Genomic DNA, 118,565 nt, shown 5'->3' with positions numbered 1-118,565 from the left:
CCATTGAGACGGAGATGAGACGCACAATATGGCTGTTGACAATATGGGGATGTTGATTCTAACGCGCCTGTACCCATTTGAGTAGCGCCAAGCGTTATGGCGAGCGTGTGTGGGTGAGTGGTTGCTGATGCTGTTGCTGCGTCAAGTGAGTCTGACGACTTTGGGTGCTGCAGCCTTTTTGTGTTTTTGCGTCAAGTGAGTGTGGTGACTTTGTTTTGCTGCGTGAAGTGAGTGTGGTGACTTTGTTTTGCTGCGTGAAGTGAGTGTGGTGACTTTGTTTTGCTGCGTCAAGTGAATCTGACGACTTCGGTTGCGGGTAGATGGCGCCACAACAGCTGTGCGAAGGTTGAAGGTTCATCGTCCGAGTTCACCAATCTGGCAGTTTGTGATGAGCGAGCATTGAACCTATGACCTTGTGGTTCGCAGACCAGTAACATAACCAATATGCAGAAGCAATTGCTCGGGTAGCGTAACTGTTAACTGGATACCACATTCTATATAGCAGTTCTATTCTTTTCTTTCGTCTCTAAAATGCTCACTGGATTCCAAATTAAAATCAAATAGAGCAGTTGAAATATATTACTTGAGCATCTATTATTTCAATAGGAGACCATGATCAAAGTGAAAGGATGGCGCAAGTGCAGAGGCGGCGGCAGAGATTTGGCGACGGGGAGACAAGACAAATCCGACAGGGGGCAAGCACAATATCTCTAATTTAGCTTCAAAACCACTCATAACAATTAATTTTACATTTTATTAAAGAAACTCAACTATTGTTTAGTTTCTTTTTTATTCAAATGCTGATCCTTTCTTTCATTATTAAAACTTTACAAAGGTTTTTGTAAAAAAATGTTCTTAGTTTCTCTTACTGGCCATCAAAAAATTGTCAATATTTGAATTTATTATTTTATGAAACTCTATTGGACTGCGGTAGACTGGTGATAAGGTCTCGGCTTCGGAACCAGAGGTCCTCAGGTTAGAGACTCGCTTCCACCGAAGAATAGTCGTGCAAGCGGGCCTGGTGCACGCTAAATCCATAGGAGCCAAACGTGGTGTGATATGAAAGCTTAGAGAGGTGGTGCCAGCTTAGGTATCGTCCTCGTTATCTGACCGCGGCTCAAAATTACGAGGTCCATTCCAAATTAGCACTAGTGTTACCTTAAAACGGGACAATATAACTAAACTAAATAAAACTATGAGACTCTTGAGATTTAATTTTAGGAAAGATGTGGTTATATTGCATCCTAAATTGTAGCATATAGATAGAAACACAGATTGCGCCATGCGTTTCATACTAAATGAAAAAATGCATGCTCTAATTATTTTATATCAGAAGCTACATAAAATCAATGTCGAAAAAAAAAGTTTTTATAAAGGAAACTTTTTTAAAAATGAATAATAAATAAAAAAAATATTCTATGTTTTAACCAAATATCGATATTTCAGCATAATAAGGATTTTTTAATAAGGATTGCAACAACGAGCAGGAATTCAGAGGTGTTTCGAATCCGAGGAGAATAAGTGCGCGTACTCAACAAAAATTTACTATAGTTCGGACACGAACAATATAGAATGTGGAAAAGATACAATGATGTTTCTTAAGAAGGCTGGAGAAAATATTTTGTAAATATATGTACTATTTCATGTAAGATATGAAAAATGGACTGCTTAAACATTAAATCCCCCATGTATTTATTTTTCAATATACATTCAGGCTTAAAAAAAACAATTTATTTATTAAGGAACAATTAGATCTTGAATATGAATTCCCCTATCTTCATTTTTAGGCACGCGTTCTTATGATTAAGCATTTTTTTAATTCGAAATTATTGCAAGCTAATATTACTCCCAAAAAAATGAGTTTTATCCCCTCAGTTGCATGCATTAGTTTTTCTTAACCTCTTCGAGTCTGACTCGCGAATGGAATTAATAAATTCTTCGACACTCACCGCATTGAGCTCATAGTCATTACCAGCAAAATGAGCTTATCACCTTATCGATATCTTATTCACTTGTTACCTTATCGGTTATATTGACGAAAGTAATATAAATTATAAGCTGAATGAACGACATATGAATCAGATGTCTGAAAATTTGCGAACTTAACGTCTTCAACATCCATTGCATTCAGTTCTTAGCCGGTCTATCGAAAATTGTCCGCATATTATTGACCTAAGCCAATATTATTGAAATACGGCATATTATTGACCTACCACTATATCGATTATTTTACCAAATATAATCAAAATACTTAAACCGTTACTTGGACAGTTCCGCCTATTTACAATATATTAATTTTGAGGTATTTTTTAAATAAAAATATTCGATAATGCGCAGCTCTCTACAACCGTCCTGAAGTGATGAAGACTTTTGCCGACGAAAATCCTTCGCCGACAGGGGGGGGGGCAATTGCCCCCATGCTACCGCCGCCTCTGTGCAAGGGGTATTCCGTTCTTCATATTTCTATGCTGCCCTATCTAAAGATATTTGAAACAGCTCTTCATATAATGTATATGAAGGCATGATTTAGTCTTGTTTTTGGACAGTTTAACTAAGCTTAATCAATCAACTCATTCGCAACGTAATAAAACATACATCAGGCGTATGCATACGATAAACTTTCGGAATAATTAAGACAAACTGATAGGAGCTTTGTGGGCTAAACCATTGAATTATTAAAACTTTTAACCTAATACTTTTCCAAAAAATTTATTAAAAATGAGTCATTTTGTGAACTATTGTTTATATTTTTTATTGTAATTATTTTAAATTTCTGAAATTCCATACATTAACACTAAAAGATAAAGAAACAAAATATAAACTTTTTTTTAGCATTTCTGCTAGAAATTTAGAGCAGACAAAAGTTCAGAAAAAGAACATGTGAATTATTTACTTTCAAAGGAAACAATGAATTTTTTCTTTGTGGTTTATTTACTTTAAATTTTCCATTTGATAGAGAAGAAAATTGAAAACTAAAAAATTTTGGAACATTTATCTTATATTGGAATCCTGAAGGGGAAAAAACACACTGATTTCTATTATTCCTTTGAGAATTAGAAATATTTGAATAATAACAAAATAATTGGAGTTAGAAAAAGAAGTCAAAAAATATTTCTTTGCTTTTCTACATGTATTCTTTATTCCTCAAATCATTTAAAAATAAAACAAATTTCCACAGATTATCTGCATCTTCCACAGTACAAAATATCATCCAAAATAACTTAACTAATATTAAGTGATGATACCTCAAATGAGTTGCTGATTTAGAATTTGTTAATTCAAACTTTAGTCATCAGTTACCACAATAGTATATCATTTTACACACATACATTCAATTATCTTAAAATTCAGAATATGCTTTCAAATTTAAGCTATGCATTTAGTTAGGTCCTTGAATGTTATACTCCAAACATGCCTTTGTTCAGGCCAGATAGTTTTTGCTTTTAAGAAAAATAAAGCTTGTAATCTAATTTAAAATTGATATTCTATATAAAAATATTGACCATTTATGTCTAAGTTTTGAGCACCATTAAAATATATTTTAGAGTTATCATTTACATTTATATGCATTTAATTCACAGCCTAAAGAATTCACTGCAAATTTTGGAATTAATATTATAATGTAAACCACTGTTAGAAACTCCTTCTAAAATACTTTAACACGATAGTATTTTAATATTACAGAAATGTACTGTTCTGCAGCATTTGATAATTTCTAAAAATGAAAATTGCTGGTAATAGAATAAGTGTTTTAAAATACATTACAAATGAGCTCTTCACATTAGAAAGTCAAAAGAATAGTCATCAAACAATAAATAATGAAGCAAGAAAAATATCACAGTATATTTAATAAAAACATGAACAATTACAACAGAGATATATCTCTTCAGGTCTGAATTTAAATATACAAAATTTAAAATTTGAACCGGTTTAAATTGTGCACAAAACAATTATTGCTTTTCTTTAGGAACACATGAATTCCCATTCATAGTACTTTTTTTGAGTCTTTTATTTTTCCATAAATAGTAGTATTCAATGATATCTTCTGCACTCTTGCTACGGATCATTTTCTGAATTGAGGTGAAATTTTTCCCATAAATTCTATAACCTCGCTCGAAACAGTTGCGCTCACAATCAGACCATGAACTATTGCTACGGGATACAGGAGGCATAAAGTTATGCCTTCTAACAGCTTCATCTACATTGTATTCGCATTGATGAAGCAACCATAGCGCTTTTTCTTCATCAACAGCATTGCGATAACCAACAGTTCTTAAATAATAGTCAACAACATTTTCAGGAAGTGCTTTTGGATTCCAAAGAAGAGTATCAGGAGATGAAGAACGTTTTGGAACGTCACTTTCAATGAAATCTGGAACTTGACACTGGTATTCATTTCCAACTCTTATTTCAGATCCTTTTTTTCTGCTGCTACCAGCATCTTCTTCATCACTATTAAGCAGAAATAATATACATATCATAAATGTAATATAATAATGTAGATATCTTTCAAAAAAAGTTTCTTTTTCAATCTTTTGAAAAACATAAAGCTTCTTATTTCTGTCTCTTAAAAAATGATGAGATAAACAATTGATTGAATAATACCTTTAAAGATATTTGACAAATGGCCGTTTTGAGAATATTTCAAGTGAAAAAGTGTCAAACACAGCAAAAGTTTTTTGAATTAGTTGTTGGGGTTTAAAAAATTATAATAGAGAATTGTTTTTTTTATAAGAAATTGTTCACTATAATTTTTCATGAAGTCTTATGATAATTTTTTATAAGATCATGAAGCCATGACAAAGAGACAAAATTTTACTTTAAAGCACAGATTAAAAAAAAAAAAAAGATACTTACATATATATTTATAAGGAACAGTATTCAAACAATTTTAACAATAGGTTTGAAGAGTTTTTCTCTATTATTCGTATTAAATTTGAACAAAATGTAAGATTTTCAATTAAATAACATACTTTATAATTGAGTATGAAATAAAAATAATTAAAAAAGTAATTGTTAAAAGCTTAAGACAGTGTCTGACTATTCATGTAATATTTTTTTTGATATTTATTAAAATATATATAAACCAAATTAATTTTTTTAAAAAAAAATCAAAAAATATAAAACAAAGTGACAGAACAAGAATGCTAATTACCTGGAAATATAAGTATTTTAAAATACATACATATTTTTAGGAGCTGAAATGCTTTCAAATATTAAATTTATTGCAAAGTTGAGCAACTTTTGACTTAAAAAATAAAAATGATTTATATATTCTATATATGATTAAAAATATCAGCTTCAGTATCAAAGCATTTTGTTCATAACTCAACTCAAGGAAAAGTTATAGAAATATCATTTCTAATCATTTATTTCAAATAACTATGATAAGCTCTATTAAATTTTCTGTATACCAAAGGATAGTTCCTAAAATAATATAGTTTACAAAATTTCATAATTCACTAATAAATTTATGTTATCCACATTCTTAAAATCAATTATTTCTATCTATTTAAATTCAAACTTCATTTTTAATATTTGAATTGCTTGAGATTCTGACTTCCTTGTGTGTTTTAGAGTGTAACTGTTCAATAAGAGACTGTAACATTAAGTGAATAATTTGCAGATAAAATAAATGCTCACTAAATCAAACTTCAGCAAATTTCTTTATTGAATATTTGAATACTTTCTTGTGGTCTTTTTCCTACTTATTCTATAGTGAGTAAATCAGTTAAATTACAAACTCTAATTTCAGAAAAAAAAAATTTTTAAAGTGGCTAAAAATCTAACTTTTTCTTAATCATGAAAGAGATGAATAAAGATATGATTTAAAAAGAGTGTCTCTCCCACTCATTTACCAAGAAACTTGTCATATTCATTACATAACATATAATTTATGTGAATACTTTCTATAGATTATATTATTTCTTTGACTACAGATATTGATCAAACTTTACAAGAAAAAGAACAGGTTCTTTTCATGTGTGTATCATCAGCTAATCTTCTTCTTCATAAGTCTTTTAGTAAATTATTGAAAAAAAGTGATGAGTATAAAAATGTAAAACTTTTTTTCCATGCATATATTTATTATTATTATTGAAATTCATACAATTATCCTTTTATAAACAGAGAGAGGTGCTGAAATGAAAGTACAACCAGAGGGGAACTATATTTGGTAATTATGATTTCACATCTCAATAGCAGATAAAAAAAAATACTGCTTGAAATTTTTACATTATATTTTTAAATCTTCTCCTTTTCCAATTCCACAATAAATTTAGTTTTCTATTGTGTACCTGAAATTTAACTATGTTCCATCTCAGTTAGTTTAAATTGGTGGCAGTGAAATAAGCTAAATGATTTACATAAGTTAACCTTGTAATACAGAAAAAAAAAAGAAAAAAGATACAAGAAAACTGACCATCCACAATGAAATAATGAATGTGCACTTTTCATTTAAGTTAAATCTTAAAAAGAAAAATTTCTTTTTCTTTTAAATGCAATTTGAGTATAATTTATAAAGTGATAAAAAATTCTATCCTCTGATACTTTATACATTGATGTAGATTTTATTGGAAACATTTATATTTACATATATGCATAATAACAAAACTCATATACTATATATCTACATAAAAACAAAACTCATATACTATATATATACATAATAACAAAACTCAACAAACTTGTCTCATACATATTTTTCAAAATAAGTTAAAAAGAAAAGGAAATTAAATATTTTAACAAAATATAAGCGTTAAACTAAACAATTAAGCCCTTGATCTTTCTAACAAATCAATGCAACTAAATTAAATTTTATAAAAAAATTGTAACATTACATAGCTAAAAGAAATCCTGAAAATAGAATTTAATGATTTTTTAAATTCTTCAAATATCATTTTCCTTGCATTCTCTTTCATCTACTTTTAAAGGATAAAAAAAATCGCAATTTATTTTAAAAAAATTAAAAGTTGTATCAGCTTTTAAATACAGGAAATGGGCCTATACAAATTAGAGTTAATTAAAGAAGAATCACCTGAATTTTGCTATTAAAAAAATTCCTTAATTTGTTGTTGGAAAACTCAATTCCTTGTTAACTTTTGTAGTCCTCGGATTGTTAAATTTGTAAACTAAAACTCATTCACTACTTTTATATTTAACGAAATGTAAGCTTAATCATGTCCTACAGACCTATAGATATATTAAAGCACCACATTAGTAGAATAGACTACATCATTGGCAATTCAGAAAATCTGGATGTTAAAAGACTAACTGATTGCTGATATAATCGTCAAAATAATTACAAGAAAAACTTTCAAAAAGATTAAGTATATTTATAAAACGAATGTTTTCGTTTCAACATTACCTTTTAATCATCGTCTTTTTCTTTAGTCACAAACCGGAAACATCTCTATTTTTATCGCGGTATTAAATATAACACAATAAGTGAGTATGTAATATTGTGAAAATTAAGTCAGAAATAAAGCAAATGATTGATTTATAATATCCTATTAAAATTAATTCTGAAAAAAAAAATAATTTCTTTGGTTAGCCAATAAGAATCAACTTAAAGATGATAAAAAAAACTAAAACAAAAGAACAAATATACTATAAAGATAAATCGCATATTAACATTACGCATGAAATGCAAAGAAAAGCAAAACTAGTAAGGAACTGCACATAAGCAAAAACGTGCGGAATCAACAAAAATAAAAAGAGGATCGCCTTAGATATTTCCTATCATGATGAAATATTGTCTGTAAACTCTACAGATAAAACAAAAACTGAAAAAGAAATTTTAAATACGTAGTCGAAAGTGAATCTAAATACCATATTGCAATTCAAAAGCGGAAATAGGTTTTCCAAAACGTTGTTACGTTTACCAAAATACCACAAAAACATACAAAATAACTGAAAATTAACTAAGATTAAAAAAAAAAATTACTATTGCAACTTTGTTAATTCATTGAAAAATAACCCTACATAGTTACTAGAATTTTTCATTTTATAGAATTCTAAAAAGAGAATTACCTACATATAATACACACTCAAATACGTTAATAATTCAAGCTATACGGACTACAATAGTGTTTAGAAAACATGAGAATGAAATTCAATAACAGTAAAATAATAAATAACAGCGAATAAATAATAAACAGCAGTAAAAATAATAAAAAACAGAGAAATATAGTAAACAGCAATATAAATTTTTTAAGGCGAAAGAAATGTTAAAATCCTTTTATATATCAATTTTAAATTCTGAAATAAGATCCCACGTCTTTTTAAGTTAAAAATACGCGATGAAAACATATCTATCGTTTATTATTAAGCGAAAATAAAATGATATATTTAAATAATCTTTTTCAAAAAAAATTTAGTATATTTTTAAAAATAAAATGGGACAGTTTCCAGCTTTGTTTGATGATGTTATCAATTCAGATCTCTAAGTTTAAAAAAAAAAGAAAAACTTTAATCCCATTGTTCTTTTTGCATTTATTATCAAATATAATGTTTGGGTCAATGTGATTTGGATATTAAGTATTTTATAGGAGCCGATGTCAGCCATATTTTCAGACAAGTATTACGGTTGGAACTGAATAAAAATTGTTTTAAAAGGAATAAATTTGATATAATTGAAAAATGATGCTATAAATTTCTAAATTTAAAGCTTTTGTATCCAAAACAATGGAAAAAAAAAGAATATTTTTTAAATCTCGCTTCCTTTATATTTTCTATTTGATCAAAAATATGCTATATGAAGATCACAAACATGTTTCAATAAAATTCTTGCAAAATATATTTCATTAATTATCACTTTTTGATGGACATAACTTGAATAATGCTCACTTATTAATCAATTGCTAATTAACTGCAGAAAATAGTTATAAAATGTTCTGTCTTTTATTTTTTAATCTTTTGGCTATATTTTGTGACTTCATTTCTGGGATGGATTATCTGAATATATATCAAGCAATTAATGATTAGCCTAATTCTTAACAACTTTATTTTGGTTGATTTGTTTCCAATCCATTTGGCATTTACAGATGCCCAGTGAATCAATCCTTTACGGGTATTGAAATTTATTAACATTTCAGGATTTTTAATTAATATGCTGTATTACAGATTTATCATGATGCATTGCAGTCTTAAAAATGACATTCTTGCACTTTTTTTGGAATGCCATTCATAGTTTTTATATCATTTGTAAATTAAAAGCTGTGGTGGAATGAAGATCCTTATGATCAGTGCAGTGGAAGTAAGAGGATCCATGTTTTCGGCAACATTTCTTTAATGATCACATTTCATACAAAACAAACACAAACCACGAAAGGCAAGACCAGACATTCATGTGCGACCATTAACAGAACAGCATATCATCTCATTATTTAAATCACAATTCACTATGGGATGTGTACTTAATCAGCCATCATCATCTATTATCCAAAAGAGAAGATAGAGTAATGCAACTGCTACAAAGCTTGAATTATCTCTTTATTATTTCATTTACAAGTTTTGGTTTTTTTTTTTTTTTTTCTCATATAGTAATATTTTCTTTTAGAGAAATATACCCAGTTTGTAGGAAGAGAAGTTATCACATGTTCCATTGTGCCCTCTAAGTTTGTAAATTAGATAACTCATAGCTTGCATGTCTTGATTCTTTTCCTTCTGTTTTTGACTTAGGTTCTTTTCCAATATAAATTGATGCTTTTAGAAGTCATGAAATTTTATTATAATATAAAATCGATATTTTAATTCCATATTTAGATGGTTTATTTATTATATATTATTCATCAGCCATGAAAAGAACTAAACATTCATCTACAGTAACATTATCTAAATTTTCATACAGATAAAATAGGCTTGGCTGAAATTCTAGTCAATTTGATCCAAAAGATGAATTAACGCCATTTGAAAAATATTTATTGAAAATATATAAATAAAACAAAATCTTTTCCAGAAAAATGACATAATGCCCTCTCAACAAAATCACAAAATATCAATAAAATAATCTGATACCGTCATTTTTCATAACCAGTTTAAAAACGTTTTTGGCCAAACAAATCTGAATAGAATTAGAAAGCTGATTAACAAGTTAGTTCATGCTCTGTCTTCAGCCTGCATCATAAACAAGAATTTTTCAAATTCCATTTTTGTCTAAGTACAAAATAAAAGAGAAATTACCACGAGTCTGCATTTAGAAACTGAAATATGCAGAAGTTGATTAAAATATAAGAAATATACTTTATTTAAACATTATGGAATTTTTTCTTTTCTGCAAGAATTGCAGTTAATAAACTCCAAAATAAAAATCAGAAAAAATTTGCTTTTTAAAAATAATAAATGGGAATACATACATTAATTTAAGAAATATGGTGATTATCAAAAATAAATTTTAATGATATTTTAAGTGATGCCAAGAAAAACATTATTAAAACAGACACTAATCTTGATTTATTAAAAAAAAAGTGATATAATGAAGCAGAAATAAAAAAAAATAATCATGCTATTAATTCTTTAAGAGAAACTAATTAGGTTTTTTTTTTTTTTTTAATACTTACAAAACGGCAATTAAATATTTTTGGGGGCCATACAGACATACATTTATTATTTTATTTTTATTATTCCTTGTTTTACATTTATTATTTTATTTTTAAAAAGTTTCAATCTTTTATAAGATAAGTAAAGTACACATGGTATAAATTCTCAAATTTTTATCCAGAGTCAACAGTTAATGACAGAAAAGTTGATATCATTGAGAAAATTACCTATCAATCAAAAAATTAACCAATGCTCTTTTGCAATCTAAAATGAGAGCTTTCTATTTTTTTAGGTAGAATTTTGAAAGTAATATTTGTACAGTTATAACAAATTCATCAAATGATCGTTATAAACTATTTTCAATAATATTGATATTTCTTCTTATTTTTCATAAATGTTGCTTTTACTTAATGAAATAAAAACCTTTAATTATAAGAAAAGAAAAAAAATTAAAGTCAGACAAAATTATTAAACACAATATTTTTAAATATTTTGTTTTTATATAAACTATCTAGGTCAATGAGAATGGATATTCAAACATTTTTTTAGTGAAGTAATTTTGATAAGTTTCAAATTTCTATAAGGATATTTTATAACTTTTATTACAGTTAAAAACTTTTTCTTAAATTATTTAATTAATAACTAAATTGAAGCAGCTAATAATTAATATAAGTTAAAAAAATGCATATGTATTGATTTAAATTTTTTAGTATATTATTTTTTCTAAAAATTGCATTCCTTTTCTATTTAATTTTTAACTCATTTCCTTTTTGATATATACTGAATTCTATGAATACCCAATAACTGGTTGTAATACTTATTGCTTTTTTTTATAATATAGCCTTAACTAATTTTTTAAAATATAACTAGAAAATAAATAAGTCATTTCTATTTAAATTTATTAAAAAGCTCTATATTTGCAAGAAAAATAAGCAATATATTTTATAAACTGCTCAATTATATATTTTAAAAGCAATATAATGATTAAATCAATTACAATTAGTGATATATAGTTATTTCAAACAACCAATTACTCTGTAAACCCTGAAACATAAAAAGAAATAAAAAGTCACCAATAATATTATTTTGGCTAAATTCATTTCAATTCTTCAATATTCTGATATAAATGAAATTGTACAGCTTGATTCTTTGGTTTCTTGTACAACATAAAACTCATTATCTCAAAATAAAAATCCCGTGAAACTTACAAATAAGTAAATTTAACAGCACTCAAATTATTAGATTATTTCAACATCTCAATAAATCATCTCTAAATAATCAATAAAAGTCTTAAAAAAGAGAAAGATGCATACAATTTAGTAATATATTTGAACAAAAACATATCTAATCAAAATTAAGCTATATAATTCCAGCTTACAACATCACTTTGCAAGCACCATAAAACACGTTCTTTTTCAACATTTTATACATTAAAAATATGGGAAACATTCCATATTTCATTAGATTACTGACTTTCCACAAGGAACAAAGAACAGAATAATCATCATACTTCCTGTTACATGGAGACTGACCAGGAAAAATGTTTAAAAAAAGAAATCAGTTCATAGAAAACTCTTTTAGCATATCTTATATATAAACAGAGATTAAGGTAAGTGGAGATAAACCAATTATTTGTAAGCATATATTTCAAAAATCTAATTAATCAATCATTAAAGTAGAACTTCATACATAATGAAGTATAATCTGAAGTTTAATAAAGACAGCTATCAAAACAGCAGTTTTAAATAAAATTACATTGAAAAACAATACATAAAAAACATTGAAAAGGAAGTTTTACTTCATTTATTGTATTAAATCATGTTTATTTAGAATGTAAATTTCTACAAACACAAAAAGTTTGCTGGCCAATATTTCACAACTTAAAAGATTAGTTTAATTTAGTTATATTAATTTCCCTTTTAAACTAACAAATGACTATTTTGGGATTGTCCTTGTAATTCTAAACCATGATCAAATGATGAGGATATCTCCTGAGGTGACATATACACTTCTTTAAATTCCCACACATATTTACTGTGAACCAAACCAGCTAGCACTGCAGTTCCTTGGTGAAATTGGTTACAAACCAAACCTTCCAATCTCAAACCTGAGACTTATCATCAGATCACCACAGACCACAAGTTAAAAAAATATGTTAACATAAATTCATAAGTGAATAAAAGCTCATTTGCTACATAAAATTTTCTGGATACAATGAAACATACAGGGTGATTCAGAACAAATGCTTAATAATTTCCAATAAAGTCAGGAATGTAAAACTGAGTAAAAATAACATAGAAGCAGAAGGGTGATAACATAATATAATGCAGGTAGATTTTCCAGCCACTATATATATATATATATATATATATATATATATATATATATATATATATATATATATATATATATATATATATATATATATATATATTAATAAATGAAAGATATTTTCATGGAATGTTGTGATCACTAAGCATAAATGGTACTTGTAAATAATTTAATACTCATAAGCAATGAAGTAGCACAGTACATCGATATTTCAGTATAAACATATAGAGGTGGAACTTTTTGTTCAATCCATAAAACCATTCTGAACCTACAGAAAATTCTTAGAGAAGATATTATTAAAATTATATTTTTGCAGGCATTTTTCATAACATAACACATTTTTCTTTTCTGCTACTTCATTGTAAGTGAAACTTGTAGAGATAAGTTGCATTCATAATCACATTTCTCTGCAAAATTTATTGGTAAAACCTCAACTGCACTCAAAATTATTAGATAATCATTTTATATCTTTAATTAAAAGCAAGAAGATTCAAATAATTTACATCACCAACAGCAAAAAAGTACAGCAAAGTCACAAACCAACACAAATGAAATAAAAAGATCAAAGTTATAGCAAAAAATTCAATTTTTATAAAAAAAAACTATTTTGAAAAATCAATATATATATATATATATATATATATATATATATATATATATATATATATATATATATATATATATATATATATTACAAGAAACTTTTTCTTTAGAATATATAAATATGCACATTAATAAGCATGCTTAAAACTTAGAAAACTTCATTTGCAACCTAATCAGTTATAAAGAACTGTTAAGAAAATATTTATACAATTTAAGCATTGTGACTCCACTGAAATTTTTGTTTTATATTTAATCAAGGAAATTCATAATAATAATAATATATTTGAAGGATGAAAACCATGCAACAGTTCATTATTCAATACAGTGCCATATTATTAAGAATTATGCATTGTTAAAAATTTTTAAAACCAAGCAAATTTTGTTGTTTGCAGTTACAGAGCTAGGCCAAATGTAAAACAATTATAAATTTACAACTATTGCTGTAAAAATTTCTTATACCTAGAGTGTAATAAAATTATAGAAATATTAGTAATAAATAATCCAAGCTGGCATCTCTTAAATAAAGCTGAAAATACTGAATTTTTGCTTCTTTTTTTAAAAAACTTTATGCAAACTAAAAAATATAAAATGGAAGTACATGAAAAGCAGAAAAACGTGCACAAAAAAAAAATGGTTTTAACTGATTTTATTGTTTATGATAAATTTTCAATAAGTTAGTATAAAATTAAGAATTTATTCCAATAAATTTTTTTTACTAAACACACACACACAATTACCAAACCTACAATAAATCATTAACATGTGTTGAATAAATTCAAAATGTGCTGAAATGTACCAAATTGGCTAATTTATTAAAAGAAGGGTTTCATAATGCCTATTGCCTATAACCATAAAAACATCTACATTTATCATGGAATCTGATAATCTAACTTATATAGTACAATTCTGTTTTGTTCCTAAAATAAAAGAAGAAATTGAAAAGAATGATATCATGGTTGAATTATATACTTTAAAGGACGAGTTTTATTTGTTTAATCTTCAACTGGGATCTTTCAGAATATTTATTAATGTAATTTAAGATTCTTATAATGTAATTAATTTACTGCTGGTTAGCAATGACCATAAACCTACAATTTAGATTTATCATATTTCAACATAATATTGTTTTTATTTTTTATCTCAGATTTTATGTCAGTGAATTTAATTACAAAATTATACATTTCCTACATCTTAAACTAACTTAAGGATCTACATAATTTTAACACACTATTACAGTATTCAATTTAGTAAAAGCCCCATATCCATTATGATTAAAATAAATGAATTTTCACTTTAGATCACTTTAAAAATCTGATTAAAATCATAAAAAAACTACAGCATCAAACCATATATTACCAAATGATCAATTATTGCAAAGATAATATGTATGTAAATCTATTTAAAAATGCCTACCAATGTTGTCTATATATATATATATTTTAAAATTACAAAGAAAAAAAAAAAAAAGATGACATTTTTAAGATATTTGTTTTGGATTAAGATTTTATTATTATTCCAAAGAAGATACACTCGAGTATGTTAAATATATGAAAGAGAACTATGAATTAACAAATTAAATGACAAAAATAATAGCACTTGAATAATTGCTAAAGGTTAACAAATGAATAATTAATAAAAAAATCTTTGAGAAGAACATAAATAAATTTTCTAATTTTCTGCCCAAATATACAAGATAGTTACAATTAACATGATCCTTCTCAAAAGCACAGAGACCATTCCATACGACATATTTTGTAAAAACTTGAGCACATATATTATATGAATTATCAGAGAAAGAAAATTGAAAAATAATAAATAAATGCAAATTTAATTATTGTAAATTATTAAATTAAATTTGTAATAATTGCAATAATATATAAATTGCACACATTTTAATCATTACACATTTTTTAAAACCAATTACAAAAAACTATCATGCAATTTAGGAAATTTTTTAAATACTAGTATTTAGTATTGTGGAAATATTCTTTACTATATTTTTAGAAAAGGAACATCAACCTATATTAATCAAGCTATTTTATCAGGATCACTGCAGTAATTTAGCTATACTGCAAAACTATTAATGTTTGAAAGGCTTTTGAAAACGCCCATTGAGTGGAATAGTTAAAAAAAAAAATTAAATTTGAATAGAGTGGGTAATTGGATATACTGTCAGTAACAACATGGAAATAGAATTTTAAAAAGAAATCTATGGATGAAATTATGTAGATATAGTTGAGAAATCATCTTGTTCCTGTTATAACCTACTGTATGAAAGGTCCAATGATCCATTTTACAATGGTTATTGTTATGGAGCTTCCTACAATCAGTCTGTAAAATCAGCGGGTTAGCTTGTAGTGGGTGTATAATGTAACACAATCAACAGGCCTCAGTAACAAATGATGACTTTATTAACATGAAGAAATGGACACAAAAACAACACATACACAGCTGAGACATACATACACAATACACAGCAGCACATTACAACAAACAGTAGACCACAAGTAGTAATAATAACGATAGCACACAAAGCAGCCAAAATTCAGCAAGAGGAGAGAATCTATGGTCTCTCCAAACGTCTGCAATTCTCCACTGTCTCCTCACTTTAGCTGTATCCAACTGCCGGCTCACTACTATACAACTGGCTATTCCTCACATGACTAGATGCTACTTCTATAATAAACTCCAGGATTCAGCACACAACTCAATTTAGCAATTGCTTGAGCTCCAACTCTACGCTTGTGTTTCACTGGACTGATTCAACTATTCCGCCACTGACTTGTTATGCGACTCTAAACTTCTTGATGATTCTATACACAACTGTCTTCGGCTTGGACTACCAATCTTTTATAATTCCCGGAGTAGGGCAGAGAAAGTTCTAGAATAATCAAGCATATCTCAGCTTCTATTGTCTCTATCACTGAAATTCTTGAAGATTCTAGTATTATCTATTTTGCTGACAAAGTCACCAAGCCCTGGGATCATTGATTCAGCATCCAACAGAGCTGATCGTAAAACCATCTTTCTAGTAATAAACTAACCATGCAAAAGACATAAACGGTGCAAAACCTGCAGCTTCAAGCTTCATATCAATACAATTACTTTGCTGGATAACTTTGAAGAGAATAATGACTGATAATGCATAGTTTTTTAAACCTTTTGTGGTAAGATAACAAGCATTTTACCAAAGAAGCAGTGAGCATTCTAAATTATCTCACAAAAAGTATTACAAAACTCAATGTTCTTTCCTTTCAATTTCATCTTAAATATGTTACAGTATAGAAATTTATTACTGACTTCATTCTTGGGTCATTTTATTTTAGGATTTTATATTTAAAAATCTTATTATTATTTTATTTAGAATTTAAAATTATAAAAAATGCTCATTACTGTCAATTTCAGCAACAAGTCACTGCTTTCCTACAAGAACAAGAATATTCAAATAACTGCCTTTATATAAACAAGACCATGAAGAATCAAATAAAATTAGAATGAAGCATGTTTGGAATCAGAAATGGCCTGAGAATCCGAACAACAGGGAGCTATGGTCTGAAGGGCACAGAGGGCTTTATCAAAGGATGGATGTAATGATGACCCTCTCACATTTTCAGCATATCTTTATCAAATTAAATAGTCCAATGCATAATGGTAATATCACACTTTTATAAAAATCTGTTATTGTTTAAGTATTTGTACTAATTATTCTGGTTATACAAATTTCAAAAGAAATAAATTACCTGAACTACTGAAAATTACATGTTTTTTTAATTAGAACAATTTCAAATTTAACTTAGGCTTTAAAAGAAACACAGAAATAAGATCTGTCAGTCAGATTATAAATCTTTGAATTCAAATATAACAACATAAAAATATAATCATCTCAAAAATTTTTAAAAACAATATTTGCCTCCCCCCCCTTTTTTTTGCTACATTTATCACAAGTTTTACATGTAAGATTAGAGTCAATTTGGCATATTAAACATGAAAAAAAAAAACAACATTTATTTTAAATATTTATAAACAGACAGTGCAGTTTTGCATTCATTGTCAGATATCTGATGAAATATTTCACATCATAAAAAAGGACTTAAATCATAAAAAATATATATGATGTTACAAAGCAGTTAACCAAAAATGTTCAAACATATGATGATTAATAGGAAAATATGATAAACCAGTTAATAGGAATTGTAAATCCTACTGATATTATTACTGCTGAATTTGGCTTTCTGGATATATTTTATCAAGTTTTTTACTGCATGAAGCAAATCTATATTTTTGAGCAGTATACTCTAATGATCTTGAAGCTTTGAAACCTATTCTTATCTGCAGTAGTATCTATCTAATTTTTAACACTTTTTTTTTTTTGCATACACATATTGACACTGTTTTTAGTACACATAGTTTTTATCTATATATTCGTTTCATAAAATACAACAACTTGTGAAATATACTATTGCATTTGTAATAAGGCTTTTTTTTTAATAATCTAGTGAACTGCTGTAACACAACTCATCAAAGCAACACCTTCTGTCTTTGAAAATATTAGTTATGCGATACTAAGGCTGTCATACCTTATAGGGTATGAAATCTATCACAGTGCCCAGCTATCATATATGCATATAGCAATGTATGTGGTGAAAAAAAAAAAGTTGTCAATGAAGAGAAAATTGCAAAAATTCAATTTTTAAGAAAAGTTCTACAAAATATTTTTTAGCTTTAATAAAGCCCATATCATCCCAATAGGGATTTTTTTTGTGGGGGTGGGGATGACACAACTTCAAAATAAGTGCATAAACTGTACATCATGGACTGAAGTTTCAATGCACAAAGAAATGTATTTGATCTTTACAGATACTTTATGCAAAGATTTAAAAAGTATTAAAAAAGGTATTCCATTTTGACAGTTTGACTATTGAAACTATTGATTGATAGAAATCTAAGATTAACTATTGAAATTTTTTTTAACAAATATATAAAGCAGTATATATAATGTAACCAAAATTTTATTTAAAAATCTTTATTAATTTAGTTTTAAAATAGTATAACAAAAATCTGCATGTTATTAGCTATACCTAAACAGAAGTTCTAAAAAAAATATATTCACACAAAAACTTGCAGTCTCATAAACTGCCAAAATATAATTTAAAATTTACACATTATCACAAATATGTCTAGCAATCCATTTTTGAAGAATAAGCATTGTTACGAATGCAATAAATTATATCTTTTAAATAACATTATTTTTTAATTCTTTCTTAAATTTTATTTATTTTTGTGTTCAGTAATTAAAGTTATTAACAATAATTACAAATTAAAATTTAGTAAATTCGATTTTTTTATTTGCCAAATTTTAAAATGGAATACCAATTGCAACAAATAATAGTTCATACTACTTATAACAGTTTTTAATAAAAATATAACTTATAGAAAACTCAAAAAATATTTACTCATCGATGAAGAAAGGAAGAAATTGTTTACAACTTTTTTCTTCAATTCGAACTAAAGAAACATGGTGAGCTGTTTCAGCATTTTCTGTTTCTGATCTGCATATATTAAACATTATGCATCAGACCTAGCATAATAAAAATAAAACTAAAATAAATACTAATAAAAAATAAAGTAACTAAAACATGAAATAATTAAAAATGTTGTTATTTAAAAAAAGTAACTTAAAGTAACAAACTTTATATAAAAACAATAAGTTTGCTTTAAATTGCCATTTCAATGCAATTTCATTTTAAATATTTTTGTTGCTGAATTTAAATTACAGGCATAAATCTAATTATATAATTTAAGTCTTTTATCTATAAATGAGTATCAAGTATACAAAATTGACACTAATCATTAAAAATTACTACAGAAAAGTAACTTATAGCTCTATCAAAACACAGCACAGGTTCCTTAAAGTTAAGATCATAATTCAATTTATACATTTTAGAAGGATGATATATCTTATATTTAAATCTTAAAATGTTTCAATAAATCCCTAAAACTGATAACTACTCAAAAATGTTAAAACAAGAAAAGACCAGATATGGAACTCCTTGACAGAAACAAAGAGTTTTATTCCATCCAATAATAAAAACAATTCTTACTTTTGTTTGGTCCAAATCATGGCCATAATTCTTTAAACAGCATATTTGATGAAGTTGAAAGTGAAAGATTCAAATGATACATCCCACAATGCTATTCAGTTCCAATGGCTTTAAATGCATTTTTAAAATTATAAATGTATGTAAAGAACTGGTCCTTCTTAAATAAATTTCTGAAAAAACTATCCATTTTTCAAACTAGCTCAAACAATCTATTATCTCACCATCAAGACGATAAATATTTCCTAAGATTCTGATATTTTTGTAATCTGTAAAAAAAAAGTCTTCACATTATTTTACATGATTTCCAATAATTTATTAGTTATAAGAATAGCAAACAACAATTTAATATCATTTCTTCTAATTGAAAATCTTTTTTTTAAGAAAATTTATTTTTAATGAACACCTATTAAGTTTATAAAATTTGGTTTTTACACATGATTTTCATTTATCTATTTAGTCATTTAGGCTTATTAAAGGACTTCAGAAAATATTTTTATAAATAAGAACGACTATAAATCTTGAAATAAACAAAATTGATTTTAAAACTGAATATAACTATATTCACTATTGTTTAGAATTGTTTTGTTGAAAATAAAAGATTGTTTTAAACATAAAATTGATTACAAAAAATAAAAATTTCTGAAATATTATGCTGACATTTGTAAATATATTATTAATTTACATTTGTTACCAAAAATTGATTGCAATTATATTACCAAAAAAAAAAAGAAAAAAAAAGGGAAGAATGAAAAGAATTTCAAATTTTAAGTTGAAATATCTATGGCCATTTTGGGATCAAAATTCATCATTAAGAATTTACAATCTATTATTATGATTCAGAAATAATTATTGGAATTTTGTTAATAAAAAAAATACTAAAAATAAAACTATATAAAAAAGGATATTCCCATTTTAGCAATGAATTTTATTTTTGCTATGTTATAAATTAACAATTTTTCAATTAAGTACTGCAACTATTAAAAACTGCACCTAAATTAAACTTACAAATCTCTATTAGAATAGCAAATCAAATCATGGTAAATAAAAAGAATGTGATACAGTTAAATTATTTATAGAATATAGAAAATTATAAAGTGCTTTTAATCATAAAAAAAAAAGATTCATAAATGTTTATTTTTGAGCATAATAAATACTAGGGTAAAATTTAGAATTACTTTTTTTATTTAACACACTCACTGCTGGAGATGATGACCACTGCAAGTTTGTTTACTAAGAATATTTGCAATGTATTAACATTGCAACATGGTAATATGTTTAAATCCTCTTCAGTGGCGCAAAAGCCCCGGGTGGGCCTTGACCTTCTCAAGAATTTTCTTCCAGACCTCTCTTTTCTTGGCCATGGTCTTCCAGTTAATCATTTTAAAGTGGCGAAGTCCCCTTCCAGGCAATCTACTCATCTGAGGTTGGGTCGGCACCTAGTTTTTGTTCCAGTGGACTTTGCCAGGAATATTTTCTGCATTGTATGCTCCCTGTTTATTCTAATAATGTGGCCAGCCTATTTAATCCTTTGGATTTTTAAGCATTTTGCGACGTCAGGTTCCTTGTAGGCAACTGTAAGATTCTAAATTTGAGCATCTGTGCAAATGCCATCAACTTGTATTCCTCCAAAAATAGCTCCTAGTATCTGCCACTCAATTTCATCTTTTGTGGGCATCATCTTTTTGTGTCATTGTCCAGGTTTCTGAAGAATATGCGAGTATAGGTCTGATTAGACATTTATAAATTAATAATTTTTACTTGTTCGACTCCTAAAATATTTATTGTCACATAAAATGTAGTAGTATTTTATTGTCTCCAAAAATATTTACTGATATTAATGGACAGTGATGCATTGACATAACATGACTAATAAATTATAAAATAAATAATGGGCAAATGTTTTGATTCTTTTTAAAGTCATTGTTAAATCTTGTTAACAACTTTCTTGTTCTTAACTTGTTCATTGTTACTTTCATTCCATTGTCCAGATTTCTGAAGAGTATGCAAGTATAGGTCTGATTAGAAATTTGATTTTAAATATTTCTTTAATCTGTGTAAGCATCTATTGGCAGCTTTAATTTTCCTCTGTACTTCAGGTGTGATATTGTTATAACTGCTTATCTCAGAGCCCAGATATATAAAGTTATCAACTTTCTCAAATTTATAAATACTTATTTGCAGGTGAGTAGCAGAGTCTGTTACCCTTGTGCATTGTATATATTTAGTTTTTTCCTGATTTATGATAAGGTGCATTTTACATGCCTCTTTTTCCAGGGCCAAAAATTCCTGTTTCAGATTAGAAGGTGTTCTTGCAATGATGTCTATAAAGACAAGGTATGTCATATGTAGAAACTATTTAAAAGCAGGATATATTGGTACTGAAAATTTTATTTTCAAATATAAATCAGAATTTTCTCCAATTCAATTCTTTTTTAAACTAAAAATTTCCTGGTCTGGAGAACAGAAGAATTGTTCAAAATACTTTTTTACATTGGAAACAAAATCATTAAAAATAAAAAGCTTAATGAAAACCAGCAAAAATCTTTCTGTCAATTTTTCAAATTTTGTTTTCTGTCTCTATTATTTATTCAATTACAAACAATAGGATATCTTGAATTAATGAATAATTTCTAAATAAAGTTTCAAAATAACAGTGAAAGTGCATGCACAATAGATCATCTGCTTTGAAAAATGCAATAGAATTTCTCTTGATGATTTGCTTTGGCCCAGTATAGTAATTATTAGTAATCACAGTCATTCAAATAAAGAATCCTTCAGCTGCTCCACAGGATGTCCTACATACATTATATATCTTCTCTCAATGCTGGTAAGGTAAATGAAAAAGTAGTTTCTATTTGTGCCTATAAGTAGTTTTCATCAGTAGCTGATCAGCAGACTTTTTTTTAAAGGAGTGGGGGGATTTTCTAACTATACTGTGGATTATATCTAAATAGATTATACAAATTACACATTGCTAAAGCTTGAAGATTTCTAGAGTATACAATTTTGATTTAAACTGAACCTCTTCTAAAATTTAAAAATTCCATTTTTTTAAAAAAAAAATTAAACATTTTGTCTTTTGGCAAATTAAGTTCTTTTGGTAAATTAAGTTAAATTCTTTTGTCATCATTCTTCCATTATAACCTCATTCATACTTTTTTTTTATTATAACCATTATAACCTATTTCATACTGTTTTTTTTATTACACTGTTTTTCTTCTGACTCTTGTAAAATTTGTAATGAAATATTCCTGAGATATGGCTACTCCAGTCTAGTAACAAAGAATTGTAAAAAATTATGCAGAGCATTTTATATCTGTACAGATCACCAATTAGACTCTTTGTAACCTCAATAAGTTTTATAAGTAACTGGTACTTGAATCCAGTAGCTTCACCAGTAAGAAAAAAATTCATTATTTTATAAAAGGCAAAAATAACATACAATGCAATGCTTGAATATTCAAAGTAAATATCATATAGAAGTTTTTCTAAGCATACAAATAAAAGTAAGTTACAGCAAGGAAAAAAAAGTAGTTAAAATTTATAACTTTACTTGCAAAAGAAATTGGTACTTAGTAGATTTTCTAGCACATTCAAAGTAAAAATTCTACATGTAAGTTTAGTACTGTACTACATGTCAGCAGAAACAAACCAAATTTTGTCAAATATGATAGGTGACAATAGCCAGTACAATGGTGAAGTATTATTTTATAAAAATCCTCTTCCCCAAGGAATGTTTTTTTATATTATTATTATTATAGAATCATTCAATGCACTGGTTCGATGGTATAAGTATAAAATTTTGTTTCAACCTAACTAGGATACGTGCATTGATAGAATATTTTAAGAATGAAAAACTATTTCATATTCACATCCAAGATAAACAAAATCAACTAATTCAAAGTGGATATGTAGGTCCCAAAAACATTAGTCTTAGTTATTTAAAAACACAGGAATTGAACAAACCAAATAAATAAAAATGCCCAATCATCAAATGCATGACATAACCACAATAAATATATTAAATAAGGAAATACATTTATTTCAATCATTGCATTTTTCCTCTAGAAAATTGATGTAAAAGAAATTAATAAGCATTTATATATGGAAAATGCAAAGTCAGGCACTTCTCTTAGTCAAAACCCCATTTAATGTGCCTTATTCTGTACTTAAATATCTTTTTTTAAATAAAATTATACAGCTTTTTGATTGCTCATTCTACAAATTTCCCGGGCAACATAAATGTACATGCAACAAATTTGGTCATCCTGTGATATATATTGGCAATCAGGTTAGTTACCTATATTTAAAAGCATATCCAGCTATTTCAATATTTGATTGCAAGTAATGTTTTTGTACAGTATAATAAAAATATATATATATAATATAATTTTTAAAAAATCAGTAGTTTTTGAAGCAAATTTGTAAATAAAATTCAAAAGTAGTTGGGGACTGAGTAGGAGGGCTTTTTTTTTTTTTTTTGAGAAACTAAATTTTATGTCAAAAATGAATAAATAAAAACAATGATGTAAACTTCAATAGCATTACAGTGTAATTAATGCATAAGATATTTATTTTCAATTTGTTTTGAATACATATGCACATTCAAGAATTAATTACTATAGCTCTTCGATTCCAAAACGATTTATAAATACACAACAATTTCGTGTTTTTGTGATGAAGAATAATCATAACATTTATAATTTCATAAGGCAATATTATGAAATATTTTTGGAAGAAATTTAATCCTTCAATGAAACATGGTTATTTATAATACTTTTTAATCAACATCAAAAAGATATATTATATATGTAATCAAAGATCAGAGATATGAATAGAATAAAATAAATAAATCCTATATATATGATTACACATTTAATACTAGGTTAATCGTATTTTACATTTATATTTGAAAGTTTGTCATCTGAACAGTATAAAATTCACAAAAACATTATAAAAACTGAACTAGAAAAAACAAAACTAAGAAAAATCAAAATAAGAATATTTAAATTAAGATAATAAGGTGTGGTGTATAGATTCAATTTCTAACCTTGCTTTCAAATACCAATTGTTTTACTGAGCACTTCAGAATGCGAAAAAATACACAATTATATAAAAGTTAAATATTCAAAATGTAATGATTTTTTGCTGCCCATCTTTTGAATTTTATAAATTAATCGCAATTAGTTTTAAATGATATAAAAATTGGACAAGTCAATATCAATATGACATTGCCGTATCTAACGGAAATGCTATTTTTTATAAAAAAAAGTAACTGGCTATATGTGTTTAATAAACATTGCACTTACAATCTTATCCCATATAATTTCCAAAACATTAATTTTTCTATGTGTAGTTCTTTAAGAAGTTAAATTTAAATTTACGTTACTACTTTTCTTAAAATTTATAGTGGTTTCAATATAACCTAGTTTCTGATTGTAAATAAATAAACAAACGTATATGGTTTCGAAAACAATTCTATGAAATACACAATTTTTATTTTTCATTCAAATTATAAAATTCATAATGATGCGAATTAAATTATTTTAAGATATATTTTTTTATTATTTTTCGTCTCTAGAGTGTCATAAAAGCTCTGCATTTATGAAATTTGAAAGGTCTTTGGTTGACGCTGGTAAAGAACGCATACATGCTTGATTATCTGACGGAAGCAAATGAAAACAAATTTTGTTGTCTTTGAGCAGACCGATTTTGGACGCAAAAAAAGTATGAATTTTACAAATATAATTTATTAACCTTATTTTGAAATTTATAAAAGTATTTTTTAAATTAATGGATGAACTATTCATAGATCATATTACTTAAACTGTATTCTGAAGCATAATTATTGTACGTATAATTAAATCTAATATCTCAATTTGCTTTTAATACCAAACATTTTTTTATCAATATTTAATGGGATACTTCAGAGGAACTATCAAATTTGATAATGTCGGAAACTATTTATAATGGAAATTTGATAGTTATAATGCTTCTTTAAGAAATATTAAAGGGTAGCGAATGATTTTTTTTTTTTTGCATCGTCAAGTCATACATGAATATGAACTTTGTTTTTGAAAGTTATTCTTGAATTTTATAAAAACTGCATTTAGAATTGACGAATATTGATTTTAGCTATGAAAAATTAAACATTTCCTATTGTCCGTTTGATGTTATTTGTTAGAATTAAGCTGTAAGCTAATTATGCAAAATATTCGATCTCTTCGGATTTCTATTCCTAATTTTAAAGATTTTTGCTCGTTTTGTAATGCGTGTGTGGTGTTTCATTTTTCTTATTTGTCATCACAATCCTAATTAGTTGAAATAAAATTTCCTGTACTTAAAAGAAAATTTGTTTTAAATTAGATTTAAATGAAAATATGTCTAGTTCAACATTTTGTTCTTATTAATATATTAAAACTATTTATAATGGAAATTTGATAGTTATAATGCTTCTTTAAGAAATATTAAAGGGTAGCGAATGATTTTTTTTTGCATCGTCAAGTCATACATGAATGTGAACTTTGTTTTTGAAAGTTATTCTTGAATTTTATAAAAACTGCATTTAGAATTGACGAATATTGATTTTAGCTATGAAAAATTAAACATTTCCTATTGTCTGTTTGATGTTATTTGTTAGAATTAAGCTGTAAGCTAATTATGCAAAATATTCGATCTCTTCGGATTTCTATTCCTAATTTTAAAGATTTTTGCTCGTTTTGTAATGCGTGTGTGGTGTTTCATTTTTCTTATTTGTCATCACAATCCTAATTAGTTGAAATAAAATTTCCTGTACTTAAAAGAAAATTTGTTTTAAATTAGATTTAAATGAAAATATGTCTGTTTTTTAAAATATGTCTAGTTCAACATTTTGTTCTTATTAATATATTAATCAAGTTTGCATATTTTTTTATTTAATTTTTTTTAAAATTATCATGCAACCATTAATAATTAAAGCCTTATTTGCTAATATGTCATGATTTAAATCTTGAATATGAATATACCTGTTTAACTTTTGTTGAATAGATTGGGTATATTACATTACTTTGTAATCTTTATATACTGAAATGTTTAATCGTACCTTTTATATGTATATCTAATTATATTTTATAAACAGTTTTTTTAACATTATATTTTTATATTTAACTTTTTAGAATTAGTTGTCACTCTAGTTTTATTTTTCAGCTACAATCAGAAATCTAGATATTTTATAAATACTCTTTAATCTCTTACCGAGATAATATGTATTAAAATTGGACTTATGTGATTTAATATTTTTTCTGGATTAATTTCTAGGAAGATGCCGTCCATAATGGCAGATCTAATGTCTCTTATAGATGTTCATATTCCTGATGGCCAACAGTCATTACAAGACAGTCATTCAAATTTGGAAAAAGTGGCTGAATATTGTGAAGCTAATTATTTCCAGGTATAAAATAAATGGATATTTTTCTGAGAATGAAGAAATATATTAATTAAAGTTTCATTTAAAGATAAAAAGAAAAAAAAAACTTTTTTTTATAATTTCATTATTCTTTCCTAATACTCGTGTTGTAAATTTTTTTAAAATAAAAAGTGGACAATATGCTAACTGCAAATTTTAATTATTTTCACTTTAAAAATAACAGATAAAACATGTTGCTATATCAATCATTTTGTTCAATTTATTTTTTTATCATTTTTAAAAACATTTATCATTTCCAATCTAATTGCATTTTATGCATTTATACTTTACATCAATTTTTGCATTGTTAACAGAAAAACTAAGTCTGAATTTTTCAGAAAATTATCTCTAATGATTTTGCATTGAATTTCAATTAAATTCATACTTGTTAACATAAAGTTAGTAGCATCATTAAAAGCCCTTGAAAACTGCTTTTTCTTCTGGTCCTTATATAACAGCCTTAAAAATGCTTATTTTTTATGGAGGTGGGTATATTTTCCTTCTGATGGGGGGGGGGTACCTTTTACCATATTAGATTTTTCCAATTATAGATTGTATTTCCTTTGAAGTGTCGGATCTTTCAACATTTAACAGGTTTAAACGATTCTGTAGGTCAGTGGAAAGTGTGTTATCTCAATTTAGGGAAATACTGATAAAATGGGAAATTTTATATTTTTTAATTGACTGTTAAAAAAAACGTTGAAAGTAAATATAAAGCTAATGTATTTTTTTGTTAAGTCAGAAATTTGTCTCAGTCTCTTTCTTTGCAATTTTATTTTGCTGGTGAACATAAGTACTTGATTTCCTTTAAAAATGGTCATGACTCAGTTCTCCTTAACTATCATCTAAAATTCTTAAGTTAATTTTCCATTTTTTTTTTTAAGTATATCAAGATTTAATTTATTGGATTTAAATGTTGCAATGTCTTTTGAAATATGTTTTAATAATTTTGACTGACATCTCTATTTTTTCATCACTTATATTCAGACTGCTGAGGCATATGAATTTTTAATACATTAGTATTCATTGACCAAATACTATTTGCAAATTATGTCGTAACATTAATGCTTTATAAAGAAAAGCCTTAGACCTAGAATTATTAAATTTACCATATTGTTACTTTTGGAGTAATAGATTCTCATTAAAATAATATTTTTCAACATTTTAGTTAGAAATTAATTGAAATTTAAGCATTTTCTTTCATGAGTTCAAAGCAGGTTTTAGAAAAGAAAGAATTTTTACACTTCATTGAAATTTAAAAATTAAACCTTTCTATGATAATATAGTTAAATTTATTTATTTCTGAATAATTTTTCTCTCAATTTTAATTAAAAAAATTTAAATTATTATATTTATCTTAAAAAGTACTTTTTATTGCTTTTAGTTACTGAATTTTAATTTGCACGTATTCTGATAATATTAAATGCATATATTGTATGCATATAATGGTATAATGAAATAAATCTTAAAAAACAATATAAACATTGACAAATCAAGCCTAAAAGCTTTCTATGACATTTCAGACTAGAAATTTAAATGTCTTATGCAATTATGGAATTTTATGGGGGCAATTTATAATTTTTTTCCCTTCTCTTTAAGGTTTTTATTTTTATTTTTGAGATACATTAATGATTCTCATGTTTTCCTGTTATTGTATTTATTCCAATTACTCTAATTTTAAAAAATACATATAACAGACATGTAAAGAACAGATTAATTATTGCGTACAAAAATAATAACTTTCAAAATATATAAATTTTAAGTGCTCTTAATGAAATTCAACTATTTATTAATAGATTAATTGAAAGCTTCTTTTAGATCAAAACTATTATAAAAAAAAAGAGAAATATTTTAGAACTTGTAATTAAAATTATAAATGGAGTGGACTGTTTTTTATTTATTTTGTATTAGTTCTGTGATCATCATCTTGCAATACACTTCTTAAAATATTTCTTATAGTTTTTTTCAATTTTCTTTTATAGGCAGAGAATAAGCGTGGAGCTCTTGAAGAAACAAAAAATTATACCACTCAATCTCTTGCTAGTGTTGCATACCAAATAAATACTCTGGCATATAATCTGTTACATATGTTGGACTTGCAAACTACTCAGTTGACAGAAATGGAATCTCAGATTAATCATATATCACAAGTAAGATATTTTTTTTTGTTCAACTAAAAAAAACACTTATGATTTTTGTGTGTGTTCTATTAATATGTAACTTTAAAGAGTAATTATTTCTATCTGTTTTTAAATAGTTTATCCAATTTCCATTAATTGCACAGTTATAACCTTATGCATTTATTTTTATATATTCAGTAAAATTTTCTTTATTTCTAGACTGTAATGATTCACAAAGAAAAGATTGCCAGGCGAGAAATTGGAATTCTCACTACAAATAAGAATACAACACGACAACACAAGATACTTGCTCCTGCCAATCAAGAACGGCCAATCAAATACATACGGAAACCAATTGATTATACAGTTTTAGATGATATTGGACATGGAGTAAAGAGCACAAGTAATACTCCTCGATCAAAACGCACATTAGCTCCAGTGCACCAATCTGCATTAAATGGGAGCAGTGCTGGTCCTGCCCCAACTACCAAGCCTCCAACTCCACCACAGCCAGTGAGAGCTGGTGGTAGCTTATCCCGTGGTACAAAAGAATACAGAACTCCAGCTCCTCCTATTGCACCTCCTCAAGTTCCAAGCAATTATGCTCCTAATTTTCCAATTGGACATCCTCGATCACAAGAAATGAGAAGAGGTAGTGGGTATTCAACATTGCCAATGGCATTTTCCACACAGCAGTCACAAAGCTCATTGCCCCCGCAACCACAGGTTGGGATGGTTCATCCTATGACACATGGCCATCATTCAAATACTATTGGACCATCATCTCCTATTCCTCCACCACCAGATATGAACGACAAATTACCAGGTATAAATTTGCCCTTTTATGTACTGTCATTTAAATTGGTGGGAGGGGGCTATTCTTTCCTTCTTATGTGATTTTTTCTCTTCATTATACAAATTAGTTTCAAATTTTATTTTATTTTATGAAAACTGCAGAGCAGATCAGTTTATTTATAATTAAAAAATATTATTTACGTTTTTTGAAAGCTTATTATATTGAAAAAAGTTTTATCATTTATTTTAATTAAAAGAGTAAACTATAAATGTTAATCGTTTAAAAAACCCTTTATAAATCTAGATAGTTACTTTCTGGGAAAGTTTGTGGTATTTCAGTTGTTAAATTATTTTATTAAAAGTATGCAGAAGAATAATCTTGCATTTAAAAATATCTAGTTATTAGTTTTAGGTAAGAAAATCCCTGAAATAGAAGTTCATAAATGAGCATTCTTAGCTCTTTCTGTTACTATTGTAGATGTAAATGTTACCTCTGAATTTTATGGATTTATTTTGAAATTCTTTGAATATTATTTCTTAGTTATATAATAATAAATTTTGGATGCAAAATCTTGTCCATTTTATATTTCTTTTTTAAATTAAATTTCCTTTTGAAAATTGTAACTCATATTTATTGAAACTTTTAAATGCTCACATGTATCTTTTGTAAATAAGTTCTTTGCTTTATTCTGTTTTATTTTCCAATAAAACTATAACCTAATGTTATCACAGACCTTAAAAATATAATCAATGCCACATATCTAAATCATTAATGAATGTGTCAAATTATTGATCTTAAAAAATTCCAGAAAATATTTAAATTTGTTTTAAGTTAAGATTTAAAATGCTAGCATTTATGTTTTTTTTTTTCACTTTAATAATGGTTAATGATATTTAATTTAATTCATTCTTAAATTAAATTTTTTATTAATAATAAAAGTGTGTGTGTGTGTGTGTGTGTGTGTGTGTATAAGTAGATATGTAAATTCCTACCCTTTAAATTACACTTTTTGTAATATTTTAATTAGAACTTTATTTAATTTAAAATTGAATTAAATTTTGGTGATTTTCATGATACCTTTCAAAAATATTGCACAAAAATAAATTGGTAATTTTGATAAATTTTTAAAGTTATTTTCCTAATTAAAAAAATACTTTAAATTATCTGCCTACTTCCTAACAATAGATTTCATTGTTGTCCTGAAGTTCAAACCATTTTCATTGTTTCATCAATTATCTGACTGCGTAATTTTATTTCATTATTAAAGGTTACAAGACAAGGATTTTGTTTAATATCTTGTAGTTTACAAGATGAATTTTTAAAAAAAATAGAAGTTACAATATTATAAACTTTGGAAAATAGACAAATTGGTTATTTATGTTTTTAATAGCATTATGATGTTTGAATGTCCTTATTAGAAAGATTTATTTACACATTAAATTGAATACAGTCAGTTAAATGAGCATAGTTTTAATGTGAGACATTTGGCAGAATCGTAGATATGAAGTTATTTCTAAATGATTTATTTGAAATTAAAGTAAATATCAATAATCAATATCTCTAACAAACCAGCTGATATACCAAACCAACTAATTATAATTAGTAACCAGCAGATCTGCTGGAAATATTAATTGTGCTTATTTTCAATTAAATTATTTATCATAATTGAATGTCAATGATTTCCCCTAGAAAATTATTTTGAGCATCAATTGTGATAGGCATTAAAACTTTTATTAGCTTAATACCTTAAGCTGATTCTATTTATTGTATATATAAGCCATCTTAATAATGTACCATGACATCATGGTGAGATTTAAAACATCAATTGTGTAGTTCAGCAGTGTTCTTAAATGGTTCTATAATTCACTTACTTATTAACTTTTGCTTTCTATCTTAAGTTTCAATAATATAAGAATATTTCATTAATATTTTGAATTTCAGTATAACAATGCAATTTAATGTTGAAAATTATGCAAAAAGATTATTTAAAAAACCCCCAAATTCTGGAAAAGATTGTAAAGAAATTAAATTGATACTATTAAAAAGATATTTTTTAAATTTTAAAATGCTGTAAAAATTTTTTATACAAATACTTTTGGAAATTATTGCAGAAATATGTCAAGGTCTCACTTTTTTTAATTAATAATTCTAAAAAAAATTCTTATATCACTTAGAAGTGCACATTTCCATCATCATAAATAAATCTGAGCCGAATTTGCTAATTCTAAATCTAATGATCTGTTCTGTAAGATGTTGACGTATGTACGCACGCACACACATACACACACACAAACGCTTTTTGTAAGTATAGATATACAGTATGTAAATATATATATATATGAAGTATATATATATATATATATATATATATTTCATACTGTATATCTATTGTGAATATATATATATGAAGAAATATTATGATATATAATCATAATATTTCTTCATCATTTATACTTCAAAGGCAGTTAAATTGGTTTCACAATCACAGCTTAATAATTTTGCTGAATGTACAAGAATTTTTTTTGTTTATATAAAATTATTACAAAATTGCTTTTCATTTGTCTATATATTTGATTCATCTGTATTTTACCTTTTTTTCTCAAATAGGTAGTTGGATTTTAGTAGTTGATGTGTGTCTTCAAAAATATTAGTGTTTTTTGTTTTTTTTTTCTGTTTTCCTAAATCCTACTGCTTGTTTCCTAGAGCTGTAAAATGTTATATTGATGTTATGCATGATATTAATTTATATGTAGAGTGCTTTCTTTAGTTAGTATAAATTTAAATCTAGTTGTACGATAGTGGTTTTAAACTACTGTAGTTGCATGATATGCTGATTATTATTTTCTTTACCCAGAACCTCCTATGCATGTTTCCACAGATTTTGCTCATCCTGGGAATAGTAAGTGTTTTTTATGCATTAAATTATTTTTGTGATTTTTGCATTTAAAAAGCTACGTGGTAGAATTTGTTCTGTTTTATCTTATAAATTTTCTTCCTGTGTATTTTGTATATTTTATGTAAACAATACCAGATTCATATGAAGTAATAATTTGTCTTATGTAAACTTATCGGTTTATATGATCGAAGGAAATGTATTGAATTTTTTTGTTGTTGTTGTTGTTTATATTAAATTTAATCATGCTTGTCTTTCTTTTAGAAAGGGGGAAAGGAGGGTTATACCTTACTTTTTCTAGTATGGTTTTTTTCTTTCTTATATATCATAGTTGCATTTTTTAATGTTTCATTTTTGTTTATTATTATGATTAATGAGAGTCCTCAGAACATTAGAAGATGAATAATGTTTATAAAAATCGCAATAAATGTTTAAAACTTTATATTTGACATTTTGGAAGTCATTCTGAAGTGTAAATGATGTTTGCAGATTGAGTATTTATGCTTATTAAATACCAATCTTTTGCTCATATTCTTAGTTTTACTTGGACAGCAGAACAAAATAAAAACATGAGAATATGAATTTTATTTTAAAAACTCGCATGAATAGGTCCTGTATTGATTATATAAATACTTAATCAAACTGTGCCATCAATCTCAAAACAGGGGAGGATTTGTTTTCTTATGACCTCTCAAAGATATTTCAACTTAGGTTTAGTTCTTGTGAATTGGATTTGATTTGTTGCTGCTTTTGTTGACATTCTTCTTCTATTCTTTACTATTAAATTGTAAATATATTTTCAAATGGGGGATGGGGGGATATAAAGTCAACAATAAGTTTTTAAAAGCAGCATGTAATAACAATGTAAGGTATATAATGAGAGTAATAAAGTTAATGAATGCAATAATTCAGTGCATTCATTAGCATGTCTATTTGAGACTGTTGGCAATCCAGACCTTTGAGATAATAGAAATCTTAGAATCTTCTGTATTTTCCCTCCTGCTTATTACCTTTTGACAAGGAGATAATTTCATTTTGATCTCTGAATCTTTAATATCAAATAAAGAAAGGATATTTTGAACTATAGAGGCTACTTTACTTAGCAGGCATTATTTACAATGCTGCGCATTACCATGAATATTTAAAAATATAATATTAAAAGTTGCATGACATTTTTACACCCTTTTTATTTGATTTCTCCCTTTAAACTTTGTTTATTCTTCTGTCAAAATTCATTTAATAAAAACAGGCTGGCAACAAAGCTGGGAAGTCAGAAAATTTTATTGGGCTAGAAAAGTCAGGGAAATATTTTTAAAAATCAAGGAAAATAACTTAGGAAAGCGTTTTGCATGCATTTGCACAAAGCATGCATGTGATCAGCGATTTCATTCTATTGTTTCTCTAAAATTGAAAAAGTTTGAAGAATTCATGAGCCAAATATGAAGTTCATAAAGAGAGGAAATGAAAGGAAGGAAAGGAACTAAGCAAAAATTTGGTGAAAAAGAAAGGGGGAGCAGTGTGTTATCTTAAAGAATTAAAAGCAAAAAAGATGTTTAAAAAAGAATTAAAGAAATTTCTAGTCTCAAATTTTTACAAAAGTTGCCAAACTTTTTAGTTTACTTGGCAGAACTGGTAGTTTTCTACTAAGTATTTTTATATTTGTATTTTAATAATTGATATTTCAATTTTGAAATTAATAATTGTAATTAATAATTTCAAAATTTTTCCAATTAATTATTTGTAATTTTTTTTCATTGTGAGAGTAATAAGCAAACAATAGTTATTTGCTACTGGAATTATTATCTATAAATTAGTTTAGCAATGTTTGTAATAATAAATGGAATTAAAAGAAAACTTTTATTCATTTAAAAAGGCATGTGTTTCTAATTAAGGTAGTTAATTTTTTATAATTGAAGAAAAAAGATTTGAAGAAATATTTAGCAATTTTATCTTGTTTAAATGCTTGCTAAAATATATATCATTAAATATGTATAATTATCCTGTTTTAATATTGATATTGCAGCATGTTGTTCTAGTACTCATTCAAAAAGCATTAATTAGTTATTGAACTGGTACATAATCATAATAATAATATATTGTAATAATAATTTAACTACTGAAAAATTATTAAATTCAATCTTGCAGCTTTAACAAAGCCTTTATCTTGAACTTTAAAAAAATATATCTTGCTATTTATTTAGGTTTTTTGTTTTTGCTCCAATTAATGAGTTTATGAATTTTTTTATATTTTTAATATAATTTGAATGATTATATTTATTAAATTATTTTTTTATTAATTCAATTTTTCCTATAAATATATTTTTCAGTTGAGAAAAGTAAATTAAGAACATTATGAATGTATGTTACGTTTTTATCTTTTTGAAATCTTGTAATAGAGTGATAGAGCTTATAAGAAAAAAGCTTTAATTCCATGGTTGCAACATTTAAGAATAAAATTATTCTATTTTTTAAAATTAAAGTGAGATATTTCAAAAATTTCAAATGATATTTTAATTTGTTTACTTTAAAATATTAATAATTTTTTTTTCTATTATATTAGCAGTTTTAAATCCTCAAATATGTTTTTAAAAAATTTTCTGTTTGGTTTGATTTTCCCTCTATTTTAGAACTTGGTGGTTTTTATTATTCTTTTGCAGAATAAGGAAAATCTTATAAATGTCAGTTCAGTAATTTTTATGGTATGTTCTAAATTTAAGGGCTTGGTAGATTATCTTATTTTGTGAAATAATGATACATTTTATGTTAAATAAAATATTGATCTACTATCAAATGCAATCTTAACATCTTATTCATTGTTTCAAAGTCTTATTGTATATGTATACATTAATATATAGTTACTTTTACTGAGAATCGGCTATCTCTATTTTTATTCTTGCGCATTTTCCACTTTTAAAGAACTTCTGATTTCTTTTATTCATATTTCTAGTCATTTGGAAATATTTGTTTTTAAATTTCTATATAGTTTCACCACCATTACCTCCACCTCCTCCTGATGATGATAACTTGTATCATGAGAACTATAATCCCCCATCTCCACCATATCCACGTCGTCATGGACACCCTGATTGGGTACCTAAAAACTACTTAGAAAAAGGTAAATATTTTAGTTTTGTTTTAAATTAATGTTTTGTTGTTTCAAGAATCTATGAATATTTATGTTATGCATTTCAGCAACGAACTATAATTTTATGAATTTCACATGCTATTGTAACTTAATTAATAGTGTTTACTTTATTATGTCAAACTGAACTTTACTGCTTGTTCAGCAAATTATTATTTATAAAATAGTTAATTTTTAAAAAAAGCAATATTTTTATTTTTTTTTCTGCTATATTTTACAAAAATATGCTAAAATAGACTGTTTATTCTCTGGCAATGAGTTAATAACTCTCATAACTTTTAAAAAATGAAAATTCTTCTCTCTGTCCCCCCCCCCTTCTCCTCTTTTACTAAAAGAAATTTTCTGAGACAATTTGTGTATGGAAGAAAGTTTATGAAAAATTTTAATTAATAAAGATGAATCCTGTATAGTTTATTTTGAAAATAGTCCCAATTTTATCATGAAAGAAGAGGGACTCTAAATCAAATATTATTATGCTATTCAAATTATTTCATCTGGAATACAAATCTTTGCATACAAAATAATTGAATTCTATCTGTGCTATGTGTAATTATTTAGCACTTATATGATGGAGTGACTCTTGTATAATATTCTAAGAAACAATGTCACTTAAATTTAATGAATCAATATAAAGAATATTCAAATTTTATTATGTATAATGTGTTTTATATGTAGTTGCAGAATGACCAGCTGATTAAAAATGATTAGGGAATTCAGAATTGAAAAAATCTGGGAACATTTATTCTAAAATTGAAGATTCTATATATATTGATCATTCTTATTAAACTTGACAATTCGCTGATTTGTTGTTGTTGTTCGTAATTAGAATGAACCAATGAAAATTAAACATTTACTAATAGTCATAAACAGAGACCCTCCATGTTTCTGTGCATGCACTAGACGACAGAAAATTTACATTTAAATTTTTGATGAACTGAAATTTCAACAGTTTCCACTTCTTTTACCCCATCCCCTGGCATTATCAGGTATTGTAATGATATGATGAAGGTATTAATTTAACTTTTTTTAAATAAAGTTACAATTGAAACTAGCATTAGCCAAAACAGTTTAGAATCAATAAAAGTTGGAAGTACAATGGAAAATGAAGTTTAATATCTAGAAGAAGAATAAGATAATCAGAAGTTTTATATCTGATCTGTTGCATACATATGAATTAATATTTTTCACATTATTTTTTTCTGGATGTCACAATTTATTGATATAATTGGAGAAAAAAGATTTTATTTTTTATTTACAAAAGAGCATAACTAAAATCCAATTCTCATTACTATTATTATTTTAATCTTTAATGACACTTTTATTTAAAGGTAGAAAAAATATAGACCTTCTCTCTCTCTCCTTTTCGTGTTTTAGATGTCAAATTGATTGTACTATGTGTTACAGAAGCATGAGTTTTAATATTAATATTCAAAGCTATTTTAGACTGAACGTGAAACATTGACTTACTATTATTTTTTCCGAATAATGTTTTGTAATTAAATATTATACCAGAGTGAATTCTTTCCACTTCTTGGAGATCTTTTAGTTTAATTAGGAAACATTGAACATTATTACTAATATTTCCTTAAAGCTTCTTATTTTTAAACGTTATGAATATGAATCTTTTACCAAATTCTATAAATGATGCAGATGTTATGGATGACATGGAATAGATTGCTGTTATTTTCTTTATTGCTAATATATTTTTTCAACATTAAAAAAAAAATTTCTACATTCAATAAAATGTTCCACAAATTTTAAATAATATTAAACACAAGAAATCAATTCATTTGGAATATTATAGATGCATATTTCTTCTGTAATTTTATAGAAAATTTTTGCTAAAAAAAAAGGGCACTATTTTTCTAATACTTTTTTGATGTATAAAAAAGCAATTTTTACTAAAATTTACAAAAAATTTATACTTTTAAAACTTTTTTTTTTTATGAAATAAAGAGAAAAAAAAAAAAAAAGAAAAAAAAATGCTTTTTTTTTTTTTTTTTTTTTTTTTTTTTTTTTTTTGTTACAGTTTAAGTGTTTAGCCAGTGTGCAAATAATTTTGTTACTATAGTTGATGGGCTAAAAGTCAATGCAATTTTGCTATCATTTAATAATATCTATTATTTTGATAGAGTATATTCATTGTTTTGTTTGTAAATACATTTTGTTTTTGTTAGTAGAATTATTGTTCAGTTCTGATTTGTGTGCATTGGTAAAAAATATGAATTGGGGATACTCCATTTGGAAGTAACAAATCATTTCTTTCTTAAGCGCTCTGCTGATATGCATGTGTTTTTGTACTACATCTTTTGTGAATTAATTTGACAAACAGTTCTGAGTTACGAGTGATTAGCTAAAAGTCAGCTTAGGTGAACATGCATTTTATAATGCTGGTTAATATACAAGGTAGTCAAAATTAAAACACCCCTACTCTAAGCTCTCTATACAATGTACTACTCAGTGCGAAGGTTCCAAAATTGTTTCTGGAATTATTTCTCTTCCTCTCTCTCTCTCTCTTGATTTGTTTCCCCTTGTCTTGAATAGTATGTTCAACAATTTGGAAAAAATTGTTTCTGGAATTATTTCTCTTCCTATCTCTCTCTCTCTCTTGATTTGTTTCCCCTTGTCTTGAATAGTATGTTCAACAATTTTGGAGAGTTTACTCTAAGTAGTTCACTGTAAAAAAAGCTCAGAGTAGGAGTGTTTTAATTTTGACCTCTGTATAAATGATCTTTATAAAAAGTGGGAATGTTTACCTAATTGAAGCTTATCTGAAATCCAATAAGTAAAAAGGACGGGCTTTTTTTTTGAGAATTAAATTTTATCTTGACATTGATTGTAACTAAAAGATTAAAAAAAAATCATACACTTAAGAACATATTGTGTAATAAATAAAAATCAAGAATGATGGCCATCCTGAATTGAATGAAATGTAGTTGAACTAAACACATCATCATAAATTTTATAGATTAGAATACATAGTTCTGATTTCAATAATATTTGCTGTTTCAATAATGTAAATAAAAAAAAAAGATTTCTGCATTTTTTTTAATATACGTTTTTAGCTTTGGCCACTTTTAATTAAGAAGCAAGAATTAAAATCTGAGGCTATTCTTCACTAACTGGGGTATAGTTGTAAATATTAATGTAAAATAGAAAAGAAATAAAACTATTTATAAAAAAAAATCATGGGAAAGTCAGCAGGTATGTCTATACTAGTCAAAGTTATAACCTTTGAATGATATGGCTAGTTACCATACTGTTACATGTTGAGTTATTGTTTCATTACTTTAAGAAACTCATCTGAAAAACAAAATTTAAATATTTTTATATATAGGTTTTTCAATCAGATTTAGATAAATAGAATATATAAAGAATAGTATCAATAATTCAATTGAATTTAAAAGAATCCAATGTAATTATTAGAACTTTTTATCTGATAGAAAGTGTTACTACTCAATTTTCAGATTAAAATCATTGACAAAAAATTATATTCTATTCCTCATCTTTGATACATCATATTTGTAAATTTGATACTTTTATACATAGATTCGCTCTTTAAAAAAGATTTAAGGTATTAAATTCTGTTTATTATTATGTAAACAAAATATTTGGTTAAATTGTTTTATATTTTGAATTGTTACTTAAAATCTATGTTATAAATGTGAAAATATAATGTAGTATAATATTAAATGGTTAAAAATCATTTAAGTTTTCCTGTAACTATAATGAGTTTTCTGACTTATACTGGCCATATGTCTTAATAAAAAAATAATCAGATTTCCTTAGAAATGCTTAGCTTTAAGTAAAATAATAATGTGGTTTTATTTATTTTTCAGTTTATATTGCAGTATAGTAATTAAATTGTTAGTGTTCCTATAATGTTTAAAAGAATGTTATAAATATATACTTTGTTTTTGCAGTTGTGGCTATATATGATTACCAAGCAGATAAAGAAGATGAACTTTCTTTCTCTGAAAATTCCATTATATATGTTATTAAGAAAAATGATGATGGTTGGTATGAAGGCATAATGGATGGAGTTACAGGTCTTTTCCCTGGAAATTATGTTGAACCATGTATGTAGATTAAATATTCTTCCTTCTCAAGAAGAGAGATGCTGTTTTGAAACTGATTTAAGTAAAGAACATCCAAGACATTGTTAAAAACATCTCTAAAGAAGTTTGTTTCATATGTAATTTCTTTTATCCAAGGTCAAAATATTTAATCCTTATGTTTCCTGCCTTTTTATTATTTATATTTGGAATAAAGATGAAGTAATATTCATTATAGCATGGAATATTTCTATATGTGATAGTTCTTTATTGGAAATATATTAGGATTCTATAATATCCTTTTTATCTTTTTATTCTTATTTATGAAAGAGAAGACTGAATACATTTTAAATAAGAAATTGTGTCAGTTTTATATGTTGCTTTTCTGTTGTGGTATGTTACATTTCATATTTTTATACAAGTTTATTTATGTTTTCATGTAGCAAAACCTTGACCATTTATGTATAGTGATTCTGTGTTTAATATGACTTGTAAATAAAATTAATACTTGGTTTAAAATGTGAATTGTTTTGTTCAGCTACTAATTGGCAAATAAGTTTTTGAATATTTTTTTTTTTTTTAACTTTCCATGTAATTTTATATTCTGTAGAGATTAAATTACAATAATTGCCAGACATTATAATTTAGAAGATGGAGAAGACATGGGTTATAGCATTGAATGTTGTACATATTTGGATTAGTCCATGTATCTTAATCCACTTTGAATTGCCAAAAGTTGAAAGAAAACATATCCAGTGGTAAAGAGCTCTCCACAAAAATGTTTAAGAAACTAAGCAGTATTTTGAAAATGATGGTTTGTAAAACGATGATGATCCTTACACATTTTTCTAACTTGATATTGATAATTTTTTTTCTGGTTAATGCCAAATTTATTCCTCATGAAAAATATATACATATGTAAATTTAGCAGATCATTATAAAGTGTCTCTGAAATGTGTTCATGTATATTTCATAAAATCATGTTTTTACTAAGAAATCTGAATTGATTACTTAAAATTCTTCATTTTATACATGTCAATAATTTAGAATTTGAATAATTTATTGAGAAATGCCACTAAATATCTTAACTTTACATTAAAAAAAAACATTTATTTATTGCTTCATGTTTGATGTTGCTGGTGTTAGATTTTGAATATTTTAAAATATTTTGATATAAAACTTACTATTATTAAAAAATTAATATTTTCCGAAAGTACATCTCTAAAAAAAACTACATTTTTTAAAAAAGGAACAAGAAATTAAGTGTCATTAGATTGTGGCTACATATATAAGTTTTTGTAATAATTAGTTAAATGGTATAATGATTGATATATAATTAAAGAAACATCTAAAAATGAATTTTTAAATATTTCTATTTTGAGTTCAATGTATATATAAATTTACATTTAGTTAAATTTTGAAATTAAGAATTAACATGTTTTATCAGATATTTTCTGTAAATTTTATGTTTGAATTCCAATTATTCATGATTATATTTATAACTGCATGTTTTACTTAATAAATCAATTCTGAAAATGGGTGATTTTTTTAAAAGCATTTTGATTTTACATATTCGGAGTTTTTTAAGACTGATATTTATATTATGCTTTTTGTATTGCTTGTTTCAGAAGTAATTAATTAAATGTACTCATTTTTTGTATGCACCTTGATACTATATTTCTTTAGTTATATATGCTGTAGCTGTGTAGAATTCTTTTTTTAATCTACTTAACATGATTTCTGAAACCGGTAATAATATGTATTATTTGAGAATAAAGTTTTTTTCCTCCACTAATGTTTTTTTTTTTTTTTTTTTTTTGTTATTGTTGTTCAAATAAATACTCTGTTTTAGGGTTACAAAGTTGTTGATGTAATATAAATAGAGTTGTTGATGTAATATAAATAGAGTTGTTTCATTTGAATGTTTATAACACTAGAGCATGTGCACATAGATTGTGTTAACATGAACCACTTTAGTCTGTAAAATGAAGCTCAAATTTGCTTATATCTTTCAAGTGACTGATTGGTTTGTTTTTGGAGACTTTGTCATGTGAAAGACTGCATTTAGCTGCTCTCACCAGTGACTAACGCCAATGACTTTTACTTTGCCGCTGAAACAGAAAACATAACAAGCATATATACTAAATAAAAACCTATAGTCATTTACTCTGGCAGAATTTAATAATGGCAACAACAAACAGTAAAATTATAATAGCAATATATAATCTAAATGAAATAACAGACACATAGATGCTCAGGTAAAGTTGTCACTTAAATATGGGAAAAAAAATTCCCAGTGTTTTCCTTGTACTTATATGTAATACAAGTGGAAATGCAAAAATAGCACTCGTGTGCTAATAGCATAACAATACTTCATAGTTATAAAGAGTAGAAAAAGAAACATTCTTCAATAAATGTCGATTTTAACAATATGCAGTTTTAAAAGCAGTAAATTTTTGGGGGCATACTTAAACACTCTGCTAAAAAAAAAAAAAAAAAACTTTTTTTTTTTTTCAATTTTAGTAGCTCCACAAGTAGTTTGTAGTCATTATTCCAAAATCGGTACCTTTTCTCATCTTTAGATATTTAGGATCATGCAGCTCTATCAAAAATAAGTGTCTGTTTTTCCCTCTTCGATTGTGTGTGTGTGTGTGTTTTGTTTTTGTTTTTTTTTTGCACAATGTTTTTTATTAACTGTTTAACAAAAGTGAAAAGATTTTCATATAAAAAAGGTACCATTCTCTGAATTTTTTAAAGAAATGACTGGAAAATATTAGCAATATAAAAGAAGCCAATTTTAGTCATAAACAATTTATCCTGACAAGCATTTATAATAGCATTCATACTAGATATAGGAAGTTTTTTTTATTGAAATCTGTATTTCTTTGTTATCAAAAACGTTTCGAGTACTTTCACAAACGTTGATATTTTCTATCCAGTGCAAAGAACAAAACTTCAATGACAATTCAGAAGAACTGGTAATTTTCATTAAGTTGGCACATCTAGCTGTATTATCTTTAAATATTCTATACAATGCTCTTAGAATAACCTCTACTTTGCACTCAGTAAATTTATGTTCATACTAAAACGCTCAATGGATTATGTGCAACCCAAAAGTGACTAGATCTAAAATTTTACGGTCAATTCTTTTCTGATATTTTTTTTAATTTACATTTGGTCCATCCATATTAATTTGTAAAAATAACCGTATGTCCAGTTCGAGTTCAATGGCAATCTTCTCGGAGCACCCGTCCTATTAGAGCAAAGTAGCATCTCCTTCATGATAGTGACTGTTAATTGTTAATTAAGATGGCTTTTAGTAGAATGTCATGAGCTAGGTGGAGTCTTGATGAAGAGTAACCGTATGTCCACCCTTGTGATAATTTCTTTAAAATTGGTTGATTCACACCAATATCTTCTAAAATATCCATTTGATATTTTTGTGAAATGTGATGTAAAGCATATTACAAATTTGTTATTGTTTATTGTTGAAAAACGAGCTAATCCGTAGCAAATAATGTACGCCATTTTTGTATGACCTGAAGTACATTTTATTTTTTTAAACTATCTCACTCTCAGATGGCTGAACATATTCGAAAATATTTCCAATGCACTATTGAATGCATTAAAGAATGGATGTAATGTGACAAGTTTTAAAAAGTTCGAAATCGACTTATTTCCGAACATCAAATTTGACGTTTTCGGATTTAGCATATCATCTTCTCCTGTATTCCTGTTACATACAAAGTTATATATCAGTTACGTCTTTTTCTGAAGTGGCACGCAATTTCATATGTTTTACTCCTTCGGCATGATTAATAAGTGTCTTTCCCCACCCCCATATTATTTAAGCTTATTAGCTTCTTACAAAGCTAGAAGTATGCAGCAACCGGATTTTACAGAACTCCTCTAACTCATTCAGTAAAGTCAGGATTAGTTCTTTTATTCGTCCAATTTATATTAAATACACATTTTGAGTAGCTCTATGTTTTAAAAAATTCTCTAACCAACTCCGAATAAGTACTCAATTGATCAAATAATAAACAAACCATTAAATATACTCTAGTGTGAGTGACTAAAACCACTACGATGCTTCTGCAGATTGAATGTCACTATTCTCATCAGAAAAAAATATATTATTTTCTCTCAACAATTATAGCAGTCTCGAGTATCCTCAATAACTTCATTTCGGGAATTTCATGGAAAGAGAACAACTTTCTCTGAAATCGAAATTAGACTGGTCTATATGGGAGAGGGGAGCGAAGCGGGTAGAAAACAGGTGAGTTTCCGCGATTACACAGTTTCGTTTTTAGTGCTATGGCTACGATCTTTTATTTTTAGTGTTCAAAATCGACATTTTTTAGATGAAAAAAAAAAAAAAAAAAAAAAAAAGAAAGGATCCTTCCTTTTTAGTTCGAACTAAGACTTAAAATCCCCTCTACTTTCACAGTTTTTATGGAAATTTTCATATTTCCTTGCATTTTCCCTGTTTCTTAGATGATTTTTAAATTTCTGAATTTTTTTTCTGATGCCGTTTCAATCCTGACAAGGTGCATGAGTGGCACAGCTGACAAAGGGTGTAAATCGCCAAACAGTTCACTGAGTGATGACAAATGGAAGAATGTTACAAGAGAAGTTTAAATGTTGTCTGGTTCAAGATCCTCGTTGGACTCCTCAGGCTGAATACCTTTGAAGTTCAAAGAAATCGGGTTGTACTGTCTATGCCTGTCAAGTGCTCAGTATAGATATCCGCGCGCCATTTGATTACATCGGAAACGCAGTTTTCTGAATAGATAGAGATATGATTTTGACACAAATTTGAAATATGAACTGGTCGTTCACGGGGGCCCATGATCCGAGCGATCCAACAAACAAAAGAAACTATTTGGACATTGATAGTGGTCGATCAGTTTAGCGCATTTTTTCTGTTTCAGCCATTCTCAAAACCATCATTTCCATTCTCAAATGGAGCCGTATATTGGATGCCACGGGAGGAAAAGAATAGAAAAACAGAAAAAGAAAACTTGTTTTTTTATTTCCATCACAACATTCTGCCATAAGATGATTGGAACACATTTTTTGCAAATAGAACACCAAATTTTATTCAACAACCATTTTAAATAAACTGTTCGAGATACAGCCAAAAAATGAAAAAAATTTCTGTACTAGAAAAAAAATTAAGACATTTCTTACAAAATAGAATTTTATATAATATGCCATAATTGGAAATTATGGATCTACTTATTTGTACAGTTAACTTAATTACTTAAATTATTAAAAAATGATAGTTAAAGTGGATTATAAACCTATTCTTATCCCTTTATAATTGAATTTAAAGGTTTAAGTGGCAAAGGCAGTTAGGTGTTCTATGTTTGTTAATTGTCTCATGAAGCTACAATATTACATGAAACTAAAATAAATGCTTATTCAACCAAAGAAGAATCCCTTTTGAAGCTATATAAACAAATACTTTCTGATGTGCTCTTTGTCTGCTTTCTGGTTTAATTTTACAAAGAACAATTTAGAGTAGATAAAAATTGAACATTGTTTTATAATAATACATAAGATTTAAAGTTAATATTTAAAGAGAGTTCATTGCCTCTCCTTTCCAAGAAAATATATTTTGTATATATGTAACAAAAGTTTGACAATAAAAATCCAGCTTTCACTAAATATCAAAAACTTTTCATATGAATTATATAAAAATTAATGACAACTTAGTATAATTAAATCTAAGGACAAATGTAAGGTGCCTGATCACTATATTTAACTTACTGTCTTTTCATAAAAATTTTTTACCTGTAAGCATTTGAAAAAGGAAGAACTTCTAATTTTCTTGAAGTTTCCAGGTTTCAGAAACCTTCTAAGAAAGGGAAGGAAGGATTTTACTTTTCTAGATGATTACATTATTTAATATTATATGATTTTTGTAATCAAATCTTTTATGCCAAAAACATCATGAGGAGGGAGCACTTTCATCAACTACTGAATCTTTTTTCAGTATGCAGTAATAGGGTGCATAGTGAGAAATTGCTGCAAAAATTAAGCACTTTTGCCTTAGTTAAAACCCTTCATATATGTAAACTTGCGTGATTTTTTAAGAATACGATGATTTCTGTTTTATAATAATATCTAGCTTTGAAGAAAGAAGCAATGAGAAGAAAAAAAGGCTCATTAAGCATAATATGTGTTGAACCCATGGATCTGTTTCATCCTAAATTCCTTCTCCAAACTCTCCCCTTTCATAGCTTTTTTTACTTTATACATCCAGTAAATAAGCCTTTAAACCATGTTTTCAAATTAGCATATTCAACGTGTGGAGAAACAACAAGTTTTCTTTGAATTTCTTGAGAAATCTGAAGTATTTTTAAGGTAATTAAAAGGGGATTTCAAATTTAAACACTTTCTTAATAACTAGAACAAATATTGCAAAACTAATAAATACTCCCGAACAAGCCATTGCCATTATACAGTTAGCATTTCATGATAATTTTGACATATTTGGAGAGGAAGAAACAACAAGTTTTACAAAATCTGAGATTTATTATTTACTTTGCTAATTACTTAACATTAACCTTTCATAACTATCAAGGTATTTTAATTCCACAATAATTATAGCATTAAATATCATTGAAAAAAAAAGTGATTTTATATATATGTATATATATAAACTTTAATTACTAAGCTTTTTTCCTAGCTGCAAAATGACAAATATGAAATATTTTTTTCTGAAAAGAATCAACTTAAAGCAAACTTTCAACCAAAGAACAAATATGAATCATTTCTGTTGACATATAAAAGTTTGTTCGAATTAAAGAATTTTTTTCTAAATTTATATTTAGAAATCAATTTTATATTCAATTCACAACTAAAAGATTAATTTTGATGTAAAAAATGATAACTTTATACACATAAAGATTATCATGTCATTACTTATTAAAACCCATGTTCTAAAAACTAATATGGCAAAATTTTTTCTACAAAGGAATCCTTATATACGAAACAAAGCTTTGATAAGTCAATAAACGGTCGAAAGTCTTCTACGTTAACACTAAAAAATATAATTATAAAACACACATTAAAAACGTGCACGTAAAAACAAACAACAAATATGACATCAAGTTTATAAATACATCATTTTTTACGTGAAACAAGGTATATTATTCAGAGAAGAGCTTCAAGTTCATCAACAGTCTAAGAAATTGGAAGCCATGAGTAGTTCCAGCGCAACTTCGGGTTCGATAGAGAACTCAGGGATTTCTGTCGAACTATTTGTATACCGCATTTTATAAGCGAAGTATTGGCACACCTTCTGTAGAACGTGGGAAGGAATTTCTCGAAAATTTACCTCATTGGTTTCATTTTCAGCAAATTGACCAGGACCGCTCAACATGGCACGAATGGTACCTGATATCAATACATATTCTCGCTTTATTATGAATTCGTGACCATCTGAAGATATGAGTTTCACATACATAGCATCAGGACCTTCACAGCCACCATATGTTGATTCGTTTATTATATCAGGCATAATTACAAATTAATGCAACTTGTAGACGAAATTTTGTAAGGAAGGAAGGAATGAGGTTTGTTTTCCGGCGTATGTTCCTGAACGGATTCTTATTTTGCAAGGTAACTTCAACAAACTATCCCAACAACAGTATGACAATGAAATTAATGTTATGTTGCCAATTATTCGTTTCCAGTGAATTTGTAATTAATGGCAGAATGCTTATCACCATGAATAGAAAGATATCAAAATTCCTATATAAAAACAATAATAAATAGCATTTAAAAAATTTTACTTAGAAAGTGAAGCAATTCTATAAAGCACAATATATTTTGACTTATACTGGTTGAATGCTATTAAAAAAAAGAAAAAAATGATTAAAAAATTAAATTTTTATTAAAGTAATTATTATTTAAGTTTATTTTAATAATTTTATAAATATCTATTTTGATAAATAATGATATTATAAATTTTAAAATAAAATAAAAACGAGAATAAAATGGTATTGACGTTTAAACCGTCTTTTCTTAACATTCGTTTCAAGGTTTTGGCAATAGACCCTTTTGTTGTGGTTTTGATTTTTAAAACTTCTGAAATATTGAAGCATAACTCGAGTTGTTTTCAAATTCTGATATTTGGATTGAATATTTTGTATGCTTTGTATAAAAGCTGTCAATATCTTTTGTGTGACTAAGTATGAGGACAGCTTTATCAAAAATTATATACTATACTAAGATACCAAATTCCGTGTTTCCCTCGTTCTTTCCATCTTCACGAGATGTTGCTTTCGTCTACTGTCGCAAATATTTTTCAACAAAAAGAATACTTTCTCCTTTACTGCGAGATTCTAAATCGCTTAAATTAAGCATGGAGAGAGATATTATTCAGCAACGATGGTGTCATTTTAAAGCTGCAGTTTTGAATGAGTTTGGAGAGAAATTAGAAATTTTGGAAAAGAAACGATCTTCAAAAGTGAAGGAAACTGAGGTAAATATCATTTTGTAACAAACAGCATTTGATGTGATTGAAAATTTAGTAAAGAGTGTGTATTCATGTTTGTATTCATTTCTTGCAATAATTTATGATAATGTAAGATGTTGATAAAACAGTAACAGCAGTAAAAGTGTAGGTTTTCCAAATGCAGATGCTACCTTTTATTTTAATACAGATGCTTACTTTTATTTTATTTTATTTCCAAGATAAAATTCTTTGATAATATTTATGGATGATTTAGTCCCATACCTAATTTTTATATTTTCTTTATGCACGTCTAGAACTGAAGAATATAGTAAGGTGTCTTTATATTTTTCAAATACCTGGACTGCTATTATTCCATTCTTTTTCTAGGTGCGTATTAAAGTTCATTGCTGTGCTGTAAATGTTACAGATACTTTAATTTGTTCTGGACAATATGATCAAGAACCGAAACTTCCATTTATTCCTGGTAAGTAATTTTTGCATAATTTTCATAAAATGTATACATGAATATTTTAAAAATATCTTAAAATTTTCCACTATACTTTGGGAACTGTGACTTAAGAGACATTTTATTTGTGTTAAACTGTAATTAAATATATTGAAATTATGGCACAAAAAATAGCAATTGTAAAAAGAGGGGAAGCAATGAAAAGGAACAGAAAATTTGAAAAATGAAAAATTTCTTAAATGAAACTTGCCAAAGTATATTTCAAAATAGAGTTAGTTATAAAATATGATTCAAGCTATTTTGCAATGCAATATCACTATATATAATATGATATATGCATTTTGAACAATATATATATTATTTACAGTATATATTTCATCAAAAAATTTATTTGTGGCAACTGACATTATGTATTAACTGTATGTTCCATAATTAATCATTCACATGCATCTATTTTACATACTCAAGTCATAATATTTTGACCAACATGCAGGTTGATCATTGTGGCAAGTCACAGGTAAGACTGCAGAGCTTTCTTGCTGGAAGGCATAAAAAGGTAGTTTTAGAGTACATTTTTGCATTGTAATAGTAGCCATTATGGGTTAGTTGTCCAATATTTAATGGGCATTGAAAAGAGTATAATCATTTGGTATAGAACACACGAAGGTAGCATTTCTGAAAATGCATCTTTCATGAAATGTTTATGTTGTTTCACAGTGAATGCATACAATAACTGGAAGAGGGTGTGTATTCCAACCAAGTAAACTATGGGGAAACAATGCCCCATTAATGACGGGTAAGCATCGCTTTCGACATCTGTTTTAGAGTGATCGATGCACTATCATATACATTGATAGCTCAAATGAATCACAATGCATAAAAATACTATCCTGAATATTTACTCAATGCACTCTATTGCGTATTGTCTTTTGTATCAGATATCTGATTTTTGCTCCCATGTTTGCAAATGTGCCTTGCAAGAAATATCGTGCATTTGCATTACATTGTTAATATTGAACCCTTGAATAGTGGAAAGAGGTTGCTTTTTCAGATGATTCTTCCTTCCGTCTAAATAGAATCAATTGGTACTTTTCTGCTTGCTAAAAAACTTCAGGAAACAAACTTACCAATCTGTTGTTGAGCTTCATCAAGGTGGAGGTGGCAGAATGGTTGAAGCATGTATTTGTGGCATGCTTTAGTTTCATTAATTCCTATAGAAATAGCTGTTGTTCAGCACCATTGTCAGTCACGTACATCCTTACATGACAACTGCATATCTTGCAAAGGATGGCATGTTTCAACAGGGTAATACTACATGCCTTGTATCAAAAATTGTTCATGCATGGTTTGAGGAACATGAGGAGTTCCAACTGCTACCCTGGCTTCCAGATTCCTCAAATCTTAATTTCTGTGATGCTGTTTTGTTTACCTGGTCTCCTTCTTCCAAGCACAAAATGAGTCCTTTTCCCACTGTTTTGACTGTTGTAGGAGGCTATTCCAACTATTAGATAGGTGTCATAATAATGTGATCATTTGAGTTTATACATGTAAGAGAAAGTAAAACACATATACTTCTAATCATAGAATTTTTATATTTAATCCATAACATTATGTAAACTTCATAAAATCTTTTAACATCAACACCAATTAATTATTATTCGTAAGAATCTGGATTTAAAAAAAGTAAAGCAGCATATTCATATATGTAATAGGTCAGCATTTATCATATATGTAAAAATAGAATTGGTCAAGAGAGAAAATGGACTTCCTAGATTCATGGTAGCATTTTTTATATAATAACTGGTAATTTAAAAGAATAACCTTATCAGTGCATAGTGCCTTAAATTTAATTCAAATACTTAATTTTTTTAATTTTATTTTTTTAATTCAAATAATTAATAGTTTTTTTTTAAAAAAATGTACTGGTGTTGATCTTTAGTAAAGGAAAAAAATAAAGAAAACTTCAGTGATTGAAGAAGAATTTGTGGATGGTGTTTATTAAAACTATTTTGTGGAGAAAAATGTCAAAAAATAATATATTTGTAATTGAAATTATGCTTGTTCCATAGATTTCTTTCCTATGAGTTGAATATATCAAACAGTTGAGGAAATTATGGTCAATAGCCTTTTTTTTTTTTTGGTTACAAGAGTATCTATAGAGATTATGATCCAATTTAAATTTATTTAATAGGGCTGGAGTAATTTACACTTTTTTGTTGCTCACTGTTTTGTTCTCCGCCACTGGGTAAACTGAGTAAATCCAGGAAATTTAAAAATAGTCTTGAAAAGAACCAGGAAAATGTTGGGGAATTTGAAAATTTTCATAAAAACAGAGAAAACACAACAATTTTAAGTTTCTTAGTTATTTTTGTTTCATTTAAAAAATGGCGATCTCTAAAGATTGCAACAGTAAAAGATTGTAGTCATAGCTTCTAAAAATGAAACAATACAATTCGTAATTGTGTAATGAAAAAAAAAAAAAAACACTTTTTCCTCTGCCCTTTTTTTCTTTATAGATCATTCCAGTTTTGATTTGTGAGACAGTTCTTTTTCCATGAGATTCCTGAATTGCAGCTAATGAGCCTGTACAAAACTTCTGTAATTGTGGGAAAGAATAGAAAAATCTTCAAGAGATGTTTTGTCTATCATACTTTGTTTATTAAATGGTTTGTTCATTATTTGAGAAACTGTGAACTTATTCAAAGACGAGTAGAGAATTTTTTTCAAATAATAAGTTGCTAAAAATCTGTACTTAATACGAATTGGACAAATAAAAAGAATCGATCCTTTTTGCTGAATGAGTTCAAGAAGTTCCACAAAATTCATTTATTGCATACTATTCCCATATTACTCAGATAATAAACCTAAGGGAAAACAGGCACTTACTAATCATGCCAAAAGAGAAAAACATGCAAAACTGCATGTCATTTCAAAAAAGTATCATCATTGATGTTGGATTTTATATCTAAAAGGAATACAGGAGAAGATGGCACGTCAAATCCAAAAACATAAAATTTAATCTTCGAAAATAAATCAGTGCAAGAACAATAATTTAAAGCTGAATTTTTATGGGGATGAAAACTTGTGTCATATTCATCCTTTAATGCATTCAATGTTAAAGTGGAAATATTTTCACATATGCTCACTGAAAGTGAAAGAGCTAAAAAATGTAAATTAAGTCGTATATGAATGTCATACCTTATTTATTATGGTTAGGTCCATTAACTCCATGAAACTGTGATTCACAGTTAAAGAGTATGAGGAATAATTAATATATATTCAATTATAACTAACACATGAGTGTTGTTTGCATATTTTCTCATATTTTTAATATATATATAGAAAAAACACTGGGATTTTTTTTTCCAGATTTGAGTGGCAACCCTGTTGTTATCCCATCCTCTCTCTTAGAGTAAAGGATAAATTAGAAGAAATATTGTCTAGGGCTTCTTGATTATTAGTATTTTGCTAAATTTAGTACATATTTTAATGGGAGATTTTCTGGTAAAATTTGATATTTTCAAGTGCAATCCTTTCAAAGTACAAGTTTGACTCTGTTGACTACTTTTGTTGAAGAATACGCCTTTTCATTCCAAGAAATATTGAATGTCCCAAAGTTCAAACCTATATTTATTTTCTTTTAATTTAGTTTTTTTCTAATTGAGATTTTTTAAAGATCTATTTTATAAATAACTCTAGATCATTTGAAAGTTAAATATTTTAAGACTTGGAAGAAGGCAGAGTAACTGCCTGTCAGTAAGAGTGATTTTCCTCCTTCTTCTAAAATTGAAAGATCATCAGTGGCTTGATGAATTGCTAAAGATTTGGCCATAAAAATGGAGCTAATGGGATGACTTTGGTAACAGAAGGATTGTAACAATAAAATGCTTCATTATAATAATTAAACTATTATTAAAAAAATTCCAATAAATACAAAATTTGGTATATTTTTCCTGCCTTCGGTTTTGCTAAGATGGTTGTATTATGTGTAAGGTTGCTTGTGATCTTGATTTAATCTGAAAATTGCCAAGTCAACCTGAGGCCATAAAAAACAAACAAACAAACAAACAAAGCACCCAAAATTTAGATAACCTAATAATAAATAATTTTCACAGAGCAAGATGTGTGAGTGTTGGGAATGCTAACACATATAAATAAACATATATCTTGAAAATATTTCAATTGTATTGTAAAATATATGAGGAAAGAAAGACGAAAGAAATGGCAACGATTTGAGCTGACAACTTTTAAATTACATGTTAAAAAAACTCAAGTTTAAAAAAAAGGCTGCATAATAAAAGCAAAAATGTCTGAAGAAAATGATTTCAACTTTGGTGCATAATTGATAGATGTAATTAAACTGTAAAATAGACTTAAATAACAAATATGTTGAAAGTAATTTTTAAAAACTGATAATTAGAGAAATAACTATTTAGAAATGAAATTTATGCTACTAAATGCTAATTTTTATTAAATTTTAAGATAGTGTGAAAATAGTTAATGTGCACTGACTTGTTCAGAAGTTATGATAAAAAGAACAAACTTTTTCAGAGAGTAGTAGAGACTTTTAATAATCCATTAAATCCTTCTAGGTGCTATAGTACATATGTGCTAATCCTTCAAGGGGTGTGGAATTATATAAGGTTCCAACAAATAAACAAATGTTCAGTTTTATATAGAGAGATATTTACCTTTCTTTAAATGATTTAAATTTCCTTATTTATAGGATTCTTTCATAAAAAAATTATATTTTTTGATATATACACCATAATTTTATTTATTTCTATAAAATTACTTTTATTTATACATCTAACTCTTCTCAATAGATTGTACATTAAATTAGATATATATTTTTTCTATAGAAACTGAAGTTTGAAATTGGTTGCAAAGTGAAGCATTCTTCTTTTGAGGCATGATTTTGTGTATTCTTTAATTATTTGATTTCCTTCATTAGGATAGCTTCTGCATATCATCTATAGACTGTAAATATTTCTAATATAATTGATTATGTAATTTACAATATTAGTTATACACTGAATAATTTTAACTGTTGTACTGAATTTTGCTGTTATAAGTTTTACAAACTTCATTATTAAAATTTATTTTGAAGATCAGTTTTTTTTTAGAGAGTTTTAAATAAAGTATGTGATATAAAATTCTGTTAAATATTTCTTCAATTGAATATTTTGTCATAAATTCAATTTTTTATTATTATTTTTATTTTTTTATTAATAATGATTTTGTTTTTTAGGATATGAATTTTCTGGTGAAGTTTTAGAAATCGGTTCAAAAGTCAAGAATTTATATATTGGTGACAAAGTCATTGGTTTAAATAAAAACACCTTTTCTGCAATGGCAACTGAATGTATTTCTGAAGAAAGGGTAATTTGATTATGTATTACTATTAAAAACAATTTCTTTGCATGAAATGTATCTATAAATGAAACAATTTTGCTATATTTATAAATGTATTAGTTATATATAATCTTTATAAAAATAATATGTAATAATTTATGAATTATTAAATTTTTGTTGATAATTTAGAAATCTTAAACAGCTAAATTTGGCCACATTTCTTTTTTGCGCATATAGTAATTTAATATAATTTTTAAATATCTGTTCTTCTGTATGGTTTTGGTATTTTTATTCATGTTTTTAATTGGTACTGATTTACTTTTTTGTTTAAAATTTCAAATATTTTGCACTATTCATAACAATTTAACAAATTATAAACATTGAAACAATTCAATTCTTGTAGTGACTAATTATTTTCATGTAATTAGTATTTTACTTATAAACTGTGAGCTTTCGAAGTGTAAACCATCCGGCTCTAATAATAATAATAATTCAAAGAATTTTCTTTTTGTAGAATATTCTTTTTTGATATGTGCAAGTTGTTATTTAATGTGTGTGCATATATAGGATCTATAGGGTAACATAATTTTTAAGAACTTTGCTATCTGCTTTAATTTAAAATGATTGTATGAGATCAAAAATAGACGTATTATTTATGTGAGTGCATAATCATCTTCTAGTGTATTCATTAAGCAATATTTTAAAAATTTATTAGTTAATTAACCAGTATCATAGCAGCGGTGTTCATAATTATCCTGATATGTGACCAATCACCCTAAAGATTTTGGAGTAAATTGGCATTTCTGTTTCATTTTTCTCTCAGTTTTATAATGCCAGACAATCTACTTCAGCGGTAGGATCTGGTTGGAAATTTTAAACTATCATTAACCTCTAAATTTAATTGTTGTTCTTCAAACCTTCCACATTCAGTTGACCACTATCGACTCCATCAATCTCGTGAATGTATGAATAATTGATACTTTCTCTGGTATCTTCAACATAATTGATCAAAATATATACATTTGTTGAAAAATCAACCATGGATAATTTCAAATAACTTCCTCCATCTCCTCAATCCTTTTTTTTTTCCTTGCCATACTTGATGTCAAACAATATCAAATCACAATTAATAACCAACTTCCATGCATAAAAAGTAGTATTATGCAGAATCTTTTGAAAAGTCAGTTGTTAATATAGTACAAAATAATGATTACTGGCAGGACTGAATGCTACCACACTCCTCAATTTAATATAATTTTTAAATATATAATAAATTATTCCAAATGCATGAAAAATATAATTTGTCATTACATTAAAGGTCTGTCCTAATTATTACAGGATAAAAATTGTCAAGATTAACTGAGAACACTATTTTGCTTCCTTGGAAAAGGTTCTAAAATGAAAATTAAATTGTACTCTTAATAGTTATATCCTACAGAATCCAAAAAATATATAACTTATCTACTTGAAGAATAACTAATGTAGAGAATGAATATTAAAATTTAGCAAAGTTCGGCCTTTACTTTTTTAATTATGATTCCGAATAAACAGCATATATTAGAAAATAACACTGAAAAAAGCAGGAAATTATTTTTCTCCTTTCTCTAGAGTGCCTTAATGAAAGAATGTATTTCCCAGTTTTTTGTAGATTCACCCATGCATTCTGTAGTCATCATTCACAATTACTCCTTGTTTTCAATTACTCTTTCTAATCCTATATAAATAAGGTATTTAAGCTAATGAACATGGTTTTTCCAATTCACCTACTTAAAGGGTTAAATAATATTGTCTTTATAAAGTTATTTAATTTTCTGATTTTCATTGTTTAAAGTATATATTTTTGTACTTTATTACACTTTCATTTGTTATTATTATATTAAAATCCAATTTCAGATTTTAGGCAGCTTTTACTTTTTGAATCATATATGACAAATACTAAAATTAAGTGTGCTTGACTCTAATATATTTATTTGCTAACCTTGAAAAATTTGACTTCACTTGTTTATTTTTCATAGCCTGTTCTAATGATACCTTTTATTATTATAACAGAATCGTTTATCTATTTAACTAAGACACCTTTAAATAATAATTTTCTTCTTATTTTTATGAATCATGCCTCACTGATTAACTTTCTAGGAATTCAGATAATTGACTTTTTAATGATTATGGTTATGGTATAAAGTTGAGCAATAAATTGTTTTGGCACTAATCAATAATTTTCCAAACTTTGCAGAAATTGTGATGAGGGAAACAAGTAATAAAAAGGAAAATGAAATGTTCACATTCATGCCAAAACAAAGACCTCTGTAATCGTGTTTAATACAAATAGGACATTGATGGTGTAGGTGATTTTTGGAATGGTAATGTTATGTTGATGTCAGTTTTATTCAATATTTTATAATAATCAATGGTTATATCAAGAAAATGGAATCTGTTAATTCTCTGATTTCATTTCAGATATCTATTTGAAATGGTTCAAACAATTAGACTCAAAGCTTCTCTATTTGGTCATAGATGACTGGAGTTTTTAAAAAAATTTTTAATGTTAATGTGTCGAGATTCTTTAAGTAAATATGACTAATAAGACCAGGTGATTATATTAAACTTGATTGATATTCATGGAGGAATTCTATTTATTTTTTTAGCTGTGCATTTATTGGCCCTAACAACATAAAAATAATTGCTTCTCATTTATTTTTCCCTGTTGTTTGAAATTCAGCTACTCAGGCCACAATTGTAATCCACAATAGATATTGTTTTTGTAATTTAGCACTACAGAATGAACAGAACAAAATTTCAACTGATTATGTGCATTTATAAAGTCACTAACTACCTTTTCAAACTTAATCTGATGTGAATTAAAAAATTTTTTATTCTTATTTCACTTTATTTTGCCCTATAAATAGGACTTATGGAAGATACCACAAGATGTTGCTTTTGATTCTGCTGCAGCTTTAGTGGACAGTTATGCTACAGTATTAATAGCTGCTAGGAGAGCGAACTTACGTGAAGGGTAAAAAAAAAAGTTCTCTCTCTCTCTCATTATATATATATATATATGGAGTGAATATATGATGCTTGCTAATATTTTTTCTTGGAGTCTCTTTTTTAAGAATTTATTTATAAATATAATTAGGTAATTTCAACATCTTAGCAAATAATTAAATTAAAGAAATTAGACAAAATAGTTATTGCCTTCAAGTTAAAGAATTAAAAGAAATTCATTTAGATTTTTTAATTATGCATCTTAGTTGAAATAAAATTAATTTATATATTTTTTTATAAAAATCTCTTATTTTATTGTTTAAACTATAAAAAAAATTTTGAAAAAAAAAAACTTTAAATTTTCAACTTTTTAAGTATGTTAAGTAATTTGGAGATTTCTCTTTACTTCATATGTGATTTTCATGAAGTTAAATGTTGTGATTTCATTATATGTCTAATTAATTTCATCTTTTGATATTAGAGATACAGTTCTAGTAACTGTTGCTGCTGGTGGCTTAGGACTAGCTGCTGTGGATCTTGCTGCAAACTTATTTAATGCAAAAGTAAAGTTGGTTCACTTTTTCGTTCATTTAAAATAAATGCAATCAATAATAATTAAAAGAATGAATTTTTCCTGTTTATTTAAATTTTTGGTAATATTGTCTTCAAATTTGAAATCGTTTTTTTTTTTTTTTTTTTCCTCGACGTAATTCTTTAATTGTACCACAATTGCATTAAAAATATATATATATATATAAAAGGTGTCCTTACTTCTTAATTCAATTTTTTTTAGTTTAAAGATCAAAAAATTATAAGAGAGCTTGTAATATATTAAGCATGGATTGTCTTTTTGAAGGACACGGGCATTTTAACTTTATATATTATCCTTTCTGTTATAATCTATTAGAAATTTAAATTTACAATACATCATATAGCCTAATTGTCTGCATTATTAAAAAAATTATCACTGAGTAAGTAAAACTTTTGTAAGAGTATTTTCTTCCAAAGAATAATATCCCATATTTATGGTCCCATCTTTAACATTTTCCCAACATTTATAATTTTGTTGATGTCTTCGTATTAAGTGATAGTTAATATATTTTATTTTCTATGATTTACATTTCCCACTAATTTCCTTCTGGTCCATGGAAAAGGGTAAAAAAGGGGTTACCTATTGTTACACTATTGATATACACTTCTAATTTTGCTATGCTGAACTATTGCTTTTCTAATTTTGTGGCAGATAAGATTCTTAACAAATAACGATAAAAGAATTAACTGCTCTCAGTTTGAAGAATTAAAGCAATTCCTTTCTTATCAACAAGATGAATTTTTGGAATTTTTTAATTAATGTTTGACAAAAACAAACAGCTTCATTTAATAAGAGTATGGATTCATTACTATTCAAAGATTTTGGAAATTTCTAAAGTAGAATAATTATTAAAAAGCTCCTATTTAAATTTAAAATGTGCATGCAATTTCTTATTAATTTTCCTGCCAAATTATTTGTTGCTAAATAGTGTGAATCCTGATAAAACACTGTCTTGTATTCTTTATTTATTATGCTTGCCCATTTTCTACCAGTAGTTGCATTCTTTTTTAAAATTCATTACAATACCATAAGTTTATTTATTTTTAATTTTGAAGAGGGGAGATTTAGATCTATACATGAAATCAATTTTCTGTGTAAGTTTTGTTTTAAAAAATAGTAATTAAAATTATAATTAATTTCAGAGTATATAGAAAAAATGCATTTTCCTTTATGCATCCACACAGTAATTTATTTCTTGCTGAAACTTTTTTTTAGGTTATTGGTGCCTGTGATACCGAAGACAAAACTAGTATTTTACGTGATAAGGGAGCTTTTTCCACAATAAACTATAGCAAAAAGGATATAGTCAAATCTGTAATGAAAGAAACTGATAATCAAGGAGTGAAAATTGTTTTTGATGCTGTTGGTGGGGAAACTTTTGAAGATTGCTTGCAAAGGTATTCTTAAAATTGAACTCATTAACATGGATTTATAACAAATATGTAATGAGCTGGTACAGATATATAATATTATGTTTAAAAGTATTAAAATATAATATCCATAATAATTTATGGTTTTAATCTTACAATGATAAAACTTAATGGAGATATAGTAATTTTGATTATTATTGAAATATCCAAGGATTAATGATTCCATTTCAGATGCTCATATTTCAGTAATGTATTATTTCTTTATTACAGAATTGTGTTACTCAGAATCTGGAAAGCTTATATGATTTTTCAATCATTTTCTAGTATTTCTAATATTTTAAGATTTTTTTTCAAAATGCTTTATGCTGCTGTCCGTCTTTTTATGAAAATTTTCCATCATCAGTTTTTTAAAAATCAAATTTATTTGAATTTTTGCATTTAATCATAACATAGTTTGACTATTCATCAAAGTTACATCGGAAATGAAACTCGTGAAAAATATCTTCATGTGAAAATATCTTAAAATGCTTGATTTTTTTATATGATATATTGTTTTAATTGCATAATATTATCATAATTTAAAATTATTATAAAATTTACCAATTTATATATAATTGGGTTAAAAGGTTGATGCTACTGCATAAAATTGTGTTTTAGTTTTTAATTTAATTCTTGTATGTCATTCAGTGATATATAAAAGTTCTTGGATCATATTTTTACAAAAATAATCATTGTTATTATAATAAATAAATGTCTTCAGTATACAAAACAATTGTTACCAAAATTTGTAAAAAATTGCATTAAAAGCTTCTGAATTCAATGTCTTTTATAACAATATTTTAATTGTTTACTAATGAAGAAACTGAAATATCCATATATATGAAAATAGTAATGTATAAATCTGACAGACTGGAATTTGGAATTGTATTCAAATTATAAATAATAATTAATAAAAATATTCATTCAATAAATAATTATAGATAATTTTTCATTTTTAGCATTTCACCTGAGGGCTGCATTGCAGTTTTAGGATTTTCCTCAAGAAAAATTCCGCAGATTCTGACAAGTCAGCTTTTGCCCAAGTCTTGTGCTCTTATTGGAGTTTCATTAACTCATTATCAAAAAATGGTGAATGAAACATACAGAAGTACTGTCCAGGAAGTCATAGATATGTATTTAGATGAATTTATAGATCCTCATGTAGCTGAACAGTTTAAATTGAAAGATGTAAGTAATTTATTCAATTGTCCATTTGAAATGTATTTTATTATTTTAAAAAAGATGTATTGTTTTCTTAAAGATATATTTTTTTAACTGTTGAATCTATAGGATATACACTCCTTCCCCCATTCATTTTTTATTTATTTCTTTCTTTTTGGTAAGATATATAAACACAATATCTTTAAAATAGAGTACCTTAAATATATGAAATTAGGCATGTGATCTTGTAAATCTGTATCAAACATTGGTTCCAATGGGCAGAAAAAATGCATCTAAAATGCTTATTGACACCATATTCGGTTTTATTTTCTCAAATCCAGAAAATTTTTCTTTCAGCAACCTTTGGAAACCAATTAGTCTATTGAAATTAATGAATGCTAAAAATTTGGATTAATTATTTGAGGTAACTTGGTTTTAATGGCTTTCCTAGCAGATATTTTTGTACACTTCAAATTTTTGACAAAAATCTAACTCATCTTATACATTGCTAAATATTTTACACTGATCTGTTCATTACGCTACAAATTTCGCTAATTTTATGTCAGTGTACTACCAATTATAATGCAGAAAAGGGAAAAAGTGTTCAAATACAGTTTTATTTATTTATTTATTTATTTTTGACATTTTTTTGATTCTGAAGTTAAGCTTTAATTATAAATACAAACAAATTTCAAAATTATTATTAAGAGCATACTTTATGGCGAACCCTCTCAAAATAGAAAAATAAGCTAACCTTGATATCTTCAACCATTAACAATTCAAATTTGAGGAATGGCCTCCCTGAAACACCTTCACATATGCGCTAATAAATATATTTGGCCTATCATTAATCAAATGTCATTGATGAACAATTATTATGAAAGAGCCACAAAGTGTGCAATAAATTTTTTTCCTTGGAAATCAATCATTTTGATATGGTTAATACATAGGTACTAGAAAAACATAATACAATATGACAAATATATATGCTATGCAAAAATGCATGGTCAACTATCTAAAAAACTTTTTTTTTTTTTTTTTTAATTTCGCATTAACCTTTTAATTTGTGTTCAAAAATAAATTGGATATAGATACTATTTAGTTTTAATTATTCCTTTTCCTTTTATTTATTATATTGTTTATGCTTTCTAAACTTCACATTAAGTTGATATAAAAAAGTTTTATAAAAAATGTCTTTTGTATTTACGTTTAAAAGAAATGAATAATTTTGTTTTTCATGTGATGTTTTTATTAGCAAATGATAGTTTGCAGAAAGAAAACTATACATGTGTTGTGTATTTTTCTTATATATTAAAAACTTTTTTCTTTTAATTAACTTAAAAAGCAGCCAAGAAGATATAATTCTTTAATAGAATTATTGATATTATTGTGCTGCAAGATGTGGTGATTGTAAAAATAGTATAATGAATTAAGAAAAACTACTACTGTGGCGATTTGAATATTTTGGTTTGACATAATATATGTATTTTCAGAAAAAATAGAGAGAATATTAATGTTAGTTCTGTAAAAAAAAAAAAAAAAAAAAAAAAATTATTGTATCAATTAATAATGCCAGAACATTCATGTATTATTATCAACTGGATTGATAATAATTATATTTGTACATTTTTTTTAGGTCAATGATGCTATCAAACATGTAGAAGAAAGAAAATCAGCTGGAAAAGTTATATTGGATGTTTCATAACACTGAGGATAATCTATTTTATGTTATTTGTTATTTAAAATCTGCTATTGGTTTTTGTCTTTGTAAAATAAATTTATTAATGCATTGCTTGCTTTAATTTAGAACTGCTATTTATATAAAAATGCGATAAATTTCAATTTTATCTCTAGGAATTCATTTTATATGTAATTGTCCAATGAAAAGATTTTGCCTTGTGAAATAAATGGAGCATAATTTTGCTTTTTTTTACTGTATTGTATTAAGAAAAAATAGAATTTTGTATTAAAAAAATGTTTTTATACAATGTAACCCTGATTAATATAAATGGCAGGGTTGCAACTAGATTTGTAAGCTTATTTAATAGAGAAAAAAAAGAACTATCATTAAATGTAAATTGTAAGCATATCAACAAAAACTGTCTCATGTTTCTTTATTTAAATCGATAAGCATATGATTTACCATCGGGGTGTATAGTGTTATTAAGTCCGTAAAAACAGCTTATTTTTGCTGGTTCGTTAATAAAGACCTTAAAAGTGCTTTTTTTTAACCAAGAGTTTTTTTTCAACATGTTATAGAATCATGTTAGATCTATCCGATTGTATGATTTTATTTTCTTTGCAATTTCTTATCTTTCAATACTTAATGTATCTTAATGGATATGGAGATTAGTGGAAAAGGTTTTATCTCAGTTAATGGAAGTACTGATAATATGTTAAAAAAATATATCCCTTTTATTTACTTTTCTTTCATCTTTATTCGCTTGTTTGGATATGGTTTAGATATATTCCTTCCTTTTTATTAATAATTTTATATAGTAATGTAAAATCACAAGAGCTAATTTTCAACAGTAATTTCAGCTAGTCGTTGCTTTTTCCATGTGTGATTATTGGTTTGTAGAATTCACTGAAATTGCAGGGACTATTTGTTAGTTCTGTTTCAAGATCATTTAGTGAATTATTTAAATATTTTTATTCCCAAGTAAGTGTTGTGCTTTAAAACTTTATAACAATATGCTGAGAACAGTATTTAATGTGCATTATTCACTGTGAATATGTATGGATTTTTGAAAATAAATATACAGAGTGATTCAAGGTTTCTAGAAATAAAAGTGAAGCAAAATATTTATAATGCTCTTATAGTTACTTATAGGACATTTGCTGTTTTTGGCAAAATATACCAAAACTAAATTGTCAATAAAGTTATATTCCTTATTTTTTTCATATTTGAAATTTATAAAGAAAAAGAATTGTAATCGACAAAAACTCGAGCTTTTGCCATATCTTCATAATTTAAACCTCCCCAAATACTTTCTGAGATGGTCTGTAAACAGGATAGTTCAAAAACGTTTTGAACTATTATTTAACACCTGATTTCTTACCAGATTTTGACTGAAATTCCTCTCCAATTTTTTTTTATTTGTGTAGCTGTTTGTCGCAGTGCAAGTGGGCACAATAATATCAAAATGCAAAGAGCTATATCGGTAAAATTTGATACATAATTTTAGCATTTAAATTATAGATCAGTGCCAGCTCAGGAGTCATTCTCATCATCTGACTGTGGTTCAAAATTACGAGGTCAGTCCCAAAATAGCGTTAGTGTTGATTTAAAACGGGTTGTGTTGCTTTATAACTAAACTAAACTAAACTGTTGGAAAATATATAAAATTTTATAAAGTTATCTGTATTGAAGTCTCAAACTTACTGCTAATTTTGCGATTTCCAAGATAAAGTCAAGCGATTATATTTCAGAAGCGCACTATATGGTTATGTACAGTTTATTTTATGCCTGGTATGAAAAGCCGGCTGATGGTAACTCACAAAGTAAAATAACAATCATCCAAATTCGATTTCTGCCTCTATACGCACCATTACAAATATCTGCGATCTGAATAATTCTATTTGTAATAATAATAATTCACAAAAGTTGGGTGATAAATAAATAAAAATAGTTAGCAGTAATTTTTGTATTTCATTACTGTTAGATTATTTAAACACAAATTCAAAACTTTTTCTCTAAAATGTCATTATAAAAGAAATTTTGGGGAGAAATCTATGTTTATAATAAAGGTCAATGTGTGTGTTGGCGTTCTACAGGCAGACCGTTCGACATACAGCTACCATATTTGGCACATGTATACCTTGGAGGTCGGGAATGTGTACCTCTGAGTGAATTTAAAAAAAAAAAATTTTTAAGAGTTTTAATTAAAAATTAAGTGAAATTTTGAAGTTTTTTCACGATAACTTCCGAAAATATAGCACAAAAATAATTTTACTTCAAATTAAAATCCAAAAAATTACCTTTTTAACGATACCAATTGTTTTACTTGCAAATAAAGTTTCTATTTTTATGAAATTTTAAATAAGTATTTTAACCACATTTTTCAGCAATTTATTTCCCATTAAATAAAAATAAAATTTAATCTGCACGAGCATATTTTGTATACATGGGGAAAAATTAGCCTTTATTAACGTGTTGCCATTACATTGATAAAAGCTCAAATTCAAATATAAGTCAACGGCTACTGAGAATTAAATCTTGGAAAGTGTAATTCTCAGCACTTGTGTGTATGAAATGAAATAAATATGAATTATGATCTTTTTTGAAAAGTAAATGCAAGGAAACGATTTCTATGATATTTCCCAGAACCAATATTACTAATTCAATGAAGCAGTTTTATTTAAACCAAATATTATTTAATATTTTCAAGATATCTACTCAAATCAGAGCCTAACAACTAATTTGAAAATCTTTACTAATAGCAGTACATCTGGTAACAAATGGTCTAAGTGAAATAAATAATTATATTCTAGGTAAATTGAGTCAATAAATGCTAATGAATAACGAATTTCAAATTTTTACATGTATCATCTGCTCTGTGAATCATATTTAACAAAATATTCTTGAGACTCTAATATCTTAAATAATAAAAAAAAATTTCACTCCAATGAAGATGCATAGTACAGGTCATACATAGATGCTTAAGGTCTACGTAATTGAATGATATATCAAAATTTGAAGCTTAAAATATTTTACTGAGAAACCTATTATGAGACAAGTTAAATAATATATTAATTTAACATGTTAGCGAGCATCAATACTGGCGAATCGGCTGGTTGCCAAAGGCGGCTAGTAAATAATATAACCGACCTATGCTTTGAAATAGATGAAAGGGAAAAAAAAAAAATTGGAGGAGTAAGAATGGTATACATGATCCATTAGGCACTGATTCTGAGCTATTCGACATGAATATTGAGGAAGAGAATATTCTGAGAATTGTGTAGGCAACGAAAAAGAACAAGATAGTTCTCTAGTTCTGAAGACGAATGTGAAAGGAGCGATCAGAATATTGAAACATCAATTGATAGAACTGTTTGAAAAAATATTCAAGAAGGTTTTTAAACCTGGAATATTGTTTTAAGATAAATATCGAAACTAATGGATAGACGAAACGCAATGTTTTGAAGGAAAAAGTAGAGTGCATTTTCGTTGATACTTGGCCATCACATTAAGAATCATAAAAATATGTAATGATATCTATGTAAATTACTGAAGTAAAAATATGATTTTTGCAATTTCTAGTCTTCTTCCTAAAAATGTATATGCTTAAAATTTAAAAAAAAAAATAAGTAAATGTTTTCTAATTATTTCATGACAATTATTCTGTGTGACTGCAATCGGTAGAAATAGATATACAGTACACTCCCGAGTATTCGGCCTAATGTGACGAAAGGACAGGCCGAATAGATTGGAGTTCTATGAATTCATTTCTTGGCTCACCAACGCCAGAAAACAAAGTTTTTATACAATAACTCATTGTTATAATATGTATTTTTTCAGTTCTTATTGAGTACTAAGACTCCATTTATCTCAAGCCACGTAGAATGTGGACGCGGCCCTGTGAACCATAGAAGCAGTTGTCGGTAGCGTGTTGAATTAAACTAGAAGGTTCTGTACTGGTAGTTTGTATATGTTTATATACTACATAGCACGTTTTAAGAATTTATTAGAGAAAAAGTAAGTTAAAGGATATAAATTGTTCACATTTTAGCATAAATTCTGTAATCTTCATTGTGGTACACTTAAAAAAATGTTAAGCCTACCCACAGAACAATTTACAAATATTGTACATACTGTGCAGTTATAATCAGAAACAGCGGCAACAATTGAGGTCCGTTACATGCTGACGAAATAATGAACAACGAGTAGAACGCTACTCTTTTCCTGTCATAACTTGTATTTTGCACATGACCTGCAGAAGGATCGTAGCAGACGCCCGCTTCTAATGCCTTGCCTTCATTTAATTACGATTGATAGTATAGTACGAAAGCCAGATTGTTGTGAACCGAATACTTGGTGGTGTACTGTATATATATAAAATTTCGACGAGTTTAGTGTTAATGCAGGAAAAATGAGATTGGATAAGGTATATATTGAAAGAGGATTCAGAATTAATCAAATATTAATGCTGAATTGAATGAAAAATATCGTATGTTTTACAACATGTAATCTATGACAAAATAAAGTAGTCCGGCAGAATCTATTCAGTAAATGTTGATAAAGAATTAAAAATGTTAAACATTAATACATTCAGAATATCGTCTATTTATGAAGTGAACAGATGGCGAAAGAAGTAGCTGCCAAAGACCTAGATTCAGATTTCTTGATCACTTTATGGAACAAGAAATTTCTCTTAGAAAAGGAAATTTCTAAAGTTGAATATATAGCACTTGTTCTACAAGCCAGAAACTTTTCACAACTAACTAAATCCAGATTTGCCTCAAATCTGGGGGGGGGGGGCATTCCCTGTCTTTTCCCTATGTGCTATATAAGAAGAAATAAGAGAAAAACACTAAGTTATAATGAGATAATAATACTCCATAGTTTTAAAAAATGGGAAAAACAAGATTCTTCAATAATTATGGATTTAAACAGAATGCAGTTTTTAAAACAATAAAAGTTTTGGACATGCATTCAATTTTTTTTTTTTTTTTAGTATTTTTTACAAATATAAAACACTTCTAAAAAGTCTCTTTTTTTTTTTGTTTCAGTAGCTACACTAGTAATCAAGTAACTTGGATAAATTATTTCAACATCAGTATTTTTTCTCAACCTTAGATTTTTAGGATCATCAAGGTGTATTAAAAATAATGTTCGTTTAATGTTTTTGCTTCTTTGATTATGCTCTTTTTGGTAATGTTTTTTTTTTCACTGTTTAACAAAAATGAAAAAAAATTTCATATAAGAAAGGTACAGTTGTCTGATTTTTTTTTTTTTTTTTTTTTTTTAAAGAAACGGCTGAAGAATATAACAATATAAGAGAAGCTAATTTTAGGCATAATCAATTTATCCTAACAGACATTTATAACATTATTATTCATCATAGATCCAAGAAAGCTTTTTTTATTATAATCTACAATTTTTTGTAATCAAAAATTTGGAAGTGCTGATATTTTCTATCCAGTAGAAAGCTCAAAATTTCATTGAAAATCCAGAAGAACCAGTAACTTCCAGGAAATCGGCATATCTAGCTGAACTATCTTTAATAATTCTATACATTGCTCTTAGAATAACATCTACTTTCCACTCAGTAGACTTGTGTTCATACTAAAACTCTCAATGGATTATGTGTAGTCCACAAGTACCTAGATCTAAAATTTTAGTCATTTTTGCAAGGAAATTCTTTAAAAAAAATTATAAATTTACATTTGGCCCATGCACACTAATTTGTAAAAGTAACTATATGTCCAAACTTGATATAACTTCTTTAAAATTCTCAAATAAATCTTGAGCAATGGTATGCCTTAAAAAATATTGAATTCCAATATCTTATGAAACTCTGTTGGTTGATTCTCCCCATTATCATACAATGAGATCCATTTGGTATTTTTGTGAAACGCAGTTCAAAACTTCGTGAAAGTATAATTATAAATTTTTTTATTGTTTAAAGATTTCTTAAGAGACTAGCTGACCCGGCAAACGTTGTTCTGCCTTATAAATTATTTCTATTGAATATTTTGATTGTTAACGAATGCATTGTAAGTATGTGGGGTTGGGATCTATGACAGAAAGAGGAATGGAGCGCTGTAGATCAGAGGTTCCCAAACTTTTTTTTCTCGTGGACCACTTTCAAAGTTTTACTATTTTTGGTAGACCCCCTGCTGCTACATTTCTACTGTATTCCCAAAACTCCTAAAAAATATCACCCTAAATTGGGTTAGAAGAAAAGAAAAAAAGTAGCATATTTTCTTGTGCCCTATTTATTAAAATAATACTTGTGGTTATACAAAATTATAAACATTTATTATTACAAACACTTACAACTTGTGAACCCCTGTTTTCTTTTCACATCTACGTGGACCCCCGTGTGGTCTCCTATGGGCCCCTGGGGGTCCACCTGGACCACTTTGGGAACCTATGCTGTAGATGATGATCTCCGATAAAAACAAAAAAACACCAACCATTCATTTTCTCAATACAATGTATTTCATTAACATAACGAACATATGCATTGTTTGATCTCTTAAAAGTTAAACGTAAAATGAAAATATATTTTATAAATATATTTTATAAATAAAATATATTTCTTTATATATTTTTTGTCCTAAAGTATAAAAATGAAATAAAGAAAATCAATATTCATTTCCAAGAGCAATTGAGTGTGCGATATTTTTTCTCAGTCCGTCTTTAGCCAATACAAATAAGTTCAATAGTTTGCCCACGCAAGACCATGCCACGTGTGAAAAACATGGTGTACCCAAATCTAAGCCGCAAACAGACATCGTTTGGCCTTGCGGCTTATTGATTGTCACTTCGAATGCGAATATAATAGGAAATTGAACGCGTTTGAATTCGATTGCCACGTCTGTGAGAATCATTGGAATTCGTGGCAGCAAAACATTTTCGGCTCGGAATTCATTGGCTTCGATAACGTTTTTCATCAATTTTTTAATGACCAACCGCGTGTAATTGCACAACCATAGTGGGTTCAAATTCCGAAGTAAAATAACCGGAGATCCACCTTTCAGTCGTAGTAGGTGTGGTGGCATGCCTGGCAAATCCAGCGAGTTCAAAAACTTTGTTGGATGATTTACAGCTTCGTTAGTATCGCAAACTGCATCGATCAATTTGTATGATACCAAGTCGCCTGGTAACGACTGCTGTATCTTGAAGTTTAAATCATCGACGTCCGCATTTTTTGCTGCCAAAATGGCTCTTTCTGCCAGCCACGCATGATTTATGTATTATGTGCGTACATCGGGAAATATGCGGTCAATGAGAGCATTTTGCGAATCAACGATAGTGTAGAAATTAGTGGGCAATTTTATGCATCCAATATTTTATTAGACAGCAACTTTTTCATCGCCGATATCTAACAATTGGTCCGAGAATGTGTCAGCAGATGGATCTTGTAGCATTTGGACGCGCATGTTTATTTTCAGCTGGACTTTTTCAACATTACGCCACAGTGGCGTGATTTCAAGCAAGCGTTGATCTCATCAGCGTACGGTGAACGTGGATAAGAACACCCTACTTACCTAGCGTTATGAAATATACTTTACGACCTATTATCATACCTACCAAATACACATAAAAAATTTCATGAAAATGGGTCGAGCCGTTTCGGAGGACTACGAACACAAACACCGTGACATGAGATTTTTATATAATAAGATTGTTGAGAAAATGGAGCTAATCTATAACAAATAATGCACATTTTTGTACGACCTAAGTACACTTTTTGAAAGAGCCTTTGTGAAAATATTTCCGCCATATCATTGAAATGCATTAAAGGACGAATGTGGCGCAACAAATTTTAATGCCCATAAAAGTTCAGTTATTGTTCTTGAATTAAAAATTTCGAAATCGGCTTATTTTCGGATATTAAATTTTAAGTGTTCTGTATTTCTTTTAGATACAAAATCCAATATCAATTATGATTTTTTTTGAACTGACATACAATTTTGTATATTTTTCCTCTTTTGGCATGACTAATATGTGCCTGTTTCCCCATATTACTTAATCTTATTATTTTGTTTATCCGTCCAATCTATATTAGATACTCATTCGAGAAATTCAAACACTCATCATTAAAAAAAAAAAAAAATCTCTAATTTTCTCCGAATAAGCCCACAATTTAACAAATAGTAAACAAACCATTTAATAAATACTACCGCTATGCGTCCACAGACTGAATGTTGCTATTCCAGCCAGAGAAATGTATTCTATTCTCTCATATAGCAATCCCAGGTATCCTCATTTGCTGCAGTCCCGGAGTCTCGTGGAAAGAGAAAATCTGTTTTTGAAATCGAAATTAAGACTGATCTATACATAAAAAAAGGGGAGAACGAGGTAAAAAGGTGAATTTCCGAGATTACACAGTTGTTTCATTTTGGTGCTATAGCTACGATAATTTATTCTTGCAGTGTTTATTCTAAGATAGACATTTTTTAGATGGGGGGAAAAAAAAAAAAAAAAAGAACTAACAAATTTAAAAATTCCTGTATTTTTTCGGTTTTTATAGATATAGTTTGAATTTTTGAAACTATTTAAAATAGTTTGTACTAATTAAAATAGTTTCTTTCTTTATATAGAATTTTCCAAGCTTTTATTTACATATTTAATAAAACTAGCTTGATTTTAATATTCTAGATTTATTTACATTCTTAAACATTGTTTTCTTGAAACTAGTGTTAAAGAAGTAGCAATATAAGTTTTTTCTAAATACTTTTAACTATAGTTTAGTTAAAGATACACAATGAAAATCCTTTAATCAGATTTTTTATACGAAATTTTGCATAAGAAACATTTTTTTAATAGTTTCAATAAAAAAAAAATATTCAATAATTACTGGTGGCATTTTATATTTGTATAAATCTGGACACCTGGTCCTTAGTCTGGATGCAAGGATGGATGTCCAATTTAATTTATTTTAACAAATTTATAGTTCTATAATCAAAAATACTGTGTTAAGGTTGTTTCTTATTTTCTCCCTCTAAAGTTGTTTAAACAGTACTTAATTTTAAGATAAAATTTGTCTACACACTCTGATCAAAATGGATTTCCCATTCTCACACTCTTCCATATGAACAAATTATAAAAATATTTCTAATTATATATGTTGATTTTAGATATTTATAGATGGATTTCAGATCAGAACTTTGCAAGTAAAGTATTCTTTTCAATTTCTGAAATAATGTAAAGTTGGGTGCCAATATGGTTATGATTTTTTTCTACGTAACTAGATAATAATTGATTGACAATATTTTTACATTATATATATATATATATATATATATATATATATATGTGTGTGTGTGTGTGTGTGCATGCTTGTTTGTGTTTTAACTTCTATTAAACATGACAGCAACTTTTTTTAAATAACTTTATTATGCAATTAAATTGTATTTACATTTTTACAATAATTATGATAAGTAGCAATTTTGAATTGCTTAAAAATATACAAAACTTTAAACAGAATTTTTAATTAACTGAAATTATCAGAAAATAATACTGTAAAATAAGACATGAGTTTAGATTGTTTAAAGTAGAATATTTTTTTTTTTTTTTTTTTGATAATGGCATCATCTTACTGAAAAATAACAAAACATGAATAAAAATAAACATAGTATATAATTTTTCAAAAAAAATGAAGTAAATTTTTAAAACACACAAAACATTTATAAGCTCTTTTATAGCAGTATACTAGTGATATAATGTACACATCTGCAAAAATTAAACAGTCTTTTTTCCTTAAATCCCAAGTTGAAATATTGCATTAGATATACACACATATATATATAATGCATTTTAAGTATATTTTTTTTAAGGATTATTATTATGATGAATACCAATTGCTATTTATATAATTTTCTTTCAGATTGCATTTAAAATATAAATCATTGCTCAAAATTGCGTAGAAATGACAAGAAACAAAATACAGTTCTAGGTACTGTTGAAAGGAACATTGAAGAGATTAATTTCTAAAGCATTTGAAATAAGATAAAGAATAATAAGATGATAAACTAGAAAATGAAGTATAACTAATTATTAAGTTTTTAAAAATAAAACTTTATTTTTCTCAAAACCTTTTGAGGCTGCAAAATATTAAACATCTGCTAGTACAATGGCATTTCCTTTTGAATAAAAAAATTGAAGATTCAATTCTGGAAAATGTTTATCATCCTTGTTTTAAGGATGGAAGCACTTAATTTTGATAAGACCTATGAAGAATAAGTTTAGCATTATACAAAATAAAAAAAATAGATAAACATCCATTTCTTATTTATTCGGAAATAACATCAATTTTTAGCAATATCTGCAAATCAGAGCTATTTTGTAAGAGATAAAATTTGCAGAAATAGTTAAAATGCATTACATTTTATCAACAGCTAACAATATATTATAAATTAACTAAATTCAATTTTTTAAGAACCAAAGGAGAATTTAAATCAAATGCTGCTTAGAATAGCAAAGTAAAAAAAAATATATATATATAAAACTATTAACTGGTATACAGGCAATACAGGAAATAAAGCAGTAATAACCAATTAGTTGCTATTTTTAAGACTGGAATGTCTAATCTTGAGAGTAAATGCTACAATTCTTAATTCTCTTTGTTTCTTTGCTTTCAAATATTTTGCTATTGTATACATGAAATATTTCTAAATACATTTCCAAAATTCAAATAAGATCAAGAATCCAAATTTACTGGAGTTCCCAATTCGAAAAATCTTCCTTCATCACAATTGCCCCATGAATTTTCTATTACATACTGTTCAATAAATTTTTCTACTAAAATAATCCTATAAAACAATCATATTAAAAATTAAAACACTCATAAGTCTTCAAAATAATTATATATTGCAGAATTTTAGTTTTAAAATATCAACAAAGAATTTTAAACTGTACAAAAATTTACACTGCCAAAGATAAAAACAGATAAAAGAATTAAAAATCTCATAAAGTCTCCAATATGAAATGAGAAATCATGACATTACTTTTATTTTATTTAACAAAAATTAAATAATGAAAACAAATGAACTTTGGTCAAAATTGTAAGAAAATGAAAAGGGAAAAAAATGCTTTTAGACAAAAATATACAATTGAAAACTTATCCATCTGGGTGAAAATTTATTTTCTCTTTTTTGGTCGAGATCGACGTCGCTTATCAGGTTTCTTTGTTTTGTGGAGTCGACCCACTGCTACTCCTTGTCGTCGTCTAACAACTAGTTGTTGCTCAACCAAATCTGCAAGCTTGCCCTGTTCAGCAAGCATGGATAAGAATGTACAGATAAATTGATCATAGTTGTGAGTCCTTCTGCAATCATCAATCTAAAACAACATAGAAAATATATATGAATGTGCATACAATTTCAAATAAAAATGAGGGGTGGGGATATTTCTTTCTTAAATTTTACTTTGAAGTAATTCATTTTCTCCAGTCATTGGCATAAATTTGTTTAAAAATTTCTTAATTCATTTATAAAACTCCTGAAATGACACCAATTTCATCCAAGTACTATCTCAATCGAAGAATTGACATGATAGCATAGCTATTAAAATCAAACATTGTGCTTTTTTTATTTTTTTATTTATGTAAATAGACAACAGAACTCTTCTTTATAGTAATCTATGGCATAATTGATCTCCAGAACCAAAAAAGATAAAACAGTTGCATTTAAAAAAAAAAAAAAAAAAAAAATGAATAAAAAAATTTTTTCTATACCCTAATGATATCTATAACTAAAATCTTTGCACCAACTTAAATTTTTAGACCAGATAACTTTTATGGAGTTTTCAATTTCTTTTGTAAATTTTGGTTTACCAAATATTTTAAAATCTTTTAAACAAGCAATAATTCTAAATACCAAATATTTATGTATGGAAATTTCAAAACAATAATTATTTTTAAGATATCAACTTAAATTCTGTTTACCAGCATAATAAGATGAATTTTAATGTAGCTATGCATTAAAGTAAATTTAAAATTTCAAATATATCTTGTACTTGATATAAAAATATAAAAATTATATACAATAAGTAAAATAAAATACAATTAAATAATTTTTCATTTTTCAACATAAAATATTTTATAATTCTAAATTTTTTCAAAATAAAATATTAGTTCAGTTTTTCAAATATCAAAATATTTAAATAATATATTTCATAAGTTTCAAAAATCTCATAGTTAAAGTTTCATTTTGAAATCGATAAATAGAGATTGCAATGGTTTGTAACAAGTTCTCTCCTTCATGATTCTGCTCTGAAAATTCAACATGTGAGAAATGATGAGGGTTGAATACCTTTACAATTGTGTGGTGTGGAAATTTTGTGAGGAGCTCTGTCTCACTTATCAACCCCATCACCTGAGAATTATTTTAAACTAACTAATATACCCATGGCTGTATCACTGTTTATACTAAAAGTATGTTTGTAAAAAAAAAACAATTACATTCATGCATTGTATAATTTTTATGATTTTGGATAAGCATTTTTAATCTCAATGTTTAGTACATATATATACATATAATGTTAAAAAGAATTGCCAGGATATCCCACTCTTGAATTCAGTCATACAATTAGTAAGAAGGCAAACATGGAATTTCTAAATTCATACAATGTTTTTTTTTAATTGCTAATTACTTAAAAAATTAAATTTTGTCTTAAGTGATTAAAAATGCCAAGAGAAGGTAATCTAAAGTGCTTTTGTCTCAGATATTGGTTCTTGGATTTTAATATTTGCATATGTAAATATTTAGTAACATATTAAGTCTATATCAATTATAAAAAGTAGAATTCCAATGATTATAAATTCAGATAATACAAAATAAATAATTTAATGCAAAAAAAAAAAAATGCAAAGGTGCAAATAAATACATATATATTTCGAAAATATTTTGATTGTGCTAAACTTTATGGAAATATTTTTGACTTGGTGCAGGTTTTATGAATTGTAATCACATCTGTTCTATACTAGGAACCTTAATCTTCTATAATATTTAATCAAATATTCGGAATTTAATATTTTGAATTTGAGCTAAGGCTGAAATCTAGATATTATAAAGTTAAAAAGCATCCAAAAATCTAATTTATCAAATGCCCATTGATGTTAAAAATGCTTATTAATGTCTTTTAAAAACTATCACTTTGAAACTGATGCTATAAAATAAATAGTAATATATATTTAAAAAAAAAAAAAACTGGCAAACTTATTCATGAACTAAAATTTTATTCAATGAACTCAAACAGTAAAAAAGGACAACACAGCACATTAAAATTTTAAAAATGCTAAAATATGAGACAAAATTAGGTCAATAATTTTAAAGGCAATGTTTAAGTTAAATTATTGTATGTGCATATTAAAAGTCACTTATTATACTTAACAAAAACAGAAATGAAATCTGTTAAGAGCAAACTAACATTGACAAAAGGATAAGAGTGATAGATGCAATTTAACAATTATATTTATATTTTGACAAAAAATATTGAGTTGAAATAAATTGTATTTAACTTTGAAAAATTGATTAAAAATCAAATAAAAATTGCATAGAAATGAAACAGAAAACTAATATTTTGAATTTGAAGATGACTTCAACCAATTTATGAATATCTTGTGAATTATTGTTATGAACTTATAATAAAAATACATGTGAGTTTGTGTGTATGATGGTGCTCTACAGGCCAATCTGTTTCACCTAGCACCACCAAACTTGGCACATATGTGTTTGAGAATATGCAAATATGCATTTTGAAGAGATTTTTTTGAAAATTCTTCTTTCAATTTTAATTAATTAAAAATTAGTGTTTATCCACAATAACTCCCAAAAATATTTTTACATCAACTTAAAAAAAAAAAAAAAATATATTTTCAATAATGTCCATTTTTTAATTATAAATTTAGTTACACTTTCTAAGAATTTATTTTACAAAAAATAAAAATAAAATTTAACCTATATAAGCATATTATAAGTGAATGAGGAAAATTAGCTTTTATCAATGTTCTGCTATCACGCAGACAAAATCAAAGATAAAAGAATATGATTAAATTAACTCTTACTACAAACTAAACCTAGAAGAGGTAATTTTCAGCATGCGTCTGTAATAAATGTCATGAAATATATTTTTTAAAAAGAAAAATGCAAAAAAGGGTTTCTGTGAACTCGAAAAATATCTATATGATCAATTCAATAATTCCACAGAATTGAAAATAACTTTATATATATATATATATATGCATATGCATGCACCAGATGTCCACGTTGATTAGATCTGAACAACTAATTTCTATTCAACTAATTTTCTATTTCTAAACAGTTAGTATTAAGCACATATATCTAATAGGAAAAATGGTCTAAATGAAGTAAAGAATACTATTTTATGTTATTTATTTTGCTCATTTATGAAAATGTTGACTGTCCTAAAATAATGATATTCAAAGCTTCATATCTTGATCAGAGGTGATTGAAATGTTTTTTTGATTTCAAATTTAAAATGCTACAAATATTTTACTGATCACTATTCATAGGACTGATGGGTAGTATAAAATTTTGACTTCACAGTAAATTAAATATTCACCGTTCAAATTAAATATGTTTATTGAAATTCGAAACTTAAAAATATTTATCTAAATAAGCTATCAAAAGAAAATGTTACATAAAATACTGAATTGGAAATTTTAGTGAGCATTATTCCCAGTAAACCAATTGGTTACCAAAAGTATCTAGAAATAAGAACACATATGTCTTGGTTAACCATTTTGGAAAGTGTACTTTAAGTTAAAATCCCACATTTTATATATCACATTTCTCCAAGAGTGTTCTGAATTCTTTCTATGAAATGAAATTTTAACTATGAGCATAAAAGTATCTCAAACTGGATTTTTTTAAACCATGGGAAATCACAATGAGTGTTCTTACACACAAAAGAACAGCAGAAAATCAATATCCAAGCAGAAATTATTTTGAATCAATAATAAATTTTTACCTTGTATTTTTTCCTCTTTTCTATTTCATCATATAAGTTAAGCTCACAAAGTTCAATCTCTGTTTCAACTGTCTTCAAAAGGGCCAATAAATCCTTTAAAAATAAAAAGAATGAAAAATTAAGAAATTATCTTACAATTTAATTTTTTTTTTATCTAAAAGCATTTAAAAAACAATAAGCATACCTTAGGAGCAAACCTGTGAGGTTCTATCAGTTGGGGATGCTTTGACATAATGCTACCATTCTTCGAAAACTGATCAATATTCTCATTTCCTTCAGATTTATCATTTAAATCAATTTCTTTGCAGTCACTGCCACTAAGATTTGAAGCATCAAGTATATTCTCACTGCTGGTGGATTCAGAATGCAATTTTTTAGCAGGTGGCTCTTCAGATTTTTCTGTAACTTGATCAATATTCTTTTTTCCACTTTCAGCTGACTGATTTTCATTTTGGCCGCCACCAGCAGCCGATTTGATCTGCTGGATATCTTTATCAGAGCCTGAAGTCATTCGAATGACAAGAAACTTTTTAATGTCTCTAACATCATCAAAAATAGAAGATTCCGGTGTCTTGTTAGATTTAACTGAATTTGGACTTCCTTGGCTGAAATTGCTGTGCATACTTTGAACAGGAGAATTGAAAGCACTTCCAACTTCTGAAGATGTGTCTGTGCTTGATGCACTAGGTGCTGGAGACGTTTCAAACTTTGTTTGTATGCTTAGAGGTTTCATCAGATCTGAAGAGGTATCAATGGACAATGGTGTCATTGGACTATCGTTTCCATCCGCAGATGTCTTTACACCAGAATTTGAGCAAGTATCAGGGATAGCAATGCCAGTTTCTTTATCTAAAGTTCTTGTATCATCATCAGAATATTCTGAGCCACTATAGTCTTCATAGTGTGGTTGACAATCAGTTCGGCCTGATGTTTTACCTTCCATGAGTGGACTTTTAGCATAATTATGGCTGTCAAGAGCAGCAGGTAGCTTCGGATAAGGAGAGCTTCTATCAGGATTCTGGGAACTCTTTTGTTTGGAATCCAAGCTTAGCATGGGCAGAAAAAACAGTTAAAAGTATTTACCCTATACTTTGAAAAGGTTAATAATGATAACAGAATGCTTTAGTATTTAAATTATTAACAGTGTCACAAAATCCGAAATGTATTTAATTTTTAATGGCTTTTGTTATCAAATATATAAACACAACTCTACATATTTTCTCTATCATCTATTCAAAAAGATAACTTTAGGCAAAATATTTCATTGTTTCATTAGTAATCACAAAAACTCTGCAATTAAGAGCAATACGGTATTAATTATATAGTATATATATATATATTATCAATATATTATATATCAGGCATATAGAAATCGTACTAAAATATTTAGGCAGTAAATTCAAATAATATTAATTTAAAAATAATAAATAAAATTTTATTAGATATATGTTTCCTTCACAAAGTATATTTAATAATTAATATTTTTGTAAGGAAAAACTTTTGGATAAGTTTAATTTATTCAAATTATACTTATTCAAGTATGCATATATATACATTACCTATATGGCTGTGTTGTTTCATCTTCAGTGGAACTTGGTGGTTTAGATTTCATAGCTGCAACAACTGCAGCATGATCATCTGATGTCAATTCAGGATGTGTCAACTTTACTAACTGCAAGAAAAGGCAAAGAAACTAATAGTTATTTTGGATTTTAAACTTATTCCTTTTTTTAATTAAATTAATTACATAATTTTTCAAATTTCTTTTCATGATATTAATTGAGACTTACAACAAATACTTCAACTATATTTTGCAGGATGAACTAATAAAAAAAAACATTCATGAGTGAACAATAAGGATAATAAAACTGACCAACTAATTTTTTTACTATTAAATGTTAAAAAATACAAAAAAGGGATAAATAGAAAATTAAATAAACATATAAATTTGCTAAACACAAAATTTAATTTATTCAACTAAATCAACAGCAAAATACCATTTTAATAAAACTTATTTATTCTTTCTTATTTTACTTGTGGTCTTGAAGAGCCACAATTTGCAATAAACTAATTCTTCCCTCATTTTTTTTTATTATATAAAATATTTCGGAATATAAGAGTGAATGCACATATTAAAAGAAAGTTGATAATCACTGAAATTGGAATATCAATATCTAGTCATCTGGAATTGATTTAAACTCTAATTTAACTGAAATAAGCTTTCACATCTTGTTAACTAGAAATTAATTTGGGGAGTTCTGGAGATATTTAAACTAATGCAAAATTAAAATATTTTTATTTTATTGCTCTTATTCAATGCAGGTTACCTGATACACGCTATTTTTAAAAAATCTATTTATCATTATGAATCAAAAATTTTATTTAGAAATATGAATTAATTATGCATAGGAACAGATTAGAAAGAAAGAAATTATACTGAGTAATGGATAAATATTATTTGATATCATCAAAATTTTAAATTCCAATGATTTGAGCAAATGACACATACATCCTGGTCTATAAATTGGTGAAGATTTTTTTTTTCAATGCAATCTGATTTACTTTTCTTGGTAAAATTTGCAATTTTGTAAAGCAACATTGATTTGAATACAAAAAATTTCAACACTTTAATATTTTTAACACAAAATATAAATAAATTTAATCACATACTTGCTGCAAAGCTTCTAATACAATTTGGCGATTAGTTTTCAGAGTTCTTAATTTTTGCTCATATGCAATACGCCTGTCAGGAACAACTGCCATTAAATTGAATCGGACATCATGATATGGCTCTCCACCAGTAGCGAGACCTAACCTTTCAGTCATAACGTGTCGGAACTTTTCTGTCCAATCATCCCCACAAGGACCTTAAAAAAATACAAACAATTATTAACTTTTTATAAGAATGCAATTATCTTAAATAATTTTTATTTGTAATTTCAATTTTTAGTTGAAAATGATGAAATATTTTAAATAACCGATTTTATAACAATGCATAAAAATTGTACTATTTTTAAATTTTTAGAAGATTCTTTAAAAATATATTAAAAATTAATAAAAAATATTAATAAAGTTAATTGAAATGACAAAATAAACCATATAAAACCTATTATATGATTCTTTTTAACAACTTATCACAAATGTTCAAAGCAATAAGTGTCCAATTTGCCATAGATGTATGAACAAGAATGAAACTATGAAAAGGAATCAAAAGTACGGAGCATTGTGTAAAATAAGAACAAATGTTAAAATCATTTTTATATGGCTTTTGTAGTATTCCATCTTATTTTTTAAAAATAAACTCTTAAATGAGATGTACTAATTGTGTTTTTAAATATATATCTTCACAGAAATTTAAATAGATTACTAACTATAAAAGTAAAGCTAATTGCTGAAACCAATTAAGAATTTCAGAAAAAGATACATCTCTCTTTGGTGAAAGGATGCAAAGTTCCAAATTATTACTGAAATAAATAAATTACTAGCAAAAAATTACAGTGAGTGCATTAAAAACATTTGTGAATTTTTCTAATTCACATTTAATTTTTAAATCTTCTAAAAGAAACAAGAAATAAATTTACATTTTTTCATATTATGTGAAATGTTTGAATAAGATAGAAACTCTAATATTATTTATATATTAAAGCAATGTTCAACTGAAATATAGAAGAAGAATTTCAAATTTATTGCCGCTTCAATTTATCAAGAAATAAAAGCACATTAATAAAAATTTTTGAAATAGTGATTCAGTTTTTTTTTTTTTTTTTGAAGAAAACAAAGTGTTTTAGAAATGTAAACATAAATTTTGAAATGAAAAAACTTTAAATTGAGATATTCTGGTGTATTATTTTTTTTCTTCTAAACTTAATATTAAAGGAAATTTATCAAAGTCCTAAATACAATTTTGCGTGCAAAAAATATCATACTAGATAACAAAATATTTTTCTTCATATTTTTAAAATCGTCATAAAACAAATAAATAATATTTTTTTGTTTTTAAAAATTTTTTTTATTTACGTTGATTTTGAAATAATATATATATTCATTTAAGTTGAATTAAAATATATGAATTCAAAGGAATATATATTATAAATTTCAGAAGCAAAATTAATGCAAATCTCACTACTTTAGAAAAAACTTTGAAGAATTTACCAAGAACCTTGATGATCTCAGAAGTCACTTTGAACTTATAAAATCACTGACAACAATCCAGACAATAAAAATGTAATGCAAAAAATTTTAGAAAAAAACAAAAACAAACTAAGAGTATTAAAAATGGGTAGTTATGAAGCATAGATTGATTTCATCAGTTAAAAGCATCAAAAACACTAATTTGCTAAGAAATAGAAATTTACATTTATTAGGAGGGGGAGGATAAACCAAAAAACAATCCAAGGGTTTCGTTCATTAAATTTAGGATTATAATTTACACTCGAACCTTGTGTACTGAGCAAGGCAAAATGTAAAAGCACGAGAAGTTTTGCAATACAAATGGCAAGAAGCCACTGTGACATCACAAGCTCAATCAGTCTATATCCATCCCTATTGAGTGCTTGTCTGAAGAGTATCTTTATATCTATAAAAAATAAATTTTGTCCAGACAGCGTTGTCAAACCTGATTCCAAAGGATTGGAGCAAGTGCCTGTGGAAAAGAGATTGTGTCTATGGGACTAGAAGTGGATAGCAATGATACTGATGAGCCTAGTGGAAGAATATAGTTAGAATTACTGAAGAACTTATAAACTACATTCTGTGTCATGGTAAAAAACTGTGGAGAAGATTTGGTCAGGAGGAAATAATAGACTCGACAGAAAAACAACCTTCCAGTGAAATAAGTAGATGCGGAAAGCAAGGGAATTTTTGCATTGTGAAACATCACCCTAATAAGGCAATAGTTATGCACACTACAAATTCACATAATGACTGTTGCTAAAGACTAATGTCTTTAGTAAATTTTCTTGTAAAAAAAAAGCATGCATTATAAATAGTAAATTACATAATTATAAATTTTTTGTGAGTATTTTTTTCAAGGCTGAATGGATTTTTTCAATTTTACATAGATTTCTATGAGAAAAATTGTTTTGCTCAACAAGTGTTGCTTACAAATTATGAGTAAGATGCAAGAATGAATTAACAAAACTATGGTATAGTGAAAATTCTTGAAAAATAATCAGTGATGTGAAATTTTTATTTGACTAAGATTCATTATTACGAACTTCATTTTAATGAAAGGCACACTTGAATTATATTTTATTTATTTACTTCTTGTTCTTGCACAATTTTACTGAACTGAAAAGCCCTTTCTATGCCTTGATTGTCCTTTTAAGAATCATTGTATTCTCAAACTGTCTATTAAAATAAATCAACAAATGAGATTGCCTGAATTAACTAATAAATTTAAAAATCATTCACAAAAAATTTTGTCCTTAGTAGGTATTTAAAACACATGTATTGATTACATAATATTGAAGCTGCATTTATAAGAATATATTTTTTTCTTCGTGAAAGAAAAACTACTAAGAATAGTCATATAATGTGTAGATTGTTATGGTTTCATATAATAATTAGATAAATACTTTTTTTAGTTGCCAATTAAAAAATAGTTGTTTTGGATTATAAAAATTCTGCTAAATAAATAATAATGATAAAAGCTACTAACCATGATCAATAGGATATGGTTTTAAACCATCTAATTCAAATAACCTCCCTCCAATAGGCACATAGCTCACAAAATGGAAAGCTTCAACAGTTCTTCCAGTAGATATTCCATGGGATTTTTCATGAAGATTTCTTGGCTCTGGTCTAAAATACAGAACATAAATTGATAAGATTCAAATTACACACAAAAATATGTGTCAATAATATTTAGCTGCAACAATCTTTATAAAACCAATACAGACAAACCTGATTTTAGAATTCATTAAAATAGCTTAATGCAAGTAAGGAATATAGTTAAATTTAAAAAAATACTTTTTTATTCTTACTTTGCATGACTATTATGAGCACGAGCAAGTTCTGGAGTATTACCAATGGCATATCCTTTGTTCTAGAAGAAAGAAATATGTAATGAGCTATAAGATGATGAGCTTAAATTCAAGAATTTTAAAAACTAAAATAAATAAATAAAATTTTAAAAAAAATCCTAAGATTAAATGGATATTTAATAAATCTTAAATATTAATATACAAAAACTTCATTAATACCTTGCTTATATTTCAGTATTTGCATATAAAATTCTGTTTATGCATTTTAGGCAAAAAATAAGAATCTATTATTAACATTCAATGGAATGCCAACCTACCCATAAAAACCAACAGTTTTTAAATAATTTATTTTTAAGGAATGTAAAAGCTTTATTTCTATTAGTAAATTATAAAATAGAAAGCACATGTACATGCATGCATGCAGATATACATGCACACAAAACTTTTGTTGTAAAAAAAAAGTAAAACAAAACAAAATTTGTCATTATAGAAATATAGAAAGTGTTCACATGCTTTTAGAACAATTTTAGGTTTATTTATGTTTAAAATGTAGACTTTTTTGTAAATGTTTGATTTAATTTCCAAACATTCCATGACAGAAGAGCTTTGCAAAAAATTTTCTATGTTCATCAATTCTGATGGATTTGCATTTAGAAAAGAATTCTTCTCAACTAAAACCACAACAGTCTATAAGCAAATGTTAGGAAATTTTAGGTGAGATATCTTGAAAAGGTATACAAGCAATACATGTCCAGTTTTGACATCCCTCCCAATGAAGCAAGAACATTCATTGCATTTATCTTCATCAATAATAATATTTGCTATTACATATTATTACCCTCTATTTACTTCACGTTACATTTATATTTTATTAGGATTTAAAGAATTTATTTACACATATAAAATGAATAAGATTAAAATATTTTTCATTTTAACTTTTAAAATAAATGCATGCAACTGAATAAAACAAATTTAATGTTTTTTCTTTGTATATTTAATGCAATTAAAAATATTTATATATTTATACTAAATTGACAACATATAAACATAAAAAGTATTAAATTCATATATGCAGGCCTCTTTAAATAACAACAAAATTCATATAATATATTTAAACAATTGTCACCAAGCATTATTTAAGAAAATAAAATTAAAAGGCTTTACTTCTGGGCTCATATTAGCAGTATGCTCCTTGAGTCTAGCAAGAGTTGGACCTAAATATATTTTAGGGCAGTTGAGAAGAACACTTAATAAAGCATGAGTAGCACAAGAATTAGGCACCATCTAAAGAAAAAGAGTCATGAAAAAAAAAAAAAAAAAATCATTCATTGAAAAAAGTTAAATACTAATTGTAGTCAAAATTTTCAACTCAAGTGGATGAGCAATTCAAGAAAAATTGCAACTTCAAACAAAATTAAATAATACACACTTTCACTAAAGATTTTAATGTTATGACAAATATGTTAGATAATAAATAGTTTACAGAATGAATATAAGTGACAATATGTGTAGGATTTATAGAACTATAATTCCTTGATGCAGGAAAAATGAAAAACAAAAGAAGGATATCAGAGAATTATCAGAAATAGGGTACAATGTGCATAAACTTTCACCTTATAAATACTTTTTAAGCACCTTTCGAGAAAAAAAATTATCTCTAACTTAGTATTTTTAATTATAAAACTGAGTTCATTGATATAAGTCCCAATTACAAGCTAAGTAAGTTTTATATAAATATAAACATAAAATACTACCAGGAGTTTATGCTTATATTTATATAAAACATAAACATACATTCCTGGTAGTATACTGAATATTTCTCACCAATATTGAAACTAAATTATTTAAGATGTTCTTTTATGCAAGTTTCATTTGAAAAATCTTATTAAATGATTTTCATTGCATATCTTAAATTATTTAATTGTACTGTTAGTTTTATAAGAAAAAAGAGGTTATACTGCTACTTCAATAACATTTCATTTCCTCTAAAAAAGGTTAAGAATATAAGTAAACAAATCTAGAATATAAAGATCATGTTAATTTTATTAAATATGTAAATAAAAAGTTCTTTCTTTTAGAGATGTTTCCAAAAATTTACAATTTTTTCATTAATAACTTTTCTTAATTCATTAGAATTCTTTAGTAGCGAAAGGTGTCTGATTTGCCGAACCAGTACACTAATTTTATATTCAATTTTAGCAATTTGCTTTCCTAAAAAAAAAATTCCCTTTTCTGTGAAGAGATCAAGGAATCAGAGTCTAACTTTCTTTATGCCATTGGCAATTATTTCTTTTGCCATCTGTTTTTCCAAATACAAGTAATACTTTGAATGGGCTGATGTTGCTAACATTTTCAATTCCTTAGTGCTGAGTGAATTCTGCCAGACTTCTATATACGATCATAGACTACATGAAATATGATGTGAAATATATCATATTTTTCATTTAGATTTTTCGTTTCAATATTTTAATTAATGCTAAATCTTTTTTTTTTATAGATGCTAGTTTGTGAGAAAGAATAAAAATAATTTTCAAAATTGTCCATAATTTTTAAATTTATGTCTTCAAATGATGGATAAAAAGACACCCAATTCTATTTTCCTGACATGAAAATTATTAAAATGGATTAAAAATGATTTGACTAGGAAATCTATAAGCTTCATGAGAATAGTATCTTCATAATATATTTTTTTCCTTTCTGATGAAAGTACAGCATAGAACATGTTCCTTTTTTATTCTTATTTTTATACTTGCTTTCTACCAAAACATTCTTTTTTTACTGATGCAAAATTTACTGAAGATCTATTCATTAAACATCTAACATTTTAAAAATAAGCTACTGACAATCATGCTTGAAAAGCATATAATTTTATTCTTTTATAATATTGCTTTTTATTCTATATATATATTGCTTTTAAGGAATGCAAGTCTTGCAATAATTTGTCCCTTCTTAAGCCTGTACTTATTTTATCAATTGTAAAACAAGATATATTGTTAGAAAATCATACTGGTTTTAGGAAAATACTGAAGTGACTTCAAATGATTATTAATACATAATAATTAAAATACATAAAAGGAGCTAAAATAGGTCATCATTCTGATACATTTGAAGAAATGAATTAATATACTCTGAAACACACAATGTCTCGCCAAATATTTCATATTACACACTCACCCTTCCGTGCATGACCCGAGATAAAAAGCAGTGATCTTCGAGAAGGCCATGAATGCCAAATTATACAGAGTACTAGTATAAAAGTAATAATAATAATATAAGCACAAAATTTTTTTTTTTGTCAGCTAACTGAATTCAAAATTTGTGACTGGCTACAATCTAAGGGAAAAAAAAAAAAAAAAAAGGAATAAAATTTCCTAATTTTACCAAATTTTGCTTATGCTTTTTTTTTTTTTACAGTGTTTATAGGCAAACATATAGACAGACAGATAGTCAACTTGTTGACAGATTTGGTTCAAATTTCTGATATAGATCTATATTTTAGATCCTAAAACTGTGTGCCAAGTTTTACCAATGCGTGCTATGCATTTTCAAACTATCCAGTTCATTTGTATTAAGACAAACAGAGAATAATAATAACGATTCATGGAAATTTCATGAATAGGCTCATTCTAATTTTGGTATTAAGAACATTCAAATCTTTTTACCAATTATTATGCAAAATCTTGAGTTTGAATTTTTTGGTGATTACAGTTCTTTCTCTTTGAATAATATATATTTTAAAAAAAGGAATTTGATAGGCATTTATTTATTTTTAGTATCTTTTGGCATTTGTAACAAATGACTTACAAGTAATTTTAAAGTATCATAAACGTTGTCCTTCATTTTTATTTTAAGAAGTCTTGAATCATTCATTGAATTTACTTATGGAAGTCCACAATGAATGAAGTACACATTTTTTGTTATCGTTAAAAACTTCTAAGCTTTTGCACAAAAATTAATTGAAGTAAAAATACTTAAATAATTCCTTAATGCTCTTGAAATAAGTCAACAAGTAAGAATTTTCATATGCTTAAAGCAACAATGAATTGAAGTTAATATTAAAAACCAACAGTCATGATTTTACATGAATGTATAGAATTTTTCTAAAAAGGAAGAATTTTTTTCTCCCGATCTAAACAAGCAAGGTGAAAGAAGAATAACATAAATGAAAAGATTATTTTTTCCCATTCTACCAGTATTTCCCTAAAATGAAATAAAACTTTTTCCACTGACCTCCAGATTCATTAAATCTATTAAACATTGAAAGATCCAACATCACAAATAAATAAATAAAAAAAAAATTATAATTGCATAGATTTAGCATGGTGAAATGTTTTTTTTTTTCTTTCTAATTAGAAGAAAAATATAAGCATCTGGATAAAAAAAAAAAAAAAAAAATTAGCACTTTTAAGGACTATGCACCCTGGGGTAGTAAAGGGATTAAATAAAAATAATGAATGATAATAAAAGGAAATCAATGAAAATAAAAAAAAAAATTAACAGAATTAAAAATTACAACTAATCATGAAATTTATAACATAATATTTCAAATAAAAATTTTATCAAAATTAAAAAAATGGACAATTTTATGTCAGGAATTCAATGTTAAACGTTATAATATTCCTCTTTCATAAAAGTGAAATTTCAAATAAAATTGAAAGCGAGAGTTTCTAAACAGCTATTGAGAAGGTTTTTGTAGGAAAAGTAGAAGGTTTTGTAAAATCCATTGATAAACAATATATATTTATAAGGGTATATTTCAAGCCAAAAGAAAACAAATATTTTTATTCATTAAATTTTATAACAAGAATTGGCAGCAGGCTTTAGAAATGAACAATCTATAAAAATATATCACAGTTCTTAATTTAATTTTGATTTCTAGGGTCCATTAATCATGAAACACATATTTATTATTACTTCTTTAAAAAAATCTTTGGAGGAATTAATTGTACCTCATTTCAATTTAATATTTACAAAATTACCTTTTATGATTCCTTGATCAAGTTATTTCATTTTAATCTAGAATTAACATTCTGCTTGTGCCACATTGGGAACACTACAACTGTTTTATTTAGTATGTTATGTTCTGTTAAAAAACTGTGATCACCCCTTACGATTTGAATTTTAACAGAAAAGTAAAAAATGAAATTTAATTAATTCAGCTATATTTTGCCTAAATATTTAATACAAATGGAAAAAAAAATGATGAATAAAAAACATAATCATTCAGTATATTATGTTTTCTAATTTCTGCCATATTTTGGTCTTAATTTATGGTTTCCACAGTTTAATAGCAAAGTAATAATAAAATAAAAAAATAATGAAATCTACTATTACAAATTAAATTAATTATTTGTCTTAATTAATTTAAGTGGTTAAAGCAAAGATAAGTATGCCCCCCCTCCCCGAGTTTGTTGCCAATATGGTAACCCAACGGAACGCTCTTCTAACAACCCTAATGCTGTTTTATTTACTACATTTTATAATGCTTGAGTTGTACATGAATTAAAACTATTTTATGAAATATGTTAAATTAAAAATAATAAAAAAAAAATATTGATAAAAGATTTTAATATTGTTCTTAATTTAAAGTTTTTTTACGAGTTGATGAAGTTAGGAAAGAATGTTGTTTGAAATTTTGTATGAAGAATGGTTTGATGGCTTCTAAATGCGTATGTCAAGGGTAAGGTGAGAATACGAAATTGATTGATTTGGCATGATAGAATCGATGGAAAGATTTGGTGTTGCATAAAGAAAGGATTGAATCCACACCATATCCCTTCATTGTTTCTTTTATATTGATTATGTACTGTTTCTGTTATCCACACAGTCCTTATTTTCAATGCGCTAGCAAAGTTACTAGATTCCTGCTCCTGCTGCTAGCGAAGTAGTAGGATGTTTCTTTTAAGTTAAAAAATTCTCCCGGTGCCTTCTACAGATGCCTTTAGGGGAAAAAAAATACTTATCAGTAAAAAATCATAATTATGTAGCGGGAAGTGGTAACCATAACCGTTCCGCAGCAGAGTTTGTTTATGTTGTCCACCATCTTTCTAGGCGACTTGGCATCCTTGGTGCAGCAAGGGGCACACTAAAAATAACTTTTTCTATTCCAGTCATTAACCAGTTTAAAACAATCACTTTTCTATCCCTCTTATAAATATATATATATATATAATGATAATTTTTTTAAGCTTCCATTTTTAATTTTTCTAACTGACAAACAAAGTTTTGGAGCTGGGCAGATTTTGAGATGAAAAAACCCATTGTTTTTCTAAATACAACTGCATTAGCAGAGGATAGATAAGGGATAAACTATACTTTGAAAGCCAACTCCAAAATAAAACTACATTAGTAGACAATAGATAATTCAAAAGCTATACTGTGAAAGCCGACTCCAAAATAAAAAAAAAGGGATAAATCACCAATTTGTTGCCTATACTACATTTTGAGGCTACAACAATTTGTTGCCATGAAATCACTTGAAAATCCTCAAGCCAAAACAGCATCATGTTCTCACATGATAAAAAAAAAGAAAAAAAAGCTAATCTAATTAACATAGTTTTTCCATGTTTTATTAAAAGATTTACAGAACAAATCTGATGCTACATTGATTGGAGGATAAAAGAGAAAGAAACAGGAGAAAGGGGAAGAGAAATAAATGAAAGAAGGAAAATAGTATTTAAAGAATTTATAATCTAAAAGATAATCAGCTAAAAACAACTTTATCAGTATAGTTATTAATGAATTTTTGAAACAATTAGCTGAATTCATATTATAGTGTTTGTATTGGGTTCAAAATTGTTTGCAATTTATTTAAAAGATACTGAACAATCTTTTCATACAATTATTAATGAAATTACCTGCTGGGCAAAGAATATTGAATTAATAGTTTCCTCATCTTCAACAAAATTTTCCTCAGATGTAGTTACTTTACGGCGAGACCTTCGCTCCTCAATCCATTTAAATAGGAAAATAAATCCATATACTGGGCTACAAGTGCAAAAATATATTATACATATGAGTTAACTATATCAAACAGAATAGATTGAACACATAAAAAATCATATCAAACTACATTATCATAACTTTAACTAAAAACAAAACTTAAATAATATAAAAAAGTTTTCAAAGACTTTTTAACAAGATGCCTTTAAAAAAACAAACAAATAAAGGTTTTAAAATATTATACAGCCAAAATTATAAATCTAATTTTAAAATATTTAAGGAACTATCCTACAGATAAACTAAAATAATATAAAATATTTAATACAATAAAAATATTTAATTCAAAAATAAAAACAATTTAATATGTTTCTTTCAATATCAGAATAAGATTCTTATGCATAAATTGCATGCCACTGGTAAACATAAATTGATATTTACAACAAAATCATTGAAGATTTCTTGAAATTAATTGCTGGAATACAATCCATACATAAGTACCAAAAATAGAAAAGTGTCAAGAAATGCATAAGTTGAAAATTAACTAACTCAAATAATTTTGCTAAATAGATTTAATATAACTCCAAATGCAGGACATATAAAGTAGATACTAATATAGATTTTTTTTAACTAAATGTATTGACTTACATTAAGTCAAGTAAAACGCTTTCATATTAGGACACATAAGGAATATTTACAAAAATATGTTAGAATCATTTTAAATTCACTAAATTTTTGATTACAATGATTTTATTTATAATCACAACAATGAAAATACAAATCACCAACTAAATCTGCAAAAAATCTTGATTTTTTTCCCTTTTTAACAAACAAAGGTATTACTATGTTTTTTTTACAGGATTCTATAGGATAAAGGAAACTATTAATAACATAAAAAATATAATAATTAATACAATACTTATTTTTTCCAGAAATTTAAATAGAAAAACTGAATATTAAAAAGTTGCATATGCTTGTAATAATATGATAGCAGTTTCTGGAAAAATTAACCCTTAAAAATTATGCTTCCTTATAAAAACTCAATATAGTATATTCTATAATAAATTTTTTTGATCTATGTTAAATATTTAAAAGTCATGCTAAAAAAAGAAGCAACTTTGTAATGGAATTATAAAAACAGAAGTATAAATTGATCAGTTGCTATCACATCCTATGTTATATAAAATTCAAATTAATTTGTCATTTATATTCAGAATCACTTTCTTTTTTTTTATTTCATTCTGTAATCTCTTATTCTTTTAGAAGTATAAGAAAATTCATAACAACCGTTTCTTAAAATCTCTATCAAAATTTTCAAAGCAAATAGAAAATCCTAGAAATAGCATTTTTGGAAAAAGAAATATAATTACAACAAAAAATACAAAAATTTTGAAAACAGAAATTTAATAAGTCTTTTTACAATAAATTAAAATATTTCAATGACAAATTTATAGTAAAAAATCATTCAATGAACACATATTTTTAGTATTTTAAATTACAACAAATTAATATTTCAAATAAAAATAAATATCATTTCAAAAATAATGACTAATTAAAACATTTTACAGTCTAATCAATATAATTTGACAGTCCTCACTCAGAAAAACACAGTTTGCTGAAAAAAAAAATTATTGAATAAAGAATTATAAATTAATTTTCAGATTTTTATAAACTTACCCTTCAATAGTTTTCTGTAAATCGTATACTTCTTCAACTTGAACTCCTCTGACACCAAAATCTTCTAAAAGGAGGGTGAAAAGTCCTACAGAAAATATTTTTAATTAATAATCACTTAAGGTGAAGAGTAAATAAAAACAAAAAGTTTCGAAAACTAATATTTGACTCACCAGGATCGCTTTCGAGTTCTAACCATCCTTCTGTTAAACGATTTAAATCTGCTGGCATATTAGTTAAAACATTGTAAACAAATTAAATCAAAGCACGATTTAGATCACATCGGTATATGAATAAGTAACGATGTCCAATTATTTTCACACGATTTGCTACAACCAATTCGATTCAAATCACAAATAGAAACTTGCATGCGTCTGCAGTCAGTTTAAGAATCAGTAAATAGTTTTCAGTTGCGTTTATTAAACGAAATCTGACACATGTAAATAGTTCGGTTGTTACCATCATAGAATAACGGTTAAATCAATGCGACTTAAATTTAGCATCAAAATATAAACATCAGAGGAAAAAGGTTTATTTATAAATTTTTTAATCAACGCTTTCCGAAGCCACCATAGCTCAGTGGTTAGAGCACTGGTCTTGTAAACCAGGGGTCGTGAGTTCAATCCTCACTGGTGGCTGTAGTAGTTTCTTTTTCTAATAGAGAAGGAGACATAGTATCCTCTTGAGTACTGAATACGATTGTTATTCGCTGAAATATAGCTATTTACATAGTTTTTTTTATTTGCTATGATGAACTTTTAAAATTGAATAAAATAGAGAAAACTTCAAATTCCGTAGATAAGATTTAATGATTTTTGTGATCATGAAAAGAAGTCACAAGCATCGAATTTATTTTCCAAACATTTATAACAGTAGCCAAAAAAGAAAAAAGATACACTCATAAAATTAAAAACAAAGCTTTAAAAATTTAATATCTTTTACTACACGTGGCACCATCTCGTGGTAGAAAATGGTAAAAATAATTTAACTCCTTTCATTTCTTTTAAATATTTTCAATTGTATAAAATTATAAATTTAGAATGAAGCTTTTGAGAATTTAAAATAAAATTATATTTCGAATAAATGTCTCAGATATATGTATAAAAAAATAAAATTTTATGTTACGTATAAGAAAATATATACAAATGATATTTAGTTACATAAATAAATATTTAGCTGGAACCGTGCATCATTATTTTTCATTGCTTTGGAAACTGTAAATAAATAGAATAGTGAACAGATTTATGAACCCACAGGGTTATTTCATTCAAATATATACTAAATTATGATATATTGCCGTTACTTTTAGGACTAAAAACAATCGATTAATTTCTACCGGAAAATATACGTTTTTATTAATTAAAATGAAATTTTTTAATGCAATTGGAAAGCAGCTATACTGCAAATTTAACAAGAAGTTATTTGCTCAAAGTGCTGTTTTGTACAACCATAATATTTCACATAGGACTTATCATTATGATAATTACTGTGTTATTGGATCTGAACCTGATAAGCATTCATCTGAATATCAAGTAATAATTCATTCAAATTATTTAATGCTACGAAATATTTTAATTTGTTTCACGTGTATAAAATGACCAATTTAGTAGAATAATTTCTTATTAGAAGACCTTCTCTCATATCAAACAAAATTTATTTGTTTGGTTGGCAAGTTTTGCTCATTTAGACTTTAAAATTATATAAACATTATAATTGTTAAGACACAAAAAAGAAATTATTTTTCTTACTTTTTTCCTGATTAACATGTATAAATTAATCAGAAGCAAAAATAAAAAACTTCTGATATTATATCTATTTATATAAATCTCTCTTTATATATATCAGAAATTATCTAAATCCAATTCACCTTTACAAATACAGTTTACAATTATTCACAAAAGTATTTATTCTACTCTGCATAATTGAAAACTCTTTGTTTCACTTTATATTGGGAAAAGTTTTGTTATAATTTTGCATAGATAATTTAAAATTATTATGTCTTTAAAGATTCCAAACAAAAATTCAGTTGTTTCTTTCTACTTTAATTTATAAAAAGATAGAATCATTCTTAAACACAGAAGTTTTAGAGATGGTTGCCCAAGATGATTCTTTAAAAACAAAATTCTGACTGCTGAATTATACAGCAATACAAATTTACAGCTAAATAAAAATTATACACCTAAATAAAAATTGTATTAGCATATCACTTTAAGAATTCATCGGCTAAATGTAGAAGTATGTATCCTGTTCTAAGAAAGATTTTTCTTTTCCTATTTTATATTAGAGTATCCTGAGATAATGAAATATTGTTTTTTATGCAAATGATTAGAGTGGTCATGAAAGCATACTTTTGTTGTTAACATGTATGTAATAGGGTCTTTGAAAAACATTCTAAAATAATTTAAAAGAAGTTATATTCAATTTTAAAAACATTATTAGGATTTTTTTTTTTTTTTAACTAATGTTAACAATTTATCATACACGGAGCATCATATTGTTGGTAAGTTTAAATATTTGGTGAAAATTTTACACTGATTCGATAATATTAAAAAACTTTTTGCTGAAATTTTTGTATTGAAAATATCAAAATGTAGCTGTATTTAATTATGAAGTCAGAAAGATGTTAAGTAAATTTTGTATATTGTTAACTCATATAACATTTTTAAACCTATATAAATCTGGGACAGATTATGATAAGTTAGAAGTCATGCTATGTATAATTGTTTAATAATTATAACCTGGCATTTGTGAATGCTTTATGGGCTAAAAAGTTAACTTTCATTGAAAAAAAAAACAATGATCAATCAGATTCAATATTTTGACATAGTTTTGAAAAATGTAACAAATTTTTAAAAAAAAAATATTGGCAAGATATTACGAATATAACAAGGAAAGCCTAAAAGCTCCAGATAGAAAAAAAAAAAAAAATCATAGTTGTTTTAAGTCTAATCCAAGATTCTAATCAGAATCTCTGATTTATTAGTTTACTGATATTACATAGTTTCCACGTTAAAACCTTAAGATGTGCTCCTTTTTTTTTTTTTTTTTTTTTAACAGTTACTTATTTTTTTTAAAGTTAAATCTTTTACTTTATTTTTTATGTATTTATTTTTTTTTGAAAAAACTATTCTTAAAAGCAAAAATGTGGAAGATAATGATAAAGAACTTGATTCATGAGAAATTAATCATCAAAATAGAGCTCTTAAAAAAATTAAGTTTTTTTGCTTCACTTCCCATATTTAGTGACTGAAACAGCTTCATTCATAGACATATTTTAGCAGAAACTGCTAAACATTTTATAAAATGTTGCTATGTAATTTTATTGTGATAATTTTCTTTTTACAATATATGAGAATATTTCTTAAATCATTTTTTAGGAAAATCATTCAAAGATGTTGAATTTAGTGACTGATTTAAAGCAACTTGTTCAGAAAATATCTAAAGGTAATAGCTATATAATTTATTCTAAATTTTTCTGTTTGAAGTTCTGGAGATATTTAATCTGATTATTATTTTGAAATCTTAATTTCTAGGTTCAATGTATTTTTCAGAATTTAATTTTCTTTAAAAAATGTGAACTATTCTGAATTTTTCGTCATTGATTTTGAACATTCTCCTGTAATATATTAATAAGAGATGTTATTCTTTGTTTTGTAGGTGGTGGAGAGAAAGCTATTCTTCGCCATACATCAAAAAATAAAATGCTTGCACGAGAAAGGATTACAAACCTACTTGATATGGGGTATTTATCTTATATTTGATAAAGTTTTTAAATGTATATATATATATATATATATTGAATTTATTATTATTATCAAAAAGGTTACAGTGGTCTTAATTTAAGAAATTTCTAAGTATCGTCTGGGGTTAATGAGTTTTCAAACTATAAAAGAAATTCTATTTTAAATTAATCTTTCACAATTCAAAAAGTAACTAGATGCATAAGTATTGATAAATAAGCACAGTAACTAAAAGTTTATACAATTCATCTCCAAAAATGCAATAAGATTTTGAAATTTCATCAGTTATATTGAAGCTACATACATTCTAAAAAATATAATGCAAGACACATGTATCTTTGATTTAAAACAAAGCTGGTATGATATATAAAATTTTTTGCTTTTAGCTTATAATTTTATATATATATAGAATTAGTATAATAGTAATTTAACTGTTTCCTTTAGTAAAATTCAATATAAAAGAATGTTAATGAAACCCAATGGCTGATTTCCAAATAGGCAGTTGCCTGAAACCACTGAGCTGAAGCACGCCACTAGCAGTATGATTAAAAAATATTATGAATTTAGCTGTCAAATAAACAAATTTGTAGAAAATATAAATGCTATAGATAATAAAATATTATTATAAGATTACACTTTTCAAATATAATTAATTAGATTCCTGTCTTTTTATTCTATTCACTTATTTATTAAAATATTTATAAATACCAAGCATCTGTTTAAATATAATTGTGTTCAAATGTAGATGCTACTCAATCAGGAATCACAATAAATAATACTAAATAAAAATATATATATATTTACAAAGTTTCTAAAAAAAAAAAAAAAACTTATATTAAATATTAACATGATGATTCAGTTAAAAATGTGTTGAAATGCAAAACTAATAAAAAAAAATTGGCCTTTATAATTTTCACTGCTTTTAACCCACTTCATCATTGTTGGTGCCCATTGCTCACAACTTAATCTTTCACTGGCTTTTCTGCCGTAATTTTAAATTACATAATTTCTGAAATTTTGAAGTCATTCCAACTATTTGGTATTATATATGATTTTTATGTGCTTATTTATGTTTTTTTCTTATATCAGTGTTAGTAGAAAATATAAAACTGATATTTAATATTGAAGAATTTCTGTTACTGGAAAATAAAAATTTTAAAGCCTTTTTTATTATTTTATTAGCAAATTTAATAAAAAAGGGTCTGGGAATCTGACTGTTTGAAGAATTAAGGGAATGTATCTGAATCTTTTATATCATATTGTAAGATTTTCATACTGTTGTATAAATTGTAGATGAATTGTTTTTAAAATAATAAATATCAACACATAGTCAGAGCTTATCCATTGTTTTCATTTCATATTATAACATTTAACACTATACTATAGAATTTAGCATGATAGTGCTACTTTCATTTTTGCTATTTGTTATAAATCTTTAATAATTTTATGCATGGTTAACAAAATAATTTGCACATAATAGTTATGACTTTTTAATAAATAATAATTTTAATTAAAAATTGAAGTTTAAAAATAAGATTTTTTTTTTTTTTTTTTTTTTTGTATTTACATTTCTAAAAAATTGCATGGATGTGCCTAAATATTAGGAAATGTAGGATTAGAATAATATGACATATAGTTTTCTTCATATGTTTATGAAGAAAGAAAAGAAAAGTTTATGATGTAACTGAAATAAAAAAATAAACTTAATTAAATGTTATTAATTGTTAAAAATTACTTTAAAATAAAATCCACTCTTCTTGCTTTGATATCCAATAAAAAGATCAATAACTTTTATTTTGATGTATATATTTCAATTAAAAGTCTATTGCAATCTTTACAAGCAATTATTAAAACCATTACAAGCAGTTATTAAAATTATTACAAACAATTATCAAAATCATTGCAACTCCATGTGACACGTGATTCCAATGCTGTTACTGAAAATATTTATTCTTTGAAAGCAGAATTCTGATTCTGAAGTAATTATAAGAATTGCTAAAGGGAAAAAAAAAGATATATTAATTAATTCTATTTAATTTATTTATTAGTGTGCTATGTTGTTTTAAAATTTGTTATAATTAATATTTTTTTAAGAAAATATGCTTCTTTAACCTCTAATCTGTACCTATATGTTTCATTCAAGTCAGGGCTATTGATAATAAGTCCAATATAAGTTAAACAGAATAATTTAAAATTTTGGAGGGTTTTCTTTTTTTTTGTGTGTGTGTGTGTGTGTGTGTATGTATGTGTGTGTCTGTCTGTCTGTCTGCCTGTGTGAATTTCATGCATTTACAAATCCGAATTATTGAAAATGTCATTTGAATTCAATCCTTTCCAACTTAAATTAAAACAGAAATGCATAGAAAAAGGATGCTTTTGTAGTGTTGACATCATTGGGCTGGAAGCTGAAAGCATTCACATTTAACTTTTAAAGTAATCTTTCAAAAGTTTTTCTATCTTTCTATTTATTATTAATAGCATTTAGTTTGTTATATTATTATATTATCAATTTGGTGACATTATGCACTATAATTTGCATAATGTCTTCAAGCTGAATACATCTTTGCTAATATACTCTTATTTATACATTATTAATTCTTTGTAATATGGCCCTTTATACTAATCGTCTTTGATTGTTTCATTTTTATGGATTTTTTCCCCTCTTCTATATGCAGGTCTCCTTTTTTAGAAATTGGTCAATTAGCTGCTCATAATGTTTATGGATCTGAAGAAGTGCCAGCTGCTGGTATAGTTACAGGCATTGGAGTTATTCATGGGTGATTTGCTATTGAACTTTTTTAAAATTTAATCCTTATATTAAAATTTATTAAATCAAGCAGTACATTGTTAATATTAAGTCTTATGATTTGGCTAATCTTTATGTCATTTTTTTTTATACATGGCTGAATAATTAACTCACTTACATTAAATTAAAATATAGTTAGTTATCTATTAATGGAGGTTTCTGCTATTATGTTAAAAACTATTATGCTGCAAAAATAAATTCTGTTAATTAAAAGAGTGACAAATGGGGAACCAAACGTTAATTCTTAGAAAAGAGAGGATATTGCTTGTTAATATTTTCTAAATGTCTGCATTTTTTATGTAATGCTTAAATGCATTTATATGGTCTTAAGACAAAGAATTTTAAGAAAGAAAATATTTTTAGTTATTTCTGATATTTAAAGGAAATATTTAAAACTTCTATTTAAATTTATTCTTCTTTGAAGCAAAAACAATTAAATATTGGATATATCATAATAATTTATGAGAACATGATAATACTAGCATTTTATTTTTATTTAAAGAGGTAAATACCGTATTCATTCTTTATTATTTTTGCAAGTAATGTACTTTAGTTTTCATTTAACTAAAAGTTTAATTTATTATAAAATTTCTTAAGAAATCTAGATTTTCTGAGCTACTTTCAATTTTAAATGAAAGCTGATCACTTAATTTTTGATGAAAATGAAAACATTTAACTTTTTGTTAAAATACAAATTAAAGAAAAATATTTATTTCTTTATTGAAAAGTAATGCTGTGAATATTTATTCTTATTTACTCCTTAAATTTGTATGAAAATTAAGAATTCAAGAAATTAAGTTATGAATGAAAAATTCATTCAGTATGATAAAAATTTATTCAGTCAAATGCAGTTGAAATTTTTTATATTTACTTAATTAAATATTATTGTATTCAACAAAATTCAGCTTTAGGATTGATTCGATTCCTTGGCATAATTTTAGTCAATTTTGTGTTTTTTTGTTTTCTTTTAGTAACACGATAGTTTAATTTTTTCACCATAATAATAGAAAAAATTTAAGATGAGTTAAAAAATATTTTTCAAATCAGATTTTTTTTTGTTAAATTATTAATTATTTATTTTTTATTTTCATTTTATAGAGTTGAATGCATGGTTGTTGCCAATGATGCTACTGTTAAAGGAGGATCATATTATCCTTTAACTGTTAAAAAGCATTTGAGAGCTCAAGAAATAGCCCATGAAAACCACCTGCCTTGTATATATTTAGGTTTGTTTGTTTGTTTGTTACAGAATTTTTATGGTATGGAAAATAAAAGAATTTCTATGTTAAGAAAATATGTATATATTCTGTTTTAGATAGGTTTATATCTAAAACAGAATATATATATGGCTTGCATGTATAATTAAACATAACTCCAACTGCTGTCAACTGAGCTGTATGATAAAATGGTATTTTTTATTTATATGCCATTATACCAAATTAATTACAATGACAATTTATGTGGGGAAAAAAGGAGTTAAGAGTTATTCTTATCAATATTACTTTTAAAGTTATTTCTGTGTTTTGTACAGTCTGTTTAATTTCAAATAACCTGGTGTATCATTAAGTATTAGATATTGTTAGTTTTTTAAATTTCTCAAATTATATATATATATATATATAAACAGAGTATCCCTGTCCAAAAAATAAATAAATAGGAACACGCTTTTATTTCCTTAACTATTGCACCTAGGCATATATTTCCAAATACAAATTTTTATTAAATAAGCTGGAAAATTGTTTGAAAACATTTCTGCTTCTCTGGAGGTTGCTAATAGTAAATTAAAAAATGTATACACTTTCATTTGTTTCTCATAGTGCAAAAGGATCAGTAGCAAATTATTTCTCTTACATTCATCGATGCACACCCAAGGTTCCCTTTTTTATGGCTACAAAATTTGCAGAGATATGCTTGTTTTTAAATTTAGAGAAACTACATGCAAATTTAGATGGAAGTATTTATTTCAAAAAGGAAATTTATTCAATACGAAAAGACTATCATATGCAAATGTTTATCTTGCAGTATATCTTTCAATGATTAGGCCTTGAAAGAAATTTGCTTATCATGTTTAATGCTGTTCATTTTGATTAGCTAATAATTGCACCTCCAACTTCATAGAAAAGGAAATTTAAATTTTGAATTTCTCAGAGACTAGTAGAATTCCAAAAGAGAAATAAAATTCTTTGCTCACAGTTATATGTGTAGTATTAAACTTCCCAAATAAATTTAATTAAGAGAAATGATTTGAATTGCATCATATAATCATAATACAAGCCTAATTGTCAAAAAACACAAATATTGTTTCTTAATTTCCCTGTTCTTTCTTAAGAAATAAATGTACGGAATGTTTTAATAAAAATTAACTGCTGTATCATTCCTGCCCCATGGAGAAATAATAGGAATGCAAAGAAAGGAAGGTGACACAAATGGTACAGAAAATGATATTTTGTATTAGTTATTTTTCAAGTTACCTTCATGCTGGAATATGAACAGTCAGTTCAGGGTGTAATTAAAAAAACAAGTGTATAGAAATTTCAATTTAATAACTGGCATCTATACAGCATTCTGAAGTGCATGGACAGTTACAGAAGTTACATGGACACCTATTAAGTTGATGCCTAGAATTTTAATATTGGGTCTTTTTTCTGAAAATCTGAAATTAATCTTTAAAATGATCACTTTTTAACTATCCATATTTTTAAGATCATTACTTTAACCAGAGCTTGATCATCAGTGTCAATTTTCTATAAATAAGTGGTGATATGACATTTTTAAAAGCTCATTTTTTTAGTTCCAATTTATACAATTATATACTGAATGGTCACCCATGTATTGATTTAATTATGATTGGCATTATATCAGAACTAAATGTACTCATTCTGTAAATCTTTGCTGATAAGTTTAAAAAGGCTGTTTTTATGTTACAAAAGATGAATTGGATCACATACACACAAGCACTGTTAAAAGAATGCAACTTTGTATAGATTTTGAAGAATGCATTTTTTTTTTTTTTTGGTTCTGCCTTTTTCAATAATTTTTTGCATTGTGTATATTATCACTGAAAATTATAGCTAAAGACTCACTCAAACTCCTATCAGAGGAATGGAAAAATGGTCTTAGTCAATAAATTTTCCTTTTAACATCTCAGAAAATTTTACAGACAGAAGCATGAAACTTTGCATTCTGGTGAATGTAAGAAAAATATTTTACTAACACGTTTCACCGTGGGAGCTGCATAAAAATATGATTCTTGTAACTTTTTATTATCATTCTCTGCAGAAGTCAACGTATTTGGTGAACTATTAATTTTTTATTGAACTTATTGGAAGTATATATCTTATTGCAATAGTTAAGGAATGAAAAATATATACCTTTTTTTTACACACACATACACATTGAGAGAGATTGAAATATAATGCAAAATTGGAAGGATTTCATTTATTTTTACTCGTATACCTTGACAATGTTTCGTTGCTTAACTCTTTTTTTAAAAAAATTAAATTCAATTCAATTTAGCTTCTCTGTAGATGAAATATCTATCTATAGAGAAATTTGCTACATAATAATAGATATTATTACTATTTAAACATTAAGAACTATTTGAACCTTTTATTTAACATAACTATTTAAATGTTGAAGAATTTCCTTAATAACTTTCATTCTATAGTTGACTCTGGTGGAGCTAATTTACCTCGCCAAGCTGAAGTTTTTCCTGATATTTGTCATTTTGGTCGGATTTTCTATAATCAAGCTGTGATGTCTTCTAAAAATATTCCACAGGCAAGGAGGAACTTCTTTCTTTACTTATTTTGATTATTTAAAATTATTATTTAATTTATTGGTAATTTATTTTATTTCTTTACTTATATGACAATTATTTGTGATTATTTAAAAGTGACATTCATTTATCTTATTTCCAGATTGCTGTTGTAATGGGTAGTTGCACAGCTGGTGGTGCTTATGTACCAGCCATGGCTGATGAAAGCATTATTGTAAAACAGCAAGGAACTATATTTCTGGGAGGTCCCCCTTTAGTAAGGAAATTTATATCCTAAAAAATGAGTGATTGGAAATTCTTTAGAAATCTAATGTTTAAATGTTTCATTCTCTTTATACCACCATATTTTTGTATAGATCATAAAATATTTCCTCAAATATTTTACTTTCATTAATTCTTTAAATTTATTTAGCAGGCTTTGAAAATAGTGAACTTCATTTAAAAATAAATGATTTATCAAATCACTTATTCTAACAAGAAATAATCTTGTTAGAAAAAATAATTTATTATTAATGCATATATGAATTTGATTTTTTTTCCTCCATTTTTGAAGTTAATTTGACAATTGTTTTATTTTTATGATTTTTTTTTCAAGAGGACAGGCAGGTCATCAAGAATCATGCAATTACTTTATACAATAAATTTCATTTTGAGTTATAGAAAAAAAACTGCAATGTAGCTATATGATCTATTTCTATTATGAAAGAGAAATGAAAATAAAAAGTGTATAATTTAGTAGATAATATTTTATTTATTAAGCTTGTAAGCACTTGTCTGAAAGCTTGCTATAAGTTTCAGTTTGTGCACAATTTAACCATTTGCATCAACTCTTAATTGTTTAATAAATAAAAATAAATACACTAAAAGTGGTCAATTTTATTTTTTACTACTCCTCTCTAAGAATTCTCTTTTTGTCATTATAGTGCAAAATTCCTCTAATTAATTTGATTTCCCTTTTGTATTTATTTAATTGCTTCTCTTTATTATCAGAAAACTTTCCTTATGAAATGTCTCCCACTATAGTAACTGAATTAATTTTTTTTCTAACCTCTATAAAAATATAAATTTTATTTAAATTCAAATTAATTTATGTACAATCTAAAGATGCATGTTTTTATTGCTACCGGTGGATCATCTTAAATTTAGTTCTTCTCTATTTGTTATAATATGAGTTTACATTATCTGAATTTCTATTGGAAAGTGCAAAAATCTAGAATTGTTTGTTTTCATTCCTAATTCAGGTGAAAGCTGCTACTGGTGAAGAAATTTCTGCAGAACAATTAGGAGGTGCTGATTTACATTGCAGGTAAGTATTTTCCTATAATTTTACAAGAGTACTGAAAAATTATTAATTTTAGGTTGCTTTCAAACAACTAATAAATTTAAAGTGTTTTATATCTGAAGGATATAATATACAAGGATTTATTTCATTTTTGATATTTAAAATATTTTTTAAATTTTAATATAATTTTATTATTGAAGTAAATAAAAATATTATGAATAATAAATTTAAATTTAAGACATTGAATATTTAAAATGTAATAATCTGTTTTTTGTATTTGAATTGTTTTCTTGATTAATATACTTTGAGGAATAAATTGAATACAAAATGTAAAGTTCATGTAGGAAATAAGTATTACATTTATATGCATGAAATATTTCTTCTGTTACAGAACCAGATGATAAATTCTTTTAATAAATATTTTACTATTTATTTATTTATTTGCATGCTAATCAGTCAATAGTTTAAATTTTTAGATGCTTTTTAAAAAAAAATTGTGGAAATCATGTTCAGGCAGCAACATGCACAGGGGCGGCCATCTGGAGGGTGTGACGGATGCTATGCATCAGGGCCCGCAATAGAGGGGGCCTGAACATGATTAAGAACTAAAATAATGTTCTGAATGGTAACAGCAGGGTAGAAAGAAATTTAAATTTAACAATTGCGGGGCCGATGGGTTTTGAAATATACGAAGTTTAAGGGAAATATACGAAGTTATATATTACAGCTTAGTGCAAGTGTGCATATTATAAACATAAAGTACGGTCATGTACCTCACCTACTATGTTAAATTGCATAGATTACTTTGATAATTTTTACTATAAAACGTTTAATATTGTTAGATCGCTAAATGTATTTGTTATACTAAGCATCGAAAAAAAATTGCAAAAAATTGTAATTTTCCTGAAGTAATTAATAGCAAAGAAATCACACTTTGAATAAACAAACAATAGTAATATGTGTTTGTGTTTGTATTTTTTTAATTATTTTTTTATTTACATTTAAAAAAAATTAAGGCCCCAAATGGTTTCTTGCACCCTAGGCTCCTTCATAGAAAAGGCTGGCTCTGAGCATACATCTCAATAGACAAAACGCAGGATGGAAAAAACCATGAAAAATGCATTGAGCTTACAGTTTTAAATAGCAACTATCTGAAATTCAGCTGAGCAAGTGTTTTGATGTAAGCGGTTGAGAGAATTGTTAGAAAGCAAAAATGCATGCAATTCAAAAATTAACATGATTTCAAGTATTGAAAAATAATTAATTTTTTAAATGAATATCAATTGAATTATATAATATATTTAATATATGGAAATAAAAATTAATTAATTAATTACTCCCAATTTTTTTAAAAAATTTCTTTTATTTTTACATAATGGATATAATCATGATTAAAAGCATTTTCTATTATTACTAGTAAATTGTAGTTTTTGAAAAACACAGACACATACAGACAATTATATGTATCATGGATAAAATTAAAATTGAAAGAGAAATCAGTATGATTTATGAGAAAATTATTTTCACAGTAGTAAATTTATAAATTTCTGAAATGGAGTAGAGTGAAATTATCTTTCGACAGAAAAGATTCAAAATGCTATATAAAAATTAAATAGTTGACTTTATCTAAATATGCTGCTTATCACAAATGCATATATATACATCATCAATATATATTTAATGATTACTACGTCAAAAGAAAAGGGAAAATAAATTGATGCCTCTCTGTTTTATTTAAGTACTATCTCTGTAATATGAAAAATCATTCCTATTGAAATCTTGTTAGTACACAATACATGTTGCATATATATTGATTTGCTAGATATTTTCAAATGACAAGAATATATTAAGATATCCCCCACCCCCTTTTTTGTATGTAGGTGTGGTTATTTTGTCATTTTTTTTTACTGTGTACCAATGATGCGTTGTTTATTCAGTTGATGAGCTTTTTAAAAAATGTTTCTTATTCCTGTGCCAAATAGTTTGCAGAAGAAAGTTGAGTAAATCCTTACCTTATTTTATATTTTCTTCCTTTTCATTAATGAATAGGAAATCTGGTGTAACAGATTATTATGCAACAGATGATGAGCATGCTTTGCATCTAACTCGAAGAATTGTAAAAAATTTAAATAGAAGAAAACCATCTCAAGTGAGTGAATTCAGTTGTAAACAGTTTTTTTTTTAAATTCATATCAGTAATAAAAGTACTTATAACCAATTTAATATTTATTGTAAAATTTTTGTATTTGTAAAAAATCCAAATAGTTCCATAAAGGTGTTAGTTTTTATGATTCCTTTCTTGTGTTGGTTACAAATATAAAATCAGTAAAATTTAAATATATACTTTTTCTTTTCAATTTAATCATCCTATTTTAAAAAATGGTAAAATATTTTGAATTAAACTTTCAAATACTTGGCAGAGTTTTAATACTTTAAATTCTTTGATCAATGATATATTTGTCTTCCAGCATTATTGATATTTCATTTTTTGGTATACTTTTTACTGTTTCATATACAAAACATGCAAAGAAAAAATATTGTAATTGTTAAAACATTCAAACTTGGATTAATCTTTACACTTCAGACCTCCCTGAATCCAAAAAATCCAGTTTTGAAACTGTGTATTTGTGACATGATTATTCAGAAATGCTTTGGATCAGATGAAATTTAGCACATGGTCTTTATACGAAATATATAAATTTCTATCAAATTTTGTATGTAATTATTCAGAGGAAATTTATTTTTCCAGCTGTCTGAGTACAATAGATGCAAAATGTAAAGAGTTAGATAAATAATATTTGATACTGATTTGACATCTATAATGTATATCTGTATTAAATTTGGAATAATATACATTAAGTGATTAATTATCTATCAATCAGTACTTCTTCATACATGTAAATGCAATAATTCAAAAGCACATTGACATAAATAAATTAAATTTGATTTGTGACTACAGCTGTCATTCTGTTTAAAATTTTCGTTTCAATTGATTGAAGAGAGAGAGAGAGAGAGAGAGAAAGGCATCTAAAAGGCAAATTTGATTTCTTGGTTCTTTGTGCCATATGTCAATGATTTACCTCCAAAAATTGCTAGATTCATAGCAAAGATCAATCTTTCATAACTCTTATTCTTCAATGGCATGCAGCTATGATACAAACACTAATTTTCTTTACTATACTACGAAGCACACTAGTTTCATATATAAAAATAAAATGGTATTAACTATCTTGTCCAAGGTCTTCAGTTTTATGTGGGGGTTAGAGAGTATGTAAGAAAATTTCTGAAATAGTGTTATTTTGCAAATTGATTTCTTTTGTTGATTGAGTATTATATTATTCACTTGCCAACTTTGGCAACCAGCACATTCATCAATAATACGGTTGTTTTGATTTCCATCAAACCTTTTATGCATAATTCTGACATTTTTGATTCTCACTAAAAAGTATTTTGAAGCATCAAATTGTATTATGCATTAGAGTGAATCTTTTTAATGGAGTTAATTCTTATAATGTCATGGTACTGTTAAAAATATAATTATCCAATTCATTCATCTTCTGATTTTCACATTTCAGTAATTTCACTTATTCCTCATATAATCCACACAAAACATTAACACAATCTTTCTTTTTTTGCTTTTAGCAGTGGTAGAAATCACACGATTAAATATTTTATGAAATGATGAAGGCAGTTTGAATTTCAATGCAACAGTGAAATATGTAGCAGTAAAATTTAAAATTGCTATGTTAAAAAAATTATGCAAAAGATAGCTTTAAAAATTATAAAAAATAAAAAAGGACAAGATACATAAATTGGTAATAGTAAAAAAATAATTTCTGAAATTTTAAAGTGGTATAAAAATAAATTTTTGTAATATTTTTGAAAATTTTTATAGGAAAATACAGGAACCTGGCTTATTTTTAATTAATTAAAATTAAAAAAAAATCACTTTGAAGTGCGCATTCTCACCTTCCTAAGCATATTTATGCAAAATTTGGTAGCTCCAGGATTTAGCAATCTTTCCTGTAGAGCACTAACATAATGCATGCTCCTTTATTATTTGTAGAGATATAGGCATCTTTTTAGTTCATCTCTGCAGTATCTAATGATTTTCATATCTCATAAATCCTAATGCATGTATTTCTTCCTTTCTTATTTTTAGTTGAATGCAATGGATCCTGTCGAACCAAAGTTTTCTGCCGAAGATCTGTATGGTATTGTAGGCTCTAACCTGAAAAAGACTTTTGATGTTCGAGAAGTAAGTAATGTTCTTGAATCCTCTGAAATTTAGCTTGAGTGCAAGTAGTTGAATCTCAACAATGTATATGATGATAAGGTAATTGAAAAAAGTTTTGCAGTTGCTCTAACATTACATTTTATAAAATTGAAATTTCTCTGTTCCTTTTCATTGTGTGTAGTATTAAAATTGTATCACTTGATACAAGAATTCAGAATATATTTTGAAAATTATTTATTTTAAATTTGTTAATTACAATTCTTTTCCTTAAAGATACTAAATCAAAGCTGTGGATGAGAAATTTTATTTTCTAAGAGAATTGGTTCATGTTTGTTACAACTTTTTATATGCATAAATGTTCTTTTTCATTTAACTATTAATTTAAGACTTTTCCATATCTTTTTCACCATATAGAAAAGAATTGTTAAAAAGGAAGCATTTCAGATTTTCAGTAATTGAGTTTCATTATTGGTTAAACTAAAAAAGTTTTCTTAAGTTTTTTTTAATACATTGTTATTTTATACTTTTAATTAATTTGAAAATAGACCAATCTGCTTACTTTGATGACAAGAGTTAAATGGTTTAGAATTCTAAAAAAATTCAGGAATCAAAATGAAATGAATAACTCTTGTAAATTTAAAATCAATTTTTCTTTTTAAAATTGATTTTAAAAAAATTGGAAAAATCTTGAAATTGGGGGGGGGAGGAGGGGAGCTTTCTCTTCTAGAATGATGTCTCAGCATTTTTTGAAAAGCGTTTGATCTGAAATGCATAAGCAGTCAAAAGTTTCTATCATTTAAAGAACCTTAACCCTGGTTTTAAAATCAATGAAATTTTGCACTAAATAGTGTTCTATTAATGAGACTTTATTGCAGTAGTATTTAATTTTTAGAAAATTATAACCCCATTAGTGAACTTTCCTCCATACTTTAAAAAAGGACTACATTTTTTATTATTATTCTCTTTTGTAGAGTTAGAATTAGTAATTAGTAGAGATAAAATAAATAGAAATATATTTTGTTGAATTGTGTTTTTAATAGAGTTTAAAAATTAGATATGTGTTTTTGCCCAAATTAATTTCCCCTGTTGTTAGTATCATTATATTTAAAAAAATGTTTTGTTATTTGAAATTAATACAAGGGGTCATAACATTCTTCAGATTATGATCACTAATTGTTTAGATAATTGCCAATAGGTTTGATTAGAAATTAATTTTTGATATGTGAAGTCATTATAATTTTTTCTGTTATTTTAGGTGATAGCTAGGATTGTTGATGGCAGTCAATTTGATGAATTTAAAGCACTATATGGAGACACATTAATAACAGGTACAATTACTATGATTTTTTTTTTTTTTTTTTGAGATGATGAAATTATGAAGATGTTTCAAATTGACAAGAAACTATTTTCAGTATGTAATTTGTATTTGACTACAACCTCAAAATTAGACAAATTTTATCCATACTTAAAATACTTTTTAACTAACTTTTTTGAGGTTTTCACATCTTATATATATTAAACAAATATCTAAATCATGCACCTTATTACATATTTAATGATTTAGAATTCAATAAAAGACATTTTTATTGGTATCATTCATATTGTACAAATAAGTGGTAAATTAGTACTAGTAGATTAATGAAAGAATTTTTAGACTTTAGTTGATCTTGATAAATTAATGCTTTTTTTTTTTTTTTTAGCTATAAACTAAATGCAATATGCACATAAAAAGTATAAAATAAATTTTCATTGTGTAAAAAACAAAGCCAGTCTTTAATGTATTGAATTGCATCTTTATATGAAATATGTATAGCCAGGATATTAGTTCAAATACTTACACATCATTGAAAAGATTTTTTTTTTTTTTCATAAACACCTGCTTTTTACAAATTATAAAATATATTTTTCTTATTGAATACTATAATTTGCGTCTCAAACTAATGATAACTGTCTTAGGCTTTGGACATCTGTATGGCTATCCAGTAGGAATAATTGGAAATAATGGTGTTTTATTTGCTGAATCTGCATTAAAGGTAATTTTAAAGAAATCATACATGTATCTGTTTTTAAAAAAAATAGAATAACCAAGCTATTAGTACCTACAATTATTTTTGTCTATAAATTTTTTTAAAATATAGAATTGTTATCATTAAAATTTTGTCTCTCAGTTAATTAAGTTTTAAATTTATTTTTTAAATAAAAGAATTTTTCAAGCATACTAATTTTTTTTATCTGATTGTATAATTATTTATTAATATGCAAAATAATATGTACAAAGTACAAATATTGTAAATAATTTACTTTTCAGGGGACTCATTTTATTGAATTATGTTGCAAAAGAAAAATACCTCTCATATTTTTACAAAATATTACAGGTAATCTTATTATAATCTTGACTATTGCTAGATAATTCACTTTTTTAAAGACAAATAATAAATATGTAATCATTAAAAACATATACAAATAATTCTTAAATATAATGATTATATTTAAGATAATATTAATAATGATAATTATATAATGATTATATTTTATATAAATATTAAAATCATTGAAAATATGTCATTATAAAATTAAAATAAATTTTAAATATGTCTCTCATTTTGGAATTATGTATTTTATAAGAATATGTCAATTATATCTGCACATATATCTATCTACTAATTCTATATTTGCATCAATTTCAAATTTTCCAATAACAACTCTCAATTTTTTATCTTTTAAATGATTTTTCATAAGTAAAAACCTCTTGAAAGGCAATTTTTTGCAAATTAATCTAAAATAATCAGATATGTAAATGAAATAGGTTTTAAGAACTATTTCAGTATATTCAAAAATAGTGATTAGCACTCTGTTAATATTTTCTTTTATTTAAGTTTCCATTTCATTGCAGTAAGTTTGTTGTAAAAATGTGTGGAGTTTTTTTTTTTTTTTTTGATGCAGTGAGATTTGACTCTGTAAGAATTTAGAATACATACTTTCTTTCACAAAAGGGATAAATAAAATAACAATTAAATAGTACTTTTGAGATATATTGTTTAAAACAATTAAAAATTCTAGGAAAGTATGACAATAATTAATCTATATGTGTAAAATTGATAGTGTATTTATTAGTTTGAAATGTATGCAGTTGCACACCTCTTGCAATGACAGATTTGAACAAAATTCGATATAGATATTTCTTAGCAGCTTGAAAGGTTAACTGCATTGTTTAAAATGATTAAAAGATTAAAGAATGATTAAAAGATTAAAAGATTTTCTGCCATAACTTGAGTAGATCATTGCTCATAAAATATTGTTGCACCATCTAAAAATTAAAGAAAAAGCTTTATATTGGCATCAATTTTATTGCTGTATTTTTTTCTCAGCTTTTTAATAATTTTTCAAGATTAATTTTAAAATAATTTTTTTAGATCAAAATATTAAATCTATTTCACTGTTTAGTCACAGAATCATTGATGCTCTTTTGTTAATGCTACGTTGCTATCTATATAAAGTTTGCTTTTTGCTTTAAATACTTAGAGTAAAAGCAAAAGTTTTAATATGAATTTGCAGTAACTTAGTCATTTAAAATTGTTACAATTTCAGTTATTGTTATACCTAATTTGTCTGATATTTTAGCACTTTTAAAGTAAAATTTAATGGGCACATCATTTTTTTAAAAATATTAGTTAGCTTGAATTCACAGAAAAAGATTTTATTTTGTTTCATAAGTTTATTAATTTTATTAAATTATTATGTGTTGGCGAAATTAAAATTGTCATTTAATTCCAAGTCTTTACAGTTGTAATTAATTAATTTTTATTAATTAGAGGATAGAAATTTCTAAAAACTTTTAAAGGATTGAATATAAAAAATTCAAAAGCTGTCAGTCATAAAAGGATATGTTTTTGACATTTTTTTACAAACACATAAACATCGTAAAAGCCACAGGTACTGCATTTAGTATTAAATAAAACAAACTTAAATTAAAAATGTTGTTGAAGCAGTTGAGAAAGGGAAGATGGGTACTTATTTTCTGAAGTATTCCTTATAAATAAAACAAAAATAATATAATATTGAATGCTATTTGTTCACAAATTCCTACATTTGAGTATTTTCTCTTTTCATTTTTTTAAAAGATATTTTTTCAATATATAGAGACAGTGCATTATCCATATTATTATTTCATATATTCAGCACTGTATAAACTTCTACTTTGTACATAATTTTACTTTTGTGCATATTTTTCCGAATTAAAGATCTTACAAAACATTTCTACAATAGTAATTAGCCCCTATTTTTTATTTTAGTGATTCATATGTAAGCAACTATGTTACATTTATGTATCCCCTCCCACCTTATACTACATTTATTTTTAAATTGTGGAGGAAATTATCTAAAGCAACACTGAATGCCTTCAGTAAATTAAAAGGTTTCCAATCCAGCAAAATAATTATTAGCAAATTTTCTTTTCTCTCTGCTAAGATGCCATCTCAAAAAAAGCAAAAATCATGCTATTCTGAAACCTTTTTGGATATTGCTTCATATATTAAAAACTATTTGACAGAAACAAATAAGATTTGGAACAATGTTTTTATCTTTAAATTTTTTTTTTTTTTTTTTCATTTTCTTGTTTTTACAGTCTTTTTATCTGGAAGATTCATATATGCATTCAAAATTGTGTATTGCTGTTTGAAAAAATTCACCTTGTGCAAATCTAGATTTGAAGACAACTCCTTGCTGAGAAAATATTTTGAGAGGAAATTTATTAAAATATTTTAAGTGCTTAAACACATTTTAACACAAATATTTACTCCAAATACCATTTATAAAACAATCATTATTTTCAAAATAATAAGCAGCATTCTTATACTTTTTTGAAGAGCTATATCTTGTATAAGGACTGTAATGGAATTTTATTTTGATAGTCTATTGACCTTGTAATAAGTAAACATGACTAAAAATATTGATTTCCTATTCAGAAATGAACACCAAATTGTTTCATATGGCATAAATTATTGTATTATTAATACAGTAATTTTGTAGAAAAAATGCAATATGAAGCTAAAACACTAAACTTTTCTTGTTTTAAAATGAAGTATAGTATTAAAGATTTTCAGCATTAATGAAATTGGACGAAAATTCCATGACATACTATCCCTCTTTTAATAAAATTAAAATTACGAAATTGTGGTTCTAATTTAAGTTTATATATTTATTGCTAATTATGTAATCTGCAATGGAGAGTTTTCATTGCTTGTTTCTTCATTTATGATCCATTATATTTATCTTTCTAATACTTCCTTGTATATCAGGATGAATGAATATTTCTTCTTCTTTTTTTCTTTCATTGTATGTCATTTTTAAATTCTAGCAATTTTTATATAGATTGATAATATGCTTACTTTACATATTTATGCTTTATTTGAATTTTTAACTTGTTAGTTTCTAATATGTCTGAATCTCAAAAGAATATTTTCTCTTTGAATGGTCTAGCTATATTTACTTATGCTATTTATCCTTTGCTAGTTATAATCTGGCTAATTTTTTAGGTGTGTATGAACAATTTCATATATTTCAAAAGATATTTTTTCCCTTAAAAAAATATTTTACAGCATTTTGTTAATACATAAAATGGCAGTTTTGTTAATAATTATTTGTACTTGTAAGTAACATATTCTGTGTTTGATTTCATTACTTTTATGTTTCAAATATAAAATATTAGAGAAAGTGATTTATTAATGTCTCAAAACATTTACAGGAAAATATACTAATATAAAATGTTCAAGAAAGTTGGTATCATTAAATAAATACATGCTGATATTGAAAAAATATTTTTTATACTGCATAATACCAATGGCTTTTTTACATATTAATAAATAACTCACTTATGATATTTTATAGCATTTGAAAATTATTTTTTGTAAATTATCTTTTACTTTAGGTTTCATGGTTGGAAGAGAAGCTGAAGCAGGGGGAATCGCTAAGCATGGTGCCAAAATGGTGACAGCTGTTGCTTGTGCCAAAGTTCCAAAATTGACAGTGATAATTGGAGGCTCATATGGTGCTGGAAATTATGGCATGTGTGGACGAGCTTATTCGTGAGTTTCTTATTTTATTTATATTGATTTAAATAACTAAAAATTGTTATTCATTGTAGACAAGGTTATGCACGAGTTTCTCATTTCATTTATATTGATTTAAATAACTGAAATTTTTTATTTGTGACAATAAAAATCTTCCTCTTTTTCTGTTCTAATAATTCTAGCGTAATTTTTCTTTTTGTGTTAAATTAAAACTAAAAATCTGACCGAAACTAATGATTAGGTTCTTGCCTTTATACAGTAATTTAAAAATTATTAAATTAATTAAAAATATTTCCTTGCTCTTAGACAGTCAGTTTAGTAAGACCATTAATTACTTTATGATTTATAAAATGAAGAGCATTGCTTATTTTATTTGATTAAATAGTAAGACATGCATAAACTGGAAAAGATTTAATTCATAACCAAAGTGAATTTTTAACTTTGTGGATATAAATTCTTGGTGGGATAGATACCAACAATGTTTGGAGAAGAAGATATAACTTTGAGCTAAATAAAATGATATATAAGCTATATAGAGAGAGCCAGATATTATAAAGTTCATAAAAATAAATCGGACGAACTGAGCGGCCCATATATTTAGAATGGATGATGATTCCATATTAAACAAAAAATTCTTTTACACAAACCTCTAACAAGTGAAAAAAGAGGTAGACTCAAAATGAGATGTATGGAGTCAGTGGAGGCAGACTTCCTGGCTATCCAGGAAGTGTCAAAAATAGAATGTGATGGGACAGAATTCAAAGGAAGGCACTGGCCCACTCTGAGCTGTCTAGCCAAATATGATGATGATGATGAGATATAAAATGTGATGCATTGTTTGAAAAAAAATTTAATTAGTGTATATGCAATTGATATTGTTTTATTTTTAGTAAGACATTGATATTATATAAAGTTCTTTCATTTTATATTTGTAAAATTATGTGAAATTATGTTTTAATGCCTTATAAGAGTATTTAAATCTTTCATGATATTTTACTATTATTATGTAGAATGCAATTTTCTGCCACTGTAAATGGTAAAATCCATTTCCACTATTCATTTATTTACTTCTATTAGCTTTCAAGGTTTATTATAATTCTTGTTATTCATATTATTTTACATATTTCTATAACCAAATTTTTTTGTAGATATCAGTTTTAGTGTGGGGATACATATTATTAGGCTGTGATTGCATAATATGTATTATGTATAATATTCATCTCATTTTATACTTAGTTTATACATTTATTTGTTTTAAATTTTTAACAATTACTATATTAAATGAACTAATAAATTTACATAAGTTATTTGTTATGAAAATATTATTAAAAATACATAAATCATTATTTTGATTTTTGTTTTATTAATTATCATAGTGCATTTTGTTAAATAAATTTGAAAAGAAAAATGCTTTGTTTTTCAGGCCAAGGTTCTTGTACATGTGGCCTAATGCCAGAATATCTGTAATGGGTGGAGAACAAGCTGCCAACGTTCTTGCTCAAATTACTAGAGATCAAAGAAAAAGAGAAGGAAAACCTGTAATTAAAAAAAAAAATTGTATTTTTGTGTTGATTGCACAATTTCCTGAATCTTATCTTAAATTATTAAATAGATTCTAACACATATTATTTATTTTGGATTTATACTCATTAAAGTAGTCTCATTTTTCTGATGTATTCAAGTTTAAATCTGCAGGAGTAATCACTGAATTTTTTGAATGACTCACTTTTATTGTGTTTGCATTTTATATTAAGGAATAAAAGACGTCTGTATTAATATATATTGAAAATCAAAACAATTTAAAACAATTATTTTGACTTAGAAATCGTACAAAATTAAATTGAAAATGTATTCATATTAAATAGTAGTCTAATATCATTTTCAAAATGTTTTTAAACATAAATCAATTGTTGCATATTTCAACTTAATCTGATGGCTTTTGTCAGAATTTATTTAAAATTGTTTACTTATATTGTGATTCAAAGTTTGCTCTTGATTCAACATGATAGTTACCTTAATATCAAAAATTAAGCAGCAAGATTGTACTATATTCCAGATACATTTAACTAATTTAGGATGTTATATATAAGTCATTTCTTATTACTTTTTTAATCTTGTATGTATATTATAATTAAGTAGTATTAATATTTATTAAGAAGTTAATGCTAAAAAGCAGATTTTTTTTATATATTTCCTGCAAAACCAGTTATGAGTTAAATAGTGTGTTTAATCATTTTTTAGCACAATAGTTTACTACCTGTTGCAAATTTGTTAAAAAATAAAATAAATTAATAAATAACTTTCAGATTTAAATGTGCGGAATAAAGTTAAAATGTTATTGCTTGTGTTTTAGTGGAGTGAAGAAGAAGAAAAAGCTCTAAAGCAGCCCATAATTGAGAGGTTTGAAGAAGAAGGACATCCTTATTATTCATCAGCCAGGTACTTTACTCATATATAATTAAATTTCTTATCTATCAACAACTGGACTTCATCAATACCAGATAAGAGATTTCCTGAATAATTTATTATCTGCTTCTACAGTGTATCTGTCCAAGCTTTGTGATGCAATTTTTAAAAATTGTAGCATACTTTTATTGCTCTGGTTGTGCAAGCCCTAATTAAATTAGTAATATCAAAAATCTTACAAGTTATTTAAAAATATCTCTTGATGGCATGTAACTTTGAATTATTGTTCCTAAAGTTTTAATAATTTGTAGTGATTTCAATCACAGTGAAGCTACATAAGGTTGTGCCCTGGTATGGATGAGCATTGTTCGACTAATGTTATGGAAGTCTGCAGTTCATCTCTTGCTTTATTCCATATATATTTTTTAGCCTGCATTTGGTTTTCATATTTTTCCTTTCCCAGTGCACATTTGATTATTTTGACATCATTGAGACATAGTATGATATCTGCATCCACTCAAGTCTGTAGCTTTTCTTCGTTGCATATATTTATTTACTTTCAGAAACTTTCATATTTTTCAAAAATGCAACTATTGCAAATGTTGGTGGCCAAAATATTGATGATGTTGCAAATGCTGATAGCCAAAGTGTTGGTGATGTTACAGATATTGTTGACCAGTTAATGAGATGCTGGTTTTGTAATATTTGCTATCTATGTTTTTTTTTTTTTTTTTTTTTTTTTTTTACAGTTAATTTCAGTGGAAAGATTGTTTGTTGTAATCATCTGAAAATATCTGTTATATTTGTACTTTCTTAAATGCATAGTCAATTGCTTGATTACAGTGTTAAAGTTTATAGCATTTCAATTTGTATTGTTTAGTTAATTTGCACTTTATTTTAAAAAAAAATTAAAGAAAATAAAAATTTGAAAATTAACTGAACCTGTAATGCTAGATTTGAAATCTCCAGCTAAGCATTATACAGCATGCATTGTATCAACCTTGCATTTATTTTAATTCTTGCTACATTTTTGATTTGCTTTTAATGTTTTAATTATTTTTTCAGAATGAATGATGTTTTGAAATTTGATTCGATTTCACAATATGCATCTACAAAATGCTTTATATTACAAAAGTTGATTATTTTATGAATTAACAAGCATTATTATCACTTTAGGTTGTGGGATGATGGCATAATTGATCCTGTTGATACACGAAGAATTTTGGGATTGAGTCTTAGTGCAGCTTTAAATTCAAATATACAAGAAACTGAATTTGGAGTATTCAGAATGTGAAAGACAAATACAAGAAAAAGTGCCATTTGTTCAAAACATTTATATATAAAAAAAATGTATATAAAACATTGTTGTATTTTGACTACAAATGTTTTTTTTTATCAGAGAATTATTTTTTGTATAATAAATTTGTAAAATAAATTAGATATTGTATGGTTGCACTAAATTATAATTTTGATAATTTACTGAATTTTGCCTTTTATATTACCCAAAGCTTTGCTTATGTTTATTTATCATATATGTATGTAAGAAGTAGAAAAATACATATATTTGTAAATTATACAAAAAAATGTAATTGATAAAAGTTATAGTATTTTTACTTTGAAAAATTGATTAAAAAGCAGAGAAAAAATGTTTGATATTGAAAATAATATCCTTCTAAAGCTAATTTCTTGATTTTTAAGTTGATATAAAGATAATGTTTGTGTAGTGAATTGTTCAGATGTTTATGATAGTCGTAAAAAAAATCTAAAATCTTTTGATTCCCATTTCATTCTCTCTTCTCAGAGAGATGTAGAAACTTTTTAATAGCTCATTTAATACTTATTATTATCACATTTACTTATCGTGGAAATTTTCTCAGAAAAACAAAGTAAAAAAATATATATTTATGTTTAAAAAATCACAAATAAATTATGTAATTAAAAAAGTTTATTATTAGATGAATTAAGTTAATTTTTTGTTACTCTCCACTGCAGATGCAATTATTTAATAACAAAAATTTTGAAATTGTGATGGACAAAATTCTAATTGGTCTTTTTTACTTATTAATGTAGAAGTGTATTCCATCTTTTATATTATTATTCAGATTTGCATTTTTAGATGTTAGTACTGTTTGAGGAGGTGTGGGGGGGGTCAAAACATTTATGCTAATTGAACTGCATACAAAGATAAAGTAGTTAAAATACTTGTATTTTTTAAAATTATCTCATTAATGAATGTATTTTAATAATTTGTTACATTTATTGCCGGCTTTTTAGAAATAAATGGTACATTTATTTATTATCATTTATTTAATCAACAATTTTTTTTTTTTTTAACCTGAAATACAAATAACTGATATTTGGATTAGGACATTTCATGCATAGTGATGAATAATTTCTTTTCACCTTGTTAAATATAATTAAGTTAAGCTGTCAGGATGTGATAGGAGGTGCAACAAGGATTGGGAAAACTCTACCGAGCAATTTATTAAGGATATGAAAAAATTAAAGTAGGATAAAGTAAAC

General features: G+C 26.1%; 6 protein-coding genes and 1 non-coding gene across 15 annotated transcripts; 4 read left to right on the top strand and 3 right to left on the bottom strand.

The window, feature by feature from the left end:
- Window positions 1-3,833: 3,833 nt before the first annotated feature.
- Window positions 3,834-25,012, bottom strand: LOC129981041 (mesoderm induction early response protein 2-like). 8 transcript variants are annotated; one of them, XM_056091646.1, is made up of 5 exons: window positions 24,884-25,012; window positions 20,750-21,276; window positions 19,575-19,840; window positions 18,927-19,022; window positions 3,834-4,452 (listed from the first exon to the last, which is right to left on the bottom strand). In XM_056091646.1, exons 3-5 carry the CDS (start codon window positions 19,598-19,600, stop codon window positions 3,951-3,953), a joined length of 624 nt encoding a protein of 207 aa, XP_055947621.1. In that variant the 5' UTR covers window positions 19,601-19,840; window positions 20,750-21,276; window positions 24,884-25,012; the 3' UTR covers window positions 3,834-3,950. The 8 variants fall into 8 exon arrangements, with proteins under 8 accessions (XP_055947621.1, XP_055947623.1, XP_055947624.1 ...); XM_056091648.1 differs by having other exon boundaries at window positions 20,772-21,276; XM_056091649.1 differs by lacking the exon at window positions 20,750-21,276 and having other exon boundaries at window positions 18,927-19,051.
- Window positions 25,013-25,205: 193 nt separating this feature from the next.
- Window positions 25,206-41,373, top strand: LOC129981760 (abl interactor 2-like). 2 transcript variants are annotated; one of them, XM_056092746.1, is made up of 7 exons: window positions 25,206-25,301; window positions 26,871-27,003; window positions 29,001-29,168; window positions 29,358-29,964; window positions 32,789-32,833; window positions 35,811-35,942; window positions 39,893-41,345. In XM_056092746.1, exons 2-7 carry the CDS (start codon window positions 26,875-26,877, stop codon window positions 40,054-40,056), a joined length of 1,245 nt encoding a protein of 414 aa, XP_055948721.1. In that variant the 5' UTR covers window positions 25,206-25,301; window positions 26,871-26,874; the 3' UTR covers window positions 40,057-41,345. The 2 variants fall into 2 exon arrangements, with proteins under 2 accessions (XP_055948721.1, XP_055948722.1); XM_056092747.1 differs by lacking the exon at window positions 32,789-32,833 and having other exon boundaries at window positions 39,893-41,373.
- A 5,837-nt stretch (window positions 41,374-47,210) lies between these two features.
- Window positions 47,211-47,555, bottom strand: LOC129980753 (elongin-C-like). Its single transcript, XM_056091136.1, has one exon. The coding sequence runs from the start codon at window positions 47,553-47,555 to the stop codon at window positions 47,211-47,213; it is 345 nt and encodes a 114-aa protein (XP_055947111.1).
- A 529-nt stretch (window positions 47,556-48,084) lies between these two features.
- On the top strand, window positions 48,085-62,385 carry LOC129980983 (quinone oxidoreductase-like protein 2 homolog). The gene is made up of 8 exons (XM_056091545.1): window positions 48,085-48,521; window positions 48,882-48,978; window positions 54,212-54,342; window positions 57,222-57,328; window positions 57,782-57,863; window positions 59,108-59,289; window positions 60,261-60,489; window positions 62,099-62,385. The coding sequence occupies exons 1-8, from the start codon at window positions 48,231-48,233 to the stop codon at window positions 62,165-62,167; spliced, it is 1,188 nt and encodes a 395-aa protein (XP_055947520.1). The 5' UTR covers window positions 48,085-48,230; the 3' UTR covers window positions 62,168-62,385.
- Window positions 62,386-73,162: 10,777 nt separating this feature from the next.
- LOC129981362 (ubiquitin carboxyl-terminal hydrolase BAP1-like) lies at window positions 73,163-92,498 on the bottom strand. The gene is made up of 11 exons (XM_056092185.1): window positions 91,899-92,498; window positions 91,729-91,813; window positions 89,970-90,099; window positions 84,277-84,396; window positions 83,113-83,174; window positions 82,788-82,930; window positions 79,799-79,995; window positions 78,688-78,800; window positions 77,313-78,174; window positions 77,129-77,221; window positions 73,163-73,477 (listed from the first exon to the last, which is right to left on the bottom strand). The coding sequence occupies exons 1-11, from the start codon at window positions 91,954-91,956 to the stop codon at window positions 73,277-73,279; spliced, it is 2,064 nt and encodes a 687-aa protein (XP_055948160.1). The 5' UTR covers window positions 91,957-92,498; the 3' UTR covers window positions 73,163-73,276.
- On the top strand, window positions 92,291-92,363 carry Trnat-ugu (transfer RNA threonine (anticodon UGU)). Its single transcript has one exon. It is a non-coding gene; the product is annotated as a tRNA-Thr (tRNA).
- Window positions 92,499-92,924: 426 nt separating the features above from the next.
- On the top strand, window positions 92,925-117,355 carry LOC129981625 (methylcrotonoyl-CoA carboxylase beta chain, mitochondrial-like). The gene is made up of 17 exons (XM_056092541.1): window positions 92,925-93,257; window positions 95,103-95,169; window positions 95,383-95,467; window positions 98,141-98,242; window positions 99,370-99,497; window positions 101,939-102,051; window positions 102,192-102,305; window positions 103,291-103,355; window positions 105,381-105,480; window positions 107,494-107,589; window positions 108,824-108,896; window positions 109,525-109,601; window positions 109,877-109,943; window positions 113,495-113,651; window positions 115,060-115,174; window positions 115,990-116,075; window positions 117,219-117,355. The coding sequence occupies exons 1-17, from the start codon at window positions 93,090-93,092 to the stop codon at window positions 117,334-117,336; spliced, it is 1,731 nt and encodes a 576-aa protein (XP_055948516.1). The 5' UTR covers window positions 92,925-93,089; the 3' UTR covers window positions 117,337-117,355.
- Window positions 117,356-118,565: the final 1,210 nt, after the last annotated feature.

This window comes from Argiope bruennichi, chromosome 8 (assembly GCF_947563725.1).
Source record: "Argiope bruennichi chromosome 8, qqArgBrue1.1, whole genome shotgun sequence".
Classification (NCBI taxonomy): Eukaryota; Metazoa; Arthropoda; class Arachnida; order Araneae; family Araneidae; genus Argiope; species Argiope bruennichi.
The sequence above is the reverse complement of the archived record's forward strand: the minus strand, read 5'-3'. Positions and strand labels throughout refer to the sequence as shown.

Coding starts and splice junctions, on each gene's coding strand:
- LOC129981625 (XM_056092541.1), top strand. CDS start 93,090: ATGAAATTTTTTAATGCAATTGGAAAGCAGCTATACTGCAAATTTAAC. Junction 102,052..102,191: donor CTTCTAAAAATATTCCACAG/GCAAGGAGGAAC, acceptor TCTTATTTCCAG/ATTGCTGTTGTAATGGGTAG. Junction 113,652..115,059: donor ATGTGTGGACGAGCTTATTC/GTGAGTTTCTTA, acceptor TTTGTTTTTCAG/GCCAAGGTTCTTGTACATGT.
- LOC129980983 (XM_056091545.1), top strand. CDS start 48,231: ATGAGGACAGCTTTATCAAAAATTATATACTATACTAAGATACCAAAT. Junction 48,979..54,211: donor GAAACTTCCATTTATTCCTG/GTAAGTAATTTT, acceptor TTTGTTTTTTAG/GATATGAATTTTCTGGTGAA. Junction 57,864..59,107: donor CAAACTTATTTAATGCAAAA/GTAAAGTTGGTT, acceptor ACTTTTTTTTAG/GTTATTGGTGCCTGTGATAC.
- LOC129981041 (XM_056091646.1), bottom strand. CDS start 19,600: ATGGCCATGATTTGGACCAAACAAAA. Junction 19,023..19,574: donor ATGATTTGGACCAAACAAAA/GTAAGAATTGTT, acceptor TAATATATGCAG/ATCAGAAACAGAAAATGCTG. Junction 4,453..18,926: donor CTTCCTTTCTTCATCGATGA/GTAAATATTTTT, acceptor TCTGCTTAATAG/TGATGAAGAAGATGCTGGTA.
- LOC129980753 (XM_056091136.1), bottom strand. CDS start 47,555: ATGCCTGATATAATAAACGAATCAACATATGGTGGCTGTGAAGGTCCT.
- LOC129981760 (XM_056092746.1), top strand. CDS start 26,875: ATGCCGTCCATAATGGCAGATCTAATGTCTCTTATAGATGTTCATATT. Junction 29,965..32,788: donor TATGAACGACAAATTACCAG/GTATAAATTTGC, acceptor TTCTTTACCCAG/AACCTCCTATGCATGTTTCC. Junction 35,943..39,892: donor TAAAAACTACTTAGAAAAAG/GTAAATATTTTA, acceptor TTGTTTTTGCAG/TTGTGGCTATATATGATTAC.
- LOC129981362 (XM_056092185.1), bottom strand. CDS start 91,956: ATGCCAGCAGATTTAAATCGTTTAACAGAAGGATGGTTAGAACTCGAA. Junction 84,397..89,969: donor CAATATTCTTTGCCCAGCAG/GTAATTTCATTA, acceptor CTTTTTCTTTAG/ATGGTGCCTAATTCTTGTGC. Junction 82,931..83,112: donor GCTCATAATAGTCATGCAAA/GTAAGAATAAAA, acceptor TCTGTATTTTAG/ACCAGAGCCAAGAAATCTTC.